Source organism: Poecilia reticulata, chromosome 10 (assembly GCF_904066995.2).
Source record: "Poecilia reticulata chromosome 10, P_reticulata-male-v2, whole genome shotgun sequence".
Classification (NCBI taxonomy): domain Eukaryota; kingdom Metazoa; phylum Chordata; class Actinopteri; order Cyprinodontiformes; family Poeciliidae; genus Poecilia; species Poecilia reticulata.
This window is the reverse complement of record NC_088839.1, coordinates 31,612,024-31,756,202: the sequence shown is the minus strand read 5'-3', so window position 1 is coordinate 31,756,202 and position 144,179 is coordinate 31,612,024. Positions and strand designations below refer to the sequence as shown.

General features: G+C 39.4%; 2 protein-coding genes and 1 long non-coding RNA gene across 6 annotated transcripts; all 3 read left to right on the top strand.

Moving 5' to 3' along the window:
- Window positions 1-44,183: 44,183 nt before the first annotated feature.
- On the top strand, window positions 44,184-100,558 carry pitx2 (paired-like homeodomain 2). Of its 4 annotated transcripts, none has more exons than XM_008421038.3 (4): window positions 44,184-44,432; window positions 93,337-93,405; window positions 97,931-98,130; window positions 99,016-100,558. In XM_008421038.3, exons 2-4 carry the CDS (start codon window positions 93,360-93,362, stop codon window positions 99,571-99,573), a joined length of 804 nt encoding a protein of 267 aa, XP_008419260.1. In that variant the 5' UTR covers window positions 44,184-44,432; window positions 93,337-93,359; the 3' UTR covers window positions 99,574-100,558. The 4 variants fall into 4 exon arrangements, with proteins under 4 accessions (XP_008419260.1, XP_008419259.1, XP_008419258.1 ...); XM_008421037.3 differs by lacking the exon at window positions 44,184-44,432 and adding an exon at window positions 89,191-89,520; XM_008421036.3 differs by lacking the exon at window positions 44,184-44,432 and adding an exon at window positions 89,924-91,193.
- Window positions 100,559-101,542: 984 nt separating this feature from the next.
- LOC145553183 (uncharacterized) lies at window positions 101,543-110,910 on the top strand. The gene is made up of 3 exons (XR_014089452.1): window positions 101,543-101,806; window positions 108,896-110,650; window positions 110,736-110,910. It is a non-coding gene; the product is annotated as an uncharacterized LOC145553183 (long non-coding RNA).
- An 11,158-nt stretch (window positions 110,911-122,068) lies between these two features.
- On the top strand, window positions 122,069-140,875 carry elovl6 (ELOVL fatty acid elongase 6). Its single transcript, XM_008421039.3, has 4 exons — window positions 122,069-122,678; window positions 137,331-137,462; window positions 137,885-138,036; window positions 139,311-140,875. Exons 1-4 carry the CDS (start codon window positions 122,596-122,598, stop codon window positions 139,751-139,753), a joined length of 810 nt encoding a protein of 269 aa, XP_008419261.1. The 5' UTR covers window positions 122,069-122,595; the 3' UTR covers window positions 139,754-140,875.
- Window positions 140,876-144,179: the final 3,304 nt, after the last annotated feature.

The window sequence follows — 144,179 nt, the reverse complement described above, 5'->3', positions numbered from 1 at the left end:
TCTCACTCTGACAAATTTATGTTAACAAGCAAATTAGCCACAGCGGGGCACCCAGCACCAATCAATAGGCACAATAAAAAAGTTGGTGCTGACCACGTAGTGTCTGCAATGTAAACTGCCTGGCCCTTGGTCCCCAAGGCCAGGCCAACAATAACCTACAACTGAGCGGGACACAAAAGGTATCGACACAGAGAGCGCTTCAATTTCCCCAGACGGTGGGGCCCTGTCACATCAAACTGGCTATTAGTCACAAATTCTGCCTGCCACCGATCCATCCCCCATTCTCCAGGGGGACCTTGTCAACTTGAAAGTTGTGCCGCTGGCAAAAGGACATCTGGTTCCACTGTAGTGTGTGTTGAATGCAAGAGGCCAGGAGCTGCCTGCCTGATAAAGGAGAACAAACAGGCCTCTTTAGACTTGTCAAGCTTTGTTAGGGGGGGCAAATGACGAAAACACATTAAAAGTGAGAGGCGTTTCCTTAACGCCCGACTTCCACTCATCTATATTAGTGTATAATTATAGCAAAACAAACAACCGTGCAAAATCATTTCTGAGGTTGTATTTTATGTTGGGTCGAACTGGGCTGTTGTTGTTCCTGTGGCTCCTTGCACCAACTGTGCTTTACACATCTGGACTTCCTCAAAGCATCTGACCCAACATGGCTGTCAGAGGCGTGCGTGTAGCTAGCCTTGTAAATTTCAATCAGCGTCTCACAGCGGGGTGCCAAGGTTTGACTTCATTTCCCCTCACAGAGAACAGGTGGTAACAGCCCAGCCAGCGCGCGTCTGACTGTCTGCGCTAACTGCTGCCCCCCTCCATCCTGCCACCACCATTACCGCTCTATTAATTGCCCCCACTGTTCGTGACAAGCTAAGGGTCCCGTGTTAATGTTTAATGTGGCGACTGCTCGAATCAATGTGTGTTTAAAAAGACACGCAGGCCCGGCTGGGACTGCAGCAGTGGACGGCGGTGGGCAGAAGAGCGTCGTCGCTCTTGGTGGGAGGGGGCAACTGGCGCTGCTGTAATTGACTCAGACAGATGAGTGCATCTGAAGTCTGAGCTGAGCTAATTAAACTATCGTTTATGGTAATTGTAAAAGTAGTAGTTATGTTTTGCACGACTCTTTAAATCTCTTGCTGTAAAGTTACAAACACCTGGTAATCTAGTAACTAATAACAAAGCTTCACATAAACTACAGCTGAGAGCTAGTAAATATGATGAAATCATGTTGGATGGTTCAATCTTTAAATATGTTTATATTACATTTGGCTCATATGGGATTGAGTCTAAAATGCCGGCATTAGTCTAAGAAGAGATCAGTGTTGTAGTTAAAGGTTTGGTATATTTAATGAATTCATGCCTCTTTATTTATCCATCACTCATCCAGCCTTTTCTCTGGAAGGGTGAAAAAGATGAAAAGTTAAAGCATCCCATAGAGACTGTTGCTACAGACGATCAATCACCAATAAGGCGTTGAGAGTGCTTGTCCTGGATGATGTCCTTTATTACTTACAGACGTTCAGCGTGGGGGTGAAGGTGTTTGTTGTTGCAGGAAACATATGCCTCGTAAAAGTATTCACACCCTGAATGGATTTCATTTTAGGTGATGGAACACAAAACCAATATCAGTATTTTTCAAAAACCTGAATGTAGAAACCCAGACATACATTAGTCTGCAGTTTTTCTTTTACTGATGAAATCAAGAACCATCAGCTGCTCTTAATTATATGAGTATATATATTTAACAAATAGTAAAAATTTGTAGAAAATGAAGGTATAAATTATTTTTGAACCCCAAAACAAAAAAAGATTTCTGCATATACACACTGGATGAAAAACATCCAGTGTGTAATTTCTTTTGAGCTTAATAGAAGAGATAGAAAAAGATTAAGTCTACTTAATAAAGACAGGATCTGGGTCAGTCTCTCTTTGAAAACGCTCGTAATATTTATCCAACTGTAACAAGTTAATTAAAAGCAAAGTCTGCTTTTGAGTAAAAGTCACAGTATAGATGTGATCCAGTTTAAAGAATGCAAAAAGCGTAACTACATTTTAATCTGTCTGTAATAATTTTGCTATAAAATAAAAATTCTCCATCAGCTTCCCAAATTTGCATCATTCTTGAGTTGAACAGTTAGTGGCCACACAAAATCATTCCAAGTGGCTGAAAATGGCTCCTGGGAAGCACTTTGGACAACCCTGTCCAGACATACCATTCCCACATGAAGCACGGTGGTGGTGGAATCATGCTGTGGGTATGTAACAGAGAAGCTTGTCATAATTTACATGAAGAGTGAAGGGGATAAATACAGACTGTAAGAGTCTGCTGAAGAGGGCAAAGATCCTCTAGTGCAGTTAGAGACATTTTAAAAAATAGTTCTATAAACCTGCGACTCACAGGCTGGAAACATTCAAGGGGTGGGAATAATTTTTCAAGGTGCAGTATTGTTGTCTGGAACATACTATAAGAAGCCAACACACATATCTGGAGTCCTCTGTGGACCCGGTGGGCTTTAGATGATCCCTGAGGTTGATATTAGCTCCCATGGCAGGAATGAGAGAGAAACCCAGTTTACATGAAGAGCACCGGCCTTATAGCATTTTATTATCCTTTTCTTCTATATTGGTTCTACGATTTATTTTAGAGACACAGAATACTTGAATCGAAATAAAGGACAATGTGCAAAGAACTGTACAAAAATTCTTAAAAATGTATGAAATTATGTTGCATATTGTCATGTAAAGTATCAGTTATGGGATGACAGCAGACGGAGAAAATAGATATTCAGCCCTTTCCTACAGCAGATATCCCACAACTTATTAGATGCGTTGTTGGAATACCCTATTAGGAATGAAGAAGGGAGGCGGAAGGGAAAAGGGGCTTTACTTTAAATTGAGGAAGTGCCAACGCACATTTATTGGCTCTAATGTGGTACAGGCGACCCTCGTCACAATATCGGAGCTCTGTGGGCCGGTGCTGCCACGGTGAGGGAACATAATAACCTTTTTAAGGGTTCAGCGTGCCGCCCGACTCACAGAATAAAGACTTCACAGTCAGCGCCTGGCGAGAAAACAGAGGGCCTAGCCCCAGATGAACATAATCTTTTGTTATTATGCTGTTAATACGTTTTTGTTGTACACACTGTTCTGAAGAAAAACACACTCTCTGTGGGCTGAAGCCATCTCCCGGAGAAAAAGGATTTATTTCTATGTTCGTCTAACCTTGTGATCAGAGGCAGAATCCTGGAGTAAAGAATGTTTTTTTAATGTAATTTTAAATGTACAAGCCAACAAAAATAAAAAAAAACTAAAATAAATTATTATTTCAGTCCACTTAATAAAACCTGTCCCCAAAAATCCCCTTCATCTCCCACAATCCCTTTCACCCCAGGTGCTGACACAAACTTGGTTTTAGGATTTTGTGGCCAATCGACCCGACCATTGATTAACAGATTGGAATTATTAACTGGGGGATCATCCATCCCACATCGTCCATGTCATTTCCATTACTGCATTTCCATTACGCCTCATTTCAAAGACAAGGCGTGGAGGCGGCAGGAGGACCATCCCCACATTAGCATTCTAATCAAGAGCCCATCAGATAATGATCAATCAGAGCAATCAGCCGTCCAACAAGCAGCAGCATACAGATGGAGGAAAGGGACATCACTGTGGGAATATTCAGCACAATATCTATGGTGGAATCTGCTTTAATAGATCGCTTCACCTGAAAAACATACAATATATAATACAAAAATATGAAAAAGTAAGAAATAAAAATAGTTACCAGCAGAATTTAGAAATATCTTTGCAGAATAAAACTCAGTGACATTATTAACTTATACTATGTAATTCATGACAAAATAAAATAGAAACTACATGAATTAGAGATATATTAGAGATAAATTGTGAGACCATAAATGACCTGAATTCTTGTATTTGAGGGAATTTTCAGTCTTTACTTTTTGATGTTAAAAACAAATATTTTTGCAGGGAATCGTCCCCGGGGGCCTCACCAGCACCCCGGCAGACCAGTGCAAGCAGCTGCCTTCATAAATAAACCTGCACCCTGTTTAGCAATATGTCAGCGCTGTAATGTTTTATGAAGCAGTGTTTTATACCGCCGCTCACATTAACTCCATAAAGCCTCACGGCCAGCGCTCCTGACCCCAAACATGGACGCTGCTGCTGTGCAATTATGCAGAATCCCATTGGCTTTGATTTAGGAAGTATCAGTGTGTCCCGACGCTGCCGGGCGGAGAGAAAAGAGGCGTCATTGATTGAATTTTATGTCGCTGTTGTCAAAGATCTTAACATGCCAGAATTTATAACCCGGAGAATAATAATGTCATATAAAAACTGACACAGAGCCAAGGAGGGACCCCCAATTCATCTCTGCTTTCCACTGAGACTGGAGGGGGCGACTCTCCATCTCAAATATATTCCATCTTTTTCCCAGAAAATGAAACATTTGTGTTTGACATTGGAGGAGAAAAATCAATATGAATTTATTAACCATACAGTACCTATTGTCTATTTCATTATTTTTGGACAAATTTATATCCCTGTTTCCTTCACATTCTGGCCTAAATATATATAAATGAAAATAAATATATATTTTTATAATTCGGAGTGAGGATTGAAAGCAGACCATAAAAACATGCCAAGAAATAAGTAATAACTAAAAAAAAGTAGCTTAGAAATTCATTTGTTCATAGAGTTTAAGTTGTGTTTTATTACATATGAAGTAAAATGCTAATATATTACAAATACAATAAAATCACATTAAGATTTTCTTGTATTTCAGTTTATTTTTAAAGTGGCGGTTCACATTAAATGTTGCCTCATAAGAAATGTAATATGATGATATTACATTTTTCTGTTTTTCACAAATAACGTTATAAGAAATACACGTCTTGTAAAGCTGCTAGTAATTGACTTCTTGGAGTGTTAATTAGTTACATAAATACTCTATTTTTTAAGTATTTTCAAAATTCATTAAATTAATAGCCAAAAAATAAATACAAAATAAAAACCAATAAATGTAGAACTTACTAAAGTTAAAACAGTGTTTCTCATGAAAGCTAAAAATCAGAAGTCTTTCGTGTTACGCTGCAGCTTCCAGGACCAGTTTTTTGTTTGTCAAGGTGAAAATAAGGTGACATTTTTATGCTGTTAGACTTTTATTTATTAGGATCAGCGCCGTGCCTCAGAACAGCTGGTGTCACATTAAAAGGTGACACTTCACCTTCCAAACTCCAGCGCTGTGGGTGTCCGTCAGACAACTTTCAGGGACACGGCCAACACGCCGCCCAGTTCAGACGTCATGTTCCAGCCACGCACTTACACTCCACGTCTCCACCAAAAACGACACGGTGCTGACCGAGACCATTTATTGAATTTTCACCGGCCGCCTCAGGACATGTCAGGACTGTTCAATTTTAGCCCGAGGAGGACACGCCATTAAAGGAGATGAGTCAAGAAAGTGTCTTCTCCTGATTGCCCCCAGAAACCATTACCGCTGAACAGCAGCAGCAGGACGACACCAGCAGAGACCGGACACATGCCCTAACTTACACACATACACACACACACATGCATAAACTGAAGCAGGATTGTATTCACAAATTCACACACAGCAGAGGAAAAAATGCACATACACCCACCCCCTCCAACAGAAAGCAGACACAATTTACATGAGTTGAAGCGCGGTGACAGGTAGCAATCAGCCTGGGGAATAGGGTTAGAGGCTGACGCCTGGCTGCGTATTACCGCCTGCCAACCAAAGCCTACAGATTGCTTATACCAGGCCACGACCTCCGACCCTGCCACATATCAACCAATTGCCCTTTAGTATAATTATGTGGAATAATCTTTTAGAGTTTGATTTGAGGGAGATGGGCAAAGAGCACCACCTCTAATTTATTTTTTTAGGAGTGGAGGGGAGGGGTTCTTAATAAACACTTTTTTGGTGCCGGGCCCGTCTGGCAGCAATAAGTGAAATACCCTTAGAACCGGAGGTCAGATTTATCTATTTTCCTGAGCGTCTGTCAGTCAGTGGAGTTAAACAGCGACGCAGGAATGGCCGTAGATGAACCTCATTGGGAATGTCATCATCCTGTGATCATGTTTTATTGATGGTATCATTTAAAGTCTGTAAAGATATCATTGTTTACACTCTGTGAAAATGTTATGATGTTGCCACGGTAACCCTAGTAACATATTTGTGTATGGGCTAAACTAAACAAAGTTTTTTTTTCTTATTTTCTGATTCTTTTCGCAAAAATACCAAACTCCTTGACTTAATCACGTTTTTACGATTGAATCCCTGTGAAGTAATTTATTTCGCTATTTAAATAATTCAACCATTTTTATTCTCTGTCTAACTAACATCTCTCTCTTCACGTCTTGCCCTTTTCTGATTGGTCAATCAGCCCTGTTGACGTCTCCCTCCCAGGAAACTCTGGTCCAACGTTAACGAGAATCAACTTCTCATGATTTTACACTTTTGCCAATGACGCCTAACTTTTAAGAAGTTTCTGCAATAATTTTTTTTTTCTTCCTGCCCCTCCATAGATGTGACTGAAACACAACTTCGTGCCCTTTTCAGATTGACCTGCAGAAAAGACAAAATTAAACTTAATTAAATAAAAAAGTAAAGAAATAAAAATAAGGAAAATGCACTTGGACAAAGATCTGTTTGAATTAGAACCAGTTCCTGATAATTGTGTCTTTTCTTAACAGAAGTATAATTATGTTTTGATGAATGATAAAAAGATCTTAGGATGAGAAACATACAGAATCTTCTGTAAATTTGAGATGTAAGTTAAAACAAATAGTAAAGTATAGATACTGGGCACAGATTTTAGATGAGATTGTAGGTATGAACTGATTTATTTACATCCTTATAGTAGTTATGTGGCGTATCAATACTACAAACCTTTAGAAAAGTGGAGAGACAAAAGTACACAATATTAATAAAAGTTAATACTAATTCAGATTTTTCTGAGCTGCTTTTTATATTGTCAAAAGTTTTACAATTCTTCAATAACATCAGGTTTTTAAATGATTTTGATTCTTTCAGTGACTACAGTTTTTCTGGCTGCTGTATTTATTAAAGATTATTTCACAAAAAACAGACATCCTGTGTAAACTCTAACAACGTCACCTTTTTACCCTCTTATGTTCCAAGCAGGTCACTTCTGGCAATTACAGTAACTTTGTTTTGGCGTCTTATCGTAACCTCCGTTGCTCAAAAGAAAAATCATGAACTCAACCTGTTACAGTAAGGCCCCCATCTTGACGCCACACACCTTTCCATCAGTGGTCAGGTCTGACCTTAATCATACGATCCCATCAGAAACCCACTGACCTTCACCTCCCTGGAGGACCCTCCTCATCCACACTCTCTCTGGGACCTCTGGCTGCCCATTTAGCGCTTTAATGGTGGGAGGGCCCGCTCAGCCACCCATTTCATTGTGTCCTCCTGTGAAAACACACACACACACACTCACACAGTGAACAAATGCATACAGGAGGTAGTGCAGGAAGACACAGGTGCATCTGTACACACACACACACACCCAACGTCAACATATGTCCCAGTCACACAGATTAGGGTAAAGGTTGCAGACGTCTAAATATGTGGAGGTTTGTAATCAAAGCTAACAGAATATTTGAGCTTTTGATAGTCGTTTTTAACTTTTTAGACTTTTTATTTTCTTCTGAGTTCTTCTGCGAGACTTTTGACAGACATTCTCTGCCTTCTCCAACACAGCCACACGGCTCACATCTACTCTGCAATTTGAGCAGTCTGTAAAGGGCAAAAAAGAAATCAATTCCACCCTGACAAATGTAAATAAGGTCTTATCGGGGCAGCAGCGACGCATCGACAGCATCAAGTGAGCAAATGTTCCACTCGCTTGCCTGTCATTTAACTACATCACTGCGGCGCGCTCCTATATTTTGCCCCCAGGACAACCAATCCACCACTGCATCTGCATACACATGAACTCCACATCACATGTGTGGGTATGTGCAAACACGGATGAAAACGGATGTGTGTGTTTCTTGCTTGTTTGCTTGTGAACAGCATCACTTTACATTTATTGAAATGAGCTGCTCTCCCTGGGGCTCTTGAGTGAAGCAGAGGCCTCCAGCCATGCTAGCATCTATCGACTCTCCAGGATTAGGGCATGGCAGCAGCAGCCGCTCCCCAGCGGCTCCGCGGAGGTGACCCACACCGAGGTAGAGTTCAGGAGGGGAGAGCAGGGTGAGCTCTCCCGGGCACAGATTAGGGGGGCTGGCGCTCCCTGTGGAGACATGAAAGCGCGTAATGACGGAGTTTGTCTTTGAACGAACGTCAACGCTCACAAACAGTCACATCAAACAAGCTCTGCTTTGGTCAGACAAAAACTCCAATTAAGGGAATATGGGAAATGTGTCACTTTCTGTTGTCAGAAATAAGAGAGCGCTGGAATTCAACTGAAGTGTTTTAACCAATAACTGAACACAAACACTGCGTGTGTGTGTGCGTGTGTGTGCGTGTGTGTGTGTGTGTGTGTGTGTGTGCGTGTGTGTATGTGTGTGTGTGTGTGCGTGTGTGTGCGTGTGTGTGTGTGTGTGTGTGTGTGCTAATTACTGTAATAGCATTAAAATTGCAACGTTTTAAAGGCTTCTTTGAATGCATCACCTTTGATTTTTTGAAATATAAACTCAAAATAAAGAAAAAAAAGCTCATCTTAATCATATCTTATAATTAAAACCATTATAAACATGGCTCATTTTTAAGGCTTTTTCAAACAGGCACTTTAACTATTTTACAAAAACTGGAACATTTTCTCACAGAACTAAAATGGCTGAGACAGCATTTATTCACCAACATTTTCCTACTATATTACGTCTTTATTCACATGTATTCATCATTTTGTTGCTTCATTCTGGTTTGTTTGTGCTGGCATGAAGTTACAGTTTACATTTTTTTCAGTGAACACTTTTGAATCATTCGTTAATTTAAATTTTTCTCTTAAAGGTAAAATGTATTATCTTTGTTGGGACAAGCCGATCCAGAACTTCCTGTTTGCGTAGACTCATGATGTCATTGATTGCATCACTGCGTACAACCAAACGGACAGTTTAGTTTTCCGTGTTTCCTCCACCATTAAAGTCTGTCATCAGGGCTCAAATCTGACTGTTTTACACCAAACACAAAATGCAACTATGCCAAAAACGTGTGTCTGTCTTGGTGAGTCTGCAGTTGGTCCTTCATCTATCGGTGTTCAGTAGACAGATTGAATCTAACCCCAAACTTCTCCACAACAGGAGGAAGTGAAAAACTGTCTGAGGCGAGACAGGGTGTTGCCAGATCTTTACGTAGTAATTAAGGTTTCAGAAATGTTTAATTGGTTCTTTTGTTTTAAGCCTCTTTGTCTTTGAAGATACAACCGGACTAGTTATCCTTTCTTTTTTTTTAAATTTCCATCTCTGCTTTTATTTGGATTCAGTAACAATCACTTTGCACAGCTAGAATAACTCCACATTTTCTCTCAGGGCTGACTCATTGGCGTTGGCTAATTTGGGGGAGGAAAGAGGGCAGGCAAGGTGCAAAGACTGAATTCTTAAGTCCTGAAGTGGCAATCTCGCCTCTGAGTGGTATCATCATCTTCATCATCAAACCCTTTTCTTCTTTGGGAGCAATGAGGAGAAAAAAAATAATTGGATTCTTTCCCACAAATAACGCCTTCACCCCTGAGCTTAATTAAGTAGACAGACTGCAGGACTGGGTCCATCCTCTCCACAGAGAGGAAGGAAATCAGGCTGTTATTGCCCATCGGCCTTTATTACCATGGCTGAGAGATAATATAGGTTATTAGGGCAAGTTGTTGAGAAGAATAAGCTTTTATCTATCTATCTATCTATCTATCTATCTATCTATCTATCTATCTATCTATCTATCTATCTATCTATCTATCTATCTATCTATCTATCTATCTATCTATCTATCTATCTATCTATCTATCTATCTATCTATCTATCTATCTATCTATCTATCTATCTATCTATCTATCTATCTATCTATCTATCTATCTATCTATCTATCTATCTATCTATCTATCTATCACAACAGTGGTCAATGCATTAAAAAACTCCAAGGAAGAGCAATTTAAGGGGATAGTGTGGCGTTGCTCCTGGATTTGCTTTATTGCTGTGGGTGTTGTTTTATGGCAGCCAGCGGTGTATACACCACACCACAAGGCCCTCCTAGATGCCACCGTTTGTATTATAACTCTTCCTGAGGTCCTTAGGGCCACTTTGGATGAGGCAGTTGCCATTTTGCTGTCACCGGTCCCTCCCTCGCTTTCCTTCGTCTCTAAACCTTCATGTTTGTTGTTCCATTCCCCTCTATATCTCCCAGAGGAGCTGGCTCATTTTAATATAAATAGAACGCTTCATCATGCAGTGGCACAAACTTCCCCATGTTGCATTGCTCCAGTGGCATTAGCAGCATCGGATGAGGGGAGGAGGACGACGCGGCGAATGGATGGAGCAGCAGATAGAAAGAAAAGCAGATTGTTACAGTTTTAAATAGTTGTTTTCTCCAGGAGGAGAGATACAAATAAAAAGGGTAACAACAATGGAAACAGCAAGTAGATGTCTTGTGGCCAAAGTTTGGCTTCACTTTTAACATAGAAGGAACAGAATTTGTCCCTTTCTTTGTCAGGATGAAGGTGAGCTTCCACAGACACGAGGGATTTATAACTTGATTGATGGGTAAACTGTTAGTCTATTGAGAATTTCTCCTTTTTTTAAATGTGTCAGATGAGAAAGCCACTGAGATCTAAGAGACAGCACTTCTTGGCCAGAGTGGACCGTGCCTGCCTCACACTAATCAGATGTGCACAGCTGTATCTGAAATGCCAGAGGGATCATTTCACCAGAGATATCAGCAAGCTGCTTTCAGCTGAGGATTTCTGTTCTCTCCTCTGTAGTGGTAAAGAGGCCCGAAAAGGCCAGCGGGGCGAGGACACAGCCTGGGGGCACTAGCTGCCAATGGCTCCCAACCAGAGGAGCTCTCACTTGCGCCTTGTGATCGGCGGACACCTAAAGCCGCCACCATTGACTAATTGTGCTTCATCTGGGTGCAGGATCCATCGCGGCTAACAAGAAAGCACTAGAGGTCTTCATTTAGCTATCAAGCCTGCTCTCCCCAGGGAGCGTCCCGAGTGCAGCTGCTGTCCTCGCTCCTCTCCCAATCAACACATCAAACGCCAGCCCCAATTCATTTTTCTCCCTCCCTCCTCTCTCTTGCCCCCCTCTCTTCTTTCCTCCGCTCGCGCCGTCTCCTGTGAGAGGCAGAAAGGAGGAAAGTTCCTGGTTTGTGGAACCAAAGAGCAAAGAGAGACACTGTGGTGAATACAGAGCAGCGGCTTTAGCCCGGCCCTGCGAGCTCTCTGGATTTACTGGGATATTTATTCTTTTCTACCCAGACAAAAGAGATTGCACATGCCCTCCTGTGCAACCCAGAGTCACTCCTGTAAATCAGAAAAAGCAGCTCCAGTATAATTAGTCTCCATCATGGTGATTCTTCTGAAGCTTTAGATTAATTTATATAAACAATGTGTGCAATGTAAGTCTCTTATTTGCACACTTTTAGTATCTGATAAGAACTACTACTTAAATACTTTGTTAAGAATAATGCTGCTTTAGGTTTCCTCCTCCTCCTCCTCCTCTTCTTCTTCTTGCCCTTTTTATTACGTGCAAGAATTTAATATCGTTCACGTAACCGAGCAGCTCCCTGTCCTCTGTCAGCAGCAGCTTGTGTGTTTATTAAAAGCCCATTTTAGCATATGCTTTGATTAGATTCTTAATTACAGAAAATTATCATAATGCCACAAAAATACATCTATGTCCTCCAGGAAATAAGATCATATTGAGGGACTTAATTCTACGAGCTATAGAAGGAGAAGCTGCTCACACAGAAGCAGCTTCCTCAACAGCTGGCCGCTAAAAAAACCACAAAAAGAGCTGCTATGAATCTGGTTCATCACCAGAAGAGCTGCCTTTAAAAAGGCCCTGGTCACAACCTATCAGCTTAAACAAATAGAAAAGGTCCAGGTCAAATGAAATGTTCATGACATAATTTTATTTAAACTTTCATGCATAAATTTAAAAAAAGCAAATTAGACAAACCCATGGCTGGTTTATGTAATTATTAATGTCTTCTTACTAGAAGTAATTTAAATGCTTTGAAGCATCAACCACAGTCCAGAGTTTAGTCTGATCAGTGGATGAAACAAAAGATTAGGGTGATGGCAAGGAGACCTTCCAATCTTTTACTTATTAAAATAAAAAAGATGAACAAGGAAAGAAATCATCAAGATATAATATATCATACAAAAATAAAGCATAGACAATAGGCTATTTGTCAGGTTCAACATATTACGACCTTATATTATAGCCAAGAAACCCATAAAACACATAATGGATCCAGATGGAGACTTTAGAATAAACCTTTTAGGAAACATTTTCACAAACAAATAAAACAATTTTAAAATAAGATATTAACTTATTTCTAACGTATTAAAGGGGTTTCTGCATTCATATAAATTTTGTGATAATCAGAACCTCAAACATTAAGCAATATTTTCAGAAAACCAGATCTGGTTTGGATTTTAAGTCCTTTAGAACAAAGAGTGATTTGTGCTGAGCTTTGACTGAAATTTCAGAAACGGTACGCTTGTGTTTGGATGTATGATCATTCACAGATGCATTTCCAACAAAAACATGGCTATTTTATGTATTTGAATATATTCTTGTAAGCTTATATTATTAAGCAAATGAAAAAAATATATATATTTCTTACAAAATTGATCTAATATTTTGATCTCTTTTTAAAAAAAACATCTTCCTGACAGTTTTAGCAGCGTTACTGAAGACATGATTTAAAAAGTCAAAGAACGGTTTAAATGCTAGACATTCAGTTTTTGTATTATTCTCTCTTTTGGACCACCTGTCTCATTTCCCACAGTGACTCTCTCTATGTGTTCACATCATTTACTGTGTTATTATGGAGGAAGACACCAGATCTCTTCTGTGTTTTTCTGTATTTCTGTGTGAAATGAAACGTCACACATTCAACCTGATGACATCAATAAAAAGATTAAACAGGTGATTTGAATAGGAAGTGACACCATGTCATATTAGTGAATATAAATTGGGTTATTAAAGCTTGAGTTAGATAATTCACCATCTTGTTTAACTTTGATCTGACTGACATCCTTTACAAATTCAAATGACCAATAATCAATGGATGCAAAGTCGTAGGTGACAACAAAATAAACAACATCTGCCACAGTTTCATTTCAGCTGAAACACAGAACGTGAGATAACGAGGCTCTTCAGACAACTGGCCGGTGAGAGTTATTTCTGCGCCAATCAATACAACTGTTAAAAAAATGTCAATAAACGTATGCGTAAATTGATTTCATCTGCCTATTATCATATAAAGCAGCCTGGTAAATATGCACCTAATTACTGGTTACGCTTCAGTATCCGATAAACTGCAGAAGTAATGTCTGTGATGCAGCTCTGGATGTGTTGTTACATTTGTAATCGATACAAAACACGAGAAATGTGACTTATGAAATACGTTTCAGCATGGTCTGTTCAAAAAAATCCCAAACTGTTTACATTTCTTTATAATAAGTCCTGTTAAGTTAAAAAGGGTTTTGTGTCACCCATCTCTGCCCTACTTGGCATGTGCCTCTGCAGGCATCATCTCTTTCAGAATCACAGAGATGCCAGCTGCACAACATGCCATGCTGCCATCCTTTCCAGCCCTAATTCACCAAGCTACGCAGATTTTCTCTCCTAATCCTCCCTTTGCTTGCACTCCTATCCCGCTGGAGTTTGATAATACAATCTGAAGAGCAGACTGAATTCCTCCTCCGTCCAATATCATCGGGTTGCTAGTCTCTTGCCTCCAGGGTTCTAACAAGATGAGCTGCTTTCCATTTGGGCCCTTAATGCCACTCTGGGCTTCATTTTGCAGATCTCTGATGTGCCACAGTGAAATCACTGCCCTGGTTTCAAACCTGCTTGTTGATCTTGAGATTACGGGCCAACAACAGGTTTCCCTCCTAAGCCCTGTCCGCCATCAGCAGGGAAACCCAGACATGGGATGATATGAAGATGTCTTCCTCTGTGTTGTGCCCTTTCTACCTTTCTCTCTCGCTCTCCAACCACGACTGTCGCCGATTGCTCACAGCTGTTGGCACCGCCGCGCCACTAAGCAGGTTTTAAGACGGGTCCCAGTCGGGCCTTCTCTCACCCAACCAGGAGGCAGAGCCCTGGATCCAGACCTTTTTAAGTGATCATCCTTGTATCATAACAGATTAAGGGCTGCTGCTGCTCTGGATTAAGCCTAATCTAACCTTTATCCGCTCCCATCTCCACCTGAAACTTACGGCGACCAGCAAGTCAATCGCCAGGCGCTCGCCATTTACAGTGACACTGATCTCTTTTTTGTGCTCTAATTATTAGGATTAAGAAAAACACTTTTGAGTAATTATTTTCGAATCGGATAAACATTAGGCTTGCACGGATTTAGCTGAGCTTTCGCCCAACAAGAAGCAGAGATCTAAAAGCACACTTACAAGCTCCAGTAAAGCAGATGGAGATCTTTTCTAATCACGAATAACCAACAAACAGGGAATAGAGGAAAAGGCATGAATGTCATTTTATGTAAGCGACTGGAGGATTTGTGCATTTCTCAGAGGAGACTATAAAAAGCACCTTGACAATAAGTGTGTTTACATGTCAGCTAACAGAAATGAAACGTACATTGTGTGCTTTGCTCTGGTGGATATCTCCTTCTGATGTCCTAAATCCTTGAAGTCACTCTGATTGCTGATGAATACGGCGAGCGTTTGTAGAAGAAGAAAAAAGTGGAACCATGGGAAAAATATGACCTTCAGAGCATGTTTGATGTTATATATTATTTCAATCATACACAATTACAAACTGAAATCACATCATAGCAGCAAACTGAGCCCCAGATAACCTTTTAAAGGGACTATTCCCTCAGAGGGGTGACCCCTGACCTCCGGCCTGCCGGCAATCTTCCACAGGATGACTTGACCGTGGTTGCAGAGGTTATATGCATCAGCACATACACAGAAACACACTTTTTCTCTTTTCTCCACAAGATTTGTCTGAATATTTCCTCAATGTCAAAGAACATTAAAGATCCAAATGCATGTTTTACCTGAGTAACGAGAATCAGATAGAAAAACCTCAACTTGGGTTTTTGTTTAATTTATTCTACATGCAGTTTACAGAAAGGAGGGAAGAACTTTGGTGCTTTTTTATCAAACATAAAATGAACAGAAACTGAAATGTGTAGGTGTGCTGAAAAAGTCTAGAAATAAAAATCCACCTAGAATTTTATTCTCAAAGTTAAAAGAATATTTATGCAGTTCACAGAAAATTAGATTTACACAACGACAAGATGGTGAGCAAAATGCAGTGAAAACAGGACAATAATTCTTAAAAATAACCTGAAATAATTCTAAAACTGGCTTTGATCTAAACCCAGAATGGTTTGTTTTTCAGTTGTTTGTACATTAAAGCAGAATGAAGAATGAGAACCGAAACTAAACTGTTTAAAAATCATAAACAAAAAACAAAGATTGTAAAAACAAACTGCGCTGCAAATCAATTTATATCCTCTGAGGAGGAAAGAAGATGAAAAACTAATATTTTACTATTAAAACTCTAAAATAAATAAAATGATATAAGCAGTTGCATCCATAAAAACCGTTGCTTACAGAGATAACAAGCATACTAAACATGTGTAAAACATATTTGATACATTTTCTTACGAAGTGAACACAGCTGTAATATTTACATTTTTACCTGTGGCAAACTGAGTGAACAATAGAGAAAAGTTCAATGGAAAGCTAGGGGGCGCTGCAGTGAGTAGGTACTCTTACATAGAGACTCGGTTCTCACACAGCCGTTTGGTTCCTGACCACGGCCGTTTGCTGCATCTTCCTCTCTCTCTCAGCTTCTTCCTGTTAAACTACTAATGAATAAAATCCACTAGTACCACAAAATATTAAGAAACTCTGAAGAAAGTTGCAGATCTTTCATTTTCCAGATGTCACTCAGGTGAAAGATTGATGGTTTTACTTTCAGTCAGGATATCTTAATCCTTGTCTTTTACGGTTTAGGCACCAAAAGTGGTTTTCTTTAGCCAAAAAAACTTGCAAGACTGAAAATCAATCAAGCTCACATAGCGAATGGCTTAGCCTCCAAAAAACAAAATGACACGGTTAGTTCTCAGGTTTCTTTGCTTTTCTTTGGAAATTATGACATAAGGGAATAAAATCCAACCAACTTCTGAATAGGTAGATATTGGTAAATACAGTTAATATAGTGATAGTACTATTTAGTAAATGATACAAACACATTGGTGTTCATTCATCTTTCGAGGACATTACATTGTGTACATCTGCAGAAAGATTCCTGAGCCATAGATTGAGATTAGATTACAGCATAGAGTCATCCTGATAATCAGAACATCCTTAAATCTGCATAAAAACCTTACAGCGCATTATATTTGTTTCTCTAAATATATGAGTGTGTGTTTTTGAATGGTGGTGTGTTCTGTGTGTCTCTGTGACACAAGACAAAGTCCTGATAAAACATTAAAATGGAAGAAACTTCAAACATCCAGCAGTGGATCTCCGTCTATCTGATGTGAAAACTGTTTTCCTGAAATCATAAAATCGAGCATGTTTACATTAAACTAACCATTTTGAAAACTGTTCATTTGTTAGATGGCAATATGACATAAACACATCGGTGGCAGTAATAAACTGCGTAGTTAAGTTCACTGGTAGGAAGCTTTTCCCTCAGCCAGGATCAGCTCGGTGAAAGTCAGGACCCAACTACTAGACCTGCTGAGATTTATGGTCGTGCTAATTTTCCAACACGCATTCAGGAAATGACAGTTGTGCTCTTGTAAACTCTGATTAATCTCCCTGGAGTGTGGTGAAGGTTTCTGTGTTGCCACTAACCCCTCACTACCCTCTGACATCCCCCTGCTGCTAAAATGAAGACCTCTTGCTTCCACCTGCCCTCTTCCCTCTACCCAGAACCAGATGTGTGGAGGCTTTGATGTGGACCAAACTCTTCAACTCAGAGTGGGACAAAAACTCACGGCTAGCTCACATAAAGCCGCAGCACACACTATCATTTTGGCTTTCAGCACAACCGTTGTATGGAGTTATGAAAAATGTGACTTATTTAACTTTTGAGCTACACTTTAATCATTCATGCTCTGCAGCAGGGTGAAAATGTCTGCTTTGATGTGGCTGGCTGTCTGCTCCTAGTTTCCCTGGAGAGCCGGAGCCCTTGGAGGCCCTCAACAGTGATGTATTAAAGTCACGAGCATTATTCCATAAATTAGATAACCATTCATTACGAGTTTGTTTTAGATGAGGTATTTATTTATCCCAGGTCAGAGAGTATTCAGAACATTAATCTACATGCATGTAAATACATTCCAAATGCAAATCAGAAAGGTTTCAGTTTAAGGATTGCTTTTCCGAAACGTTTTCTGCTTCAGCAACATGAGAAACACTAGAACCATGCATGACGAAGCTCCCGCCCATCAAAACGTCTATCAATTATAAGCTTCTTTATTTCCATATTTTAACTGATTCAGTTTTATAGATGAATTAAATATGATATTGCCATTACAGTTGCCCATGTACTTGTCTTGCAAGAGATTATTATCTTTTTGTCTTATCTTATTATAAATATGCCATTAAAACTCCCATAAGGACTGACATTAATATTTGTAAAATGTGTCACTTTAAGAACAAAGGGACACAAATTTCTATCTAATACCTGAAGAGAGTCCCTGCAAATATCTTTTCCTTCAAAAAGTCATTTGACAAAGAAGCACATTACCGCCCCCTGCTGGGCTGGAGTTTAAAACAAATTAAAATGTTTAGGTTCAGTTGATTCAGAGCTGCAGAGCAGAGCTGTGCATTGTTTTGTAGACACCTGGCGCTCTGCAGCCCTGCAAGGGGAAAACAGGAAGAGATAATAGATTGATGGATAATTCAGACAAAATATCAAAACAAACATTTGCAAAATGTCGGTGACTTTGTGTGTGCAGATGAGGAAACTCATTTTGATCAGACTTAAAGTAACACAGACCTCTGACTGCACAGTCACCTGTTGATAACCTTTGTCTGCAGCATTGCACCACATTCTCCTCTCTTAGATTGTGCAAATTTTTTTCTTCTGTTTTTAGACGGTAAAACAATAAAACCTGCCTAAACTGAGAAAACTCAATCAGTAGCTAACGGCTAGGGCAGCATGAGAAGGTGAGTTTCATGTTTTCCCAAAGCTCTGTTGGAGGTAAAAGAAATCACCGAGACGAGACATGCCACTGGGCAACGCAAAGAGGGAATGAGAAATTAATGGATTACTCAGTCAGGAAAGAGGAATCTCTTTTCTACTTTGTTGGGCTTAGGGGCTAAGTCGGTGAATATGAGGCATAAAAGAATTGCTCCAAACTAACTGCATATTTAGGCTCCCCTCCTATAATTAGCTGTTTCTATTGGAGGGTTGGGCAAGTTTGGTGCTGTTCAGGTATCCTGTGCAAACAGGAGGGACCGGAGTTTAGTCATGGGACACCTACGTACTGGAAAACCCAGCATCACAAAAACATTGTTAATTTATCTGAAACTTGAAGGAGCTGCAGCATCATCACTCAAGGCCCAGTCAACTTTTAATCCAGCTCACGATCAGGACATACGCATTGGGTTCAAATAAGAAATAATCCTGCTTTGTTGCTGTTGTGCTGCTGAACAAGTCTGAGTTCCTGACTGAGTTCACCGAGACAACAAATTGCAAACACACTGTCTGCTTTAGTAGCTGGTAGGTTTGCTGGAATGTGTCCTTTCTGGTGAACTACAGAGGTAACCTCTCACAAGTCACAAGTCATAAGCTGAAATTAAAGGCAGTTTGTTTTCTCTAGCTGGGCTTGATTAGCAAAGGCAACAGCCGCTGCACATGCAGCATTTATAAACTTTCTTAAGAGCATAAGTGCAGTTTACTTTGTCTCTTGTCACAAAGGCAAAAGGTCAGCTAGAGTTTGAAGTTTAGAGAAGCACATTAAATGTTTGTTTACCCCTCAGAGTTATTTTTGAGTCTTTATTGACCACAGCTGGCTTTTGAATGAATGATAGAAAATAATACACAGGGATTAGGCCAAGGCTGGAAAGCTATCACATCCAATAACTTGTTCTTCTTTAAAAAAATAAAACAACAACATCAGTATTTGCATGCAATCAAAGTGTAAAACAAAGTGAAAAGTATAAAAAAGGAATGTTGAATGTATTATCATTTTAAGTTAAAGGTGTTTTTAATTGAAAGTGACCAAACACAAGATGGCAGACTCTGTGTTGGTAGTGATGCAGTTTTTTATGTTTTCATATTTGTTGATTTTACCAAACATTTATTTTTATGTGGGTCCAAACATAAAGAGATTAAGTCCATTTGGTAAAACATTCAGTCCTTTGAGGTCTGTGTAATTTGTCTTCAGTTCCAGATCAGATGGGATGAAGGGTGGAAAATCTACAAACTCAGCAATGTAAGGATTAGTTAGATTACTGTTTAACAGCATCTTGTCTTTCTCCTTTCAGATATGGAAGAGCATCGAAACGAGGCACAGCGCTAAAGCATATCAATCCAGGAGCACCTTTCATTTTGCTTGGCACTGATTGGCCAAGCGAAATGGCCAATCATTTTGGCCATTTCGCTTGGCCATTATCTTCATCCTTATCAGGGAGGAGATAAGGAAGATTATGGATGTTAGCTTCTACAGTAGCGCCAACAAGGTTTCCAATGTGTGTTTTTACAGTTCTAAGTATTAGCTTGGATAGCTGTGATTCATAACATGCTTGAATTTCAGGGGTCCACTGTAAGTCCAAATGACACTCCAAGCATCTTCACTGTTCTATCTTGGATTTAAAACCAAAGTCTTTATTTCTAACTTCCTTATTCATAGTTCCCTGTCTTACTTTGGTTAGTCTGGCCCTTTCTGTCCTGTTCTAGCTGCTCATGTTTAAATTTAGTTGTATTTTTTTGTGCTTTGACATTAAATCTTATCTTGTGTTTTCTACTATGAACTCAGTAAAATACAGGATTTTGATTCATTATTCATTTCAAGCAATGCAAAGACAGCTGGAGAAGTAGCATGAATCTGCAGACCACACAGAGCAGAAGCAACTTATGATCTTCCAGTGTCCGCTTGATCAGAGAAAGTTTGTTCTGCAGAATCTAATGCAGATAATAACATTTAGAGGATTGTGTGCTTATGTTGGAAGCATTTAATGGATTTGCAAAGCCTACATTAGACCCTGTTGAGATTTTCTCTTGGAAAGTCCCCCACAGGTCTTGTGCAATGCTCAGGTACATGCTGTGAATTGTAAGTGTTTGGGTCCCCAGCCCTTACGGCACAACATGCCATGGTGTTGATGTGGAAGGCTGATGGAATCAGCAAAGGAGCCTTTTGATTTCCATGACTTTAGACTTAAAGTAAGTGGTCAGGGTACGGTGATCCTAAAACTTTCTGTAGGATTTTAGAAAGGAGGCTCTGACCAGTTGTATGAGAATGGCTCTTATCCAGGTAACGGAACCAAATGGATCACGTCTTTACACTCAGAGGATTCCTGAAGGGGTCCTTAGAGTTTTGTTTTCTGTTCCTCAAATTTATGTGGATCTGGAGAACAGCTACATACCTCAATAGACGGCATTTATGGGTTGTAAAGTTCATAATGCTAACAGATGCATAGAACAACCCAACATCCAGGACCAGAATGAAAATGTTTCACAAGTAAATGGTGATAAAATGATTTTACTACTAATGAATCTGTCAACAGTGTGTTTCCTTTAGTCCTGTCCTTCAGTTCGCCGGTTTAGTCTGAACCAAAAGTGGACTTTACTTTTTCCCGTTGGCACGGTTTGTGTTAATATTGTGCTTTTTTTGCAAACACGCTACAATTAGTAAACAAAGCAATGTTGGTGGCGATCACTGGGACAGAGCATGTAAAAAGTCTGCTTGCTGCATTCCTTTTGTACACATTTGTGCTGTTATTTATACTGCAACACCACTTTGAATGTCAAGATCAGCTCATACATCAACAACACTGGCGGACTGATTTTTACCAGTAATGGTTTCCTGTAAAGTCCAAAAAAATGTGTCATTTCTGTAGCTGGTTCGGATCGAAGTTGGTCTGTATTCACATCAGAACCAAATCACACCAGAGTTCATTTGGAAGCGGACCATGACCTTACGGACCATGACTATCTCAAAATGTGGTTGTTGGTCCAGGATTTGCTTTTACACCTGAACGAAGGTCCAGATCAGCAGGTAAAATGTGTCAGGAGCAAAAACACAGTTTTACACAGAAAATTGTAAATTAAGAACTAAAACATAACCTTATTTTCTTCAAGAAAGTAACGTGATCCTCACCTGCTCACATTCTATTTGTCTGTTGGGAGAATATACATTTTACAAAAAGCACAAAGAAATCTTTCTACCTTCAACAGGAAATCTGAAGGCAGAACAAAGAACAAACACTGAATCACCAAGTCAAAGATCTTAAAGCATTTCATTCCACATTTCTCCACATCCACATCCATCTGTCACACCTCCCACAGCATGATCCACTCATCATCACATGTAATTTGATTTTTCAATTGACAATGACAATGATGGAGATTGGGATAATCCCCACTATGCATTCCAAATGGAATATTTCCCAGTAGCCTGTATTGATCGGTACTGTTATTTGCCAAGAGGATCAGAGTGATAATTAAAATCTAAACACATTTAGCATCTGACTGTGAAGCTTTTATTACCTGGGATAGTTCAGTAGTGAAAAGAAAAGGTCATCTTGTGCAAGAGAGAAAAGGATGGCGACGGGTTTGACAGTTCGGTTTGTTTAGGATATTACAGATTTTGATTTATTGCATGAAGAAAGATTAGTTGCTGATGATGTCTTTACTCTGGACATCCTCCTAAATAAGCAAAGGTCATAAACTAGTGATTGGTGTTTGGAAACCAGAGATGAAGACTGATAATGCAGACACAGTGGGAGATTTTGGAAACAAGGAGTTTTTCAGCAAGTGAGTTTGCTTTGTTCAACCGTCCAACATAAAGACATCCTGATGTCTTCAATCCCAGTAGAGATCCCAAACATTTACTTTCCCTTTTCTGTTGCTTCACTATTTTTGGTTTCTGCAGTTTTGTGCATTTTTCCCAAAGTAATACATTTCCTCAAAAGACTTTAAGGGTTTCTAAATATTTTTAGAGGTTTGAAATCGAGATGATGGACGGTGGATTAGTGTTGAAGTAGCACGGACCCTGAACTGTCTAATGTGGCAAAATCTGCATGAATCCAAATAGATTATTAATTTTTGAACAAAGTCAAGGCATTTATTATGTCTATCAGATGACTATGTAGTTACAAACTGTTGTTTTCTCTCTTTTTTGAATCTCAGATACGGATATTTGTGTTTTTCTGTTCACTGATTTCCTCTTATACTCCAAAAGGTCGCCCTCAGGTTTAAGTATGAATAGACATTCATATGAATGTTGTTCATTGAGATTTGGACTGGTGACTAGTCCACAGTGTACTCCGCCTCCCATTCATTTTGTACTAGTGACCCCTGAGAGAACTGGCTGCAGAGGAGGAGTGTGTGAATTACCCAGACCTGGAGGGAGGGAGGGAGGGATCCGTCTATCAGAAGATCTGACTCCCATCCTATCTGCTTCGCGCACGGCTCACCAAAACGCCAAAAACTTGACTCATGGGGTTTGGCCAAGCACAACCCGAAAAGGCAACAGGAGGAAACCGCCCACTGAATGTGAAGAGGAGAATGAAGGCTGGGGGAAGTTTGAGCTAAGACAGGCAATGGCAGGGGCCTGGATGTGGCCCCTGAGACACAAAATATATGTCCTTTAGTGTGGATTACCAACAAAGTAAGTCCATATGTTTATGTAGAGTTGTTTTTGTGTGTTTCATTTCCCAAACTATGTACAAGTGCACATAAAATTTATTTTATTTCTTCTCTAGACATATTAAATAAATACATTTCAAAAACTCTCACAAATATTTTTCTTCTTCTTCCATAAAAAAACAAAAACAGGAGCCAGCTCATGTTTTCACTGTAGACCCCAACCTGACTGAATGGGCCGTTCAGGACAAATGATGTCGTTAGCCAGGGCCCTCAATGGGTCCCTGAAGACGCAACACTTGAGTGTAGAAAAAGGTGGCGGGGGCCTTGGCTTCAGCCTGATGTCAGAATGATAGATTCGCTCTGTAATTTCAAATAGCAGCTGTCAATGTTTCGTTACTGGAGACACAGTGAGGGTCCAACGGCTCCCAAAGGCCAAAGCAAGAAAGTAACTGATGCATCAGTTGCTTTAATGAGGGGACTTCATCATGTTTGTCCTGAAAGAGGGCAGTACCTTCTGCCCCATCAATACGACCCCAGCTTCTCGGTTATTAGCTGTTAAGAAAAACTGTTTATTTGATGTCTCTTAAAATGAAAGAGTGTGTGATGTAGTGTGTGGTGTGTTGGTGTTGGAAACTGCAGAGTCCTAAATAAACTAACAGACTTTAAAACTATTGGAACCTTTTATACATACGTTATATATGTACATATTGTATATAATAGTGGTCTGGACAAAGAATATTTTTGCCTATTTTGCAAACAGCATTTTATTGCTGCACATAGCGAAAAGGCCAGATCATCTGTGAGCAGCACAGAAGCAAACATTGTGCTTGAAAGTAGCACACTTCAGAAATTTTATCTGTCATATAAATTAACATCATGGCCACAGGCCCGCACCAGGAGCAAACACAAGCACTCCCCTGGGGGAGGCAATTTAAGCCAGGAGGGGAGGCGGACGGAGCGCCAGGCCACAGCCTGGGAGGATCCAATCGACCCTAAAGACCATCCGCTGTGAGATGAGGCAGAAATTGATGACCAAATGTCAATGAGATGGAGACAATGAGGACGAAAGGTAAATGTCCCAGTGTGGATGTTTATACATGTGCATGGCTGAAGTTTACATTGGACCTCTTACTGAGTGTGTAAATCACAAACCTCCTCACACTCAGACACTTTTTAAGGGCTCTTTGGAGTATTTCCCCCCGTTTTATTAAGCAGTAACATTTTATGAAATTCAGTGGAAGTGGATATATGGCCCACCTATGGAAGGGAACCTTTTATGTGTGATCGAGACAAATGATAGATGTGTCATTACTAATGAAATTCATTGTGTCAGCCACTGGGGAATCCGGCAAGAGAAAACTAGCCTTCCTTGTTTTTAAAGTATAATCCCTGTAACAATAATACTATTATTTAAATATAAGCCGTGTATGCTAAGTTTATTTATGATTTCCTGAATCGTAATCGTTTGTACAGTCTTGGTATGACCACAAACCGATTTATATTATTTGGATTTTAGGTGAAGTAGAAGGAAGATACCTGTGCTTCATCAGTGTGTACTTATATAGCCCCTTTCACTCTGATACCCCTAAGTAAAATCCAATACTGCTGTCTTCCTTCAAATGTCGTCTAATAAACGAATGAAGCTGTCTCATAGGCAGAACTTTGAATATTAAATATTCAATTTTGTCTCGTTAAGAAAAACTAATTTAACTAATTAACTGTAACTAGTCGCACCTGTACAGGAGTGAAACTTCAACCTGCTTCCTTGAGGTAAAACATTCTCCTGCTGGTTCCAGACCTCCTTCATTTCCCGGTTATTTCTGTAACTTCAGGGACTGTGAAGAAATGAAGAAGGATTAGTGGAAATCTGAATCAATGAAATGACTTCTTTGGATAGCCACGGGTCAGGCACGCAGCATGTTTTACTTGACATTTCAATTGTACAAGTAATTTGCATTGTGTTTGACTCTGAATGACACCCTCATATTGAGGCTTCCAGCTTCAGTGTTTTTTGATGAGCTGAGTTCAAAGAGGAGCCGGAAACACGACTTAATCACAGGCTGCAAGACTCTTGTCAATCTGAGGCAGAGAAAAAAGAAGCACCTCTGATATGGTCTGCTTTTTTCAAATTACCAATGTGTCCATTCTGACACAAAGCAAATCTTACTCACATCTTATTAAAACACAATCTGCCATTTGTGTGCTTATATTGTCACATGTAGTTTTAATGCATTTACTTTAATATATTGCATTTAGACAGCAGATAGCTTTGTGCATTTGAGAAAATCCTTTACTAGTTATATCCTCTTATTTGAATACTAATTCAGTCAAAAATGCATCCAAATCAATCCAATTATTTCTAAAATCAGCATGAAATCATATTCAGCTCAAGTTACATTCTGACAGAAGAGTCGTTACAGTTCTTGACACTCGATATGAATTTATGTTTCCAAGAAAGTGATTGCATTTTGCAGCCTTAGCAAACATCTGGTGACAGTGGAGAGGAACAACTATCTGTTAACAGGAAGAAACCTCCTCCTAGTGACGGAGGTTCAATTCTGGGGAATCCTTAACCTGCCTGCCTAAAATGTTCACTTGTTGGTTCCAAATGTGAGGTATTTGTGGGATAATTACATGATAAATATGGTCATGTGACTATCATAAAAAAGAAGTCAGTACTCGGGCCGGTTGCATCGTGTGCAGAGCTTTAATCACGATAAAAGGATGACATGCATGTAAAGTGTTTGATTCGTTGCTCAGTGACGGTGGTGAGGAGCGTTGCCATGGTTACCTCGGTAACGTTAAACTCCTCCAGGTCCGTGGTTATTGTATTAATATTAGAGTCATATTATGTAAATAATCTTCATCTTATATTAACCTTTACAGTCATATTCAATTAATAAGAGTCTGGGTTGTTATCAGGCTTGTTTGTCAGATTAAAAACACTTTCTGAAAATAACCATTAAGCAGATATCGAATATATTTTTCATTAGATCACATTTCTGCATTAAGAACATTTTTTTATCGGTCTGATACTAAATGTCATGTTTTCATTAGCTGTAAGCAAGAAATCGTCATCATTAACAAATAAAAGCTTTAAAGCAAGTGGGAAGTTAATCTATATAATGTGTTTAACTTATGAGATGACGCACTGAAATATTATTATTCTAATTTATTGAATATGATTGTAGTTGACGAGGACTGCCAGTGTGGCTCGCAGGTAACGTCTCACACATTTTATTGATTTCCTATCAGAATGTGAAAATGCATTCATTCATTCATCTTGCTTCTTATTTGTCCTCCTTGCGAATAAAAACAGTATATTCAATGCATTCATGTTTTATTTGTCTACCCTCTGACCATTGTGTTCTGTGGTAAATTTCCACCTGAAACACTGATAATCCGGTTAATGTCTTGTTATCTGGAATTACCCCACTGAGGGACAAACAGGAAGAGGAACAGTTGATCTTCTGTCAGATTTAATAGATATTTTTCTCTATACATTTCATTTTATGGTCATTCCAGATCACGTTTACCCTTTTCCTTACTTTACAGAGTCAGGTACTCAGTTGTCACCTTTCTATCTATTTTCCCAAGGTCAGAACATGATGGGCGGACGGCCAGACACGAGACAGAGGTAATGAGTTTGGAATGGCATTTAGAGAAGTGCGAGGCTGGAGAATCACACCTGACTCATCACAGTATGGATTCAGAAGGAATAGATAGTGTTAATGAAAGTGGATGGCTCAATCTTTGCAGCGGTCCTGAAAATCTCCCCCCTGTTAGCTGAGCGAATGAGAGCTGTAAAGAACAAACATGTTAGAAATTAAATATATACTCGAGTTGAGCATTTTTCCTCACAGAAAAAAAAAAAAAAAATCAGCATTAAATGTTTGCTGCTGCTGCAGTTAGAGATGTGATTCTAGAACAGCAATGTTCATTCATCAAACTCTTCTTGCTAACATGCTAAGTGGTTTGTTTGCGCAGCATTTCCAGATTTCCAGTTTAATTGTGAGTGTTAGTGCAGAGAGCCATGTTTTGCCTGAGTGTCCCGTTTGGGTCAGGGGAAACGTGGTCAGGTTTCAGAAATAAATCAGGAGTTTTTAAAAAAAAATGCAACCACTTTCATGCATTCTGCATCACTGTTTGTTCTTGTAAATGTCCCCTTGCACCCCAGGGCATACATCTGCCCTCATGGGCCTGTGCAACAAGAGAAACAATCATGTTTCCACCATTCATGAATGATAGTTTTCAATTGTACTGTCAGCAGCAGAGGAGAAAACTGATTTTTTTTTTCCCCGAGCCTCCTCCTGCTCTCAATCCACCGCTCTGCCATGAAAAGAGAAAATGCTTGTTTACCCAGAAACCAACTGGCCTCCCTGATTGCCATCCCAATGGTAATGGCCAAGGATGAGGGAGATCAATAGCTATCTGCACCCATTGCTGAAGCAATAACATTCAATAGGAAAACCCATTTACTTTTACTTAACTTTGCTTTATTTTGTTTTACCATAAGGAAAGCCAGTTGTGATGAAGATGGGATTTAAATGGACGGCAGGTTATGGATCTTTTACGACTATATTGCTTTTTTATTGGAAAGTGAGTAACAATGGGTATAATAACAGAGACAGGAGAGGTGAGTAAATCTGTCAGAAAATATTTTTAATCAAGAGAATAACGTCTCTACTTCTGAGTGATTGACACCCTTTATTGGCTTGTTTGACCTTGAAGAATGGACACTGATCTAGAACGGTAGCTTTGGCGTTATAGCCAAGCAGTGATCACTGCCATTTAAAGCTAGAACCAATTCATGAGCTCAAAAGACATAAAATAACACAACAAAAAAAGGAAATATTTTATTTCAGAAACAGAAGATTTTTTTTGTGACTGAAAATCCGAGGCTGTAAAAGTCATTAAAAGCCGGATTTGTGTGTTCACGTGTGTATGCCAGCGCAGGCATGTCCGTCTAACTTGGTGAAAACAGGAAGTTTAATAAGAGCGTGTGTGTTCTGCAGGACTCACCCTAGAGCCACGCTCGCAAATCCTCCTGCAGTCGGAGCGGGTGAACCAGTATGGAGTCAAGTTTTTCCCAGACACAGAAATGCATTTTAAAAAAAGAAGTAGCTGTATTGCAAAACACATTTAATCACAGAAGAATTTATTATTTTATAATAGTGCTTCACTTCTACCAGCATGTTGTATGATAAGTTTCCACCTCTGTTGGTATGTCTGTGTAGTTTTGATGCAAAGTGGATGAAGTTTCTGTATTTTCTGTATTCTGTCGCTGTTGTTTGACTCCATCATTCAAACCAAACATCCATCCTGGCTGCCCTCCACATAACCTTGCATCTAACTCCAAAGACTTCTCCGAATCCTTCGGAAAGCTTCTGGGAATGATATTTCTTTACTTTGGCGCAGCGCTGATCTGCTCTAGATATTTATTTTCTTTTTTATGGCATCATCACATCCACCAGTACTACTGTGGACACTTTGGTGGATTAGCTTTGTGTCCTGTGTGTTCCTATTAGAAGATGCTTTGTTTGTACTTTATAGAATTCCACATTTTCAACAATTTGAAAAGTAAATGAAATATAACTTGTGATATTCCAGCCTGGATATTTACTCAGAGCTTCCTTTGGGGTCTCTGGTGAAATATGTGTAAAAATACTTAAAACTTCACCTTATTTCAGGTTAAAATTGAATCTGTGGACAATTAGCAAAACAAAGCATCTGGGTGATAAATGTTTTTTTTTTTTTTTTTAAAGAATCACATTAATTTATGCCCCTAACAAGTCCTGTAAAATAAATACTTCTACTTGAGCTTTTAAAAAGTTTACATGATAATAAGGAGTCCTAGTGGTTTTTGAAAGGTTGTCCCTGATGTGATTAAAAATAAAACATTCAAATTGTATCGTCTATCTAGTCATATTAATTATTAAAAAGTTTAAAACAATATAACAAATGATGATCTAAATTCAACCGACTTGTTTTAATAATCTTCAAAGCAGTTTTGAAATATGGAGACTTTTAGCTGTACTGATCCATTAAAAAGAATAGTTACATTAAGACAATCCAAACATTACAGAACTAGCATCACACTGAGATTATTCAAGGTGTAAAATTAACCCACTCATCAAAGTGACCATTTTGATGAGACGGCCACAGCTGCAGCTGAGTTCAGCACCTCTCTGCTTCGCTGTAAACGGTGATCAATCATGCTGCATCTGCAGAGCAACAACTTTGTTTCCAAATTTATCACCATAGGAGGCTTCTGCAGGCATCCGGCTCTGACACCAAGCAATGCTTGTGCATCTAGGGAAGGAGACAGAGGATGTCAGCTGTGAATTAGGTGGCACCGATGGGCACCGCGGGGCCCCTCTCCGCTGCAGCTCTGGTTAATCCAAGCTGCTGCGCTCAGAGGACACCGCAGGACGTTTAGATGGGGCTTAACACCAAATCGGTTCAGACATACTGTGGATGTAAATGGGCCATAAACAAGGAATGTAAGCTCTTCAGTCTCTGAGAACTTATTAATGTTTGGGTTAAACCATGAATCATCTTAACACTTATTTTTTTTACCTCATTGACTCTTTAGTTGGCATCAGTGCTGGTAAATGTGTGGTTAGTTAGACAGGTCCACTAAAATACAGTAGTGATGAGAGTTTTACCCTCACCACTGGGCATGGGTTTCACATTCAGGTTGGGCTTTTTATGATTTATTGAAATCATTTTTTTTTTCAGAGTGGAATAATTATATGGAAAATGTTTAAAGGTTTTTTAAAGACAAGAATTAAATACACAATCGTCAATTTCTTGCAAATGAATGTTCAATTATACATATATACACCAGCCCATGTGTATTAAGTTAAATAAAACATAAAAACAGTAACCATTGTTGAATTCTGACTGTTCTCTTTTAATTAGAAATTATTTTGATTTTTTGAGAATTGTTCACAATTATTCCAGAAAATGGATTAAACTATTTATCATTTTCCAGATTAACAGCAGAAGTGGAAATCAAATGGATGGACATCCACCTGACCCTGAAATGGAAATTTGATGCAGACATTGAAGAACAGCTAAGAAGATGAGCTGGTGGTTCTGTTCACTACTGACTGTTCTCATGGGGAAACTCAACCTGCTGTGTTCATGTCTATTTTTAATTTATCAGTGAATGCAGGCGGCTCCTGAACAACCTTTCAGTTTCATCTTTTGACTCTTCTGTCAGGAATCATAAACCAGGACTTCCTGATGGGTCCAGTCCACGTCATTGCACATCATTTAATTATTAAATTAATAAATTAAAATTCTTTGTATTTATGGTTTACTTTGTTGAAAACCTTCTTATCCCTGCTGGGTTTTTTGGCCCTGCATGTTTAATTTTGAACCAGTTTGGTTTAGATTTATCCAATTGTTGATTTTATGAAATGTTCAGATTGTTTAAATTGGAAGTGATAACAATGCAAAGTGGATTTCTGGTTTGCAGACTTTCATCAATGATCTTTCATTTCTTAAAACATTTTAGTCCTAAGTCCTAAATGAAAGACTAAATAGGGATCTAAGCAACATGTGTCTCTCGCTGCATTCCATACCTTTAAATAAATAGTTTTCAATCTTTAATAGCAAACTGCTGCCTAAACAGCTGCAGTCCTCCGCCAAGAACCGTAGGACAGCTGGTTGTGCACACACACTCTCACACTGTGCCATTTCAACACATGCACACGCACATTTCCTCTCAGCCTCACTCAAATCCTCTTCTATCCATCCCAGGTGGAATTGGGTTGAACAATGGCATGATGGGAAGGGTGTTGTCTGCTGGGCTTGGTGGATAGTGGGATCCTCCCAAGGTGACCTTTGGAGAGTGCTGAGGGAAGAGTTGAAGGCTTTGGTGGCGTAATGGACTGCTGTCGCTCTGGACAGAGGTGCTTCAAATAGTAATAGTTTCACAGAAACTAAAAAAAAAAAATTCACTGCCACATTTTATTTTTGGTCTTTCTTTGAAGACTGACTTTTATTTCCCACTTATCCATATTTAACTCTGCTTAAAAATAAAGTTTCACATCTAATGAAACATTCATTGTTCTGTTTTAAACATGGAATAGAGAAGAGATTGATTGGATAAATCATGCATCTGAAAACAAACCTACATACAGAGACGGTGAATTTATGTTGAAGCAAAAGTCTTGAAATAAGGTTTTCTTATAATCTCACATTGGAAACCTTTGAAAAAATCCACGACTGAATACATTTATTCAGGAACAAAAGAACCGAATTGTCCATCTAAACTTATTAAATAAATGTAGGTGAAGCATTTTATGATTTATTCTTTAATCTCTTAGAATGAGCACACTTTTTTGGAACTTATTTTCAAGAAGAGTCCAAATTTGTCCAAATCACTAGGATGAACAGGCTCTCATATGCTGCTATATGATAATGTTTCGCCTAAAAAAAACCAAAACCAAACAAAAAAATGAGTGACCTCTGACAAAAACTGAAAAAGAGAAATGAAACATATGAGAACTGCTTCCCCAAACTCACAATCCCACCTTCTTCATGTCCGTCTCACTAACCAGAACCAAACCCAGGAGAAAATCGGCCTGGTGAGCTGAAGAAAACACCGGAGGCGACTCTGGACCGTCCAGAGAGATCAAGCAAACAGAAATGGTGAGTAATATTTCTCTCTGTCCGCTCCAACCTTACATAAATGTTGTTTGAAAGGTTTTGGCTCTGATCTTTCACTCCTATTTTGTGTATTTTATGGATTTTATGGAGTCTACTTCCTGCTTGATTTATGTGAAAAGATATGAATAAAACCGATCCGAACAAAAGCCCACCCTGCTCAAAAATCAGAGCAGCCAAATATCACTGTATGCCAGCACATCTCCACTGACTCCACAGCTAATTACCTTCAAATAACCAACTTTGGGCGGATCCTGAACTTTCATATATATTGATCTTAATTATTTCTGCCCCCAAAGGTCTAACAGACGCAAAGTAAAAACAGTTTCTGCATCCCCCTCCCCTCCTCCTTCCTCTGTAGGAGATTTTACTCTCCAGTGTGGAGGTGCTTAAATAAGAGGAGAGGCAGAGGAGGAGAGCGCGGAGGAAAAATAGCCCGGGGCACCTGGCAGAGGATTTGACCTGTTCCCTTGCAGCCAGAAGCAGGGAGGAAGAAAAACGCTCTTTTTCCCACACTAGCCATATTTAGGGCTTAGAGAGCAGAAGGTACAGAGGTGCCGCTATAGGTGGAAGCCTTCATCTCTGTCTCCCAGTATGAAGGTGCGTGCAGTGTGGAACAATCTGGACATTGTGCTGACCCGCCCCGTCTGCTCTCGGCTTACAGGCCCAAAATAAGATAAATAATAATAAAGAGTTTCCACGTTTATCAAGCGTCCCAGGGCCTGCTGCGCCACATTCATTTACTTTCAGCCTTACAGCATCACAGCCAGTCACGCAATGGTGTTTTAAGCCCCTTGATGATGTCTTAAGCTGGATATATAATACGCCGGAACAGATGAAAGCAACTTCATATGAAAACTTTTTCTCTGCCTCTGGGTCGAGTTTCTTCAACTCAGTATTATGAAAACTGTTCAGTTCACAGACACAAATATCTCCAGTGCAATTAAAACAACATTAATTTGACTACGTAGAAATTTTTCTGCTACCAATCTGGAGTCTTATATGTCTAGTTATGATTTTTTCTTCTCTCATTTTACAATATAAATGCAAAAATGTATTTTTTCTGCTGAGGCTAAATATGATTTCCCACAGAAACAAATGAATAAATAAAAATTTCCATGTCAATCACACAGCTATTTGACAATAAGTCACGTTTTCCACGATGGTTTTGGTTTCACAGCATAACGCTGTAATTCTGCTGCACAGCGCTGCACAATAACCATATTTCATATTTGTGAGAACGGCGCATACAGAATCGCTGACGGTGATTTTCCTGCTCTGTATTTTCACGGTGGAGTTGTGCCCGATGATGGTTATGATAATTTGATCTGAGAAGACACAGAGATTTGAACTAGCAGAAAGGAGGATGCAAATCCCTCAGTAAATCCCTACACTATATAGCCCCAGCCTGCTGGGAGAGTTTAATATCTACTGGAATGATTAAACTGAAAAGGTGAAACCAGTGCTGTAGTAATAAGAGGGAGGACTGTGCAACAGGGGTTGGACAGCAGGCTAATAGCTTGCACTGTAACTTTGACCTCCCGTCCACATCCACGATCCAGAATGCTAATTTGCTCGACATTCTTGCGTTTGTCAAATCATTTTTATTTTACTCTATGCCACATGAAAAGGTGCGTTGTGAAATGAAGGGAAGTCAGAGCTGGCAGTCAGTGTGATATCCAATCCAAATTCATTTAAAGAGTCTTAAAGAGCTCTTAGAAAAAACTCCCAGTTTACAATAAACTGACTTATTTCCCCATTTTAAAAAATAACCACCATAGAGGTAGGATACCACTGGTTTTATTCTGTTGTGCATTTTGACTTTATTTGCATTTAAATAATGCTGGTCACTGATAAAATAACCCCAATGCAATCAGGAAAGTCACAGAACATATTTCAACACATCATCAGTTTAATGAACATAAAGGTCAACGGATGTTAGAGATGATCTTTGCTGTTTCTTAAGTGTCACAAATACGATCCCTGCTGAAACATCTGACTTTATGTCAGACTTACAGCAGGAGTCAGGAAGGAGATCAGCTTTGTGTCTCACAGATCAGCAGGTTTAGGTGTGAAATGTGTGTAACAAGCCCACAAGCTAAAGACCTTATAAAGATACAGACAGAAGGTGAAACCTGCCTCATATCAACATGGGGTGAAAGGTCACTCCGCAAGGAAGAAGCCAAACTCCAAACAATGCACTGAATGACAAAACCTTCGTGTCCAGAGGTTAGATGAAACTGAAATCATCAGCATTGTTACATCTGAAGGAAAATGGTGAGTCTTGCCAACTATAGAATATCAACCTAACCAGGATGCATGGAGGTGGCAGCATCATGTTGAGGGGATGTTTTGGAGGAAGGGTTCATGCATTTTTCAGAAATACACATTATTTTTATCATTTTAATTGACCCAGAAGCATGATGTAAATAAGTTATATATATATTTTTTATATTATGTATTTAAATATCCATTCTAAAATAAAATGGATATTTATAGCAAGCCATATGTTAATAAATATATGAAAAAATACCATTTTAAAACTTTAACTTTTCATTTAGAAGCAATGAAAACAGGCTTTTTGTTGCAATACAATGATTGTCTTAACCTCTGTAACTCTGATATTACAATAAACTGATCAGGTCAGAAAAGTTTTGATGCACAATTATGTTAAACATCAAGTCATTCCTGATAGTTATTACAATTTTTCCTCATAATTATTAAAATTGTGCTAATTAATGCAGATGTAACACAAACCTTTAAACTGCCATTGTTGTTTTCATACTGATAAATAAAAAATAGAGAGTAAATTTACTTACAAAATAAAATGAATCTTACTGCTGGCAGGTTCTGTTATAAAGTAACTATGAAATTGTACTAAAGAGTTTAGAAAATAAAATCTGAAACAGAGATAAACATTAGGGTGATGGACAGGAGGTTTTCCTAAACCAGAGAGTCAGAGCTCATCAGCACAGATTAAAATAGTTAAAAAACCAGCAGAAACATGCAAAAAGTGTCAACAATTATAAGAAAGGTTTAGTCTACTGATATTTGGTAAAAGTATAAATTTGGATTCTATTCTGTTAATAAATTGTAAATGATCTATTTTATCATTTCTTGACAGATGCCTGTCTCATTGTTGTTAGAAACAAACTTCTTGATTGGGTGAAAATCTTTTGAAATCTAAATTTAATATCTCTCTTTATTTATTGGCTGTCTGTGACATTTATAAAGTTCCTGCTGGGAGATGAACTTTGTTTTTATTGGCGTCTGACTTGGTTGGTCAACAGAATTAAATACGCAGCTGACGGAGCTCTACCCAACACGGCCACAACGCTCATCTAAATGTCTATTTATAGCACTAATAAGTGTGGACCTTTATGAAGTTTTCATTACAAACAGATCCGATGGTTGGCGCTCCGTCATGAAGAGAACTGAGAAATATGAAGTACAGTGGGCCTTTATGCGCTCTCTCTCTCTCTCTCTATATATATATATATATATATATATATATATATGTATCTCTCTCTCATATGGTTCAGGTTCTGTGTTTACGTTTTCAAAGCTTCATACCCAATTTATTGCAGAATATATTCATATTTCAAATTTTAATTTATACGTCTACTCACTCCTTTTGATGTTAATTATTTATTGTGTTACTATCATATTATCTGTAACTTGTAATGCTCAGTAAACTGCAAAAATGCATAAGCTTTGTATTTTATTGGGGTTTTAAGTTGCAGTGACAGAGCAACATAAATTAGGTCCTAATTGTTATAAGTGGACATAATGGTTTCAAAATAGCTGTCAAATAAAAATCTAGAAAGTAGATCTAGATTAAATTCAACTCCTTTATTCAAAACCTTTTGCTTCATTTATATCTGCAAGTCTTTTTTGTCTCTACCAGCTTTTTTCAGTTAGAACCTGAAATTTTTGACCAAAATATGTCAAGATCATCAAGACATCAGGTCAGACGTCCAGCTGCTGTTGCTGTTCGCTCGTGATCTACGCAGCATTTTTAACTTTGGCCACAGGATTTTCTCACATGATCTCTAGCAAACCTCACAGAATAGCTGGATTTATACTTGGAACAAATTACAGAGGTGAATTTAGAGGACTTCTAAAGGCAGCTGACTGAACTATAACTTTTTTAGGGGTATCATAATAAAGGGGTCTTTATTACACTTTTTGGATTTATTTTTTTCAAATCAGGTAATGCTGGATCCCTTCGCTGTTTATGCTGGTTTGATCTTCCTTCTTTATCTCACACTTTCAGTGTTTCAGTAATAAATAGTGACCTCGTATCGGGGTCACTTCCAGGTCATCACCCTCACTTCCCACTGCAGACACTGTGATTTTTTTTTTTAAGTCTGCCGTTGTCACTTTCACACCTCCCCTCTAAGCAGACTTGCATGTTCACCTGTGACACCAGATAAAAAATAATCTGTAGTGCGATCCTGCTCACCACTGCCCAAGCACAAAAGGAGGCAACTTGCAGGGTAAATGCAACGACTCATTCATTCTCCATACACAGTAATTCTGCCCGAGCCCCTTTAGTCTCTGCCGGCTAAATCCTCTGTTAGAGATAGAGGCTGGGTTTGATCCCCAGCAGGATCTCAGTTTATCTCTCTTGCAAATCTGCTGCCAGATGACAGGGTTAGCATTTGTGGACTGCGGCTGCCCGTTTTCCCTTTTAGATCGACACATTGCTGGTGACACAGTCTACGCTGCTTTAATACAGAGCAGCAGCCGGTCTTTGTGCCAAACGTGCAGCTGACATTGTTCCCTTTCTGCTTTACGTTTCTCCAAGCCACATTTTTAAATTAATTAATTTTAATTAATGTTTTAGCTTCATCAGGATAATGCTAGCATTGTGTAGCTTTCCAAACTATGTTTTATTGAAAATATTTTAGTTATGATCTTTGACAAAAACACCAAGGCATATTTTCCATGAATAATTTGGAGACATGTTTCTCAGAGAAATCCAGAAATAGGTAAATCTGCTAATACTGAACTGTGATCAGCAACATAAAAACCAGATGACATTCTGAAAACTGTTAAAAACTAAACTGGGAAAGTTCGACCTGAATGGTTGTTGTTACATTCAGTTTCCACCCTGAGAGTTCAGTGAAGTAAGGAGGTGGCAGGATCATGCTGCGGGGTGTGCTGCTGCTGCAGCACGTCATAAACAATATGGCATCATAAGGGAAGAACATTATGTAAGGATTTGAGCCCGGGAGTGAAGCTCGGTTTCAAATGGGCCTACCAGGTGGACAGTAATCATAATCCAGCCAAAGTGGTTCTAAAGTGGCTTAATTACAACAAAGTTCATGTTTTGTGTTGACGTCACAAAGCCCTGAGCTCAGTCCTGCAGAGAATCTAAAAAGGTTATCTGACCAATAAACCTGACCCGGTTCCTCTGGTTCTGTCAGGGGGAACGGGCCAGAACTCCAGCTAACTATCGTGAAGATTTCTGACTCCAGGCGGTTTGAAAGCAATTCTGCCAAATACTGAAGGAGCGTATGTAAACTTTGGATTTTTAACACATTTATAAGTTTTAACTGACCAAAAACAAGAGCAGTTTGTTGTGATTTGACTTCAAACAGCAAGAAAATAAACTTGAATTTAACTTTGACTTCTCAATTTGAAGAAGCATAAAAACAAACATCTAAGTAATTCTGTTATTTTGTGATTAGAAACACATTTTGGTAAATTACATTTATAATTGTGCAGCATAATTTATCCTAACTCATAAACATCAGCGATAAATCAAATAGTAATGGCTAAATACACATTAAATGAAGCTGAATGAAGTTTGTTGTCCTGATTTGAAGCTCAACACTGATTTCTATGAACACAAAAGTAGAAGGAAAGAAGTTTTTTTTTTTTTTTTTGGAGCGTTCCCTGAATGTTCCCTGAGCTCAGGCTCAGTTGGGTTGTTTCCGTGTAGAGACTCACACGTGTCATGTCATCAGCACCGGGCGACCAGCTGCTGTTGCTGTTCGCTCGTTAAACATTTGGAGAGTCAATACGAATTCCATCAGGCTCCCTTCCTCAGGGTAAACACGGGGAAATACAGTGTGTAAACGTGCCACACTCGTCGTTCACCCCTGCAGAAAATAGAGCCATCCAACTGTATCAATAACTGGAGCGGCGGTGGAGGAGCTCCAGGAGCAAACCTCAGCAATTCATTAGAGTCTGTGGCGCCTCCGGCAGATGAGGAGGTTTGCAGCTGTTGACGGCTCGTCGTGCAGCGGAGAGTCACGGATCTTTGGTAAATGTCAATGTGGCATATAAAGTCTGCAGACGGGAGTCCTGTTCACATGTGAACTTTTTTATAACCTTTAATTACTGAAGGGAAACATTGATCGTTCCTGTTCAGATTCACATTTTTTCCCCAAGAAACTTTCATGGCAAGTTTAGTGAAGCAGACAATGAATGTGTTACAATTTAATACATCTACTGGTGACCTTCATCTTAATTTTCTTTTTAACTTTTAGTCATCCTTATTTTCTAAGATATTATTCAGAGAAACAAGTGAAAATACCTTCTACAATGACTCCCTACATATAAATTCACAGCAGTCTAATTATTTTCAGAATTAATAAGCACACTGCATATAATTTATTTTAAGTATAAACTCATAGCTGCGTCCTCCATACATGTGGTCTCATTGTGAGAAAGTCACTGGAGATAAAAAAAAACACATCACATTTGAATTATTTGGCCAGTATGCTAGTTTAATGTAGAAGAAAAATAACACTGCACATCAACCTGCATGGTGGAGCACGGTGGTGGCAGCGTCATGTTTGGGCTGAGAGTTGATGGGTTAAGGTTCATCTTCCAGAAGGGCAGCCGTCCGAAACAAAGAGCCAGAGAAACAATGATGAACAGCCTGATGGGAGGAGAAACACTCTGAGGTTTTCTCCCTCCTGTGAGTCTCACAGCTACTCCGTGACGCCTGCTCACCTTAAAAAATATTTAGAAAATACTAGAAATATGTGACTCTAGTTGTTCAAAAACATTAAGAAATATCTTAAAATTTGTCAAAAACAGTAATGTTTGTTTTTTTGTAAAGACTGGTCGTTGATTTTATGTCACATTTTCATGTTGTTGATGTTGTAGATCATGTATGTCACATATATAAAGTATTCAAAGTTCACTTTTCTGAGTTCTAATAATAATAATAAAAAAAACACTTCACTGGTTTATGGCAAATTCTGTAAATTTGAACCACAGGATATATAAACTTTGCACATGTTGGTCTGCTTTCTGATGTTTTATATTTATCGCTTCTGCTACAGAGTGTCTTTCTTAAAAAGCATCTCCTTTATTGTCTTGACCTTAACCCATCACATCGGTTCAAACAAGATTTTCAAGATAACTCAGAAATTTCAGCAGAACATGAACTTTCAATGAACATTTGACCTCGAAGGCTCTAATCTTTCTCCAGTGTAAGACTAAATAAGTCCTGTGTGAGCCAAATAATGGTCAGTAGAAACATTTAATAAACTTATCTGTGAAAAATCTGGGTTTTCTTTTGATCTTATCGCAAATTTCATTAGAAGAAACTTAAAGGGATTTGCAAGAGAGGAAACAGGCCGGCCTGCAGGTCTTAAACACCATAAATAGATCAATATAAATGACAACATGTTTGTTTAAACTGTCTGTTCAGGTGAGGTTTATGAGAAACTGTGCATGCAGAGCAAGGTGCCAGACATGCAGCACTTGACTCCTCTGAACAAAAGCAAACAAAGTCCAAAGATAGCTGATGGCTGTCAGTCAAAGCCATGGCAGGCAGCTGCCTCGGCCTGTCAGCCATCACTCTTTTCCCAGGGTTCCTCTGAGCTGCGGATCCCCCGCCCGTGTTTTTACACAAACAGATCAGATTCCTTCTCAAACAGGCTGCTGCCGTCCCTTTTGATAACAGTGTAATAATTCAAAACAAATGATTCAGCCCTTTGATGGGAGCACTTTTATAGGTCACAAGGACATCACCCTCAGTCTGACATCTGTTTGATTTTATCTTTGTGAACTTTATCCCCCTGCGAGAAAATTTACTGGCTCTGACCAGAGCCGTGTGCTGGAGCAGATCACTGGGCAACACAGAACATCCCCGGTTTTATAGACTGAAGTTAAAACGAGGATGGGAGCCCATCTTGATAAAGTTTTCCGCCTTGCAGAACTATTCCTACTCATGGAAGTTTTTCACATTTTGTCATCTTACAACCATAAGATTTACTGCGTTTTGATCTGTTTTTTATGTGATAGATGAGCGTCTGCAACCTGAGGATCAGGAGCTACAACTGGATCTTTGGACCTTTTACAATGATTCTTAATACCGCGGACTAAAAATGATAGGGAGCCAACTAATTAGTTATTAAATTATGGATATAATAACAAATTAAATCATGTTTTTTAATGGAAGAATTGCACTGAATTTCCACAACATAAGGTTATTATTAGATCAGTTTTTTGTATCTCTAAGTTGGAAACACTAAATGTATCCTATTTTTTTTTTTTTGACACATTTTCACCTTTTTCTTTATGTCCAAACCTAAAATCAGAAATAAAACAGTGATAACATTCTTGTAGTATTTATCTGTTGTTGCGTAACATTTGTGGTTAAATTAGTTTTATTTCACCTGAGGGTGAAAATGACTCTTTGTAAAAGTTGCAGAATCCTGTGATAGACAAGCACAATGTGGAGCATAATGGTGTAGTGGAAGGAAAACAGAATTTTCCTAGAATTTTATTTTAAATAAAATCTGACAAGTGTGGCATGCTTTTGTTTCCACCCTTGATGAGTCAATAATTGTTGAATCTTAATTTACTGCAGTTACAGCTGCTGGTCTTCTAAATCTAGATCCTGATATTTTTCTTTACAAAACAGTCCAAGTTCAGTCAAACTGAACAGAAAGTTTGTAAATATTCATTTCCACCTTTTCTGGTCTGAACTTGGACTAGACCATTCTAAACCGTCCATTTTGTCTCTGACTGGATGTTCTGCAGGTTTTCTTCCAAGATTATCCTGGATTTAGCTCCGTCCATTTTCCCATCAACTCTCTGTCCCTTCTGAAGAAAAGCATCCCCACAGCATGATACTGCCATTACCATGTTCCACATAGGTGATGTGCTGAGTTAGTCAGCATTTATGCTAAAAGTTATATTGTTGGTCTCATCTGAGCAAAGCCTCTTTATTGAAATGTTAGTGGTGACCTTATGTAACTTCTTATGACTTTATTTCAAATATGTCTTTTATTTATTTTCTTTTTACAAGTAGCTTTTGTTCACTAATTGTCCCGTAAACTGATCCTACCACCCGAATGAGCTCTTGGTTCATACTGATATTCCAGCAGGACAACTGATTGGTTATTGCACTAAATATCTTTGAGAGTTATTAGATGAACTTCAAATATTTCAAATAAATGTTATTTGTTATTAAATTATTAAATTTAATAACTATTATTATTAAATTATTCACTACTTTGTGTTTGTCTGTGTCATAATCCACCCCCCCCTTCAAAACATGTAGATTATTGGTATTAATTATAATCTTACAAAATACAAAAAGTTGACTTGGTATTTATATTTTTGTAAAGAACTGTATGCAAACAGGAACAAAAAAGTTCAATTATAATTTTGCAAAGTTACAGCAGAACAACTGAGAACAAAAACAAGAAGCATGAAACTAAAACCTGATCCGGCTTAATTCCAAATATCAGCGCTAACTTCTCATGCTTTTCTATGTTTCCAGTTTGAAGAAAGACCACTGGGGGTTGCTTTCCTCCAGACTCCGGCCATGGTTGGAGCTGTATGCTAAAGCCATGGTCAGGCCCCAGAGATTTCCAGCCTCTTAGATGCCTATAACTCATCCCTAGTCCTGCTTCTGAAGGGAGATTTTCCCCCCTCAATCCCAGGCCCCAAATATCCTTTCAAAGGCCGCAGACTGGAGACAGATATGTAGGTGTTTTAGATAACGCAGGAATTGCATTAAAGGATTTTTCTGTTTTAAAGCTGTTCCATCTTTTTTTGCCCTTTCCCATAGACCTAAAGAAGACTGGCTGAGAGCGAACGGGAAGAGGGGTAAGGGATGTGCTTTGGGACAGACTAGTTCGTACATTTGTGGTCAGTTCACAGCTCATAAAAGACTAGTGCTAACCTCAGAAGATATTGAATAATGTAGAGAGACTAGAGGCAGTGCAGAACCCCGCTAAAGAATACTAAAGTTATTGACCCGAGCTTGGAGAGAAAGCCTCATAGTTCATTGATCTCCTCACCAGCGTAATTACAGGGCAGCAAGATGAATCTTCATGTGGAGGAAAACAGAAAATTTACAGTGATGAATTTTCAGAGTGATGGGGATTCGTGCCAAATGCAACCGTTAAATTAAAAGCTCTGGCCCAAAACCTCAGCGTGGGATAATTTTGTTTTGCAGAGCAGCGTGTGGCCGAAAAGAGGCGCGGAAAAGTCAACAGAATCTCAGCTGGGAGGCGGAGCGTAGACAGGAAAAATCCGTTAAACAGGTCTGGTAAAGTCGTAGTTCCCTCTTAGCTACAGCACATGCGAAAGTATTCAGTCATTGTCTCAGATTCCAACCTTAAACTTTGATGAATTTTAAAAAGCTCAAGCTCAGTCAGATTGGACAAAAAGCATCTGTAAGCATCGACTGTCAAGTCCTGCCATAGATTCTCATTTGGATTTATGTCTGGACTTTGATTAGGACATTTTCGCATGAATATGCTTTGATCTAAATCTCTCCAGAGTATTTCTGGCTGTTCTTATCCTGGTGGAAGGTGAAACTCAGCCTTGGACTCAAGTCTTCTTCAGATTTTGAAAATATATTACAGGATTTTCTGTATTTAAAAAAAGGTTCCTGTGATTAGCCTCCTTGTCCCTGCAGCATGACGCTCACACCACCATGCTTCATGGTAGGAGTTGTGTCATGCATAGCATTTTACATGTAGACCAAAAATCTAATTTAATTCAATGTATTTATATTTTTGCCAACTCACAACAAATGTCATCTTGAGGCACTTTACAAAAAATGTTAAAAATGTAAAAAATCATTTCAGTTCAATCACACATACATTCAAATTAATCCTGGTCATCAAACACTGCATTAAGTAATTTAAAAAGTTTGTATTTATGAAACCCAGCAGATTGCCTCATCACTCCTGAACGTAGGAACAGTTGACAATTGCTTGCAACGAATCATTTACTTTACATCAATCTCTCAAACTGAGCATGCATGTAGCAACAGTGGAGAGGAAAAACTCCCCTGTAACAGGAAGAAACCTCCAGCAGAACCAGAACCAGGCTCAGTACAAACGTCCATCTGCCATGACCGACTGGAGGTTTGAGACAAATGGGACTCCTTGTTGTTTGTTTAGACAACGTTCTTCTTCTTAACGCTTTTCCAAAAAAAAAAAAAATCAGGTTTTGCAGATTGCACAACTAATAGTTGTCCTGTCCGTAGATCCTTCTACCTGAGCAGCAGGTCTCTGCTGCTCCTCTTGAGTAGCCATGGTCATCTCTGTTTATTGCTCTTCTCCTCTGATGAACTTTGAACATTATTTTTATTAAAGGAAATCAAAAGAATTGGGGACAAGTAGTCACGTTTTTCACTCTTTATTTAATTTTAATTGTAATTTTTTTTTCTTTCACTTTTCTAATTATCATCTGTTTTGTTTTGGTGTTTCACACAAACAACATGCACATAATATAAAGGAGTATAAATGCTTCTGCATGGCGGTGTAAATGTGTGTAACGACCAACATCTGCCTCCCATGCCTCTGTTTTATTAAAGCTTATGCTTCACTTTGGCATTTACTTTCTAACTTCCTGATCACTCGGCCTCCTATTTCCCAGCAGACTGTATTTACATTTGCCAGCTTAACATGAACAAGGTCAGGTCCGCGAACACACAACTCCTCCACAGTCCACATGTCGTTCTGCGGCGTCGGTTGGGCTGAGCGGCTCAGAGATTAGTCGACTTGTTCCTTCTGGTTTCTCGTTTTCTAAAGGATCAGCAGGCTAGAAAAAAACTCCAATATTTTAAAATAGGTTATATTTTGCTTTGCAAATTCACGACATTACACTCCGTTTTCTTTTTTTATTTCTGAAGCATAACATTTGATATGAAGCAAAAACAGACTTTGCTTATGGTTAGCGGATTGTGAAACCACAAAAAATGCTAAAATTCTGAGTTTGTTGTCCCTGATGTATTAAAAAGCAAAAGGAATAAAGAAAGAAAGGGAAAAATGTAAAGTGTTGCGCCACTAATCTGTGTATATAACGGAGGTTATGATACAAAAAAAAAAGATCCAGTCATAAATCCCAGATTTCAAAACGCGCCTGAACCAAGCCCAGATATTTGCTGAAATAATACATCACATATCTCACATTCAGAAAATTACAGACAAGCAGCCTCACTCTACAGACGGGCGCTCGACTAGACAGGGACTACCCGGACCCACATGGTCAGAACCCACACATCAGTGGATCCAAAACGGCACGAGAGACAAAAATACGAACGAGAGCGGGAGAGCAGGGAAACAAGCTTGTGGCTGAAATCGAGGAAGGATCAACTAAAAACTGCAGCAGCAGAGCTTGAAATTAAATTCTGAGAAAACATGAAGTAATCGAAGCTGTCTTCCTTTTTCTGCCATTAGAATCTGGAAAGCAGTTAATTAAACGTCGCTAAGGTAAGCTGGGCTTCTCTTTTCCTCCTTCCATGTGCTGCTTTGTGAATTCCAGCACAGTTCCTCGCCTCATTTGTTGTTTGGTGGTGTACATTTTACTTATTGAGCAGTGGAGTTTTGTACAGCCTAGGCAGAGATTAAGACAAATTCTGATAAGGACTGGAAGTTGACTCTCAGCATTAAGGAGGATTAATGTTTAGCTCTGTGTGGCAGGGGCCTTCTCAGTGGCTGTGTTTACGCAGTGTTGCAGACCCCGCATTAATCCGAAATTAGTATAAAAGATCAGCTGTGGCCACTGAGGCGAACCTTCGAAGGGCTTAGGCCTGTAATCAAGTCTCACTTTTGGACAATGAGCGCCTAGAAGGTCAATGAGAGACGAGGGGTGGGGTTTGGGGGGTGAGGGGGCTCTTTTGGTGACCACATGATTTAATTTAGGTGAGATCTACACACAGACAAAGTATGTGGCTTCTCCCCCTGAAAACAGCGGACCGGGATTTGTTTTGGTTGGAGCTGAAGGAAACATTCATGTTTATCATGTAACACTTGAAAGACATTTCTCTCTTTTTACTTGAAGCCGATCTGAAATCTTATCCATGTATTTGATGACACAAGTTTACATTTCAGAGCGGGACATATTAGCTCTGTCTCGTAATTATGATGTGTACCAAGGGATTAGAACAACAGTATGGAGCTACAGAGCTGCTTACTAGAACAACGTCTCTCCTGTTCAACACAAACCTGGACAGAGAGGAGATGCATGAGAGCTTAACCATAAAAAACTAAAACTGGACCAAATTTAAAACTACCAGAAAAAAATATGAGTGAGTTTAACACAAAATTATATTTAGTATTTCAAAAACACTTTCAATAAAGTAGTTTTGAACTGAATCTATCTATCTATCTATCTATCTATCTATCTATCTATCTATCTATCTATCTATCTATCTATCTATCTATCTATCTATCTATCTATCTATCTGGTATTAAGATTCTTAGGATCTACTTATTTTCCTCTTTTTAGTTTTTATTTTATCAATAAAAATATTATTTCTCAAAAACTTTTTTTCATTTCTTTTATATATCTATTTTATGGTAATTTTAAAATTTGTCTCCTTTTTTGTTTTTTCATTTTAAAATATTTGATTATTTTCCAAAAAGCTAAACCCAGCTAGCAAAAGAGACAAATAATGCTGCTAAAGTAAAACATAGAAAATTATTTATTTTGTCCACATTTCCTTTTGTTTAAATGTTTTATTCCAAACTTCCCCTTTTTCTCCATTATTTTCTTTTTTTTATCTTTGTTTCTGTCTTTATTTTTTTTAGCTGATATTATGAGAGATTACTGATTGGTGGAGGGCTGGTTGTTCGTTGTTAATGTAACAAGAGTGATGCCAAGCTTAATCACAACATGTTGATAATATTCTAATAACTACATAAAAAGGCAGTTAAAAATGATTATATTTCACCGTAACTTCAGTGTAACTTTGATAATTTTTTTGTTTTTATTTTGGAGTCGTTTGTCTGGGAACCAGAGGCCTCACGTACGACCGAGAGAAGACAGGAAATATAGCCGAGTGTGAACCACAAGCCTTGGTTGATGATTACTCATGAAACTGTTGATGTCTGCATTATTTTGTATTTTTAAACCGCTCTGGAGGAGCGATGCCACGCTCCGAAACGCTTCCAAAAGGAGACAATTTTATTGACATTTTTAAGAAGGCTTACCATACATGGAGTCTAATAATGTGGCCACGAGAGTTTCTCTGGCGCGGCGGATGAGTTCAGGGGAGCTTGCCCTTGTAAATACTTTCCAGGCTGCATCAGTGAAGTTCCTTGAATTATTTATTTACTGACATTTTTCAGCGCTTGGGTAAATTACAGCCGCCAAAATCATCTCCTCAATCAACTTCTTGGCACATGCCAGTCCTTAAGTTTTCCACAGGAATCCAAGCGTGCATCATGTGAACACACGTGTTATCAGCTTACACACACACACACACACACACACACACACACACACACACACACACACACACACACACACACACACAACATAAACCAGCAGCAGCAACAAAGCTGAATGATAATTTGGGGCATTTACACCCTGTTGTGGTGGAAGCAGATCTCTTCATGTGCCATAAGGGTACCAGGAACCCCTCAGCCCCTCGTGCCCCCCAACCTCAGCCACCCACGGCTCCTGCTAAGATTAGACAAATTAAACGCTATTATTCACGTCACTCCTGCAGCTGGCCTTTAAAGTGGTTCTGTGTTAACTATCAGAACGGTTTGCTTTAAAAGCCACAGTCTTCTCCTTCATTTACGATATAAAAAAGCGTTTTTGGCCGACTCGCGGTGGGATTTTTCCTCTCTTCGTGTTGCAGAGGAAAAGAGTTTTTATTATGTTGGAGTTTCTGCTGCTTGGCATGCATTTCCATAGCTCTAAATACTTCATCTACACAGTTTAGTCCAAAACCCGAAATGTTTTAATGACACAGTTCTAGTATTATTCATCTGGTTAAATCTTTAATCTGTGTTTTCGTACACAGTTTTTCCTCCACAAGAAGACACTCCAGTGTTTGCATTCTATTAAAAATATGATGTAGCTCAGTCAGCCTCTCACATTTGTCCTTATGATTTTAAGGCCGTCTCATGTGGACACTCCACGCCCCTCCCAAACCCACTACCACCCACCACCCCTTTATTTCCCCGGTTGTATTCCCTCAACCTGATAATGGATGTGGTATTGGCCGGGGGCCCTTGGACTGAGGAGGACCGGTGATGGATAACCTTGTTTCAAACCCATCATCACTGTACAGCATGTGCCTTGTATGTGTTGTAAAATCCCCCCCCACCACCCCATCCCACCCTCCCATCCTGACCAGGTTCCAGACACATATTGGACAAATGGACAGTTAGAGACGACGTGCAGACCACGTTTCATTTTTACCTCGTGCTACAAACTGGAGAGAAAAACCAAATCCTACATTTTTTTTCAATTCAAACCAGTTAATAAATCACCAGTTTAATTGGCAATAAGCAATCACATTAACTTACTGTAACAGGCATTCAAGACAAAAAGTGATTGGGACAAACTTAAATAAACACTGCAGAAAATGATAAACACCCCAAATTATTCATTTATGGTTTGCAATGCCTTGATACAGTGCCTTGTAAAAATATTAATACTTCTTTTTCACAAATGTAAATTATTGAGCCAACTTTAATCTAAATAGCATCCAGTGCAAACAGTTTCCTTTAGGCACTGATTTGTAGTCGGGGCCCGGCTGTGTGTAGCTCACTTAAGGTTCTGATTACACAGCAATGTTTTCAAAATGATTTCCATTGCATTCACAAAAAGTAGCATTTACACAGCAGTAGACTAAAAACGTTCTGCATGCAGATGAAAACACCAACAGTAGCGGAAACAATGTAGTGTGCATGCCAGGCCCATAGGGGGCAGTGTATCTTTCTTATATCCACAATTTGTTCTCCCTGGTCTGATCCAGAGGGTTGGTTTAATAAGAGATACACATATGATCATGTGATGCGTCATGAATGTTCAGGTTTTGCTTTAACACGTCGAATAATCTGAAGAGGTGCAGCAGGTTTTTTTGTTTGTTTGTTTTTCCGCTGTTGTTGTTGTGCTGTGAGCAGAAGGAAACATTTTTAAGGAAAGTTGTGACATCATTGTGTCCTGTTGTTTTTGTTTTACTTCAAACAAACATGATTTATATGGTAGGAAAGAAGGTGCCACTGATTGGAGACTGGGTGGAGGTTCACCATTCCACCTGTACATACCTAAATAAAATGGTTTAAGGTGCCAGAAAGGTCTAGTCAAAGTCCAGACTTAAATCTAATTACGAACCCTTAAAGTTATACCTTCAAAAGCTCCCCACTTAATGTGACAGAGCTTAGTTTCTTTTGCAGAGAAAAACAAAAACATAAATAAAAATGCAAGCCACACTGATCAGATTTGTTTTGTTTCAGGAAATAAAGAATTCAGACAAAATGAAGAAGCCAAAGAGCTACAGTTGTTCCTCCAGCTCCCGAGTTAAGCTGTAAATTACAGTTATATGTAAAATATTTTACAGAAAAATAGTAACAAATAAATAATCATATTTATACATATACATCTGCAAAGATTTTTAGATCATAAATGGTATTTTGATCTACAATAATGCAGATTTTTGTTACTTGATCCCTCTGTCATGCTTTGAGTCTGCAAGCTCTCAACAAAATGAACTTTTTGAAAGCTTGCCTTCTGCTCTGACCAGTCATCGAACCGACACCATCCCGTCAGGAGCCAGAGGCGCCGACTCCGTCCAACATTACTGCCTTCCGTGATTCTGGCATATCAACTTGAAATCCTGCTACGGGGAACTCCACCTTCTCGCGGAGGGTAAAACTGAGCAGCGGTTGAGATAGTGTGTCTATGAAAACAGTGACGGAGCAGTTTGCGCCTGATGTGAAACATGATAACACCGTCTACAAGCTGGGTGTCGAGAAAACACCACTTCGTTTGACTTTCAGATTTGATGCTTGATTATTATTTTAATCCGAGACGCTGTTGCATGGAAAAAATGATTGCCATACTTCCAGGTCATTTTATAGATTGGAAATTACAGCACTTTTCAGTGCAGTTTCAAGTTATATATCTGCACTGCACAGATTTCTCACATGCAGATTACGTGGCGGTAACTTAAACTCTAAGCAGATTTTTTAGAGTATTTTGTCATAAACTCAGAGGAATTGTGGTCAACATCATTAGTTGCTAGCTTATGACTAAATCTAGTACATTTTTTATGCGTTTTGTTGATGAAAGCAGCAGCAATGCAGGAGGTAATTAGTCCAACCAAATTAAAAGCTGACACACAGTTTAAGGACAGCTGTACGACTCACTCTACACCCAGAGGTTTTTTCTATCTGAAGGAGCTGCCGACGGCTGTTTCTCATCCTCACTCACATGAGTTATATGTCTGACACATCTTACAGTACACTAAAAAGACTCAGCATACATGAAGAGAAAGAAGAAGAAAAAATAATGTGCTTCACATTCACATGTTTTGCATTTCTTGCTGGGAGAGGGTGTCATCTCTAAAGATCTAATTCAATTTAACCTCCAAGCTGTTTCCAATCCTCCTTCCCTTCTCAATATTTCACTCCGTGGGTTCAAGGCTGGAACATTTGCCATTAAATTGCCTTTTAATGGCGAAATACGGAGCATTTTGTTGACAAAAAGTCTAAGGAAAATGGTCAAGTCCTTAGAGAATCTCTGGAACAGGCAAAAAGGAAAATCTTGCAATTAAATTGCTTTTCAAATGCTATTTAGAAAAAGAGTGTGCTATCCAAGATAGACAGCAACTTATTCCAGCAGAAACACCTCAATGCTAAAAGTTCAGTATAAATCACACTCATGTATTTTTATTTAAAACTTCAAAACACAAACCCAAAGAATGCACAATTTTCACATCTCTAATAAATGCTCTATAAAATAAAATGATTTGTTATTACTGGGCTCACAGCTCACACATTAACTTGTTTTATTCATTTCTCACATTTTATCTGAAATAGAGACACATTCAATAAAGTTGAACATTATTAAAAAGCCAATTTATTTCAGAAGCATTATTACTAAGAAACAAAACATAAAGTTACATAAAGATACAGTAATTTAAAACTAAAATATAACAACAGACCAATAAAATGTATATATTTATATATATATATATACATAAAATACAGAAATGTGGATTTGCTTGTTTTGATAAAACAAACAAAAACACTGCAACCAGTTATCAACGGGTTCCAAGCCCAGCAAGCAAAACACAGTAACAATATAAATAATAGTTACAAAAGTCATCAGCCATTGTAGTTAGTAATGGCTCATCGTAATCTGTGCATGTGGTTGCTTCATAATAATGATCATCTGGACGTCTCAATCTGAGCCCTGCATTAAATGACTTTGGGTTGTTTAAAATCAAAATAAATGTAGCTTACCTTGAGGTCGTGATCTTCATCTGGCTTTACTACAAAGACAAGAGCTTCAAATCAAAACACTCCTTGTGGTGGTTCTGCAGAAGACCATTATTCCCGTTCATTCACCAGAGCCTGTGTTATAACAGTAACAGCAAAACCTTCAAATTATGATTTATCATAAGTTAGCTGTCTTGCACTGAATGGTAAACAAATGGAAAGTTAGAGCACACATGTTGAACAATAATTATATTCAATTTTCCCCCCACCCAAAAACATAAATGCACATTTGTATCTGATATGATAAATTATTTTTCAATTTCCAAACATTTTTACTGAACATTAAAATCTATTGTTATTTGAAAAAGCACAAATCTTATTCCATAACCTACAGTAATGCAGAGTTACATACCATGCATCCTCAGGAGACTGATCATTTCATGAATTGAAAACTTGAGATCTGTGAGCATCTCTAGTAGCAGTAAAACTTTGTGGCCTGTAATTTTATATCAGGGACACACTAACAAGGACAGGACAAATTTCTAAATTTAATACCTACATCGTTACTGATGAGGGGCTTCAGTCTCTCCAGCAAATTATATTTCTCCATATGTTCAAAACATTGAGGCTAATAGAATCTTATTCTTTCATGCATGATAGATTTATGCATTAAACTGATTGCATTGTGATTTTATTTGTACTCATCTTTGTTTAGGCCCAATCTGTAGAGTACAGCTAATTGATGGGTATCAGATGACGTAGCATCCAATGCATCCTTTCCATCTGGTCCAAACGTTCAAATAGAGAGAAAGATAAATGTTATTTTTCTGTTTCGAAGGTAGTTGGTCACAAGGGAGTTAATTTTACAAAACTTACTGAAAAAAAGAGGAGAAAGGTGGATCAATGATTTCCTCTAAAAGCAGGATGAGCGGAAACTAACAATGCCAGGAAACAATCACATCGTTTAAATTGTATTTTCAGATATTTTATTGGACAGTTACTAAGAAAGACAAGCATTCATATGTAAGGTAAGATATATTAGTTGTCCTCAGAGTGCTAATGTTGTTAGCAGCTAGCTCAGTGCCGAGTCACGAACAGAAAATATAATGTTTGTTCAGTGGGACTTTAATGCTAAAAAATAAAAAAGCTAAATAAATTAAATATAACCCAGACATACAGTGACAGTGAGCTGTTACTGGGCCACGACCAGAAACGACCAGGGGGAACATTAGACCTGAATCCAGCCTACAGCGACTCAACATTAAAACTCCAGCATGAATTTGGGTTTACAGAAGCTAAATAAATTATTTACCAGGAGATTCAAGCTCATAAAATAACATAGGTTAGTTCATTGTTAGCTATAGCATCGTTATCATAAAATTACTTAAAATAGCACAGTTCACTTCTCACCTGGCAGAAACAAGCCGACAGCCATATAATGCTTCTTTTGGTCCTAAATGTTGGACCCAGCTTGAAGCTAAATGATTCTCCAGGCTTTTGAAAGGTTTTTTCTGGCTCATCGCTATCAGGTCTGCCACTCCAGGTAGTTATAGTTATGGGATCACCTTGACACCGGGTAAATCCTCAGGATTACAAGACAAGTCTGTTTTTACTGAGATAATACGGATCATATCCTAAATATATTTTTTCTAGATACCTGGGCTGTACCAGCCTACTTAGGGCATTAGCATACTCATAATCAACGTTGCCTTGTTTTGAACCGGAGAAATCCCCTTCTGGCACTCCATCTGAATTTCGCACGTCATCCGGGTCACGTGACTTCTCCCACCTGAGTTGTGGATCTCTGCAGCCTCTCCAGAGTTAACATGGTCCTCTTGGCTGCTTCTCTGATAAATGTGGGCCATGATGTCTCTTGGTAGGTCTGTTGGTGAGCCAGCCTCTCTTCATGTCCAGATGATGGATTGACCAGATTGATCTTTGGGAAAAGCTCGAAAGTTCAGATATTGTTTTACAACCTAACTGTACTTTAAATTTAAATTTCTGATGTTTCAGCTGTGGTTCATCTTTTTATTGATTATGGTGATTTCTGAATGCATTTGGTTGCAATGGACTGTATTTACTAAAAGGGAAAGGATAGCGCTTTTTAGAATTTTTTTAGATGTAAAAAATAAAAATACTGTATCAATTTCCTTCCATTTCACAAAATTATGCCAAATTTGTGCCACTTCAGCATTCTGCTAAATTAGAGGGAGAACATAGAGTCTGAATGTTTACATAAAAACTCTTAAAAAATCCATTTGTGTGCATCCAAATCTGCTACAAGACAGCTTCTCCTAGAATAGCAGGAGTTTTGCTGTCTACACTTCTATATTTAAGTGTTGTGGTCATGCATGATTCATTATGGGCTCAGCGAGGCACCCGTCATGCCAAAGCATATGCCAAGCTGAAATATCAAACAACTGGCACTGACTGTTGCCATGAGAGGTTCTCCACTCTTGCCACAATTCGCTTGCACTCCGTTCACCACTAACTGCCTCTGCAGGGTGATCCTCACCCACTTATGAGCAGCGTGTGAGAGTATCAAAATAACTTGTGAACATCAACGTTTAAGGCGAGGTTTCTGTCGATCATGAAACAAGGTTTAAATTGTAAAAGTCTAGTAAAACAAAATGCATCAGATCACATTTCTGGCTGAAAGTGTTACTTCCAAATGCACTTTCCTGAATGTTGGCCTTTGAACAAAGGTCTGTTTTGAAGGCTGCAGGAGTTTTTGCCACAACAGCTGTGCAGTGACTTTGGTATTTACAGAAGTCAACATTGTATTGCCATGTGGTTCTAGGTTATATCAGCGAGCCACAGAAGCAAAACTAAAAACGTATATTGCACATTTACGAAGTTCTGAAGTCATCTGTAAGGAAAATACCCACAAGTGCCTCGTATAAATAAACACCACAGAAATATCTGAGTTTCCCTCCTCTGCCAAGCAACATTACCCAAGGCATATTAGGAGAGATAAACTGAGCGTTCTGGTTCCCCTCACAGTGCAACGAGCCATGAAAGAAGTTTCCTTTTTATCACCAGCGATGCACGGCATGTTTCTGCAGCAGATTCTGTCCATTAACACATCAGCTGTGTGCACTCACTTTGTGAGAGAAACAAGAGGCAGATGGATCCTGTAGTCGCGTCGTTCACAGCCAGCACAGACACAGTAGAAGGGGAAATTTGTTTCACAGAAGTCACCCCAGCGGGAGGCGTGGAGAACTCTCAGGTCAGAAGACTTCAAGATGAGGAGAGCAGACACTCCTCACTGCAAACCGTGTGATCCATCATCACCGGCACGTTCTTCTGTTGGAAGATCGCGAGCATGCTGGGAGCTCCCACAGACCTCCACTTGAGCACAGTTCAGCTCAAATACATGAAACACCGGAGATAACCTGAGGTAGCAGTCACATCACACAGGGGCTTGCAAAAGTAGCCACAGCCTTCAGACCTTTTTACATTTTGTAGTGTTGCAACTGCAAAAAATTTTGATTAATTAACCACATAAATTTTAATGCATTACAATTTTTCTTTTTTTTTTTTTTTTTACGTGGAAATGTTTTGGCCAGAACCTTTGTGTTCTCGTGTTTCTGGTTCGCCTGTAAGTCAAACACACAACATCTGCCAACAGCAGCAATGTTTGCAGATGGAAGACAAAGCTGCTTCTCTCGGCAAACTGGGGGTTAATTTCTGCTTCAACACACAATCCGATTGAAAGCTGGAAAAAACTATTGTGTTTAAGTTGCTCCTAAAGTAGTTTGTCCGTCAGTAAACCTACTCAATATTCTTTACTCTGACACCTCAGAAGTCACTTAATCAGTGCAAGGAAGAGTATATCACCTCTACAGACGATCAGGAAGTTGGAAAAAGGTGCTCTTGTGAAAAACGTGGCAGCATCATGCAGTGGGAAAATTGTGTTTTCAGCAGGGAAGCTGTTGATGGGAAGATGGATGGTTGGGGTGGAGGTTCATCTCGCAACAGGACAGCCACCCGAAACATGCAGCCAGATAAATAACGAGATAGTTCACGTATATTCATGTTTTAGGATGGCCCAGTCAAAGTTCAGGTCTAAACCTAATTAAGCATGTGTGGCACGACTGAAACTGTTTTGTTCTCTGATGGTTCCCATCAAAATCATACAGAGACTTAACTCCTGTGGTTGTATTGAAAGGTGTTTCTACAAAATGCTGACTCTTGACTCCTGAGTACACTTACATGCCACACCTTTCAGATTTCTATTTGCAAAAAATGAAATCATGTATCACTTTCTTTCCACTTCATCTGATCCAATCTAACCTGACACCCTCATTAAATGCTCCCAGATTACTGCTTAGAAACTTTCAGAAGGAATTTTGTAACCTGGTTTGAAGAAATGCCTCCAGTCAGTGTTTGTGGGTTTTATGAGATTTAGTGCCTGAAAGGGAGTTTTCTCCCTTTCATACATACATACATTCATACATTTCATACATACCTGTGAAAATCTAGCTAATACAATAACTGGGTGCTGCATTTAAAGATCACCGCTGGTGAATCCCATTCCAAACAAAAGCTGTTCTTTAACAGAAGTATCCCTGGGTTTTACAGCAGTGCTAATTTCACCTCCAACTTGCCAAGATCAGCTAGGTAGCAACATCCGTCTGTTCTGGAGTCAAGTCTGGCTCTGATTATCACCAGAGCTACTGCCTCTGCCTGAGAAAAATGCTGCCGCTTTAAAATAAATGTTATTGTTTGTCACAGGAAACCAATCTGATTACTGTTTCTTCTCTCATGTGCGCACTTAACGCCGCACACCGGGCTGTATTTACGCATGTGGTTTTCATTCCACGGCCCCAGCCAGAGGGGAAATGGACACCTCGCATTTTCATCTTTATTAAGTCACAGATTTTAGAAGGGTAAAACGGGGGTTGTTTGCACAAAGTATTTGGCGATCTGGAAGACAATCTGTCTGCGCACATCAAACAATAGATTGGGTTTCCCAGCGGCGGCAGAAGCAACAGAAAGTCAGAAGTGGCCAGGGGAGAAGGAGCAGGATGACTCGTCTGATAGCTGTGACGTCTGTGTTTGCTCAACTTGACAGCGAAAGTGAGGAGCTGTTAAAGTGTGGTGCGAAGCTATTTTGGGTTCAACAGGAATTGGCCATTTTGATGGTATCGTTTCACGTCGGCTGTGTGTACAGTTACAGCAACAGTGTCGACGTTAATGTCCATCTTATCAAATGTCTCTGAGTGAAAACAGCATCTGCAGGGTTCTCTAATTTACTCGACTCTTCATCTGTTTTGCTTTTTTCCCATTCCTCTGGAAAAGACAAAGAGTCCTGAATACTGAAACATGCACACAAAAAACGACAAGAGTGCAGAAAGAAATAATGCATGTAAAAAAACAGAATTAAAGACTTGAAAGACATCTGAGTGGAAAGCTGAGAAACCGAGAGAGCCGTCAGCGGGGCCTGCCAAGGCTTAGAAGTCAGACTGTTTGTTTTGCTTCGTATGTCGGCGAGCCACTCTGCTGCTCCCAGTGTGGTTCTGTCCTGCCGTCATTCTCCATTAGCTTCCTCCAAATAAACTTTACCTCTTCTTCTTTACTTCACACCCAGCAAACCAGTACCACACACCTCCTAGGGAAAAAAAAACACACACACAATATCTAAATGTTGTGAAAGGAGCCAATTAGAAAATTTATCTTGTTTGGAGGGCTCGTAATAGTTTAATTCCAAAAACATGTCTTCTGCCTCTCTGGTAATGTGTCACATGTGCGGCTGTGGCTTTCTGCGGAGCTGGGGTGGGCGAGCAGCAACGGGGGGGGGAAGGGGGAGTTTGAACGTGCTTGGTGGCAAACATTTGTTTATGTTTTCCTCCTAGTGCATCATTTCAAAGGGCGGCATCACGGGCTTCACATCTCCTGTCGATTAGAAACACATTGCGATGTGCTCGGTATGAAAAACTGTCAAACCAACAGTCATGTCATGTATGAGAAACGGGGGGAAGAGTTGTGTGATGCAATGTGTTTTTAAAGATAGAATAACTTCGGCATTTAATCAGGGAGACATCGGCTCATTTGGTTTCACTTAAATCCACAAACCAGCCCAAACCTCCCCCCTGAAGTGCAGAGATAGCTTGTGTTGCAGGACCCACCACTCCCAACTGCTGTGTGTGGCTTTCTGTGTGTTTGAACAGTGTTATTTTAAAGGAATCTGGTATCAGAAGATTTCTGTCACATCTACATCTCATATCGATGTAAATAAATAAATACATAAAAAATACAGCAGACGTCTCCACCAGCTGATGAAAGAGGGAATACAACATGTGTGTTTTTACTACCTATTTATTTTCTACTTCCTGTGTTTGAGCCTGAGCACGTGGCTAAAAAGGCTTTTAATTGTTCCCATTACACACAGCTGAGGCATGCTACCAAAGCAATGGCAGGAACGGTCCTTGAATAGACATCCAACTGTAAAACCTGAAGAAGAGGCTCTCGTATTTCGTTTTAATTTCCTCCTCGGTTTGCCCCTCCCATGCTCGCTGTATTCCTAGCAGGAAAGAAACATCTACCAGCTTGATGAAACTGAAACTCTGACTCAGGCTTTTGATATTTCATTTGTGAATGTTTCCATTTCTCTGAATGGAATAATGTCAGTTTCAACAACTTCAAAATTTAATTTAGATCCGGTGCTTACAGAGAGTGACATTTTGTGACATTTAGCAAATTTCCATGAAAGTTGACTGAATCATAAACAAAACCGACTGTGTTTCCTCTACAAAACTGATATTTACGTCTTTTAATGAAGAAAAAAACTAGTGATTTAAAGCCATTGATTGAAAACCAAATTATTTTGATTTGCATGAAGGAAATCAGGACAAATGTAAAAAAGCATAAAAGAAAAAACACAAGACTCCAGTCAAATTCTGAAATCAATACCCAACATAATGCTGACCCAAAGCTAAAGAGCGATGAAAAGTGTGGCTATTCTGTCTGGAGAAAAGGAGGAACTCAAAGGAACTGTTATCCGATAGCTGCAGCTTGAAGAGCTAACAAACCGGCACCCTAAGGAGAACTTTATGAGCTCATCAGCTTAGCTGGGCTGACTGTGGCCCAGATGTGTAGTTGACTTAGAACTGGAAGGTTGTAGGTTTGATTCCAGCTTCCTCTTGTCACGTGGCGATGTGTCTCAGCACGAGGCACTACGTAGAAGTAAGCCATGTAGAAGTAAGCCATAGTCATGCTACTCTTGATTTTCCCACAGACTCAGCATGTCATTCTTCAGGACTTCTTCTGCCCAGCTGAAGTTAACTTTCCCACAGCAACACCATGTTTAGGATTAACAAGTCACACAAGCTAATGCTAAACATGGTGGAGACAAGAGAAGTTGGACTATTGCTATGCAATCATCCAGCAGCAGGAGTTTTTTGTTATTTTTGTTATTTTTATTTACAGAGAACACACTAAATGTAAAGAAAGCAGTAATTTTGCTAACACACAACATGTGCAACCACTTTGCTAGTTTAGTTGTTGACTCCCTGCATAATTTTATTTTTTAATTCCTGAAAACCAAGAGTTTACATCCCTACTCTTGGTGGAAATTATATTTCTAATAGAGAAACTTTTTTAGTGATCAATGAAAAATCTGTCTTCTTCTTGTGTTCACATCTTCACCCACATTTCAATCACACATCTGTATCTAAAATGCTCCTAACTTCCTTATTTGGTCACCAAGACGTTTGACAAATTCCAACTAAAACTGTTTTTTAAGACGAAGACTCAGTGTAATCAGATTATGGCATCAAAATATGTTAATTCTTTCCTGTATTTGAAATAGGTCTGGCTCTAATGACATTTTTATCACCAAAAGTTGCCTTTAAATGAAAAAAAAAAAGTCAATTATGCTTTATTTATGCTTCAAACTTTCAGTGTTTGTTGCTTTTATGGCTCTTTCTTTATTTCATTGTTCATTTTCATTTCTGTCTCACAGAAATGAAAATATAACATTTATATGGATGAAACAAAAGGTTATGTCTAATTTCTAACTACTTTTCATAAGCAATTATGCATTTACACTCACAATTAACAATTATTTTACACTTTTTCAAGTCATTATTACATTGTAATAGAAAATGTGGTGAATCTAGGCTGTGTTAAAGAGAAATCACAGGTGTAGAAAGCATATATAAGTATATGGTATATTACCTTTAGTTTTATCCATAAATGATTTGTGCAAACAGAGAATATATGTGATCAGGTGTTGTATGTGTGAACCATCATTAGTGAGGCAGTGGGCAGCACAGGGTGAACACGGTGCTGGGCAGGGTAAGGCCTTATCGCTGCTTTAATTTTTCTCCCCAAGGTGAGCTGGGAAGAGATCAGTGGCACTAAACCCTGGGAATTACCCTAGATATTGGCCCCCTGTGGTCTGCAAATGAAATCCTGCTGTCGGCAGGAAGAACATGGTGGTTAACACTCTGAAAATCAGTTTTTGTGCAGACCACAGCTGGCGTGAAGGGACAACGAAGAGCAGCAGAGAAAGCTGAAGTAAGGAGCAAGAAAATGAGAGGGGGAAGGGGCAGTTTGAAGGGAAAAAGAGGAGAACTCATATGAGAGAAAAATATGAGGAAATTGCCTTGCTTTTGGCCTTTATTTTAGAATACCTGCTTAAAACGTACATACTTTTCAGCACCAAGTGTCTTCAAAGGTAGTCTGTGTAATATGTGAGTCTGTATGAAAGCTGAGCCCTTATATTCCATGTGGAGGACAACCTCAAAAAATAATACGTAAGACTGGTAGCAGACAAATGCAGACTTTAGATAGATGCATGAACCAAACTGGGGTTGAAACCAAAACCAGTGTCCAGCTGTTTGTGGGCCGGAGCCGGGTTCTGGGGGCCAAACCGACTCGCCTGTGAGATAAAAATCAGTGCATGTAATCATAACCTACACACACTGGCTGAGCAGCTGTCAGGCCGATGATGGTTATCACCGTTTTCTTTTTTAGCCGACTGAAAGTAGGCACTTTAACACAATATTTCAACTGAAACAGTCAAATGACATTTGGATATTTTGATTCTATTGCAGCAAGAAAATTGTTGTGTGTGTGTTTGTTTAAGGGAATAAAAAACCCATAAATGGTCTTGTGGCGTGAAGGACTCGTTGAGAACAGACCTTCCCTGAGGGACTCAAGGTTTGCATTTGCTCAAAAATACAAATAGCATCGTAAAGATTTCCATACACCAACTTCCTCTGATTAACGTTCCTTCATTTACATACTTTATGTGAGGAAGTCCTCAAAAGTAAAAGATGCATCTCACTGTAAAAGGAAAGAATCTGCAATCTAATCCGTGATTCTCGGTGTAATTAACCAAGAACTGGAGTTAATGACATGGAAAATTATACATCAGCTCGTTGAACACCAAACTGACACGACGCAGGCAGAAACTATATATGCTGTTACATTTCAACACTCACTTGAGTCAGTCTTAGCTTCGCTGCCTCACAGATATACACAAACATCCACACACACACACAGCCACATACACACACATCTTCACCTATGTATTTAGCACAGACTCCCCTGCTGCCCTGTGACACAGAGATATTATTTATAGGCTCTTATAAGGGTGTAAAACAAGCCCTCCTCTCTTTAGAAAAACTCTCCCCGAATCAGACAGAAATAGCAGGTGCCCCGATCACTTAACTAGGCTGGGGGGGATTCAGGGCTTGGAAATAAAGAGAAGGATGTTTACTCATTGCCAGAATGAAACCAGTGCTAATCTCCAATCAAGTCCAAAAGGCAGATAGTTAGCAAGGAGAACCTAAAAATATCCCAGAGGGTAACACATTCCAGATATGGTCGAGCTTAACTTTGATCATACTATACGCTGGACCGTGTGTGCTGAAAATGATTAGCACTTCTGCACAGCGCTTCGGGAGATTCCCTATATAGATCCATTTAAAGGGCATAGCACAGAGTATTGAGGCATTTTGCACCTTTCAGAGGGAAAACCAGGGAGTAGCTCAGAGTGTCTGAAAAGTTTAGCTTAACGCTCCTGTCAGCTCAAACACGCGGCCCTGGTAGGGTCAGGTGTAACATTATGTCTCATCCATTGGTCAAATACTGATGACAATCATCTAAATGGGAAAAAGTGAATAGACTAGGAACTACAGAGCATTTCATAGTTCCTCTTCGTCTGTAGGACGTGTTTGGTGAATGTTGATGTAGTAAAAGTACCTGGTACTTTCCCATACAGTTTCAGTATCATCCCCACATATTCATGGCTCAGAATTTGTAAATTGTTCTGTAACAAAGTTAAATGCGGAAAATTAATTTCCAGAAAGCACATATTCAAAAGACAACGCAACTTAGGGAGCTGAAACACCAAGAAGCAATGCTACTCGACACAAAGCAGCCAATCCAGGAGCACCTTTCATTTTCCTTGGTGCTGATTGGCTGAATCCCCAATAGTGGAGATAAGTCTACAAATGCTAGTTTATGTGGTAGTGCTAAGATGGTTTACAAATTGTATATTAATGAAAAATAGGGTATGTCTGAATTATTAAAATAGTAATTTATAGGCCTTTTTAGATGGAATCTCAAGTTTTCGTTGATTTCTACTTGTGAGCAGTTGTGTAAGTTGTTACTCCATATTTATCATATTTAGCTGCATGTACATGAGCATGATTAAAAGCGCTAATAGCCTCCCCCTGGCTCTGATTGGTTGTTTCTGATCGAGTGTTGCATTTCTGCAGAGGACAGTAGGATCACAGAGAGAGAGAGGAGAGAGAACAGTATACTGTCACAACATGGTGACAGTTAAACAAATATGTATAAAAAAATGTATATACATATAAAAGTTACATATTGCTTTGATATATTGTCTGGGGATGTCCTGCGACACATAAACAAGAAGTCCTGTGGAAAGGCGAAATGGCACAGTGATTATACATATTTTCATTAGTTTTGATTAAAAATTGAAAGGTTTGCAGTGTATTTTTCAATACTATTCAGTATTCTTACTGTTTTAGTTCATTAAAAAAGACTGCTTTCTTCAGAAAAACCTGTAAGATTGGACACAAAAGTTGTGATGAGTTAATAAAGGTCCACTTTAATATCACATCATTCTTTCTCCAACATAATTAGATGTTTTCAATGTCTCTGTTTTGGTGATGCTAACATGTTTCTTGTTAGTTTTATGTGTGTGTTTGTCCTCTGGAGGTCCATCAGGTTTCCGTGGCGACTTCCTTCATTTTATGAAGTGATTTTTGTTAACTTAACTCCCTGTGAATCTCCAATCAAATCCATTATTAAACTCACTCATAATCCATACACTAAGATTGTTAGGATTTTATAGTATGAACAACTCCAAACCTGCTCTGTTGGTAATAAGAGCTAAACATACTGAATGCAATATCAGGTAATTTTTCCCAAAAAAGCTGTTGTCAGAAAGTTATATTAATATTTTGTACTACCTCTTTTTCCTACATTACAGCTGTGTTTTAACAAAGCCACTGAGGTTTTTAAAAGACAGAAACCTCTAAGTCACCTAATTTATTGCACCTCCAGATCCTCACACCTCTCTTCTTACACCCCACCTCATCTGCAGCCGTCTTCTGGCAGCTCATCCTGCCTGTGCAACGTTTCAGGTCACCTTGCATCCTTTTAACATCGCGTGAAGATAATAATAACTTCATTTATTAGCTACCAGACTCCCTCTACATCCCACAACCCCCAGTAAGTCATGAATTAACTGTCTAATTTTGGGACTAGACCTGTGGAATCAGACAAAAAGTCTTGAAAAGCAACAGATCAAGCCGAGATCTAAATCAGGAAAGAGGGAGAAACAATGAGATCTGTCAGACTGCAAAGGGCCCCAACACATTTGGTAAGGCTTCCAGAAAACCACACAGAGAGATATTATCCCTATCCCTATCCATAGAACAGTGGTTAGCCAACCAAAAATTCTTAAGATCACAAAAAACAAGAACATCATCTCAATATTGACACAAACCCAAGACCAACATCACTGGTGATCGGAAAGAATTCAAATTAGCCAAAACATGTAAAAATCATTGGAAAATAGTTCCACATCCAAACTAAAACTACAACAGGGTTATGAAACAAGGCAGCGATGAAGTGGCCAAGTCAAAGTCTGGACTTAAATTTGACTGAGAAGCAGCAGCGTGACCTTGAACCTATTGTTCTCTTGTATTTACTTGTTATCTTTGTCCATCCATCCATTTTCTTACACCCTTGTCCCTCAGTGGGGTCGGGAGGGTTGCTGGTGCCTCTCCAGCTAACGTTCTGGGCGAGAGGCGGGGTCACCTGGACAGGTTGCCAGTCTGTCGCAGGGCAACACAGAGACACACAGGACACACAACCATGCACACACACACTCACACCTAGGGACAATTTAGAGAGACCAATTAACCTGACAGTCATGTTTTTGGACTGTGGGAGGAAACCAGAGTACCCGGAGAAAATCCACGCACGCACAGGGAGAACATGCAAACTCCATGCAGAAAGACCAGGGCTGGAAATCGAACCCAGAACCTTCTTGCTGCAAGGCAACAGCTCTACCAACTGCACCACTGTGCAGCCCCGTTATCTTTGTCTGATATTTAAACATATTTGATTATCTGAACACTTTAAATGTGATTAAAAAATTGCAAACCTGAATAACTATGTAGGGGTGCAAATACTTTTCTCCAGCACTGAATTCAAAAACTTCCAGTGAAGCAGCAGCAGCAGCATATCTGATCACTTATGAAGGATGAATCACTTCATTCTCACTGAGCTCCACTGATTACTGATTCGAAAAATAAGCAGAGTTACAAATCCGTTGAACTGTTGGGTCTGAACCAAACTATGACACAGGCTTATGTTCCTTCTTAACTATTTAGTAAGTTTCCTTCAACAGTTAAGATTTTCTTATCTGATTACAATGTTACCAAATCAGTTATTTGAACGTTTCCTTGTGTTTCAGTGAACAAGCAAGAACAAAAATCCATGTTGTTGGAAAATAAAGCAATATTCCCCCTTACAGCTTTATTTTATGAGGTTTTTCTCGACTCAACTATTATCATAAAAATGTTTTACTTATTGTTCAGTGTGGATGCCATTTGCCTAATCCTCCCTACTGAAATTTTCCATGCGTAAAATCTTCAGATTCTTAGTTCAACAAACTTTATTTACCCGCATGTCATAGAGAGACGGAGAAAACAGCAACTAGCAACAGCTCATAAAATTACAAGGACACAAGGAAGACTGTGTTCTTGTCACCTCACACTAGTTTTAGCTCTACTATGCTGCAGATATTCACACTTAATTTATATCTCAGTAAACCCAGCGTAAGCAGATTGCTTCATATCTTCAGTAGCTTTGCAATTTCTTGCAATGAAATGAAGTGGGATTAAAAAACTGAAACAGTTTCCCAAAGTTTTTTGTGTTTCAGAAACATGACAAGTAGCTGAAAGCATAATTTGTTGCATTTGCAGTTAGATTAAGCAGTTTTACCATGAGACCTGCTACATATTAAAATAGAATAAAATTTCCTTCATGTTAGAAGAACGTGAGCTTCAGAAGGTTCCTGGTTTGTCCTTGTGGACTGCTGTAAATCTCAGTCATGATTTTTGAGCAGTGCCTCTTACCCTCGCTGTCCATGCTGAGGTAAAATGGCTTCAGTGGACATTGATGCCGGCGTTCCAGTATCAGCCATTTTAAGATCCGCTTGAAACCTTTTTGGTTCCTGAACATCACAACTGAGGGCGATAGTTTAGGTCAGAGGATTGAAACGTACACAGCTGCTTTAAACAGAGCAATCATCCAAAGCACAAGTCTTCCCAAATCCCTCACATCAGTCATATTGGAAAATGTGGATTATGATATAAAAAAGAGAAAAATAAATGACAGAAGCTTGTTGGTTGTAACAGAAAACTTGTGGATTCTTTGCAATTTGCATTTAACCAGGAGTATCAAAATAATGGCATTTGTGGTAAATGGATGTAATCTTCTTTCTTCTGCTGTAAAAGTGCACCGAGTTAACAGAAGAACTTGTTAAGGGAATTAAAAATTAGTTTAGAATCCCTTTTATTTCATGGGTAAAAAAACAAAGTAAATATACTGTAGGTTGTTTAGCTTTTATAAATTTAAATAAAATGACTACCCAAGATGCACTGCATTGCATCCTGGGTAGGTGTCACCTGCTAGGTGTCCAACCAGAAGGGTATTTTTTGTGAAATAAGTAAAGTTCAGCCCTTTCAGTTTGGACCAGAGCATGTTGAAATAAAGGGCAATGGAGAAATGATGAGGGGAAATGAAGATGAGGACCAAACTGATGAAGAAGGGCGAGTTTGTGTGGCTGCTGCTCGGAAAAGCTAACAACCCAGAGGAGAGCGTACGCTGTAAAAGATATTCAGCTTCCAACTCTGTCAAAACTTGTTCTCAAATAGATTAGAATAGTTTGTTACAAAGTCTTAAATATCACTTTAAACATCCGTTTATTTTTGAGTTTGTGTGTGCTGCCCTCATCAGTCCTGGACTTTTTGTGTTTTGTTTACAGAGTCGACCTTTTCCAACCATCACCGTCGACCTCTGTAGGTCAAAATATAACAAAGATACACAATTTTTGAAGTCATAAGGTTTTACGTATCACAAACAACAACTTTTAGGTTAATAGAAAAAATATTAGATATTTAGGCCAACATGTCGATCCTTCAAAGAAAACATATTTCCCAAACTGTCAGTTCTTTCTTGCTGGAAGTTCTTACATCTCAAGTTGCTCACCATGAAAAGTGCAGAGGCGAGACGTCGTAAAAAAAAATGCCTATCCACCTGTTGTTCTGGCACAGAGGAGGCATTTTGATCCCCACCTGCAATTCTTTTTGTTGGGCAGACTGTGACGTGTGTGCGTGTAAATGTCCGCCAAGAGCGTCTCCCCATAAACAGGTGGGGTTCTCCTCCACAGATATCGAGTTCCCCTCTTTGATAACCCATTACAGACTTCATTAATTTCACTCACTCTGGCCACGCACTCGCCGCCTGACAAACTCACAGAGGAATTTCTTTGTGAGTACACCTCTTTGGGCTTGTGTAAGTTTTACAAGCAGAGATTAACATGTGTGAAAACAAATGTAATTTAATCCTTTATTGTTTTAGGAAGGTGAAGCAGACATGGAGAGCTTAAAGAGAGGTTTTTGTACACAAGTCTGCAGTCGTGTCCTTAGTGACTTTATGACCAGGCTGTTTCCATTGTTTGGGGGAAAAGAGAAAATCTAAAAAAGCGTTTAATTAGATTAGGAACAAAAACATTAATCAAGAGTTTCTATGTTTTACAATAAACACAATTAAATAAGATGAAGCAAAAGATAGAACAAGAAAATTTCGCGGGGCATGTTCATCCTTTAAACTCATGCTAATAGGTCTCATGAGAGCTTTTTATTCAGGGAATGGAGCTACAGTGATCTCCCAAGTCCAGTTGTTCTGGACAAATTTCTGCTTTTCTTTGTTTCCTGACATTGATTGGTTATTCTCAAGCCCACAGGACACCCGATACCGCAGCCTGCCTGATTCCAGTTGTGCAGTGAGTCACCTCCATGTCTGGCAGATGACAGAGTATTACAGGGTGAACTTGGACTCGTCCTCACTCTGTCCACACCGAAACGCTGAGATGAGCGCCCCTGTCCAAAAGCATATCTAGAATTGCTCCAAACTTTCAGAACAATGCAGGGGATTATGACGCTATGCTAAATTTAACCTCACAAAGGAATTTACACAAAAGCACACAGGCAAGTCATTTGTCTTCCTGAATGGCAGATGCAATTTGCACAATGCCACAAGCGATGCCACAAACAACTGATCTCTGCTTTGCAACCAAGCAGTTCTATGTACCTGCTCAGTGTTGTCCAGCTCCTCCCTTTGTCTGAACGAGACAGAAGAGGCAGGGTACACATGGGAAAGGTCACTAGTCCATCACAAGTAACCACAGAGACACACAAGACAAACGGCCATGTGCAAACCTCAGGGCAAATTAGACCAATTAACAAAACAGTTGTGTTTCTAGACTGTGGGTTTAAGCTGCAAGTTCAGGATATTTTTAATGTATTAGCCAACAGTTACTGAACTCTGAGTGACTATTGCACTCACCAATGTTGATGATATATTTTACAGCCCTGGACATGGCTCAGTGCAGCCTTTTATAAGTACCTTTTTCCAAAAAAGTTACTCAAGTGAATGTAACAAGTACTAACCACTTTTGAACATAGACAACAACAGTAGAAGTGCGGAAGCCCCTACTGTATCAAATTGATATAGGAATAAAAGAGAGTTGGCCATTAAGGTAAAAAGAACAAACAGCTTCCAGGCTAGGTGGGCATGGCTGACTCTGTGGGCGGGCAGTGCCCCCCAATGCCCCCCAGTGCCCCCCAATGCCCACCAATGCCCCCCAGTGCCCCCCAAAACCCCCCAATGCCCACCCATGCCGCCGGGCCTGGCTCAGTGTGTTGAAAACTGGCCAGAAATGACTACTGAAGACAAAAAAACCTCATCAGGTTTGGAGACGTGAGTTTCAACACAAAAATTTGTCTCCAAACTCATAAAAAAGAAAAGAAGATCGAGAGGAGGACGTCGAAACACAGACAATGAGACAAAACAAGGAGCAACCTGTTACAGGAATTTATATTACCAGAATATAAATTCCTATTAAGGTTCTAAAGTCATAAATTGTACATTACAAACGGTAATCAGTTCTTACTGTTCATTGTTCTCAACTCAGTCGCTTTCCGTCTCGTCTTGCCAGCCATGATGGTCCTGATCATCAGGACCATCATGGCTCCATTCTGAGACATCCAGCAGTCGGTTCAAGTTCACTCTGGTATGGTCGTTTATTATTTATTCCCGTAACGTCTTCTGGCATTTCTACATATACAAAAATAATTATTCTTCCATTTTCACTGATAAGCAATCAGGCAGTAACATCGCTTCAGTAGCCGGCTGAGGCTCAGTGCATGTTCTGAACTGAGGATAGCAAACTGTAGCTCCGCCCCCAAACCTGAGGCATTACTGACAAAACACTAAAAACTATTTAAGTTGTAGGTCAGAGAGATTGATCTCTGGAAAGTTTTATGAACGTGTTTCGCTAAATGATATTATGCCATATAAAACATTCTGGTTTCATTTCTCCTATAATCTCTTGGTCTTTCGTCTGTGGGAGGAAGTCGGAGTAACCAGAGAAAACTCACACATTCACAGGGAGAACGTGAAAACCTCAGGCTGAGATTCAAACCCAGGACCTTCTTGCAAGTCAATAGTGCTACCAACTCTACATAGCAGATCATATTAAGCTACAACACAGTTTAAACTTATTTTGATATTAGATTTTAGTTTTTAATCTGCTCAGTAAACCAGCTGCATTTTGTCCTTCTGATCTTGAAAAGTGTTAATGGGAAAAACAACACCTTCTCTATAACTAAGCAAATAGGTGCCATCTGTGCAACATTGTTTAAAAGGAGACTAGTGTCATTTATTTTTAGTAACCTGTACCAACTATTTAAAAATGTCCTCGTAATGTTCATACTCAGGCCACTGGGGTCATTTCTTTCTTGTTGCATAGAACAGCCTCTGTTGTTAACTGTGCGCTGTTGAGGTGAAGTTAATTAATTCTGATCGGATACGCTTATTGATTTAACACAAGACAACAAAAAAGGTTTTCCAGAATAAAAGTTGGAGGTTTTTCTGGGCGCACTGAGAAAACGGGTGTTTGAATTGCAGATGGTTCACAACATTGAGGCATCTATAAATCCATAATGAAGAAAAAACACAAACATCGCGCTGGAGGAACTACTGAACAGTGGGAGTGGGAAGTTGTGGACAGAAAACCAAACAAAACCATTTCATCAAGCAATATCTGATCCTTCTCTCGGCTGAGCATTGATTTTTCTGGTTTGCTGTGTAAGTTTGTGTGCGATCTTCAACAGTTCAATGCTGTGAGTGGTATCTGTTCTCATTTAATTAACAAGGTCAATCATTACCTCAAACGAGTTGAACTGCATCTTTGTAGGCATGATATTTTTTCCAGTTGGTTTGATGGGAATATTATTGGAGACGGAGGAAATGTGAGAAAAGACGTCTCCACAGCAATCATTCAGTTTTGAGTTTAGAGCAAAAAACACCGGGAATTAGTTTTATGCTGTTTGAGTCAAAATCATAATGATCTTTGATTTTTTTGATCCAAACAGCTGAATAATCCCACAACAACTCTTAAAAAATATTGCTTTCTAGGAGAATGTGGAGCAAAAATAATTCCTGGAACACCTTATTTCTAAATAGACAGTCTGAAATGATGCATTGAGTTTGTGCTGACCGAGGTCAGGGCAGTGAAAAATAGTACAGCATCCTGAACTCCATCAGTTTCAGCAACTCAAAGAGAAACATCTGGTTGGACTCAGCTCCAGTGAGCACAAACCCTGCCAAGGAGGCTGCACATGTAGAGAGCAGACAGCCTTCAAAACAAGCACCACCAGCTTCGTTGGCTACTGTCATCATTTCCTTCAGGTCTCGTTCAGTTTAATAGCCCTCCATGATCACCATGTGCAGAAGAAACCTGTTCCTTTAACGGCTCCAAATAAAAGAGAAGGTGGAGAAAAAAAGGTTCTGTAACTGTGTGAGATAACAGATATGAATATGTTACATTGTTACCTCTTTGAGCACTGTACATAGTTTGGCTTTAGTGTAATCCATCAACCCTGGGTGAGAAATAGCCTTCTATATTTGTCCCCTACATCTTTAGCTTGTGCTCTCAGTTGGTACAGAGGCAGCTGAGAAGACAACCATCTCCATCAGTCATAACTGCTGGCTCAGAGCCTGGGGTTCCTGTCACTAAGAGGCTTAAAGTGAAGACTCTTCCCCCTCATTCGAATAAAAGCCAAGCAGGTCAAAAGGTTCCGAAATGATTTGCATGACCAGGGAGGTTCTGACTTTATGACTGCGGCGCAAAATTTACACTAAGTTGTGGTTCTCTCTGATGGACAGCTGGCAACTTCCTCCTATTTCTACAGTCTCTGCAGTGATCACTCTTAAAATTTAAAATTGCTTAAAGCTGCTAGATTCTTTAAAAAAACCTAACATGTAGCCCCCTGAACTCCAGACAAGCTGTGCAGTAATTTCAGTAATTCCTCCATATGCCGTCAAATTTCGGGTCTCTAAACGCTGTTTTAAGTCTGAGAATACGAGACCTATAAAACACAAGTGGAAGAGCAGCAAAAGGAAAACATTTGGGGAAAGCAGTTCGAAGCTGGGAATTGCTCCTGTAACACACAGCCGTGTGGCCACAAGAATCCGTCTGAAACCACGTCAAGACTGCGATGATTATTTCACTCTTTTCTGCAGCTTTTCGTCTGCATCCGCTTACCACCACATCAGCACTTTTGCTCCAAATGAAATCTGAAGGCATTCCTCTCCCTCTCCGCACCCTTTTGAAGCTCTAATCAAACCCGATGGAGCTTTCTGAACCTCTGCGCCTGATGTTGCACAATTGCTGTCTTCTAATTTTAATGCAATCAAGGTTATCAACAACAAAACTAGCCTGGGAGACATCTTAATATCATTTTAAAGTCTTTATCATTTACACTGACAGAAAAATTGCTTGTAAGTTACAGCAGTTTTCACTTGTTTGCATAGAGTCTAAGTAGTAATGTCCCTTAATGGCTCAGATGCTGAACATGCTGAAAGAAATGTTCTTATCTGGAGAATACAGTAAACCTAGAATGGGAAAGGCTCTAATTTTGTGGTTGCTCAACTTCTCCCACAGAAGTCCTCACGGCTAAAGTGACCAACCTGTTAGCTTTAAATGTGGTGTCGTCCTGTCAAAGTGTCTTAAGTCTTTGCAACTTGTTCACTTTCTGAAATGCTCAGAGGTCTTTGCAGTCCGAGGGTCAGGGTGGCGCTCTGTAAGCAGGCACTGAGAGATGCCTTAAAATACTTAGGAAGTTCAAATCTCCTTGACCTGACAAGTTTTCCTCACAGTTATCATGTAAGAATCAACATATGGGCTTAAAATGACAATATTTTATAGGGTTTTTCACTTTTCAACATCCTGATATTTCAAACTTTCACTGGGTGAACCATTTGGATCATCTTCTAAACGCTGTGTTTGGATTTTATGACTGATCAGTAGAAAGTAATACAAAGTTGTGAAAAGAAAGGAAAATTAGACGTGGTTTTCAAAGCAGCCTGCAGTTGGCAGCACTGTTGCCTTGCAACATGAAGATCCTGAGTTTGAATCCAAATGGATTTTGCATGTTTTCCCTGTCCGTGTTGGGCTCTCTCCTGGTACTCTGACTTCCTCCTACAGTCCAATTATGACTAACAGGTTAACTGAACTTCTAAGACTATGTTTACATGAGACCGCTGTCTGAAAACTTACGCTCTATCGGATGTTGACGGTGGAAAAGATCCACGTTTAGTCGAGATCGTGAAGACATCTTGAAGCTGCTTTAGTTGTCATGCCAGGCCACTATGTGGCGCTGTGATTTCAGCAGCTCATTGAAACACCACTTCTGACCCTCAACATTAAAACCAAATGCCAATGCAAAACATATATATTCCATATTAGAAATTGTGTTAAACTGAACAGGTTAAGTGGCACACACAGCACAATGCCGCTGGAGACCATTCCCTACTGTGAAATATAGAGGAGGCTGCGTTATGTTCTGGGCTGTTTGGTTGCATCAGACTCAGGGTGTCTGGAATCTGTGCAGGTTATGGCAGGACAATGACCCAAAACAGCTAAAAACACCTAAAACGCTTCTATGAGCTCTGAAATAAATCCTACTGAACATGTGGAAGGAGTTGAAACAACCTTCAAACCTGACACAAGTGGAGCAGTTTTCCCATAAGGAGGTGGACAAAACACCTGTGGACAGGTGAAGAAGTCTCATTGGCAGTTCTATTCATTTCATGCTTATTTGTGCAGCACATTTCAGTAAAAAGGCAGTTTGAAGAGCTTTACATCATAAAAACATCATACAGTCACCAACTGTGAAACAAACGATAAACATTTCGTCAAACGCCATCATTAAAACCTTTGAGACGCATCAACATGTCGATGTTTCATGTCAGTTAGTGAAATGTGACGTAACAGGACCACCATCTCTGTCATGGCCTGTTTCGGTAGTTTTTGGGGGGGTTTTTTGTAAGGTTTTGTTGAACCAAAATTCAAAAGCAATGTCTGGTATTCTTCAGTTCATTTTCAGTTCATTTTAAAGAATTCTTACTTTTGTCCATTTCATTGGCCATTGTTGGCATTGCATTCATTAACAGAGGGGCGCCAACAATCAATTTTGTCCTTGTATATATATGTATGTATATGTAGTAGCAATGGTATTTTCCTATTGTTGCATCTTTTGCATTACTTGCGCCACCCAGCACTTATGAGTCATTCATTCTCTGCTTGTGTTAAATGCCACCCGTGCTAAGAGAGGCTGTATGAAGTCATCAGCAGACTGAAGAGCTACTGTACCACAGAGATGTTGTTCAAGGAGGGAAGAAAAGTTGGCAGAATCTTAGCGTTGTGTCACTGGAAAGGTTTTGCAAGTGGGAGAAGGACGAATGAGGGATGGTAGGGAGGGAGGGATTAGGAGGTGGATGCCTTGGAGAGACTCACAAAGAGAGCGGAGCAATGAATAAAGAGGAAGACAGAGATAAAAAGAAAGGTTAAAGGGAGTGGAGGAAGGTAAAATAGACTTGTGAGTGTGCAGGAGAGAGAACGCTGGCGTTGATAGAGGAGGTGAAAGACATTTTCTCTGGCTCCAGGCCCAGCTGGTGTCTACAGCGGACCGCTGCGGGTGTCAGATCTTTATTCCAACCCTGGAGACAGCTGGAGGTGTCAACACTGTTCTGGCCACAGTTATACTCTTGAACTGAGCCGTGTGTTTGTGCACGCAGAAGCCCCACTGTCACAACAAGCTGATATCATGTTGACACAGGGTCTCCCTCATCTTGTGACTCATAGAAGAATATTCCCAAATCTGTGGTTTGATTTGTTACTTTGCTACCTCATGACTTCAGAATAAAACATGTTTTTAACTTCAATATGAACACTTGAAAACCAAGAGTTGATTTTTGGAGTGTGTAATAAAGCATGACAGGACCCTCAAGAAAAGTTATGGAGGGACTTTCATGGCCCATTTACATTGAAACAATCACTCAGTACCGGGGTTTCAAATTCTCAAGAGCCACAGAAAGACATTCAAGGGGTTAACCCTTAACTACAAATCAAACTGGTAGGAAGGCATTTTATTCTTCTATTAATATGTTCCAGAAAAGATGGAGCTCTGACTGTCTCTGTGTCTGTCTCTGAAAGTTGCTCTTGAATAATTCTGCCAAAAGGTCAAAGTTTGGAAATATAAAGGGATCCATCTTCTAGATTCACTTTTTTTTTTAGTTTTTTCCACAAAGGCTGAACATCAGTGAGATCCACAGCAGAGACCTGGAGGCTGTGGTGTGTATGGGAAACACACATTCCTGAGTAATAAGGTTAGTTCTGGTCCGATAGGTGAGTGAGAATGAAATGAGGGTCTCTACAGAAATCCAGTGACATAAAATGCAACACCAGACTGAAATGATTTAAAATTGAAATTGAAATTGTTGAATGGTTGAATTTTAACAGATAAGACACTGATTTATTTTAGGTGAGCACCAGGCAGGTGAAAACAGGCAAATGTTGCTGAACTTGAAGTTCATCACACACTCAGGAGGAAAGTAATGATGCAGCTCAAATTTAAGTTAGTCAGATTCATCTGATTATTTATAAATGATGACTTTGCATATATAGTGGTTTCAAAAAGCTGTGGTGACATAAACTATTTATTTATCTTTATCTTGTAAGTTAGTACTGTCCTGTTTAGGAAGGTGTGACCAAAAGGATTTTAGTATCAGAAACGTGAGCTGCTATGAAAAACAATGTAAAGGGCTTGAAGTGATTGAGCTGTTTCATATTCTTAAGGTTTGTATGCTTGTTTTTTTACATGATTTTTTAAGGAAATAGCTGTGGAATGTTTTCAGTATTGTTGAATAAAATCCAAGCTAGCAGATGTGTTTATGGGAAATGGGATTCCTAATAAATATGTGGCATAATGTTATTGAATTAGTAAGGACTTAGGACCTGATACCATATTAAGCCTTGTCTTTTCCAGTTCACTGCTTTTGATTGCAACATATTAAAGTCCCACATGATATACTTGCGTACCTGCCTTCACTTTTCATCACCTCCACTGCGGCAGTGGCGAGGGGTTGACAATGAATAATAAATGAGTCTGAATTTTCTGATGGAATTTCCATTTGCTCTGTGAACAATTTTCAGGAATAGGATTTAGACTTAATCTCACACGGTGGCCCCTCCAACAGTTGCTGTTTGTAGCACAGATTAATGGCGAGATCTCCATCTCTTCCGTGGCATGATGTGATATTTGCTGCCATTTAAAGACACTTATTAGTCTGCGGACTCAAATCTCAAATCTTCACGGTGAATTAAAGCAGCTACGCCTGGAATAAGGAAAAGCAAAGCAGCAAATCTGCAAATGCACATCTTTAATGCACTGCAAATAAACCCAAACAATATTTCTTTATAAGTATAAATCATAAGATGATTGTGGATCCAGTTGAAGGATACGTAGCTTTAACTTTACTCCTGGCAGTGAAAGGCGTCGTAATGAAACAATCAGTGGAATTCAGAGGCCATTTTGTTAACTAATCCAACTGTAAGGAATGAATAGATGAACCAGTTAACAGTTAATATACTGGCCTCATCGTCTGGCCTACAGATCCCCTGACCTGTGGAGTAGAAATCCAACAACTACAAAAAAACTGACTCTTCCAACTGAGTCTGCAGGGATGAATTAGTACCTTTATGTACCAGCTTGCAGAGATGAAAATTGCTGAACTCGTATCTATTTTGGAGAAGAAAAAAAAAGTACATTTAAAGGATTTGTTTCAACTGAGATATTGTTTATTTAACAGCTATAATAGTGTGGCATCATTTTATATAGACACAACAACAAATCAATGTTGACAGAATGACAGCACTGATGGAAAACTGCAACAATGCTGTTATTAATTTAATCCATAAAAGTAGATCAACTGTAGTTGATCAGATTTCTGCATCTGATCAACTGTAGTTCAAAATCTGAATGAGTTAGACTGGGAAACACAAACTGATCATTTTAAAAACTGTTTGTGATTAACAAAAAAATATTCTGTTTTTTAAATAAAAGCATCAACAACAAATGTTTATAATGCAGCGATTTTTGGCATTACACAAACATCAAAATTACAGTTTATGAACTGATCAAACCTGACTTGATTATTTTATACTAATTACAGATTTGTTAAAAGTTTGTTAACTTTTTTACATGTTTATGTGTAAAAAGAAAAAAGTGCATTCCTTCTTCCCCCGAAATGCAGATAAAATCATTTCTGATCCAGTCTTGTGTATCTTCTCCTCTCACACACTGGATGCATCATTACACACCTGATATGTAACCCAAGCAAAAAAAGATAATTCATTTTTTATCTTTGGATTTTTGTAAATAATCATGAACGATTGTTAAAGCTCATCAAGAGGTCTTTAAGTCTTGTGCAAGCGTGTGTTGTGTTTGTCTGATATTTTAAAATGCTAAAGATCCTCAAAACTTTAATCGTCCCTAGTAATTAAACCCACTGATGAAGAAACTTATTTTTCTATGTTTTTGTCACAATGGTCTTAAAAAGGCCTTTAAGAGCCTTAAATTTGAGTGAAACTTGCAGAAACCTTGATGTGGAGCCTTAGTGGCCACCATCAACAGGAAACAGAAACAATAATACAGATTTTATTTTCTACTTTCTTTTCCTCTTCCTACAGCGTTGCGTCTGATTGTAACTGCTCCTTTAGATGAAAGCAGAGGTTAAATGTAAAGTCACTCACATGGCACATCGCTCCTTTCTCCCCAACATAGCTCGTAATCCGACGCCTGGATGCCCCCTCTCCATCGCTCATTACCCAGCATTCCTCAGGGCTGCATGCTGAGGGTGTGGCAGAGCGACTGGAGTGAGGTTGGCGCAAGGCCAGGTGACAGCGATTGATCAAAGTATGACTGATGGCTACAGCTGATGCATCAGATCTGCTTCACTTCCCACCTTGTAAAAGAGCTTTGTGTTGCCTGAGGGTGTAGATGAGGAGGAAGAGGATATTGGTGAAGAGGTCAAGTGAAACTCCATTGAAGACTTTTGCTCCCTTGTGTTTTAAGATGTTTTTATATGTACAGTGTTGGCGTGTTTATACCCACTGCTGCTGAAATGCTAAACCAAAGCATATATGTTGTCTCCATGGCAACGTCTCATCATGTTTTATTGCCGCAGAACTATTAACTATTTAAGAAATGTAAAGTAATTCTAACCTTTACACACCTATAGTACGGCAGTCGTCTCTCTCTTTTTGACATTTATCTTCATCGTGACCTTTATGGGTTAAGACAAAAAGTAATCAACCAGACGTGGATGCATTTACAGATTTATTTGTTTTAATAAGAATCATCAACAGGTCAAAATTTAAATTTGTGTTTCATTTCCAGACCTAAAAGATATCAGTTAACAAGTAGTAGCAAAAAACCAAACCCTGTAGCTCACTGTAGCAGTAGGATGGCGTGTGAAAGTATTCACACAAATCAAGTATTGTTTTCATTATTACTTAAAATTTAATATTTAAAATGGGTGCATATATATATATATAATGTGAATAAAAGTTTTAAAGCAATATCCCAAGCAACAAGGTTTTTAGCATTGTACTCCACATATCTACATTTTCATGGAAGAGCAGTGAAAAGAAAGACGCCAAAACGTCCAGTTTGTAGTTTCCTTCAAGTTCATGGAATAAGATCCTTAGATCAGGTGAAGCAAAAGTTGAACTTTTTGGTCAGAAGACATTTCTTTAAAAAGTTAACAGAAAATTGGACTTTGCTAAAAAAAAAAAAAAAAAAGTAAAAAAGCAGTCAGTTTTACTTTTGTAAGATATCAACATATGATGTTTTTGTGCAGCCTTTAGACATTTTACCAATGGTATTAAATATGTATTAAATAAAAAATATACTTTTATGCATTGCATTCACTTAAAATATTTGTTTTATTTAATTCAAACACACATTTGGTTGCTTCGCTCTAAAAGCGTCTGAGTTTAGGATGCAGAAATAACTGGACGGATACATAATTGGGTGTGAGGAGAGAAATCAGCAGGTGTTCATTAAGTGAAGCTAAAAGGAAATAGGAAAAGCTTCTTTTTTATTGTTTAATATTATTTGTGGTTTTTTTACACAGGGAAAAGCATTTCTGAGTTGTTGCGAAGTTTGATCATATAGATTATATATCTGATTATAAAAATGTTAACCAGTAATGTTTTTGGCGTAATTAGCCGCATGTCTTCTGTGTGTTGCTGGTTTAATAGGGATCAGTCCACAGAAATGCTCTCTTGGTGTGTTTTCCTCTACATGGCCATGGAGCAGTTATGGAGCAGGAACTGATCGATTTGTTTCCCACTAAAGATCCTTGAATTTGAGTGGGTTTTGGTGACAAAGCCTTGGTTCTGTTAATATTGCCCCCCAATGACCTGGTGGTATTCGAACTGCCCCCTGAGGTCCACTGATCAGAATGCTCTGTGTTATCAGAACGAGCGCCGTGGAAGGGGTTAAGACTTGGTTGGTCTTCAAGGGCCAAGCCTCTACATCCTACCGGATCAGTACAGTTCTCTTTGCAAGGATCATCGACACGCAACCTGGCAACCTCTGCTGGTCTCAAACCAGTGGGAAATATCTATCAGTCATTATTTGAAGTCCGCCTCCCAAGGGCAGCAGATCCTCTAAACATTTCATCTTCTTGGTAAACGTGACAATCCTTTAAAACGTCCGTTTTCAGCCGTTCTCTGGAGTTTTTTCTCAGTTGTTTGGAAATGGCTCCAACTTCGATTTAAAAGTTACTCTCAATTTTATGTAGTTTTACCCAAAATTTAGTTTTACATAAAAACATTAAAGGTTTAGCAGAGACATTATGCGCTGATGGCTGTGTGCAAGAAGGGTCTCCTGTAGAGGTCTGTATTACAGCAGTTCTGAAGAAGCCTCTGACTGAAGCGATCTGTTGTTTTAAAGTTGTCTCAAGAAGAGAATGATCAGGATTGTACATAATTTCTAATTTTTATGAAGAATCCATCTTTGCGTCGTTGTCTCCAGAGGTTCAACAGCCAGAACCAGAACAGAACCAGAACAGAACCAGGCTTCTTTGGTCCCTGGCTCCACCTGAGTCTTCTGGAGTTTCTGACAATCACACAACATGAACCTCACAGTGCTGCATGCTTTGTCCAGGTGACGGAGGATTTGTTGAAGCAGCTGTGTGATGGCGTCTCCACAGTGATGATCAAACTGTAGGGCATCCTGAAATGTGAATAACAAATCCTTCACTACATTACATGCATAATGTTTTAGATACTTTAACTCTGTCAAAGTTGCACATTTAACAGTCTGGAAGCTGCAGAGTCTCACAGAAATGCAATGTGAGCAAGTCACTCTGATTAGGTTTTGTAATTACATCCTGCTTGCACTATATTTGTAAAAATGGAATTTGAAAAATATGAAACAAAAGTAAAAAAGAAACTCGGCATGCAAAATGAAGTCATGTTTTACACCAGAGGAGCTTCAACACGATCCATCAAATCAGCCGTTATCTGTCATATAAGAAATTCTTTGGTTCGATTCCCATAATTCTCTTTTTTCTCTCTCTCCATGAACTTTTCCCCCCAATTAATACCTCATGCATTTTGATTGCAAAAGTATTCCAGCTCCAGGAAGCCTGAGGATCAGGAACATTTCTCATGTCCAAAGTTTAAAATTGAAGAATCTCATTAATTGAACACAAGCATGTTTCTATTGTATCATCCTTGGCAATGAATTCCCTGTAAAAGTTTAACAAGGGGATCATTCATCCATACTTTAGAAACTAAATCACAGCACAACTCTTTGTGATACTTAAAACGTGTTAATCTCCCACTTCAGGGCGAAGGCATGTGTAGCTGAGGGTGGTGGGAGAAAAATCGTTTGAAAAGATATGGAGCAAGATTTAAACTCTTCTGATCACATCTATCAACACGGGTGGCTTGCAAGTCGGTGCAAATGTGTTTCATGTTAACTAAACACAGTTCGTGACAGCCCAGCAATTAATGAAAACATTTGAAAGAGCGGGGAAATGCTCCTGGGTTGGTGTGGCCTTGGCTGACGCGCCACATGCGCTGCAGTCCAGCGGCCGCTTGTCGCAGCCTCGGTGTCAGCATGCAGGCTGGCCTTCCTCCCAGGCAGCGGGACCAGATGCAACGCTGAACTCATCATTAACACATGCATCACATAGAAGCAGCCGCCACACAAACGGCCCTTTCATGATCAGGTTATTGCGCTGTCTCATTCTGGAGGGTGGCAAGAATTTCAGTTCAAAGGGCTGAAAGTGAAGGTGTCTGATTTCTGGTCCAGTTCGAGGTTTGGCAGAATCAGACTCTCTGTTGCAGCCATGTGTCATAAAAAGATAATTAACCAATACACAGATGTTAAAGATGTTAGTTCAGCATTAGTTGTTTTATTAATGTATTTTAATCTCTTTATTTTTTATTTGGGTGGACTAATAAAATGAAAAACAATCAGTCAGTTTTTAAAGCAACAAATGGCTTCTCAAGTTTATCTATCTATCTATCTATCTATCTATCTATCTATCTATCTATCTATCTATCTATCTATCTATCTATCTATCTATCTATCTATCTATCTATCTATCTATCTATCTATCTATCTATCTATCTATCTATCTATGTGTGCTTTAATTGTATTAAAACGTGGTGGAATCATCTCTTGAAGTGTGTTTCTTTTCCATTGGTTCATCACAGTGGAAACTCTTGTGTGACATTCGCAGCATGCCAGAGGTCAGCAGCGTCACACCAGAACAAGCTGGCATGTCCGTCAAAGGACGTACTTGGAAACAATCTTAAGTATTATTTACGAGTCTGGCAACTGTCTTTTCAATGAACAATGACATCACCTAAGCTTAGCCCATTAAGCATTTATTTGCAGCAATGTGGCACCTCACACATCAAGCTGTCCGCCTTATATTCCCTGTGCCACAAGCAGCCCGCAGTTAATTACATGATCTGACGGTCACCGAAGAAGGGCCGGCCTGGCTGCTCACTGCAGGATGAACCATTTTGTTGAGATAGCTCATCCCTACCGCCACCGAAAGCAACAGCTGCTGTGCCCTTGAGCAAAGAGTTAACTAACATCAACTAAAACGTGGCTGCTATGTAGAAATGCACATTTTTATACTAAAGTACTAAAGACGCTCCAAAGAACTTTTTCAAAAGCAAATGTTTTACTTACCTTTTTTATATGAAGTTAAACGCCGGAGACAGAAGACTTCAGAAAACTTACTAAATTACTACACACATCAGAGTGGAATTAGTTTTATGTTTAAGGTTGTTAAACTGCAGCACATCAGATTCATGTGGAGTCATGTAAAATACTGCTCATGTAAACCCCACCAGGAGGAACAACAGATTTGGTATTTAGGTGTAAATTTTGATAAATTAATCACATCTTAACTGTACCACAATTAATCACATTTTATTTCTGACGGGAACCTTTGTATTCATTCGTTTCTGGTACGGCCATAAATCTGAAGGATGAGCAACTTCTGCAAACAACAGCGATGGAACAGCGAGGAAATCGCTTCTCTCGTGCCACTGGGGGTTAATTTCTGCTTCAAAAACCGATCTGATGCCACGCTGGAAAAAACTCTCGCTGTGTTTAAGTTGTGCTAACATGAATTAGCCCATCAGTGAAGTTATACAAGCCTAGAATAGCATCTCAGTGCTGAACATGTAGCAGCTAACGCTAATGTCAGCGTCCACAGTTCACTTTTCTAAAGAAGCTGCATGAATGATCAGCGTTTCTGAAACCTTTGAAGCTGAATGGCTATAAAAGCATTTTGTAACAATCTAATGTTTAAAGAACTTGAATAAGAGACTAGAAACAATAAATACCTTTATTGCTGAGCTCATACGTCTAGTTATTCAATACATTTTGAATTGAAAATGTTGATGTTGTTGCACATCCACTCCTGCACATTTCAAACGGTACCATGAATTTAATAATGCACATTCCTGAGGGATTACTAACTAAAACTAAGTATTTAACAGAGCATGTGGGCGTGGCTCGGCCTCAACTTCTGATTTAAACAGGAACTACTTAAGGAAACAGGATATGATGTGTTTTACTTGTGTTACACTTTTTTAATCCTATCGATTTGAATCCGTCTCAAATAACAGAAGTCACTGTTTAATTTACAGCTTTAATTTTGAATTGCATTTTTAGCCAATCCTTCACTACCAAACAGCCAGTTTGTGTGATTCTGAGACAGAGGCTTGGGTTTCCTACACCTTTTTGGTTCCCTGAATGCAGCAAAATGTGATTTTAAAGCTCTGTAGGGATCATATATGAGGGAAGGATCTTAAAACCTGCAGTCACAGCCTGAAGAACCTCAGAGGTGTCACGGCTGCTCATGTCTGCTGCAGTTTTGATTGTTTTCAGTATTTTTCTTTGAGGCCATTGAAAAGTGATGCAATCAACCTCCTTTAATCTTTTTAATTAATCCTTTCTAATTAAATCAAGTGTTTCTTTGATCTTTGAATATGAGCAGGCATACGCTTTGATTAATTGTTACCCAACAGGGTAATGCCACTCTCCGTTATGAAAAGAAGTAACCCTGGAGCTCTTTCTGTTAGACAGACAAGAACAAACATGATTTCTGTTCAACTGAACCTGGAAGTTCACGGACAGGTGCTTTTCAGGAGCACTGTGGGCTATTATTACCGTTACTGTGCCAAATTACAGAACATCTGCTTCTATTGAGGAGTTGGTGCTGTTGTCTTTTCAGCCATTTAGTGAATAAAACCTTATTATTTTCTTTCTTGTAAAAAAAAACATCTGCTGAAATGATGACAGCCCTGAAGCTACAGGGTTTTGTTGATGTGGGGTCTGAAGTCTGAAAGCCTTTTTCTGCACAGTAAAACTTCTCCTACCAGTCATTGAAACACTAAAGAGTTCAGTCACCCTGCTCTGCCTGACTGTTTATCCACGTTTTCTTTTGTAGTGATTCATTTTAGATATTGTTTAAATGAATATTTCTGTCAATATGTAAACTTGTGTGATAGTAGTCACAACTAAACACCTGCAAAATGTTTGCCTTAATTTCTTCACGTCTTCATAAAGCTCCTCCGGTTCTGTAATCCAGCGTCAGTTGTTCCTTAAAGGCAGCACACAGTCGTTTGCCATTCAAACACATGACTGAACAGTTACTACTCACTGGTGTCTTCCCACATGCCTACAGTATCAAACCTAAATCCCAGTTAACAACCTGCCATGTTTATTTGTGCATGTGCAAGAGACTTCACTGAATATAATAAAATGTCTCTGGCTGCCTGAGAGGAACAACATGGCAAGTTATTGTCAGTGTTCACTGCCAGCGGTTTGCATGTTTGCTATATAAACTGCACTGTGGGTTTTTATAAAAGCTGAAAAAAAAGGTGAGAACAAGGAAAGAAAATCACTTTCAGGATGTTAGACTTTAAATTGTCTGGCTCCGTGTCACAACTTAAAACGGTAACCTATTTTATTGGGGTATTTTGTCATAGATCAGCATAAAGTAGTGCATAATTGTGAAGTAGGAAGCTAAACATTTGCCTTTTCTTTACTGAAAATAATCTGAAAAAAGTGTGGCATGCTTTGATCAGAAATATAGACATACACTGTAAAAAGAAAAGTCACAAAAATACATCAAAATACGGTCAGATACCAACAATGAAATAACATAAAACCAAAATGTAATTTTATGTAATTATTAAAACATCAAATAATACTTATTTGAGAGATTGAAGTAAACTTTGAATTTTTATTTTTTTTTAATCTGTGATTTACAATAAAAATATGCATATTTTAAAAAAGCAACTAATGTACTAGTAGAAATATCTGGAGACCTTGAATTTTATAGGAGTATTTTGGAAAAACGCAGCTTATTATACAAAGACTGACAGAACTAACAGGGAGTCAGAGCAAAAGTCAACAGAGAACCATCAGAAAGGCTCATGGGAACTCTGGAGAAATCCACAGAGATGTTTGTCTGTGGATAATGAAATTATTTTCTTAATAAGAAATTAATGTTCTCCATACAGTTTGATTACTCTTGAGCTTTTTCATAAAGAATACCCAAGAAGTCCTCCTTTAGATGTCCAGAGCAGGTAGAGAGATATTCCAACAGATTTGCCGCTGCGATTGCAGCAAAGGGCGGTTCTAGAAAATGTAAAAATGTCTTTACACAGATTCCTGTCTACCTATGCTGCTCTCATCATTAGTTCTATTTGGTTCTCCAAACTTTTGATATTAACGTCCAAAAAATATTATTTAAATTGATTGGGGAATGTCCCTACCACAGCAACTTACAACATTACAACACATTTATGCAGACATAAACATATAATTCTTTAAAGATCTGATGAGAATATTTCCTTGTTTTTCTGTAGAATTATTGCATAATTTCCAAAATTTTAAAAATCCAAGTGTTGGACCACAGGTCAAAGGTCAAATGATTTCTGATCCACCATGAGCCAAAATGCATTATTTGCTGTAGCCCATTTGTTTTTTATTGCAAAGCAGCCAAAGCTGCAGCAGATATTCTTGACTTATTTCTATACATTCAGCATTTTGACTGTTTAGTTTTTTCTTCAGTTTCTGAGTTAAAACATGCAGGACCCAAAACCTTCAGGCTCTGTACCGTTTAGAGGCCGCTGGCCCTCACTGTGCTCAGTCCAGAAACTCATTGTGTTTGGGGAAATCAAAGCTGGCAGCAGAGACAAAAATTGTGAATATGTATTCCTTTAATCCCTCTTATCCTGATGTTAGGTCAGGGTGTGTCCCCCGGACTTCCATAGTAGTCTGCAATAAGAAGCTTGAGTAAACACAATCAATGAAAGATACTAGCATATGCACCACAGAGACTTCTGGAGTCCTGGTCCCCTCTCCCTTTTATTGGATGGCTCAACAACATTTCACATTTTTAGGATCACTAAGGTAAAATTCTACCTCAGCAGCCATCATCAGTGATCTGTTTTGGGGAAAAAGCCTGACTTCATGACGGGGTTGCCCTCCCTGTCCCCGTCTGCCTCTCTCCCTCTGTACGGTTTCCTGCATGCTCTCTTACTCCTGGATTACAATCTCTTCATCCATTATTAATGAAGTTAAACTACTAGTGGCATGCTGAATGTGCTGCATGGGAGATTTGTAGCTAATCCAGCGCAAAACAGCCCCAGTCACATAATGAAGGGAAAAAAAGAACAAATGTCAACAGTTTCACACTGGGACTGGATTAGACACCCCCACCCTCCTCATTCACGCACAGCCTCGCTCCCCCTCCCTCCTGCTCCTCCACGCTCACACAGGAAACCCTGCACACACACACACACACACTCAGACACATCCACCATGAAGAAACCTGAGCATCCACACACACCTCCCTCTCTCTTTGGATTAAACCTGAAGCACAGATTTGAGGGAAGAGGCCAAAGAGCTGCAGAGGTCTGCATGAAACCTCCTCCACATGGCCACCAGGATTAACAGCTACACCGTTGTTTCTTGAAATCTGTCACACTTACAGTCTATGAAGTTTGGAAAGTGACACTGAGATGTGCAGCATGGATGGATGTTGACCCAGGCCCGTCTCTGGGGTCACTGCTAGTGTAGCTGTTGCACCGGCTGCGGTGGAAAACTGCATGCAGTGCAGCCAAGCGGTGTGGCTCCGTGAAACGGACAGACGAGCATGAAAGACTGGAACTAATGGCGACACGTGACATGGGACCAGCATCCTGATTACAGATTAGCCACGTCGTACCCACCCTCCCTCCTGCTCGCTTCTGTTGCTTCTTCCATCTTCTTTTAATCCTTGTCGCATCCGCATCAGATTTATCTAATTTCTTGTGCGAGTTTCTAACATCTGTCTCATATTTTTTGTTCAGTCCAACCTTTTTAATCTATTAGCTTTTTTGTAGTTGTCGATTATAAACAGGTAGATCCTCCAAAGATTTGCAAGACTAAGTGCATGGCTATCATCTATGAACAAGACAATTTGACCGGTCAAGGTCATGTTTGCTGATTTGTAGATGATTTTTTATTCAGAAAACCACAAAAAATTTCAAAGAAGTTGGTGCTTATTGATTTTATTATGACAGTACTAAAGGGAAAAAATGTGCATTCAATAATACAGTCGGAGCAAAACATTTTATCACTTTCTGGGTCTGTTTAGTAATTAATGTGTCTGACTGGAGATCCAAAATTACTGCCCTTGTTATGTCTCACATTCATTTTACAATACAAAACAAATTAAGTGTAATCAGTTGATCAATTAAACTTTATAAAGCACATTTCTTACAGTCAGGTGAAACAAAATGTTTTACAGGTAAAAAAACAAAGACATTTAATGACTAGAGATCCACAATATAAAGATCAAAATGATGAAAAAGTCATGTGATCAGATAGAGCAATATTTATGGATGGTTAAAAGAATAAAGAATAAAAGAGAGAGAAATCAATTAACATTATAGAGTAGAAACTGTGGGAATGCAAGAAATATGAAAAATAAGGTTCAGGAGATAAGATAAATAAAATGTTTACAAACAGCAAAGTTAAGACTTTACATAGTAAACATAAGTACAGTAAAAACAGCAATGTCACAATAAAAAACCAATAAAGAATCCAGGTGTAGCTAAAACAAGAATGAAATAATAAACTATAAGTGCTAATAACTCGAAGTGAAAGCCAGACTGAATGGATCTGTCTTCATTTGGCTGTTGAACATCTAAACGTCATGAAGCCTCAACGCGTGTCTCACTTCTCCCTGCAGGCAGAAGAACCTGAGAAGCCTGGAAGCTCTGGGGACAGACGCAGATTTATAGTTTATTATGTTTTCATAATAGCACTCTCAAAGAAATAGCACCCAAACGCATCTTATAAATCTAAAACATAACTGTGGATTTAAATTTTTTGTTAGACATGATATTTTTTGGATAGTCTGGCAGTTAAGCTACAATGACTTCAGGTCAAACATACGACCTGAATTCTGTTGAACTGGATGCAAACAGAGTTTTAAACCACTGAATCTAACAGTCCCTACAGGTTTAAATGGAAAAAACAGATGTTTTTGTTTCACACGTCCTGTTATGTTTCTATCTGCTATTGGGATTATATGTAGAAAACCAAAACAAGGTGAAAGTGATGTGTGGTTCAAACTCTTTTACCGACAATAATCTGGACAGTCGGTGTGTAGTTGTTTCCATTTCCTTTTATTCTGATACACCTAAATAAACTCCAACAGAATCAAATGTCTGCATCAGAATTTGATCTGATCTTCCTATTATCTGACTGAGAATAGGAAGTGACCTGACCTTAGTGTGCTTTCAAAATAAAAGTATTGAAAGGAAACAGACTTTCATGACAGTTAATGTAAAAACAAGTTTTCTGCATGGAAAAACAGCAGTGATGATGTCTTTTCATGCAAACCGACAATCAGAGAAGCAGCAAAGAGGCCGAAGGTAGCTCAGGAGGAGCTGCAGAGATCCTCCACTCAGGTGGAAGTATTTGTTGCCAGGAGAACCTCTGGTCGAAACAACGGCTCAGTTAAAGTTCAGCTGTGGTAGAACTGACACTCTCCGTCCAATCCGACTGAGCTTTAGTTCTGTTGTAAAGAGGAATGGGTCAAATGTTCGGTCTATTGATGCTCACAGCTGGTAGAGGTCTGACTCCAGCAGATTGACCACAGTGTTGGATCAGAGAGCAGTGAAAACAAATACATCCCAGACTTTTCATATTTTCATTTATACAGAACATTGAAAATCACACGTCCTTTTCCTTCTACTGTAGTAGCCAGACAATAACACTTTGTGATGGTCTGCTGCATAAAATCCCAAAGTTTGTCATTTCAAAGTGACAAAATGTGAAAAGATTTAATGGGTGTGAATATTTTTTATGAGGGATTATAGACGGAGGATGAATGTGCAGGAAATCAGAGGCAAATTTTTGGGAAAAATGTATTTCCAGAAACATTCCATATGGTTTCTTTTTTCCTCAAAGCAACATTTCCTAAACTCCTGCATGTATTGATGAAACCAGCTGGATGTGAGGATGTGTGAGAGGAGTTGCTCTGTCTTTTTCTATTAAATATGACCTAAAAGCATTTAACTTTCTCCTACTACCATTACATGACACATACATTTTTTGTTTTAAGATCTCCATTAAGTTTTTGTCTCCTCCTGCGGTGTGAAATCAGTCCTCTGTGTGTCTCTGTGGGTCGTTTCATTCCTCTCCTCATCCTGCTGCTCTGCAGAAGAAGACCAATTAGAAAGGAGCTGATTGTGACCTCTGCGTCCCCCTCAGCTCTGCCGACGGGAGAGTTAGCATGTAGCCGAACTGTTTTACATGTTATCGACGGGCTGAGAGGCATCATAGTCATTTTATCACACCAATTTCATTCTTGGCCGATTTCCCCTTAGGCAGGTTAGTGGCAGCTTCCCATTGATTTTTCATGTAATTGATCAGAGACCTGCTGGAGCAATTTATTGGCCCACTCGCACCTGTGATTAAGGCTGAGGTCGCATGTGTTTATGCATGCACCAGCAGCTGCTTTCCCTGGGAGCGACCTCTGCGCCGTAAAACGCCGCGGTCCTCTGTGTGGAAACGGTCAGCCTAATGGAAGTCGTCCTGGTCTCCGGGACGTTTCCCATCATGTCTGACCAAAGCCATGTCATGTCCAAAGTCAAGAGCAGCGGAGACGGCTGACATAGACCCATCAGGGCTGACAGGCCTCACACAAAAACAGAGCAGAGTTTAAATCAGAGTAATCTGTATTCATCTGAAGCTGCTTCATTCATGGAAGTAAATATGAGAGCGCCCGGGGGGCCTGAGACCACAATGACATCAGCTTTGCATTTCTTTTGGTAGCCATCGATGCGATAATTACAGAAGAAGACAAAGACGAAGAGCTGAGTACTTTTTAAATATACGCCATGTTAGCCGGGCATGTCAGGAGGAGCGAGGCGAGCAAAGGAAGCCGTTTACAGGCCTTACTTACTGCGCTCTAAACCACAAGCTGAGTTGGAGTGCTTAGCGTTGCTGCAGCTCATCTCCCTTTGGTACTGTGACAGAGCTGGAATAGCAAGGATCAGGCATAAAGCCGCTCAACAAGCTCAAGAGCTATCAAAGATCCACCCTTTTAATTTGGTTAATTTACAGGCAGCTTTTTCACTAATAACGTTCTTGGAGTGCTACTTGACAAATGGAAATACACACAGGATGTTTCTGACTTGGAGGAGAAAGTCTCAGCGAATGTTTTGTGTTTTTTTTTAGACATCTGTCTCTTTTTCTAACTCCCTTCCTTCTCCTTGTCATCCTTCACTTCCTTCCTTCTTCCCAACAAGCCGCCCTTTCAGTTAGACTCAACCATAAATGAAACAAAATTTCAGCTCATTATTAGACTTCTACCATATTAGTGGATCTGTTCAAAGCCTTGTGGCTTTGGAAACAACACTTACAACTTTAAGTTTTACGACGTGACCCGCAGAATTTTGGTCAGACTGAACATCGTGAAAATTACATGTGGTTTTAGGCCAAATCTGTGAAAAAAGAGAAAGAGAAAGGAAGAAGCTGTTTTCAGACGCAAAGGCAAACACGGAATAATGAAACCACTTCATGTCTACTAAAGCTTCCTGATGCAATACAATACATGGGATAATGCCATGGGAATATGTGAATTTATTCAAAAATAACTGCTGAAGGAAGAAATTACAGAGGCGTTCCTTTGTGATTTGACTGTAATATGAGTTATCCATGAAGACACGTTCAGGATGCAACGATGGGAGAGGGATACGAGGAGAAACAAACTACCCTGTGAGGAAATTAAATGAGACAAATTCACTCCTGTGTCAGAGTTTATTACTCAAAGCAGCTGCACATTATGGTGATTCAACAAAGAAGAAATGAGACTAAAGTCTGCAATAATTACAGCGATGCATGGGAGTGATTTCAGGCCTTCTGGTTAGAAATCTGCACACATACAGGAGCATCTCAATAAATTACAACTTTACTGTAAAGGTCAAAATGAAATAATAACTACAACAAAATGATTTTAATACAGAATATTATGGCTATGTTAAGGCCTTTGCAATCCTTTACATCCAATTTAAGAGATGTTCAGCAACCACTGAGGGTCATTACAAGCATTCCAGTTGAAAGTTGTGTGGAAGGAAAAAGTCTGGTAGAAAAAGATGAGCAGAGGTTAGTTGCACCGAAACCCGAACCACAGAGAATCTATGGGTTGAAACACCAGAGCCAACAATGCAGGCAAGCTTTTACATTTTTAAATTGTGACTCTAATAAATAAAATATTTTACATTGAGGTGCATTTACAACATCTAAACAGCATAAATGTAATAACAATTTGAACTTTTTGCATGTAAGAAATGGAACCAACTGCTGAGTTTTGTGAATTCAAAGAGAGAAGTTCCTGTTTTTAAAGGAGCCCAGATGAAGCTCGGTTAACGGCTGACTGCCTGGGTAGTCTATCATCTCTCCTCCCTGAAGTGCAGGCTCGCATGCCGTGCTGATATACATAAAAAGCTGCAGAGAGTGTTTTGAAATCCTCTCCAGCGTGTGCAGGAGGAGGGAAAAGTTGAAGTGTCCAAACTGCGCTGACACAGACGGGCTGATGTGCTCGTTAAGAATCAGGAGAGAGCACCAGCGGAGCAGGTCACCCTGCTTCTCACATCACAGCCCCATCAGAAATTCTTTCAAGTGTCCTTCTGCGTCGCCAAAGATGACAACGGCAAATCGATAAGCGCTTGAAATGAAAAGAAGCCGCCGGTTTGCCCCCGAGGCGAAAGATTTCATACCCGCCAGCCTTGTCTGAACTTCAGGCATTCCTCTGCATCTTTCTGCGTGAGAAAGAGGAGGCTGTTCACTCACTTTTTTTCTTCCTCTCTTTGTGTAAGAAGGTAAGAGAAGCACATGCGGCCGAAGCATCAAGCCTCTCCAGACGCTGCGCTCCCCCTTTCTTCTGTACTTGCAGGCGGGGCGTGATGTGGAGAAATCTCTGTGATGCAGGGCTGATGCTTTCTTCTTTTATTTGCATTTTTTCTCATTTGAGCGTGTTTGGTAGGCTTTCCTTGAGAAATTGGTGAAATCCTGACAAACCGGGATGTTTGACATAAAGTGTTTGACATGAATTTGTCCTTATTTCACACTGCAGGTCAGGCTCAGATGACTAGAAAATATTTAAAACAATCCCGACTGGATCTTTTAGTAGTGCAAATACGTTCATTTGACGCAAAATGTTTTTATTCTGTATTTATTCCTACAATTTGTTATTATTATTTAAAAAAAATGTAGTTTATTAAATGTATTTCCAATTACTTGATTTTAATTATAGATTTTTTTATCTTTCTTTTTCCTTTTTGTTCTTTTTTTTGTAGAGGAGGAAGAAACGGCGCGTACGTTTTGCTTCAGTGTCCCCCTTTTGCGTGGAAATTCCCGTGTGGATGAGCGCATTAATTACCGGCTTAATGGGAGTATGACTAAAAATGTAAAAGACGGATTATGTGCCGGGATGGCGGGCTGGTGAGGGGGCGGTGCGGTGCGGTGCGGTGCGGGGGGACTAACGCAGGCCTGCGTCCGGTCTGTTCGCCTCGCTTGAGATGCGGGTGGAACACGCATGCAGTCTGCATCAAACGAAACGGATCCATAAAGAACATTTGCATCCGAGCCAGCTGTTCACTCCGTCCGCACATAAATCCGCAACACGATAGCGCTCTGTCTGGCGCAGAAGGAGGCCACTGCATCTCTATAAAAGCGACGCTCTCAGCTTTTATTTGAAATATTATGTTTTGTGGGTGTATTAAATTAGCTATAAAGGATTTTTTGTGTCTTATCAAATAGTCTTTAATTGAATGGTTGCAGAAATGAGAAAATATCTGAACTGTTTGCGGACAGCTGTGGTTGCGTCTTGTTTATTCTGCGCACAATTTACCAAAGTTACAAATAGTTTGGCCTTTTATTAATAAGAAAACGAGTTATAAAAAGTTCTACACGTCCGTAATGTTTAGATAAAAAGTCGCTTTCATCGCCGCTTCCTTCTTGAAAAGACGCATCAGGATTGCTGGTGAAAGTTGAGAGTTGCCCTCTGCTCTGCGCAAACATACACACCCCTTTGTGAGCGCGCGCACACCCATGCACACAAACACACGAGTTCCCCTCTGAGCTCAAAAGCTGGAAAAATTGCGCCACTCTTGGAGCGTCTTTCAAGGGAGGAAAAAAAAAGTTGAGGAAGACAGAAGAGGACGAGCCAAGGGGAGACTCGGATGAAAGCGCCTCCTTCGCACTTTCTCCGCGCGCTGTAAACAGACACTTATTTATGCGCATAAATGAAACAAACCTAAAGGCAGCGCCGCGTCTCTTTTTTTGGATACGCGCGGCGTGTGGGAGCTCCTCCATGCGACGCTCACGATTACGGACAGAAAGTTCACCGCCGCTGGAGCTCGAGGTTGTCCGAGTTTGAGCCGTGAGCGCGGCTTCTGAGGACGGTGGGATTTATTTCCTCACTTTACAAGAAAACGCCGACGGTTTGGAGACAGAAAAAAAAAATCCCTGTCCCGTCCGGTGACCGCAGCTGGTGAGTACAGGAGGAGCTGGAGCGCTTTGAGTAAAAAAAGAAAAAAAAAAACAGGAGAACCGAAATGTGAGCTAATGCGAGTGAGCGAATTTGTTCCACTTTGTGCGTTTTCTGATGTTTATTTCAAAGCCGTGACTGGAGGAACAGAACTGGGGGATGTGAGGGCACGGTTTGGCGCACAGGTCGGCGGATGATCATGAGGTGTTATTATAGCGGTGATGGAGCTGGAACACGAGAGAGCGCAGAGTGAAACATGCAGAGCGATCTTATTTTATTTATACGCAAAAACTACCAAAACAAGGCAAACAGCGGACATTTAGAATAATTAAATCTTCTATCTCGAGTCTAAAAACATCGACAGGTAAAATTCCGCTTGTTGTGATTTACTAATAAATATTCAGGTGATGTAGGTGGAAATTCATCACTTTTGTTCCTTAAGAGAATAAAATAATAGAAAAATCGAGATGACGCTGATAGTCCCGTGTCTGGACCATATGATGGAGGTTAGTGGGCTCATCCTGCCGGTGATGGCTGCAGCCTCGTGCTCACGCTGTGTTAATTTCACGAGTAAAGCCTGCGTGGGGCGATGCCAGCTTTCTGTCTGCACTGGGCCCGATGCCATGAGACTCACTGATTCACATCAACTGCTGGTGCTGAGAGCAAACGGGCTCCACGGAGTGAGAATGAATGGATGAACGGGATGAAAATAAGTAAAGTGGTGATGGCGATGCTGATGCAGCTATCTTTAAACTGCTCCCACAGGGCAATTTATCCCAAAGAGATATTAAAAAGAAGGGCCTGTGGCGGTTAGGGCATTATTACCCTTTAAATTACTCTAAATTGTATTATTATTATTATTATTATTATTATTATTATTATTATTATTATTATTATTATTATTATTATTTAGTGCATTTGTATTAATTTTTTTCAAGATTAAATTATTTTTCTCACTTTTCTTTCCACTTTACTTCGTATTTAAAATGTATTTACAATTAATTTAATTTGGATTTTCTTTCTTTTGCGTAGTGTTGTTTCTTTCTGGAAAAAGGAAATGCTAATTTGTGGAATAATATTTTAAAAAGCAGATCATTTGTGGGAGCATTTATGTGATTTTTGCTGTATTAAAATCTCAGTTTTCTAAATAAAATGAAACCAGGTTTGCCTTCAGAGGCCGCAGAAAAGCCCAGGCTGCTGCGTGTGTAAAATACTGGAGTGATCTCTCATTAAACCTCTGTGATTAGACAGCGCGGAGCAGCGAGCAGTAACCTTCCACCTTCCAGCCTGGCCTCCCATTCTTTCATTTTGCTGCTGAAAACTAGCGAAGGGCTTCTGGAGAACTATGGCGCAGCTACACACCGTGTAAAACTTAACCTCCAATATCTGCATCCTCTGAATGAAAAACAGGGAATATAAAAAAAAACGCAGCGAAGATGTAGAGCAGGTGAGGAGGAGAAGTGAGGAAAATGGTTAACAGCATGACTGCATGCAAATTTCCTCCCGCCTCGAATTATCATAAGCAAACAGTGTGAGCCTGGACTAATAAAAACCCATCTGTGTAACTTCATATCGAGGTAGTATGAGGGTTGCGATAATGAATTTTGTAATATCCCACCGACAGACATCTCAATCAGACTCTAATCCCGTGATTTTACCACGGAATCACTCCACTTCCAACTGCAGCAGACAGCAGCAAAACACGCGTGGAGGCTCAAGCAAAACACGACGCGTTTTACCCGCCACAGAAATCAGACAATGCAGTAAAACAATCGGAAATCTGTCGACAGCAAGTGAGGAAGGAGGGCGTCACAATTATTGTCTTAATGCAGCTGTAATTTCTGACACGCTTCAAAAAAAGTTCTATAACAAAATTTTACCAGAAAAACTCATTAGAAGTATTTCACTGACAGACACCACTGATTTTTACCCTCTTAAATTAAATAGCACCATGTCTTTATTTCCTGATTTTTCAAGCTTGATTTTTTTTTATGTAAATTATTTCTCTATTATTTTTTTGGTAAAATTTTAAAGTGTTTCAGAGAATTATCTGAAGACATCACTGTTTTTATGGGAAACTAAAACATTAAACGTTTTTAGCTTGTAGTCAAACTAACTGAATATTTTGTGTGTATCTAAATTGCAGAACAGTGACCTCACAGCGCCACAATGGAGTCCCACTGCCGCAAACTGGCCACCACCTGCGCACAAATAGGTGAGTCTCCTCAAGTTTATTCATTTAAAAACAGCGAAGAAAAGAGAAAAGTAATCCATTCAGACATTTAATATTACCATCCTCAATTAATTAAACTTCTTAAAAATCACACCGGTTATAATAATAATAATAATAATAATAATAATAATAATAATAATAATAATAATAATAATTATTATTATTATTATTATTATAATTAATTATTATTATTATTATTATTATTATTATTATTATTATTATTAAAAAGGACATTTAGTCATTATCTCAATTCATTCTTATGATCGAGAAACAAACTCCTTCTCTAATTACGTCAACGTGACGTCGATCAAATATTATCTTTTTTTCTGATAAAATGAAAAATAGTGCAGGTAAATATTTTTTTCTGTCCATTTTATCAGTCTGATAAAAAAATGTGAAGACATATTGGCCTCTCTGTGGGTCATTGTTCTTTGTCTTAGTGCGCCACCTGCTGGTCAGATGCATTCTCCAATTTTACAGCTGGCTGAGTTGATAACGACGTTTGGTTTGAGCGGATAAATAATGTTTAACCGAATTCATTCTCAACCCTTTGTTTATTTCATTCAATTTTTAATTTTTACAGTTTTGAACGTAAGTAAAACAAATTTTATCCCGTCAACTTTTCAATGTATTCAGTGAATATAGAAACGATTTTCCAAAGAGAAAAATATATATATATTTCAGTAAAATTGAATTATTTCATTGCTCTCTAATTCGACTCGAAACTCACATTCAGCTGTAAAAGAACAAACTATAACTTTGATTGTGCAACTCGGTAAACATCGACGTGGCTGCTGGATTCATCCCTTCATCCAAACCACCGCATATTAGGAATAATATGATTAATAGACGCAGAAACTGGCGAGCAGGAGCTGCAGATCACAGGGAGACGGGCGTCATCTGTGCCGCCCTGTAATATATGCAGCGCTCGGTGGATTGGCTCCTGGGAAAACTAAATGTATAATGAAAGCCTATTCGTGAGCAGGAATACGCTAATGGTGGAATCTGATGTCTTCTTAATCCTATGTAAAAAGCCTTGTCGTCTCCCGCTATATTGACTGAATTGCTAATTAATGGCCCTCTATGGCGGAGGCCTATTGCACGCAGTAATCCGCAGAAGAGAGATAAAGCATTCAGATTGTAGAAATGAAGAGGAAACCGATAATCCACTTCAAGTTTAGTATTACAATATGGCTGGAAGAGGAAAAAATGGCCTCACACTGTTAGCTGTATTATTATTATTATTATTATTATTATTATTATTATTATTATTATTATTATTATTATTATTATTATTTCTGTGAAAATCTTCGTAATTTCTTGTTTTTCACAGAACAATCGCATCTAAATGGTTCCGCTCCAGTTGATTTGTCATGTAATCGGCCTGCAGTGGTGACTGATGTGTGTTTCTGTGCGTGTCGGTGGTCTGATGGTATTTATATATATATATATATATATATATATATATATATATATATATATATATATATATATGGGGAGGCTTTCATAGGATCACTGCGCCAAGTCCAAATGTGCTGCATGAAAGCGCGTCCGCTTGGCCAAGTGGGAGATGAAGGGCTCCTTATTTAGTTTTTCTCGTTTTTTCTTAAGATGATGATGATGACTGTGATTATCATGATGATGATGATGGTTATGCATGTGAAGGTGCATTTTAACCCCAGTGATGACCTGCTTCATCACATCTCTGTCACTGGTTTTCTCACACACATTTGTTCCTTTTTCTTTAATGCGTCACGTTCATTAAATTAATGAGATGAAAATTAGATGAGAAGGAATAAAAAGTCCCAGACGGAACAGACTGCAGCACCCAGCAGCAAAGTGAGGACAGATCCGGTTTAAGCGCTGATGATGGAGTAATCCGTCCTCACCAAACTAGGGCTGCGGCGGCTGGAGGCCCGCGCGCCTCTGCCGAGCTTCATTTAATGAATCTGAGAAGCCAAACACCGAGGGGTCAAGAGGATCACTCCATTTGACAGCTAGTGTGTGGCTCTTTTGCATGTCGTGAATCAGAAAGTCTGTGAGGTCAGGCGTTTTGTGTCTTGGACTCGATTTGTTGATGACTGTTTTGCTTTTATTGCCTTTGACCGAAAATCCACCCTGGAAGAATTCAACAAATTAAATTGGTTTCTTTGGCTAGATTTTTGTCGACGTTTTTGGACAGAAATATTTTTTGTTTTAACTGCTGATGCCACTCAGATAAATCATTCTATTGTAATTATTGCTCATCTAGTTTGTCCTTTAAAAGTTGGTCTGTGATTAATGCATAAAAATAAGTTTTAGATTTATTCTGTAAAGGTTTTCTCTGACAGCCTCAGTTAAAATGTCTCATGTTTTTGCTCAGCTTGTGAACCAGTTTAACTTGACCGTTAACTCTGTCACTACTTTAGTTCTAGACGGACACAAGCTAACCTCCAAACCAACCTGTTCCAGATTGGTTCAGCTGGGACACGGCACGTCTTCTGCGTCCCAATCAAATGTCAGCAAAACGCTGTGACTTTACCTAAAAATGCTTTAAAATAATTGATGAGAGTCAGACTGCTTAAGGAAAACACAGCAAAAGGATAAATAAATGATTCTGCAGCCTGAAGTCATTTTGAACTCAAAATCTTTAAAAGTTCAGAAGATTTCAGAAGTTTTGTTCACACTTGTCCAATGGAAGTCAAATTAGGTCAAATCTCTATTTCAACTAAGTGGGAATTAGATTGTGATAGATGATCGTGTTGTACTGAGGAAGACTTGAAGTCAAAAACTCATTAGAAAAAGAAGTTCTCTTTTTCACAAAGGTTGTTCCCTGGTGTGTCTGTTCACCTGATTCTGACTGCGGAGCAGCAGGGGCAGGCTGTTACATGGTGGTGGGAGCATTATGCTGTGGGGATGCTTTACTTCAACACATCACAATTATGATCTGAATGTTCACAAACTGAAGTGCTTGGTGTAAATTAGCCTTTGGATGGAGTCGTTTGACTCTTTTCCTTCAGCGCCTCCATTCTGCGCTCCTGTGCGAACACACATGCGGCACGTGTGCGCTTTTTTCACATAGCATGCGTGTCTGGCAGTTAGCGTCAGTTGACAAGTGCGCGCAGATAGTTTTGGAGCGCTGGCGCCACCACAGCCCTTCTTTTGAAGTTAACATTTGTTTGTCCTTTCACGGGACCTCTGCGGTGCAGAAGGTGTTTGTCTTTGATATTCAGTGCGCATCTATTTTCTTTGCGCCTTTCAATAAAAGTCGCTTTATCCACTGAGCAAACTGCAGCGACAGAGCCGGAGAGAGCGCGGCTCAGCCTGGGTATCAGCGGCTCTCCATCTCTTTACCGGGCCACTGGACCCGTCTCATAAAATGAGGCCAAACTGTGTTATTTTCATTTTTATTTGGTCTTGGGCTGCTGCGCAGCGGCGGCTCGGGGCGCAGCTCGGTACACCGTGCGTCTCATCTGACTTTACATGCTTTTATTTGGAAGAGGAAAAATAAGCGCCAGCCCCGGCATAAATACACTGGCAGACATATCTCGTTTCTGCGAGCTCCGGTTGGTTGGGCACATCCACATGGACGCGCCTGTCAGAGAGAATCGGGGCGGGGGCAAAGCGGTGACGTGGAGGTGTGGAGAGAGGCGCAGTTGGATGGGCAGAGCACAGGCAACAGCTGAAATGAGCAGAGAGCGCTGGAGTGTGTGTAAGCCTCTGGATCTAATATCTCCTACCTGTCCTTGTCACTCTGATAGTCAGCCAAGGTAGCCGCAGTTTTCCACCGATGCTGTGATAAAACTCAATGGCCTGTTTTAAAGCGTTCTCCAGTTTAAACAGAACGAGGGCTTCATCTCAGCAAGAGGAACTGTGCTGCTGTGCGCTTTTTGGACAGCTGAACACATTCCGGAGTCGGACTTTCCGCTCAGCCTTCCTGTGCTAGAAGCTCGTGAGATCTTTCACCGATGAGCTCTATGAGGGATCCATTAAATATAGACCACCACCTCACAGGGAATAAACTCGCCTCCACGCACCACACGGCTCTGGCGATGGCTTCCAGCCTGCAGCCGCTGCAGCGCTCCGTGGACTCTAAGCACCGGTTAGAGGTGCACACTGTGTCGGACACATCGAGCCCGGAGTCTGTGGGTAAGAACCGGCCGGGGTTTCACCCGGAGTCCCAGAGATCATCTGGTTATGAGACAATAGATGGCTGCTATCAGTCACCATGACGGGAGATTTATACGCATAAAAACCGGAGCTGTCATTTTAATAGCAGCTCATTTGTCTCTGGTTTGACGGTGAATTATTGTTTTTTCTATTGTTTGTTTTTAAACAGTTTAAATAGTTTCTTGTATTTTTAGCATAATTATAAAAAGTAGAGTGCAATTTAAAAGGAAAAAGTAGACATTTTTAAATCAATTAAACATTAAAAAGTTATTTAAAAGGATAAAAAGATCTGGGTTTTATTCTTTTTTAAATTCAAAGAGCCAAATATCAATCTAAAAACCCGGTTTTCTTTTTATAGAAAAAGAAAAAATACAAAATAAAAACGACGATTCCTCGGACGACCCGTCCAAGAAGAAGAGGCAGCGGCGGCAGAGGACTCACTTCACCAGCCAGCAGCTGCAGGAGCTGGAGGCCACCTTCCAGAGGAACCGCTACCCGGACATGAGCACCAGGGAGGAGATAGCCGTGTGGACCAACCTCACAGAGGCCAGAGTCAGGGTGCGTAAACACACAAAACACACACACACACACACGCACCCCCCCACCCCCACCCTCACATACACACACACACACACACACACACACACACACACACACACACACACACACACACGCACGCACACACATACCAAGCGTAGCACTTCTGATTCTCTCTGCACATGAACACAATTTATAGTTTTTTAATTATGCGGCTTTTTTGGCACAATTACGCGGGTAAACAAAACTTTATGAATTGCTGAAATGTAGTACAATATGATAAATAAAAATTAGAAAAATTATACTCATAAAATAATTAAAGGGAAATTATTTTTTAAATACTGCAGGATAAAACCACATTTAATTTGACCTCATTCCAATAAACTTGATCAATTATGACACAACGCGCAAACATTTACCTCAGTACAAAAAATCTGGAAATTATTTTTATCGTTTAATTATTTTAAATATAATTACAAATTACTCAATGTATTATTTACCTATTAGGTGTAATTAGGCAATGATGACACTGTTAACAGTTGAGGCTATTGACATGCCACTTGTGTTCTTCTCTCCGTGTAAAAGAGGTGCAAAACTCGTATTTTGCGATTGTCGCCCTGACGTTGTGTGATTAAAGTCAGAGTGTTTGTGGAAGCATGCGGGGGAATACACATCCACTCCACGCTAAGATGCTCCACTGAGACTGCAGTGTGTATTCCGCGCAGATAGAGGCGGCTGTAAAACTGGAGTTCTCTGCGCAAATGGGAATAAAAGGGATTTAATTTTAATTATGTACTGTTAGAGAAAAAATAGAACCCAATATAAAAAAATGCACAAATAACAAAAATAAAAATAAGGATGAAAAAGTGTATTTTATCTCTTATATTTGTTATTTTTGTGCTCTAGGTTTGGTTCAAGAACAGACGAGCCAAGTGGAGGAAACGGGAGAGAAACCAGCAAGCCGAGCTGTGTAAGAACGGCTTCGGCCCGCAGTTCAATGGACTCATGCAGCCGTACGACGACATGTATCCCAGCTACACGTACAACAACTGGGCCGCCAAGGGCCTCACGTCCGCCTCCTTATCCACCAAAAGCTTCCCCTTCTTCAACTCCATGAACGTCAACCCTTTATCCTCTCAGACCATGTTCTCGCCGCCCAACTCCATCTCCTCCATGACCTCCAGCATGGTGCCATCCGCGGTGACCGGCGTGCCGGGATCCAGCCTGAACAGCCTCAATAACTTGAACAACCTCAGTAACCCTTCCCTCAACTCTGGGGTGCCCACGCCGGCGTGCCCCTACGCGCCGCCGACCCCTCCCTACGTGTACAGAGACACTTGTAACTCCAGCCTGGCCAGCCTGAGACTGAAAGCCAAGCAGCACTCGAGTTTTGGATACGCCGGGGTTCAGAATCCAGCCACCAATCTGAGCGCTTGCCAGTACGCGGTGGACAGGCCGGTCTAATTGCTACCTGCACTGCAAAAAATCGCCACCGAGCTGACATGTTAGAGGACAAAGCATTTTTAACCCCACAAAAGATCATTTTGAACTGTTTGAAGTGTTAAAGGGAATTTACTGCTCGCCTGGTCACCATCTCCCCCAAGACTCAACTTTTCCATCAAATTATGAGAAAAAATATAAATTAATTCGCTCTTATTGACTTTCATTCATTTTCACGCAGGGAATCTGATTTAGAGGGTTATGTTTGTGACGGTGGTTATTTTTTGCAGTGTGTGGATAATTAATAGCAGCCGTCCACAGAAACAAGAGACTACTACAGCTACTTTTCTCTCTCTTTTTTTTTTTTTTCCTCGAAACAAGGGCACTAGAAGACTGAACCACTGAAACACTCAGCTCCTCCTCGGAGTCAAACTGAACCGGGAGTTTTTTAAGTTTCTTCCTCTCCGATGAGCGATGGCCTCATTCACTGAGTTAAAAAAAAAAATCAAAATAAAGGCCTGTTTCACTTTTCACAGCTCGTCATGAGGGCTTTTTCCCTGATGGATTCTGGACGTTAACTGTTGACAGAAATGTTCGTGTAAATATATTTGAATGATCATCTCCTGTTTGTTGAAGCGGCTGCGCTCCAACTCTTCTCCAGGTTCCAACTTATCGACGCATGTGGATAAAAAAAAATGCAAATCCTAAAAAAAGGAATCATGTTTTGCTTGCAAACAAAAAGGGAATGTACATACTAAAAACGCACCAGTTGTGTGTTTCGAACATATTATAAATTTATTATTAATGTCTGTGTGAATATCGATTTAGAATAGCAATTCTGGATTTAAAAAAATAATAATAAGCATCCAAAAATGTTCCTGCGACAAATGATTTGGTTTTTTGCTCTGTGTATACTATTTGGTACGGAATTATGTTGTTTTTTTTCCCCCATCAATCCCCGAAATATTGTGTTTTATTTAATGGAAGTAAATATATTGTTCCAAAAACATTCTGCTGGGAGACTTTTATTGAATCTTTGTGCAAGAAGTCCGTTAGCGGAGTGCAAAGCAGTGACAGTCTGTCTGCAGCCTTTGGATTGTCTGAGGCGCTTGTGCAGCTAATCTATAGAGGAAAACAATGGGCCGCTCCAATACACATGGCACCGGGATGCTCCGGCAGATTAGCCCCTGAATGCGTGTCTGTCTGCCTGTCTGCTCCAGCCAAGAGCCGCGGCTGCTCGTTGGGGCTTGAAATAACACGGGAATCAACAAAAAGCTGCACTGCGGCGCACACAACAAAGACAGCAATCCATTAAGTTCCGTTCTCTGAAGTGGATTTTTAGAGTCAATGAAACCTTAGAATAAAGTTTAAAAAGAAATAAGGCGATTCAAACGCAGCCATGCATCAAATCAACCCTGCTTTGTTGGACTCTTATGTACACACCTTAAAACTTGCTTTGTTTTGTTTCCAACCAGTTCTTCTTTGTAGACACGCAACCAACCTTACTCATCTGTTTGCCCTTTTATTGTTTTCATTGGCGCTGCTGATTTTTTTATGCTTTAAATGTGCACAAACGTGACAAAGCCAAACAAACTATGAGTATGAAGCTTGAGCAAACATGCAGAGCTGCAGAGGTATGAAGGCCGGGGATGCATGCAGGAGGAAGCGGGGGATGAGTGGAAGAAATCACGGAGGAAACACGGCCCACTTCCAGCAGAACGAAAGAAAATATGTGCAATATGCATGCATCAAAAGGCTATATTTATATTTTATTTCTTTTATATTCCCCCATAATGCAGACATGGGATGTAAAAGTGCAGTTTTTAGCACAAAGGTGGTCTATTGGCCCGATCCGAAGATCCACTGTGAGATTCGCCTGAGGTCGCCTCTCATGGGGCTTTATTATGAGCAGAAATAAATCTCTGTAAGTCCCGAGTGTTGTTTTTACAAAAGTGCCAAATAACAAACACCAGCGAAGCGTTCATCCGTTTCCATATATGCCGGAGCCGTGCGCAGCTGCAAACCCGTTAAGATTTTCCACAAGTGTCACCTTTGGATGGAGTTGGTAAGGCGCGGAAATAATCATCCTGTAATGGTGGGGTGGAGGGGATAAACCCGGGCCAATACACAAGTCTGCAGTCTGAATACACATCGACACAATCAACATGAGACCTGAAGAGGAATCAGCGGGAAATTGTTCATTTGGCTGAGACGCTGATCAGGACTGCACACTGTGGATCCCCACTTCTGCTCAAAGGTAAGCGTCTTCTTACATTTAATAAAATAAAAAAATAATAATAATAATAATAGGTATGTCTTTAAAATGTAATTATTGCATGGACGTTAGGTCTGCACTTTTGAAAATACATTTAATAATTTTTATTCAGGAAATGTAAGCATCTTTTTCAACACGCAAATATTTTTGCACATTTTGATGCTTAAGCAAGAGTTGAAAATACATTAAATTCACGGATATATTATTTGGGTATATTTTATTTGAAATATTTATCCTAACTTATGCGCCAAAGAAAACACCTTTCTAAGGGATTCATAACATTGTTTTCAAATTATTGCATCATGTGTAAAATTTGTAATAATAAAATGCGCGAATAAAGATGGTATTTTCAGTCTCATCCACACATCCCCTGCATCCCCTGCGTCATTTTTACCTACAACGCCGCAGTAAATCCAGAGGGGAAATTTGTTCCACTTGCTGATTTTAGAAGAAAAACTCGCTGCTCTCAGCAGAATTTAAATTAAAAAGACAACAAATGCAAAAATCCAGCAAAATAATCACAGCCTCTAAAGATTCATGCAGATTAAATATGATGCTGTTTGGTGATGACGGCAACTCTTCACAGAAGATTTGCGGCTTTTATGAATATTTTGATTATATTTAATGCTAGGAAACTATTTTGGGTGAATAATGGATGTAGAAAATTTGACTCAGCATTGTTTTTACAAATTAATATGAACTTTTATTCCTCCTTTCTGCATGTCATTTGTTCTTTTGCTGTTTAGTAACTCTGTGTTGCTGTAGCAAGCAGGAAATGTGGGAGTTGGAGGGATATGGGTTAAGATAATGAACACAGATTCCGGATGTTTCAGAGCAGGCAGGGTGGCTCGGATCAATAGTTTATTATTTGAAGGAGGCAGTGAAGCAATAGAGCCAAATTAAATCACAGCAGGACTCCGAAGGGACAGAAACACTCAGCTGGGTGAGGGCAGTGCTGTCTGTCTGTAGGTGAGAGAAGATGGGAGACACACCAGCCTGGTCCATATATGTTTGCACACATGTTGGTATGCAGGTGTAGTTTGCAGTGAGACACTTTGGCAAGAGTTGGGCCAGCAAGCATGAGCTCTGCAGCAGAGAGGACTCCTGTGTCTGGGGGAGGTGGAGTGTTTGGCTCTTAACCAATGGTGGCCCAGCAGCTTCAGCTAAAGGTCACATGGTGTGACCTCACACATTCTCACCCTCACCTAAGGCCTGAACAGAGGTTTTCCACAAGATTCATTACAACCCATCTATACGAACAGGAAAAAAGCTTCTCTGGCAAACTTTCAAAATAAATCAGAAGATGCCTCGATTTATTGCAACACTTGTGTCTGTTTACTTAGCTCAAAATGAAAAACGAGAAATTCTTTTTTTCATAAAAGCGTCGATCTAAAACCGGGTGAAAGTGTTTTATTTTAGTGAGTTTGGCTGGGAGTAGGTGTGCTGTGGGGAGTTCAGGCCCTGCTCAGCGCCGGTGTCTGCTGCGTGTTTGCTCAGTATACATGTGCCATTCGTGCAGCCGTGTAGGAGCTCCTCTGGCTGTGGAAGCTGGGAGCAGTTGGAGGGCAGGCGGCAGGCTAGAGCGTGTGAAAGCAGATAACCAGGACGGATTTCATGACGCACACACTTCCTGCTCTCTGAAGTTCTATTAAAGAGGGATGAAAACAAAACACACACACACAGATCTGAGTTGTTTTCTCTCCAAATCAATTTCTGCACATTGAGAGCATGCTGAAAAGATCAGCGGAGCAGCTCTCATGGAGCTCGAAGGGAGAAAAAAAACGGCTCCATCATGAGGGACTTGAGAATTTAGATGATACGGTTGATGTTTGAGGGTGAATATCACCTGCTATTTTTTACAACTAAATCAAAAATCAGAAGCTCTGCTGCCATCTGGTCAAAAGAAAATATTCAAGTTCCAATAAAGAGGACTCTGAATTAAAGGGATAGTTTGGAAAATTTCAGCTGAGAAATCATCAGTAAAATTCCCCTCAGCTGTTGTAGTCAAATCAGCACGCGTCTGTAGAAAAGTAAAGAAATCCTGAGTGCAGTTAGACTAACAAGCTAATCAGAAAGACATTGATGTCCTGACTCAGTAGACTCAACTCAAAATGTCCATCAGGCCCGCTTATCATTTGGAGAAGATCCAGGGAAGCTTTTATGTCCACAGTGTCACTTTTCAGGAATTGCATGTTGCAACCTGAAAACAGCTGCAGAGTTTAACTTTCATACGTTAAAACTGTCAGCATGTCGATGCAGTTTAACAAGAGACATAATCTGTGAAAACATCCAGCTGCCCTGCCTCCTCCCAGTGGTCCTTCTGCCATCTGCAGAAATACATCTCTCTAGATCAGAAGCAAGCAACCAGATCCAGGCGGAGGGTGTTAGGGCTGTCAGTCGCCCTCATGTGTTCACTGCTTAATGAACGAATGGCAGAGAAAAAACTTGCCATTACGGGAAAAGTTGTTAATCCGCCGTCATCGGTGGCTATACTAATTAACCTGCATATTCATGGAAGGGGTGGGAAACGAGCTGTAGGCTAGCAGAGAGCAAGGCGCATGGCCTGAGGGGGCGTACACAAGCTTGATTGACAGCAGTAACACTGTTCTCTTGTTCTGATTGGTTGTTTCTGATAGAGCAAAGTATTTCTTCAGATGGCAGTATAACCGCTGGCAGGAGGCAGAGGAACTTGATTTTTTTTATGATTATCTGACTCATAATATAATATGAAGACGCTTTAAGCAAATAAATAAAAATCATATTATTTAAAAAAGTTACATACTGCAGCTTTAATGCATACAAATGTCTTCCAGCTCAGACAAGCAGCAGAAAAGACTTAGCTTTTAGCTTTGGACTTTTTAAACATAACAGTGAAGTTTACCACAGAGTGTGGCCCGGTTCTGATGGAGGCCAGTGCTGCTGGGCTCTGATTTGCTTAAGGGCTAAATTTAATCATAATATGAAGATCATCCTTTAGCTTTTTCTCTTGATGAATGTTTGAATGTGTTTTATTTTGTGGTGGGAGACAGAAAGAACATTCCTATCTAGACAATGAAGGTTTTCATCTTGTCCAAAAACAAAGACAACGTCATGATTGGTGCTTTTTCTGGAACTAGAACCGCTTTAGATTGAGACAAGCATGAAAACCACAACACAGAAACAAGCCAAACATGGTTTGAGTATTTCTGCATCTTATTAAGATATGTTTTGTGATTTATAAAAACAAAACGGTGGAGCTGGTAACATGAGCCCCCACAGGTTGGTCCATTTGTCAACATGTATTTTAGGAATTTAAAGAGAGTGTCTATCTATGCCTGTGTGATGTTCCAAACTGTATGCAACTCATCCCAGACATGCATCAGATCATTTCTGCTTTTACTGGATGGAAATGAAAACAACTGGAAGATCTACAGGATTTCTATGGGAATAATCAGTTTCTGAAGTCTTCCTCAAGCTTCGTCACGTTAACCCGACAAGTCCAAAGCTGCTAACATTTTAGCCTTATCTACAGAATCGTGTTCAGACACCTGCAGTTTACACAGGCTGCCCCCCTCCTGCACTGTTTTCTGTTTTCTTTGGGCCTGTCATCTACTGTAACAGCTTAATTGACGTTTACCTCAGTTTTGCGGCTGTCAGCCACCCAGAGTCTGAGTTTGAAGAGCAGCTCGGCACGACCGCTTCCCAGGCTCCAGCTTTAGCTAGAAAATTACACCTGAGCACTTGTGTTTGCTTTAGTGCTTCTTTCATTTCATGTCCCACAATCTTCACAACCCAAGGTGAGTCAGAAAAGGCAGAGGGAAATTGTGGAAAACAGAATCTGAGTCTTTTTTTTTTCTTCTTAGCTGCAAAGAAAAAGAACGAACAAAGAAAGTCAGAATGACAGAATCAAAGTACAAGAAGTTCTTCAACTTCTCTTTTGGATTTAGCCTTAAACATCCAACCTAACACTGAACATTTGCGCTCTTGCATTTCTTCAGTCTCTCTGTAAAGATCATGTTCAGTCATGCAAAATATACAAACCTGCCATATTTCTGCGCCGTAGTTTGAAATGATGGCAGGAACAAAGGCAGGAACGCCTGCAGAGTTAATGTCACACTTTACAGACCGAGTCAACGTTCCAGCTGTACAAACACCACATCTCTGAGCATAAAATGAGCAATATTACCGGGAAGCCAAGTAAAGAAAAAACACAATATCACAATTTATTCACCTAATTCCAACTTCAGTTCAGTTCCTGAGTCCAAACAGAAATGTTTTCCAAGAGAAATCTCTGTGCTTTCATGTTGTGTGGTTATGGGACAGATTCTGCAGAAATATGGACACACACATGATTTTAGTTCTGCTGAGTAAATTCTTGCCTCTTTATTCTCTCGTCCTTGTTTGGTTACTGGCCTTTCTGTGCTTATACCACACAGGTGGGCACACACACAAATCTGTGTGGAATGTTGAAAATTTTACTTAAATGTATTTGGGTGTGATCCTTTGTGGTATTTCAGGTCACTGTGTTACAATCGGAAAGTTTCAGGTTTGATTCCAGCTTCCTCTTGTCTCTGAGCCCCTGGGCAAGGCACTTAGCCTCACGTTGCCTGCTGCTGCATGTGAGGCAGAACTTCATCCAGTCTGTTTGCCATCACAACGTGACTTTATCTACTCGTCAGCAGCGTTCCAGCAGGGCTTGACAAACTTTGCAACTGTGTTAAAACTCTGGAATGTGAAGACAGAACGTGAGCGGCTATTTAACGAAGCCGAATGTCAATTAGCTGAGTTTTACATTTAATTGTCTAATAAACATAATTCAGGAGAACACAGCTTTCTGAAAATGTGCTTGGCTGTGATTTACAGTCTTGGGAAAGTATTCACACCTTCTGAATTTTCTACATTATGAAGCTTTACAATCACCAAAGATCTTCAGTATTTAATCAATAGAACCCAAATTAGTGCATAACTGGGAATTGAAAATAAAATATGGTTCAAATCTTTTTAGAAATAAAAGTGTGCCATGCATTTGAACTCAGCCCCTTTTACTCTGTTACCTCTAAGTAAAACTCAGTGCAATTAATGGCTGGGCTCTTAAGTTATCTGATTATAAATTGAGTCCACTTGTGTGTTTCTGAACTTAGAGATTCTTTGGAGAACAAAAGAATCATGAAGACCCAGGAAGCCCGAAGCAGATCAGGGAAAAGTTCTGGAAGAAACTCTGTTAAAACTGGAGGAGACTAATTTATATTTATAACAAAATGTTAGAAACTGTTTATCCTCTTTTTTCCCCTTAACAGTTATTTGTTACTTCATGTTTTACTCTCACATAAAACATAAATCAAAAAATTGAAGTTTGTTGTTGCAATGCGATGGAAAAGAGAAAAACATTGAGGGTATGAATACTTTTGCACTGTACATTACTCAGTGTGTAATTATTTTCATAGTTGCACAAGGCACCAATGTAATAATTACACTGGCAGTTTTCAAACTCTGTAACTAAACCCACTTTTGGCAGAGTCAGCACCAGTAATTGCTGCCACATTTTTCATAACTTCAAGGAAATAACTTGGACGTAAGCAGCATTTCTGAGAGCATTTTATAACTAGTTGATGTTTTTAAGTTATTTTATTTTGAAGCAGCAGCAGGAGACCCTGAACATCAGCAGTTTGCATCCATGGTTCTCAGATGAAATGTCATCTGCTCTGATCAGATGACACAAAACTACAGAAATTAATTAAAAAAATGAAGAATAAATATATTTAGAAGGTTTACAGCAGAAAACACTTTAACACATTTCTAATAATTTTGTATAGAAATTTCTAATGTTTTATATTTTTACATTAAAACATCGAATAACCCAATTATTGTAAACTATTTGAGAAATATCAGAAATCTTTGGTTTTAAATGTATATCTTAGTATTCACACATTCTTTAATGAATGTAATCTCTAGATGAAGTGACCCCAGGGGTCAACATTTAAATCTAAAGATTCATTTAGACTTTTGTCTATAGTGTCTAAAATATGTTTAAAGCTCCAAAACTCCCTTTGAAAAATAGGATATTTTTTAACAGAGTGCATAAATCCCTGCATGCTGTTGAAATGCCATGAAATAAAATAATAAGAAGCAAAAATCAGTTACTCTTTTATGTCTACAAAGAAGGACATTTTTTCCTTGAGTGCACTATTCTATACTTGTGGAAATTTAAAATAAAAAATATGCACCTCAGCTGCAACAAAGCAAATACTTCCTGTATCATTAATGTCTTTAGATTGAAAAATCTGCTCAAACTGCATGCAGACAAATAAGTACTTTTTATTGGCTTTATTTTTAGAGAAACAGATCAGTTTGTATTATTAAAAGCAACTGAGACGAGGCGTGCTGTGCTGGCGCCGAGGTTAAGCACAACCCACATAAGGAGGCCTTAGACCTCGACGCAGCTGTCGCAGGTTTGATTCCCGGCCTTGGCGACTTTTGCTGCAAGTCTTCCCCCTTCTCTCATTACCCACTTTCCTGTCAATTAGCTATCAAATAAAGGACACTAGAGCCAAAAAAGATTTAAAAAAAGCAACTGAGATGAACTTTAAGAACCAGATTTAGTTCTAGAGCCACATATTCTGTTAGAACCAGCAGCTCAGATGATTTCAGTTCAATCTCCCATCACATTCGTTTCATTTGAGACATTTTCTAAACTGATGAAGCCTTGTTGGAGCATAAAATTTAAAATAAAGTGAAATTAAAAAGTAAAACTTCCTCTAAACTCAATATCTGTAGTGGTTGAGTGAAACAGAAAATATTCTAAATAATATTGAGAAATGTTATTAATTTTCTGAAATATCCAGATATGGGAATGGAAGCCAGCTGGAAGAATGCATAACAGAACACCTCTGAGTTTTTAAATATTAAATTATGCCACTGCAATAAAGTATTTGACAATCTATAATAAATGTTGTGCCTGATGTATCTCCTCAGTGTCTATGTGGTCAAACATTTGCTCAGCGCTGCACTCAGTCATTCCTACAATCATCTCAGAGTTTATCGCTTCATATTTCAAATCCATCTCTGACTCCACACACACTCTGCTTCTTACAGGAGAGAAATCGTCGCCGTCTCTCTGTCCTGATCTGCTGTGTGAGTTCTGTTGGAGATGAACATGCCAGCAGCGCTCAGGAAAACACCACAGCCAGTTCATCAGCTGCCGGAGGGAATCACTGTAATGTCACTGCTTACACCTCATAAAAATATTTGTTGGCTTCCACAATTATGGAATCCAGATGTTGTCAGTCCCGGTTTTCCCAAAATAACCTTTTTTTTTTTTCTTTTCTACTTTTATCGTTTAGGACATCTTTTCTCTGTCTCTGGCAGAAAGTTTTTTTCCCCCAATGAGCTTTTATTTGTTTGCAGAAATCTGAGAAACACAAACAATGCAGTGTTTTTTGTGTTATTTTTACTTGTACTTTCATATTTTATGATATGACCAGTGTGTATTGTAATATTCCATTAATTTATTTATATAGTTGGTAAAAACATTTAACATGCTCTGTTGTTCTTTTTTCAGGAAAAAATGACGAGGAACAGCTACTTAAAAAAGTTTTTGCCAGTTATTGGACCTCAGTACTTCCTGGTTCTGGTTGCCTGTATTTGTGTGAAGTTAATAAGATTTGAAATTAAACAGAGCTTAAAACGAATTAGTAATTTATTTGGAACAGAGTGAAAAATCCAAAACTACAGCCAGTATTTGTGAAGTGGAAGGAAACTGATCTGTGGATCTGAAAATGTTTTACAAAGAAAAATCTGAAAAGTGTGGCATGTATCTATATTTCGGTCAGGGAGAGCGTTGTGGAGAAGTTTAAAGGTTATAGTCTGGAACCACCTAGGCAAGCTTTGAGCATTTCCTGGAGCTCTGATCATTTCATCACCTGAACCTGGACAGAGGATGGGCCACCTGGACAGGTGAGCTGGTCAAAGCTGAAGGTGGATGGAGCGAAATCAAACCTTAAAGAAAACCTGTGACAGGATGGAGGAAACTTGAGACTGTGTTGGAGGTTCACTTTCCTTAACATAAACATCCAGCCAGAGCTGACATGAAAATGAATGTTCAGATCTGAACATTAATTCAGATCTTCTGACTGACTGATCTTCTGCAACTTTACACTAAAGACATTGAGACATTTTCAGTCTATAGTTCTGTAAAGTTGGTGGAGTCATTCCCACAGTTACATGCAACTTCACTTGTATTTACAATGAGTTGACTCAAGAAGGCTGAATACAAAAGCTTGAAAATCCTTATTGAAATCCCTTAAAATTTGTGGTTGTAATGTGACAAACTGTGTAAAAGTATGTAAAAATACTTTGTAATGTTATTTTGTCTAATTCCCTGTTAAATATTGTCTTCTCTATACTTATTCAAAGCAGGAAAATAACTATCAAATCATGTTTTGATGAAATCAGCAGCTGCTGTGTCTGGATGCCTGTTGGCGTCATGAAGATAAGAAAACCTGAAACCAAACGATGCTGGATCTTCTTGATTTAAAGGCCAGGTAGACAGATCTACTCCGACTTCCTGATTATTCATTCCTGTATTTTTGTTGTTGCACATTTCAGAGCACAAATGATTAATATAGGTAAGAAGAGCTTAAAAGCTAAAAAAAAATCAGAACTGCTGTGAAAAAGGGGAAAAAAAGTGAACACTCCACCTGGTGCCGCTACCTGCTGTCTCTGCTCATGCACCTCTTTGAGCCCATCCAGCATTTCCAACCCAACAAGAACAGACGGTGTGGAGAGCGACTTATTGGATTGGATCCCATCCAGCAGTGCCTTATATGCTCAACCTATATGTCACAGATGGTAGGATTTCTGCGTGGTTGATATAGGAAATCCACTAAGGAGTATTGATCTCTCTAAGATCTGCTCTCTCTGCCTGATCTTGCAGGATCTGAACATCCACACAGACCTGGAGGGGAGAGGAGCCACTGGATTCTCGTTCTGGCCTTAAAAGCTAAAATAGAGATGATTCTGTTCAAATATTCAGGTAAAAAATAAATAATTTCACACCCACAAAAGCTGTTTTATTTTGTTGTAGCTCCATTAAGCTTATAAGAAGCTGTAAAACTGTTGCATACAGATGGGAACGGTCTGTTTTTTACAACTGTAATAAAAGGAAGGATAAAAATAGTTTATGCACCTAAAGTACCACAAACTGTGTCAACAGAAAACTCATTGTTGACTCACTGTTTGCCTGCAAAATCCTCTTCAGGTAGATTAGGTTCAAACCACAGCAAGAGTGATCAGTTTACCTCAAAGACTTCTGCAACACAAAGTGCAATAATCCTCTGAATTATTGCTTGAGGATGAACTGAACTGCATGACCCAGCAGAACTATCTTTGTGAAGTTTGTCTCAGGAGATTTCCAACCACCAATCGTCACCCGGGAGGGATTCAAACACAAACAAGAGCTTTCATTTAATGGGCGGATATGACAGCATTAAAGAAACGTAACATGTCTACAATGTAAAACAACATCAGCACGTTTCAGACGTGTCTGAATGCTGGAAATGTTCTTCAGGTCATAGGTCAATTTTGTAATTGTCTTTTTGTGACTGAAGGTTCAGGTTTGATTTTGGGATGGATTACTAGCTTCTAGCTGTAATAACTTTAATTTTATGCTGAACTCCTGATCATTCATCCATGTCAAAAAATTTTAAACTTCAGTGTTGTTGTTATTCATCTGTAGAATGTGATGGCACATCTGTGCACTGATCTGCTAAACTTTAATGAGTTTATAGCCACTTAGTGACATTCTACTGTAGAGTTGTGTATCATCTGATATCATGTTATGATGGTCTGGCTCTGGAATCATAACAAATTAAAGGGAAGCAACGCATAGGATAACTTAAAATTGGGTTCATGTAACAAAAATCATAACTGGCTGGAGAGTTATGATTGTGGAAAGGAGACAGAAAGAATGGACGGGTTAGTGAGACAGAGTGGTGCGTCTTAAGTTGGATCTGATGTAATTCTGGAGACACTGGTCAGCTGCTTCCATTTCCAATCGGCACCAATTAGGAGCTCTGAAACACGGAGACCCACAGGAAAGGCCTTGTGCCGTAACAATGTAGATATTCAATATTAAGGGCTCCAAGATGGAACCCTGAGGTTCTCCAGTGATGATGCTTGTTTAAAGGAGGATCCAAGTGCAGAAAGCTGGAGGATTTACTCTCTTTAATGAACAAAATGAGCTTATAAAACTGAAATGAGGACCAAAAGGCAGCCAGAGACATGGAAAGCAGCAGGGCATGATGAAGAGAAGCAGAGTAATGGATGGAACCGTGGAGCGTAGAGTCTGGGAGGTAGATGTGCAGAGTGGGGAGTGGAGATGACGAAGGAGCTAATTAGAGAAACTGAGTGCAGCTGGGAAGGGAAGTGAGTGGCAGACTGAGTGAAACAAGATTGAACCTACTGGGAAAACTAACCAGAAAGTTTAACAAAAATAAAACTAACACCTAAGAATCTAAGATAACAGAATAAACTAGAGCAACATCTTAAAAAGAAAGCAAGTTCAAAACCCAAATGCTGGAACTAGCTGAGGGAATAAACAGGAATGAGGAGAAATAAATCAAAAAAGCTAAGAGCCCAAATGACCATGACTATGACAACCCGAATGTGATTTTTGACCATTTCAATGAAAAGTTAGCTATCGACACAAATGAATCTTAATCCTTTTAGGTGAGAGTTAACCAGTCAAGTTCTGCATCAGAGAATCCAACCCAGTTTTCCTGTGGCCTCAATAATTTACCATTGTCAACTGTGGTTCTTCTACAGCTCGGCTGTCAGTGAAACTCAAACATGTTCTCTCTTTCATTATTCTGGCATTTAACAAATAGAAATTATTTTGTCAATCTGACCAAAGTCTGCTTCTTTTTAACTGCATGGAAGTGCAGCCTTTATGGACGTCATCTCCTGAGCTCTGCCTCAGGATGGAGTCATAATCCACCTTTCAGGAGTCACTGTATGGTCCTCAGGCTGGAGTACAACCAGTTAAGCAGCCATCTTTCACACAGCACATTCACTTTCTGATGTTTTGATGTTTTGTGACTTGCTCTTTAATTGGACGGCCAAGTCAACAGAACAAGCAGAAAAGTCTGCCTTCCTTCTTTGTGCCAGACAGCTCTAATCTCCAGTGATGCAGTCACGTTCAGAGCCGTGAAACTCTGGTGAAGGAAGAACAACCTGCAGCCTGGGCCTCCAGTCTGCACAGCCCTGCTTCATTATGGAGCACGGTGGGGAGCCCGAGCACACGGCGCGGTAATCCCTGCTGGAGCAGCCGCCATGCTGTCATTACTGAAACGGATGCCACTCCTAACACCAACATGCACACAGATGAAGGGCTGTAGTCACTGCATATAGACTATATCAAGAATTATATTCTCCACAGGACCTGTTATGCTGGTGCAGATTTATCCTCTGTTGTGAATCAGAGGCATGATTTGTCCTGCTTGTTGTTGTTGATGTCATATGCTTGTAGATATGAAATGTGAGCCACTGTGAGGTTTAACGCTGTTTGCAGAGTCGGCATTTAAATACAATTCCGATTAGAAGCTTTTATGTACACATTTCAGCATGAATGCTGTGTGCAAATTGATCAGTTTGAGGCTTTTAATTAGATATTTAAGTCATTATTTTCTGGCAAGCTTGATGGGTGATGCAGCGTATAACATCGGTGGTTTTATTTGGATAAATCTCCTTCAACAAGCTGCAGAGAAATGACCCATCAACAGGGTTCTGGTGTAATTCTGTCTGGAGATTTAATCTCTCACCTCATCTGAAAATGATCTTTTAGACTGGGCCCTGCTTTTAAACATCATCCATAAAACTTTATTATATGATTGACATCATGGCTGTTCAGATGCTTCATGGAAGCTCGGATGTTTCATCCATCTAGCTGCTGAGAGTGAAGATGAAGTATTTGAAGGTACAGAGAACCCCGGCATATTAGTTACTCAGTATTCCAGATTCACAAGCTTGCAGACTTTTTTGCAAATAAAATTATTTTCTGCAAATAATTTTATTTGCAGAAAATTTGCCAACTTGGGGATTGTGCTGTAGAGTGTATCTAGAATATTTAAAAGAAATTACAACTTGGGCAGATGAAATACTTTAGAGCAAGACACATGGACATGCAGAGGCCCACAAAAAATAAGTAAATAAAAAGGAAAACATGTATTCAGTTTTTTTTTCCCCTTCTGACTGATATTCCCAATCGAGCAGACAATCATGGCTGCCTGAAGACTAATTCAATCTTGCATAAACATTGCTATGTTTTGTTTTATTTTATAATATCAAACTGATTGTTGTTTAAAATAAAAAACATCTCCTTTTAAAAGTGTACATTTTTGAAAATCTGATTTCTAAAGCTGTTTGTTTATAAGTTAAAGCATTATTCATAGATTTTATTTGTGTTTAGTCTGAAACAACCACTAGATGTCAGTAAAGAAAATTAGCAGATCTTTCAAATTAAGACATTTTTTTTACAGTGATGCAGAAATTGGTTATTTATCTTTACTAACTACACACTAAACAATAAATCAACAAAACATTTTAATATATTTTTTAGTAATTAAAAATGTACACTCAGTATTGGCTCACGTTAAGTTGAAGTTTAACACATATAATCAACACTTCAGTACATGAATCTCATTCTGCAAAAATTGGAGGAAATCCGACTGAATTTCACAAAGGAAAGAAAATGTAGGATTCTTCTGGACGAATGTTGCAGCCTGGTATTTTCCTGACTTTATGAGGCATCATGGCAGGTAATGAAGCGGAAAGGTCAGAGGGAATGTGTTTTTATCCTCTGTAAACCAATGGGTCGGATTCCCACTTTTCACGCCCCAGCTCTGTGACTGCACCTGCTGCCCTTTTGGTTAAAACAATACATAAACCACACTCACTCATACATCATATCACCAATTTTCCATCTTATTGGCAATGTCACTCAGAGGGCTGGGATATACTGCAGAATAGATTTACTGCCAAGGCTTTCTGTCAGACTCAGACATGATACAAACAGGTTGTAATGTAAGCCATACATTATGAATCCAATTTGTTTGGTGAAATCAAGTATTTGAGGTGAAAAGTAAAATCTACACTCTACCACTAGATGGCAGTATGCTTGTGAATACGGAGCCAAACATCCGCTTTGGATAATTCAGCAATTTTGTTGACCAACAATCAACAAAATAGATTTTGTTGATAATGAAAGATCAATTATTAATAATAATAATAATAATAATAATAATAATAATAATAATAATAATAATAATAATAATAATAATAATAATGTGATTTGCTTTGCGTTTTTAAGTTAACTGCATTTTTTTTCATAATATTTGACAGTTTACACAGAAATGTGTCAACTTTGTTTTGTTTTTTCCAACATAAAAAGATCTATGGTTTCATAACACAAACTATTTTAGAATCTACACATCACACACAAAAGAACAAAAAGATTTCAGACTTTCAGAAAGCACAAAAAATATAGATCAACAACACTTTGAAAGAATGTCTCTTGGGGGAAAAAAATCTTTAAAACATTGACAAACTTTTGCAGTCTAGTGTTTGCATAGTGAAAACAAAGCATGAGGAAATGCAGCGAGTCACCACCCACCTCTGTTCCTAGTATGAGCTCATCTGATAAAAGTCGATTTTGAAACAGCTTGATTTTCTAACATATTAGAATAAGTGGATAGTTAGCCAAAAGTGGAATAAAAGACTTTTAAAATGTTCTGCAAAATCCAATTAAAAGCAGTATTCCTCATCTCTCATCCAACATGCATCTCCAGACCTGAGCAGAGGTTGGAAGCATCACTTTAATGTAGTCAGACGTTCACACTGACAGGGCTGTTAAGGTCACTAAGGAGCCCTTTAGGGTCACATGAGCAGCAGGCCACACCATCTGGTTTAATTTTAGGGTTGTCGTCAGGTCACTGAATGATCCAAGCACGTCATCTAATGACGTTATGTGAGTTAATTTCGTACTGCCTCAGTGTCAGGAACAAATAATATTTTCATGTTCCTGAGTTAAAGAAATGCTATGAAGAAATCATTGATGTTTTTATAACTACTGTATGTATTTTTACCACAAACTGGGTCTCCTTAAGTTGTTAAAATCAAATATCAGCCAAGTTTAAGTCCAACTTGTGTTCCCAGGCAGCCTTGGACAGGCTGAGGGTGATGTGATGACTTTGTTCTCTGTGATATAGAAAAGGTGAGACACACACATTGAGTTTCCTTTAGCATCAAACAGGAAGGTTTATTCTCCGTCTGTGAAATGATAGATCTCAGATTCAATACATCACAAATGGTCTGAACGATAATTCCTTTAACATGCTTCATTTAACATTATGAATTTTACCAAAGGACAAAATCTATTCACTGATGGCTTTTAATTCTCTAAAAACCATATTAGTTTTTTTTAGTTATATACATATATTTCAAAATATATGTATTTGTTTTAAGCAACTTTAGCTTTTACAATTTTATTCTGCACAAATAAAATGTACTTTAATATTTAAGTATTTTAGCTTTTAAATGTGTCAATTGTATTCTCTCTTTTTGGACAAAAAATTATTTTTTGGCTTTAACAACAACAAATACCAAGTCAAAGCCTAATAAGTTCTATATATATATATATATATATATATATATATATATATATATATATATATATATATATATATATATATATATATATAAAATATTATAATAATATGTATTTGTTATATTATTAGCAAATACATTTTTAAAAAACACTTTGAAAAAGCTATTAATCAGCTGAAGAGATTTATTGCAATACAGGGATTATGAAAGTCTGCATGTTATGTGTTGCACAACTGAAGCTGTTATATCATTGTTTTAGTGCTGCAGAGTGTCCGAGTGGCCTCTGAAGGTAGTAAATAACTCAGGTCTTTCAAGGACGGTCTATTTAAAGTATGCCAAGGAGAGCTGCAGGGCAAGTTGAGAAGATGCTGAATGTACAAAGCCAGAGCTCGGTGAAACAGGGAAGAAGATCAGGTCATCTTGATGCCACAACACGTTAGGAGTCATGGGCAGACTGGGTCTGTCCTCACATGGACTGTTTCACACGTAAGACTAGACTAGGAAACTCAAGGCCTTCTCTGGAGATAGACATCAGCAATTTAGCTGGCGTTGAGTCAAGAGGACATTACATCTCCTCATATAATCCTGACAGATTACCGACACTGATAATGCTGCCTGTCTGGAATGTAGACTGGCCACTAATGTTTCAACTTCCTTTTGAAATACTTTGCTACCAAAACCAAATCATTGTTTAAAGTCCACTTTACTGGGTGAAAGTTCAAGCTTTCATGATGCTTTGAATAAGCATTGAAAATCTGAAAGCATTTTGGATAATCAGTGCTGAACAACTGTCCATGAAGGGCAAAGTATTTCTGCGCTTATTCTCTAACAACTGATGATCTTCTGCCGGAGGAAGCAGGTCCACAAGAGAAAACCCCCGAAACCATCTCAGTTATAACCAGAACGATTTGATCAAGTGAAAATCTTAGTGGGAATCTCTTTGGAACTTCTGCTTCCCAGTCTTTGCAACATGAACATGGATAGTGGACACGGTCTAGAATCTACATGACCAGAGCAAGAAGACTTCCAGTTTGAGTCCCAGAGTTTGCATGCTGACTCTGCCTCATGTTTCTTCCTGCATTTAGAAAACATTCCTTTGTGACTACCTGGCTGTAGGATTGGTTGTTTTTCCTCATCTGTCTCAGTACTGGCCCAACTGGAAATAAATAAATCAATTAAAGATCTATATTTTTCAAGCACTTCACAGTTTAATGTTGAAAAAGCCTAAATGTGTTACAGAAGGCCAATTTCTCCTGCTGTCAATCACAAAATCAAAACGATGTCCAAGAAAATATTGTGTTGATGTCTGAGATTGAAATAAGTAATTTAAATATCTAAATAATAGTTTTTAAAGTGTGATTTGTTTGATCCAGAAACAGGGATTTTCTCCCAGCGTTCGCCGACAGCAGCAGATGTCCTGCAGGGTGAAGACTCTCATCTTCCTCTTCTGCCGCACTTACACAACCAAGACTGATGATGAAATTCAAATGGACAGTATGTTTTTGGAGCATACTGATGTGATGAGGCAAAGATTAAAAAGGTGGAAGAAGATAGGTTTAGTCAGCTGGCTCAGAGAAGAGATTTATTTATATGAAAACAGAGATTTCTGGCAGCTTGCCCCGTCACTCCCAGAAAGCGTAGTGTGGAGCCAGAACATAATTTATTAGCTGATGTTATTCATTGTATCATCTGCCCCCGGCAAGGTATTATAAGATTAATACATGTGACATGACAAAAGATAGAGGCCAAAAATGTAGCACATAATACGTGTAATACATGATATAGTAATTAGATACGATGCCATCAGACAGTCAGCAAAATGTTACTCTATTAAATAACGTGAATGTTTAAAAGACAGAACATGTGGATTGCACAGTGGTGCAGTTGGTAGCACTGTAATCTTGCTCTGGAGTCTGTCTGTCTGTTTATCTCCATTGTCTATGTTATTACTGAGTTATTACTCTTTTTTTCCTGTTGTAATGCAAGATTTTAAACTCAGATGATGTTGTCCTCTGAGAATCTTGGAAGAGAATCTGGTAGCGGTGACTAACTGGTCTTTTATGGGTAGATCGAGTTGGGTGGGTCTCTCAAGCTGAGCCCATTTCAGCTGTGCTAAAACTGAAGCACTAGTGTGAAAGAAACCCCACCAGCTGAAAATGTAACAAATATTGCAGTTTTGGTCCTCAGTCAAACCGAGTCTACTGAACTGTCGGGTGAGAAAACATCCATAGGTGATCAAATACTTATTTCATGCTGCAATTGCAAATTAATTATTAAAAAATCCTGCAGTGTGATGTTTTCTGGAGCTGTGCCTACAATAAAAATGACAGATCTTTCCATTCTTTGTGTTTTGTAAGAGGACAAACTTGAAAAATTGGCGGCGTGTCCAATATTTATTTCCACCACCATATATCCAGATGGTTTTTTCGGTGGCGTATTGGTGATGATTAGGACTTTACTGTGTCACACATGAAAGGAGAAAGTGCACATGTGCCAATTCTGTTTAAAGCAATGATCAAATCTAAAACAGTTTGTAGTGAGCTTGTTGTACGTAGCCCTAGTATCTGGGTGAAAGGTTGATTGGGTGGTGCCAATGTGGCTCACACCACCTATTATCTGTTTGTCAGATCGAGAAAGGCCTTTTACCTTGCCAAGCTGATATAATCGGCACATATTCAAAGTATTGGATCAGAGCAAAGTCCTTACTTACTAGTAGGAAGTCCTTCACCAAAAACAGAATACATGAAACCTCATGAAGTATATCTCTTCATTTAATTTGCTGTTAGATAATTTTCCTACTAAGATAAGACGAGATAATGAAGCATTCCAGTAGTAAGGCAGTGAGATAAGTCAACTATCTGAGTCACGTATGACTGCGTACTATGAAAGCTGATACTTATATGTAATGTCACATAATTTAGCTTTGTAAATGCTTTGTGGAAAAGCTACTTTATGAATGAACTTTACTTTCTTACTGAGTTTGCTCAGTTATAAAAACAGAATCAAAACCAAATTTATGCAAATCAAGAGAACATCAACTACCTGGGCTTCTTTGATTGGTTTTGAACATGACAACTGTGGACTTTCTTGTGAAGATTAAAGGATCCACAACAAAAAAATACAAACATATCACGGAGACAGGCTCGTTTTAATGACAATTTCTTTTTTCTTTTTACTTTGAATGCCTGAAACTTAACTGTAATTCTATGTATTTTTAAAGATCAGTTGTGTGCGATCAAAAATATATACATTTTTTAGAGTTTGGACATTTACCAACACTAACTCCTTTATCCAGGTCCCTCTACATTCCAAGAAGGTGACACCTGTGGTATGAACACATCAGACACATTGAAGTTGCCAAGTCATTTAGTCCAGCAGGTTTTCCTGCCAGTAAAAATGTCTTCTTAGGTGATTAATCTTATTTCGGTCATTTGTTCTCAGGCTGCCTGGTGACAAACTGTTTGCTGTTGATTGGTTGACTAATCCTGGAAGCACACATACTGAATCTTAGAATCATTCAAACTTTTGTTTTACCAGGTAATACAGTGAACACACCTATTAGTATTCGCCTAGTATTTCACCTACTTGCAATTTTTTTGTAGAGCTTACTTAAAGTATTTTTAAAAAATTAAACTTTTGAAGTTGAAATAGACACAGTGCTACATATTGCCACTTTTTCTTGGCTCTGATTGGCTGTGCTCCCAGAATCAAAGATAAGAAAGTCTTTGGATGTTAGCTTCTATCATAGAGTGCCAAGATGGTTTCTGCTGTGAATGGATAATAAGATATTTAATGTTTGTACTTTTAACATAGGCAGTTTTAGGGGTTTGACTATTTTTGGATTTAAGTTATTCAAGGTTGGTTGTTGTGCCAAACTGCCATGAAACCACTGTCCACTGGATGTTTGAGAACACATTTTCATTTACAAGCATGGGCTGGATGAGGGGCCCTTAATAAAAAGTTGTATACGTAAAGTAACGTGTTAAATTTTATCTATTGTGGTGGTTATAGTGACAAAAAATGTTCTGAATCTTTTTTATGTCTCCTCTCCCTTCCCTCTTACTGATATTTTTATGTGCGTATAATAAATGCAACTGTTTATTACATTACTGCGTAGCTCTAGTAGAATCTTTTCATCATCAGGTTTCAATCATAGTGCTCATTCTCAATCAATCTAATTTCCTGAGAACTACATAGACAGCTGCTGATTCTTCTTTCATGCAATAGAAATTCACCTCACAGTGTGTGATTGTGAAATATATCCAGAGTAACTGATTTATGATAAATATTATACACAGAAATAGATCAGTTCAAACACTTCTGTCTCAGAACATAGAACTTGGAGTCCAGAATGTTTGTGAAAACTGCAGATTGAGAATAAGGTTTCTGCTCAACAATTTCTGATGGCTCAGTCAAGTTAGTCTTGCAACTTTTCTGCACATGTTGAGACTCACGTCTGAGCATTTTGGTCATTTTGTCCATTTCTTTATATGGTAATTTTTTTGGTTTATATGTTTCTGAGATAGGTTTCCTGGTTACCCCTTACTTCCCTAAACTGATATAATCACATTTCACTGTAGCTGTGATTATAAATTACATTATTTCAAAGACTTATCAGATCCTGTTGAGTTATGAACAGACACGATAAGTAAACATGAACCAATCCCTCTGTACCCCAGAGCAGTAAAACGTTGTAGTTTCCCATCAGTGTGTGAATGGGTGAATGGCTGGGTGTGAGTTTTTATTGGCTAGGTACACACATGACGCCACCACCATTTTATCTCAGGACCAAAAGAAAGGGACCAATCAAAGTCACCTATAAACTAACTCTAAAATGTTTAAAATCAGCAGTTAACATGTAGTTTGTACTCTGGGAGGAATACAAGGTTCCTGCAGAACACATGCAAATAGCAACATGCAAATTCAGACAGGGAGGATTCAAATCAGCAACTTTCTTGCTGTGTAATTAATTATGATAGAGAATAACTCTGTCTAATGAAATAAAATTGACTTTTAACTCATAAGTTAATAGCTACAAGTTGAACCTGAGGGAAGATCAGGGCTTGGTTAAACTGCAGCACTTTTAGTTTAGCTTGACTTTTTCTTATCTGGTCAACCCTTTTAACATTGAACTGAGCAAATAAAGTTAAAAGAAGAGAAGTGAGATGTCTTTAATAATTTATAACTTACTAAACTGAACACATTTTAATATCCGATAAAGATAAGCATAGGAAATACAAATTAATCTTCCCAGGATGATTTAATTCACTGAGGGGAAATAAGAAGCTGTGCAAACTAACCGCGACCAATGAGAATTAAATAATTGTAGAGTAAACATGATGCAACAGTTTTTTGTGTTTACTTTAGAAAGTGTATTAAATCTAGTATTTACCACCGCGCCTCCCAACTCAACTTTTTCACTTGAGCGTGAAATGGCTCCAAACAGAAGCTCAGCTTTTCAACTGTCTTTGAACATTTTACAAGCATCTTTTCTGGATGGCAGGTCATCAACAAAACACTTTTCCAACAGTAGTTGTACAGCGCATACATAAAAACCACCTGACCAAAGGTGCTGGAACTCCGCTTGGGTTGCTAGGTAACGGCTCAGTGCCCGTTGACTGTGTCTTAACAGTAATGGTGCGTCTAGCATTTCAGCTTCCCAAGCTGCTTTTTGTTTGAAAATTTTGGATATGCTGTTAGGAAAAATCAGAGAAAACTGAACCGTCTGTAGCCTGTTTTCTGACTACTACGAAGCTGAACTTGTTAGATTGATATCCTACGTGAGGAGTTGAGTTATTTTAGGGTTTGCTGATGCCTCCGGCCTGGGACGACCGATACAACACCGTTGAAAAGTTTGATTGTACCGATAGCAGCATGTGAAACGACGGCGCTAGGACCCGTAGTCCCCATTCCTTCAGGAAGAGGGTGTTGGCTCCGTCAGCCGGTGGCGGAGGAGGAGGAGGAGGAGGAGGAGAGAGCGGGGAGGGACTGCCGAGGTGCTGCTGCTGAAAGCGGCGTGAGCGATGCGAGTCCGGGGCTGAGGAGGACAGAGAACAGGAGCAGACCCAGCAGAGAGCATCCAGTCCGAGTGTCGCTTTGTTCCGCTGCCTGACAGAAGCCGAACACGGAGAGCCATGTCGGTTTTAGCTCTACAAGAATATGAATTTGAGAGGCAGTTCAACGAGGAGGAAGCCATCCGATGGATGCAGGAGAACTGGTAAGGCTAGCTCCCTCCCTAACGTTAGCGCCTCGTTTTTAATCCCGCCTAACAGTTACTGTCACCGGCGTTGGATCGGGGATTCAGCTCGGTGACCTGCTGCTAAATTTGAACCGTGTAACAGCATCAGCTTTGCTCACTGGGATTAAAGCGGTTATATCATTCATGCTCCCTTGTCAGTGTATAAACGGAAAAGGAAGCAAATAATTACACAGGCCTTCAGAGAATGAGACTAAAAACGGCTGAAAACCGGCTGCTGCTGTCTGGGCATCCTTTTCAGTTGCGATTTGTCCTTGACGTCCTGCCATTTATTCTCCATCATCATCATCATCATCATGGTTTCGTAAAGGTCATCCATCCTCCAGCTGCCTCATCCATTCAGTCACTGGGCCAGGAGTTTATTAAGCCAAGCTTGGCCATATGCTGACACACTCCCCAGTCTGCCTCAGGGCGTCCCGATTCTTACCAAACATCACATTTATAGGCTTTTACTGCGCAGCATCAAAGCAAAAACGATTGTTTACATCGATGTTATTGCAAACCTCATCCCTTTTTGGTCATGTAAATGTTTGTTTAAGAAGGGATGGTTTGTGGGCCACAACCGAGAAAAAGCAAATATAACGGAAGAAAAATAATCTCAAAGCTTTAGGTTCTCAAACTGAGGTGCGTGTACCACCAGTAGTACATGGACTGCCTTTTAGAGGCACTCAGATGAAATGTGGGTGTTATATTATTACTCATATGGTATTGTTAGTTAAAGGTGACCTACAATGCTTAGAGTAGGTCAATAAACATGTTCATTACATTTTTGCACAAAATTATTATTAGATAATGAGATTTCAGTCTGATCAGACATTATGAACTCCTTTCAGAATTAGCAGCTTTATATTCAATAATCTGCTGCTGATCATGGCCCCCCATCACAATGTTTACACGCACAAGAAAATAGCTGCAAACAGATGTGCAATTATACAACCTCTGACCTTCAAACAGACCCAAAAGCAGACGTAGAGCCTCCTGCACAACCAACAAGAATGTAGCAACTTCTGAATGGTAAGTCAACTACAAAACTTTTCATTTCCAGCAGCCATTGTACAACTCATACAGCAGTAAAACCAACTGACCAAATTGTGCTGGAGCTTCTTGGGTTCCTAGGAGAGGGGCTGGCTCGTTGAGGTTGCCAGGTAACGGCGCAGTGCTGCCCAATTGTGACTTAACAATTAGGAGATTTTTAAACGTCTCACTTTCCAGAAACAAAAAAACATTTACCTATTGCAAATGATCGGCTGGGTGTTTGTTTAACCCTTGTGCATGCGAGGACTGAGGCAAACGTACGAGGACTGAGGCAAACGTACGGGGACTGAGGCAAACGTACGAGGACTGAGGCAAACGTACGAGGACTGAGGCAAACGTACGGGGACTGAGGCAAACGTATGAGGACTGAGGCAAACGTACGAGGACTGAGGCAAACGTACAAGAACTGAGGCAAACGTACGAGGACTGAGGCAAACGTACGGGGACTGAGGCAAACGTACGGGGACTGAGGCAAGACTGAGGCAAGACTGAGGCAAGACTGAGGCAAGACTGAGGCAAACGTACGAGGACTGAGGCAAACGTACGAGGACTGAGGCAAACGCACAAGAACTGAGGCAAACGTATGAGGACTGAGGCAAACGTACAAGAACTGAGGCAAACGTACGAGGACTGAGGCAAACGTACGGGGACTGAGGCAAACGTACGAGGACTGAGGCAAACGTACGAGGACTGAAGCAAACGTACGAGGACTGAGGCAAACGTACGGGGACTGAGGCAAACGTACGAGGACTGAGGCAAATGTATGAGGACTGAGGCAAACGTACGACGACTGAAGCAAACGTACGAGGACTGAGGCAAATGTATGAGGACTGAGGCAAATGTACGAGGACTGAGGCAAACGTACGACGACTGAAGCAAACGTACGAGGACTGAGGCAAATGTATGAGGACTGAGGCAAACGTACGAGGACTGAGGCAAACGTACAACGACTGAAGCAAACGTACGAGGACTGAGGCAAACGTACGAGGACTGAGGCAAACGTACGAAGACTGAGGCAAACGTACGAGGACTGAGGCAAACGTACGAGGACTGAGGCAAACGTACGGGGACTGAGGCAAACGTACGGGGACTGAGGCAAACGTACGAGGACTGAGGCAAACGTACGAGGACTGAGGCAAACGTACGAGGACTGAGGCAAACGTACGAGGACTGAGGCAAACGTACGAGGACTGAGGCAAACGTACGAGGACTGAGGCAAACGTACGAGGACTGAGGCAAACGTACGAGGACTGAAGCAAACGTACGAGGACTGAGGCAAACGTACGAGGACTGAGGCAAACGTACGAGGACTGAGGCAAACGTACGAGGACTGAAGCAAACGTACGAGGACTGAGGCAAACGTACGAGGACTGAGGCAAACGTACGAGGACTGAAGCAAACGTACGAGGACTGAGGCAAAGTCCATCGGTGGAGAATTTGTTGTGCATCAGCAGCAAATTGACAGGAAGAATGCAGATACATATTTAGTAAAGGTAACAGAAAATGGAAAATAAGAGACTTTACCGTAAGAAAAAAACAGTTCAATTCTTAAGAATAGTATAGTTCAAGTACTAAGAAATGTTAGAACATTTTCTTTTCCCACATGGGTAAAGGAACTTTCTGTTAATTCTTCCAACTTCAAACTTTTACATTTCAACATTTCAGAATTAAAATATATATTTTGCAATTAAAAGGTTTGTATTGTTGATGTTAAAACGCAACATACTAAAAAAGTCCAACTGCTGTTGCAGAGCTGCTTCAGAATGGCAGTTATTATGGTGGAACTGGGAAAATCGTAACTGCCATGTCAAAGTCTTCAGCTTCTGCTAATGAGTTATTATTATTAATGATTAATAATTAGTTAATATTAATGCAATTTTTATGTGACAAAAATAAATAATGGCATATTTCTACAAAATACACATTGTTATTAACATATAGAAGATAATCTATCGTGCTTCTCATTTCCCTGATGGTGTTTGCCCAGGGCGACGTCTGTCAGGCTTTTGCACAACGTACAACATTAATAAGCCCCAATGTTCAACTGTCACTTTTGCTTTTAAGCAAATATTGCTGAGCAGCTGTGTGCGTTTCTTATGTAGGTCATGTGCAGGTCCATCCAAGCGTCCTCTGCTTTGACTCACTGGAGTCAAAACTGGCTAGTTTGGTCAGTTTTGTCCAAACCAGGATGACCTAAGAAATGACTTTGAGCAAAACTAAGCAAGCTGTGTGTAAAGTTGGAGTGTAAACTTCATTAGAGATGCAGCAGGGCTTCTGGGAAGGCAGGATGTGTGAGGAGAAATTGTTCATTTAGACTCCGTCTGGTCTTACTCAGAGGTGACTGCAGAAAACAGCCACATTTCAAACAAATTCAACCTAACCAGACCTCCTGAAGCCCTGGTTTGGACAGTTCTGTCCTTATTCATTTAGACATGTGCATGTGTGTGTGTGTGTGTGTGAAATAGAGAGCCAGGCAGGCAGCGTGCTAGCACTGTGTTGGAGCTGTCCATACCCTGGTACTGACAGCTGACCAATCACAGTCATCTTCTGATGTCTGCTGACAGAGCATTAGCCAATCGCGTTGCGGCTGATCTGTGCTGACGCCTTGTGTCGTTTGTGTAGTAGGATGGAGACGGGAGCGAGTAGGAGCACATGGCCTGGAGGCAGCAAGGGCAGAAAAATGAGATGAGATGGCTTATTAGCTACATTCAGAATGTCAACTGGAACTGATTGTGACATATTTTATATCACTGAGGGGATGAGGCTCATGAAGAGAAATGTAAGGGTGTGTATTGTTGAAGAATAAGTCAGCAAAGCAGCTGATTGTGGTTTCATTTAACACAATAGCTCCTAATTTTGCTCTCTGAGAACTTGAAGTCACCGTTGTTGTTGTTTTATTTACTTCGATATGGATTAAGCACACTAACCCAACCCTCAAATGAATTCTGACTTATATCCAGAACCAGTTTAGGTGTGATCTAGATATGTAAATACAAACATGGTCATATTTCCCTGTTTAGCTGTTCAACCTTGTGGATTTGATTGTTCATATAGTTGGACTGAAGATCCTGTTTCTGCTTCTGGTCTCATTCTGGAAATTCTGCATTTCTTCTTGTTTTGAGATTTCAAAGAACACACAGTATCTACTTTTTTACTTTTAATCCACACAGACTTTTATTAAACATGAAAATGTTATTGAAATCAGCATGTCAGACTTTTTTGAACATCTGTGATCGACACAATTGTGAATAAGAGCAATGTGATAATTTTTAATATGTCATGTTGTAAATGATTGTTTCATAAAGAGCAATTAACTTTTAATCATAAATTTAAAAAAATGAAAGAAAATACATCAAAAATACAAGTTGAGAGATGTAACATTTGACTTATTTATACTATTAAAACTTTACTATAGTGTTTTATATTGTAACAGAAAAGCCAAAGTAGTTATTTTAGTTATAGCTCAAAACTCTAAAACGTGTTACAAAACCAATCAATAAGTGAAATATAATATCCTGTAGAAAACTCATCACCCCAAATAGTTGATGGATGCATGAACTAGTTCCTCTGTCAAGTAAATACGTTTATTAAAAGAAAATTAAAGCTACTCGACCCTAAATTTTCTTAAATATTTTGGTATTTTGCATGTTTTTTTTTATGCTTCAGATAAAGCCATCAAACTCATAGACATCTATAGACGTTTCTCAGGCAGGGCTGAGTGGAGACTGACAGCTCAGCGGTGTAAAGCAGGCTGCTGGAAGGAGTAAATACGGGTCGCCCCGCTGCGCCACGGTAACATTACTCCCCTCCCTGCTGCAGCCGCTCTGCAGGTCTGTTCCAACCTGATGCTGCTAATGAACTCCAGGTCATTAGATCGAAACTAATCAATAAGTGCAGTGACTGAATAAACTGATAAGATGTTACATATATGTATAAAAAAACCTTAGTAAATATTTGCATTTCTTTGTACTCGCTGTTATCGCTGTTTACCTGCTATTTTAGGAGCTCCAGCATCACATCGTACCTTGGTCATCAGAGTCATTGCATAACCAGAACTTGTTACGCATCAGTTAGGACAGCACACAACTAAACCTTATTCAGTCTGGAGGACGGCTTCATCACTGTTTAAATTAGAACCTGGTTCCAATTTAAAGGTATTTTTTGCATCAGTGGTAAAAGACTAAAAGTAGTCTTCTATTCTTCAGTTTTTAATCATATAAAATGTGTTTTAAATCCCAGCAGTGTTTATGAAAGTGAGAAAAGATCAAACATATCATAATAGCTTTTATTTACATGTATGCAAATGCATTGAGAGCACTGCCAGAGTTATTCCAAACCAAAACACCAAAAGAAATTCATTTTCTGACTCCACAGAAAGGGGAAAAATTAATATCAGGCTCTTCATAAATATGTGTTTTACAAACTGAAACATTTACTCTATAAACATAAAAGTGCTTGAAGACTGCTGTACGTCTTCCTGTGAATTCCTGAAGTGTCTGAGTTGCTTCCAGCACCTGAGCAGGTGAGCAGCCCATGACGATTGGACTACATCCCACAGTTTCTCTGGATTGCTTGGGTTTTGCAGCATGTTTGAAGTCATCCCACAAACTTCTCTTGCTTAGAATGAAAAGAGAATAATTTTGGAAAAAATCTAATATATTTTGTATGATCCTATATACGTAGTGTAGGAAACATCTTCATACCATACACCAATGGGCTTGAGGGTGATTTTCGCTTTAATCCGACTCCAGTCCATTTGTTTAGAAAGTCCAGTTCATTTGGAGATGTGTGAATGTGTAATTGAACTCTGATCCAGACCAAAAGAGCAAACTCTCCTTCTGTGGTTCTTGGTGCAGGCAAGTTGCTAAAGAGCTTCTGGATCGTTTGGCAGTGGAGTGTAAAGAACTGCAGCAGAACCTGATGTGTGTGAAGAACCTTTAAAGGGTTCTGTGGGCTGGTTTCAGTGTTTGGGGTCGTCTGAGAAACTTTAGACCATCGTAGAATAATCTCTCTTTCATCAGTTCACCAAATGTTGCTCTTGTCTCTTTACTCAGGGTTCTTTTTACGTCTGGTTCACGTGTCATTTTTTTTTATAGGACTCTGTAGGCGCTTCATGTCAGCTGCTCAGGTGTTTTTTAACTGTTACAGTACTCACTGGTGTTTCCCTTTAAAATACATAGAAAGATGTGTTGCTACTCTTTATGAGAACATGCTGAATTTGGGACGGAAATCTTTACTTTCTGCATATGGCTTAATGGAACGCAGTGATGTTAGATTGCTTTACTTTGCAGCACACAGCAGCTTTAGCATTCATGTTACAGTAATGATAAGCAGAAAAATAACAGCATGTTTTTGATGTCAGAAATAAAACTGGCATGATAATAACGCACCAGAGGGAGCAGAAATTCTTCACATTTACAGTTCTCCAGTGAAACAGGCTGGTTTTCCAGCTGTGTATCAAACATCTGCATCCTGCTGACTCACTCCTCCAGCCTGCAGACGTCACCATCCCTCGTTAAGATGCAGGTTGTTTCAAATCGGGTTCAGAAAGCCTCTCATGGTGCTGACTGCTTCTCTCAGGTCTTTGAACTTCAGATGGATCCCTGGTGGCTGCATCGCTGCTTTCTGCTAACGTAAGAGTCCCAAAAAAACATCAGAGGATGAGGAACGAGCTTTGTTTTGATGTGCATTTGTATTTCCACATTTCCTGCTGGAAGAACAGAACAACATTTACATGGCAGAATCAGGACAGGTTCAGCACTGCTTGAACACTATCCTTCAGATTGATTCACTTTGGGGGTGTGTGTTCTTCGTGGGGGTTAGGTTTCTGGGACTAGATGGTTCAGGAGATAGCTGTCTTTCCTCTGAGTTTCACATTACTCTTTCATGAAGAAGAGTCGAGCCGTGTGAGTTTCCCAGACTGGCCTTGACCTCTCAAGTGTTTTGCAGGAAATATTCATTCATGTTTTCATGAAATTAGCACTTCTCATCTTATATGTTTCAATATTTTTGGACTGATTTTTTTGTTTCCACCAAGTCGCATATCTTACAAATGAAGCATAGTGCAAGTTAAATATATTCACACCTCTTTACCAAGAACACATTTAGACATTTTAGCTTATTTATTGAGATGTGTGTGATAAACATACATAATGCACTGCATTTTTTTTGGATCAGGAAGTAAAATGATACCTGGTCTTCAGTCCTTTTCTTTTGTTTGTTAAAATCTGAAAAGTGTGGCATGCTTTTCTATCCTGCTTGCGTCAGTGCTATATAGAACCACTTTTTGTTGAGTTACAGTGTTTGTCTCCACCAGCTGTAAACATCTACAAGGTTAATCTTTGCTCAGGTTCTGCCAGCTTAGATCAAAAACGTCTGTAAACATCAGTTTCAAGTGTTACTAAACATGTGATGTCGAGACTTTGACTAGGCCATTTGAAAACATGAATCTCTGGCTGTTCCACCTGAGGTTTAGATGTTTGTTCTGGTGTTAGACTTGCAGGTCAGCGCTGTTGTTTCTACGGTTTTGTGTTACTGGTGATGCTGATGAGTGTCGACCAAGCTTACCCAGAATCCACTGCAGGCTCGGCTTCAGCTCTGCTACTCTCTTCATCATCATCATCATCATTACCGTCACTGTCGTCAGAAATAGAGAAGTGTCTCAGGAATGTAGGTCTGCCTGAAGTATCGCTGAACTCTGCTGTCACTTTTTATTAGGCTGCAGAAGAAATGCTTTGATTTAAGTAGAGAGCAAGAGAGTGGTGAAGTTTGTGTGTATTTATTCAGGAAGCACGGCAGTGACAAGATTAGAGGGGGCAGCTGTGTTGTGGCAGGATGCACACATGGTAACTTAAAGATCCATTATGAAGTGGCCAACGTTTGTGGACATAACTGTCAATGAATGCAGGATAACAGGTTTTTCTGAGCTGCCTCTGTGTTTTCTGTTCAGTGACTGACTTTAAAACCAGGTTTCGGTTCCGTGGATCTGTGAAGGGGGCTGAACTGAATTCAGATACTTTTTACACGCCGTGGCACATAAATAAGCGACGCTGTGTTGAGTCTGCTCACCATGACGGCCATGCAGCCTCATCCTCAGGCTGAAAACAGAATTACATCATAACTCCAGCTAATGCACATCAAAGTTACCCAGCAGGTTTGCCAGCAGCTTTAAACAACGCTGTCAGTGGGGGAGGGGAAGCATCGACTTTCTTATGTTTCTCATCATAAACTGCAATAGTTGCCGCATATGTAATGTTTAGATTTGTCAATACTGTAATAACTATGCAAAATCCCTGATGACAATCCTAGTTATGCATTGTCCTGCATGCCAGTTATTTCTGCTGTGATTTATGACCTCTGAAGTGCAGATTACATGATTTGTGCTTGAAAAGTGCAGTTTTAGTTTCTTCTAATAATTTATCCTCTGCTGATTCTGTTAGTCCTCCATGCTGATCCGTCCCAAAGAGCTCTGACTGCGTCGTTTTTCACTTATGCTGCCCCCAGCTACTTTGAAGAACCGCCGATTTAAGCTTATTCCCACAACCCTCCAATGCACATATTTACCCAGGTAGTCAGCATTTAAACAGAAGTCCTGCATGCAATGCTTGTTTTTGATATTATTTGTGTTAAAATTAGTCTTTTTGTATGTTGAAGCTGAGCTAACAGATGTGACAAAAGTCGGAGAATAATGAAACACTAACTATAAAACATTTCTTTATATAAACATTGAGATTTTTCTTCTTTTTCATAATATTAATAGTAAATTTTCTTGTGTAAAAAGGGCATGTAGCCAAATATATATATGTAGAAAAGTGAGGAAAGGCAGTCTAGATCACACCTGAAAGCTGTCAGAGCAATGATTTTAGTTTCAAACACCGAGCTCTGAAAGAGACTTTGAATCAAAGTCACTGAACACGGTTATACTTCAGACTTCAAACTATGCTCTGATTGTGCAAGTTTTACTTCTTCCCCTAAAATCAGTCATAAAACTCTAAACCTCCATCCACAGTTATTTCTCCCACAACAAGTTGATTAGATGTAAAGAGTTGAAATCACACTGCAGTCACACGCTGTCCTTCATTTGGCTCAGATACGAATGAAAAAAATGTGTTGTAGCTGAAGGTCTGCAGGCACTTTGTACTGATAGAAGACACAAAAGTAAAACCCTTTGTTCAAGAAAGTGTTTTCTTACCAGATTAACTTTATGCTCACAAACAACAGCAATGGTAGCCTGGGTAGTCTGGTTCCAGTTATTTCCAGGCAAAAAATATTTGTCAACAAGAAGACATCAGGAAATTATTTCAACCTTCTGAGTCTAGGGAATAAGCGACATGTCTGCGTTACCTTCGGTATCTGCTGATGTCAGTTGGTTTTTACATGTCAATTCAATAAGTAAAACTTAGTGGATGTTAAAAGCTGAGGTTTACTTCCATCTTGGTTCTGGTTGTATTTCTAGAGAGGGGGTTGGTCACGTGACTGTGATGATGATGCAGTGCGAGATTGTGAGAAGTAATGTGAGTGATGTGATCCTTAGAGTTGTTAGGCTATAAAAATATACATAATAGCGATAAATATAGGTTTGTATGGCTCTAAAATAAAAATCTAATATTGAAAAATATCCTGGATGTTTGAAGGCCCAGAGTGAAACATAAAATCCACGCCTGTTTTTGATTAGTTTTTTTTCAGACGCTGCGTTCGCATCGTGACCGGCTGTGTTAGACGCTCGTCTTAGTTTACTGAGACGTGACAGAGCGTTTACAGGAAAAGCTGCGTACTGGTGCGATATTTGTCACCTTCTGCACAGCTGGGACCTGAGAGCAGGAGGAAAAAGCTTCTCACTGCCAGCTGATCGATGTTCAAACTTATTTTGGGACACTAAACATCTTTGGTGAAGAGGTTTTTTTTCCAGCGTTAGAGCATTCATATAAAGACGTGACATCATCCGAAAAAAAAGGAATGAACTTCATAAAACAGGAAGACTAGATCTACAGATAAGTGATGAAGGTGGTTACTCAGGTGATGCTTGTAAATAAAAAAGGCTGTGGATTCCTGTGAGCTGCTGTTGCTTCAGGGCTCTAACTAGAAACAGCAGCAGCTCCTTCTCCTGCCCCGCCGTCTCTGCCAGCTTGTCAGCTTTGACTTTGCCTTTAGGTTGATTTTTGCAGCAAAAAAATGTGTCTTCTACATAAACCTCAGTAGAGCTTGAATATCAAATACTCTGGCTTGTATTAACATTGGAAAACAAGACAGGAAAATCTAATAAGTATTTTAGATTTAAAGTTATTGAAACTAAAATATTCTCCTCAGCTCAGTCAAGACAGAACTGAAGGTAAACCTACAATAAAGTCCAAACCGTGGGAATGAACTCTTTAGGTCAGGGGCGTCCAAACTTTTTGTCGTTTGGGCCAAAATTCTCAAGTGAATTTTATACCTGCTCAGCAATAAATTATGCTTGCAGTGTTTTAATAAAACAAAGTAGTTGGAGGTTTTATAGAAAATGGATCCATTTGTTATGGGTTTTTGTTTTATTAAAGAAACGTTTCCAGTTTGTAAATTATTTTGGGCTCAACTGGAACAAAATGCAGATAAATGTTTTCAGCACTGAGAACATGATCTGGGTCAGTGTTTCACCAAGACGTTTTCTGTATTTATCCAAGTTTAACAATTAATTAAAAGCAGATGTGAGTTCACCAAAGTCTGTTTTTGAGTAGAACTGTGGATAGACGTGGTCCTGTTTATTGTGCAGTTATTGCTTTTATTTGTCTGTAATAATTTTAAGAAGTCTTGATCTGGATCAGCCGCTTCTGCTGGCGGTCCAGATTTGTATCATTCTTAATCTGAAGTTGGGGGGCCGCACAGCATCCGCTCCTAGGCCACAGTTTGAACAACCCTGTGTTAGATCAAGTTAAAAGTCTTTACATTATATTTGGTTTTATGACCCGAGGAACGTCAGCGGAGTTTAGCCGTTCCTGTCTCGATGCTAAATGCTAAATGGGCTTTATCAAGTCAGTCATTCACCCATTCACACTCACACCTTCACACACTATCACCTGCAGATCAAATTTCTGCAATGCTTCACTATAGGCTTCCTCCAAAGGATTTCTGTTGTTACTCTAACATTCAGCTGCACTATAAAGGTTAGAGCTCACATCAATACAAGATGTCTGTCTCTGCATGTGACCTGCTTTCTGCAGCTCCATAGAGTCCAGGAAGGACTTGTGATAAATCCAGAGAAAGAAACTGTCCACTATGAGGCATTAATGTCCTACAGCCCCTGGAACCGCCTTGCTCAGAGCGCCACGCTCTTTATTAGCTATTAGCATCTTTTGGAAATAAGATATAAAATTCTCAATATTATTATTTGCTTTGCTTAGTATTTATATTGTGTTTATTCATTTGTGGAATTAGAATTTCAAAATCAATGCTTCTTGAATTTTATCATCTCCCTCTTCTATTATGTCATCATTTTAATCATTAAATAAAATGTCCTCAGTGCTTCTAACCAACATTTTCTCTGTTTCTGCTCTTTGTTTTTGGACTTTTCATCACTCTGAATGTGGATGAGAAGGGCTTCAGAAAAAAGATTGATGACATTTTCATTTGAATCCAGATTTCCTTTAAATTTCAGTTTTGCTACACTGTTGGCCTGTGCTCATACTAGTTAATAAATATATATTTATGTGCCATTTGCTGATTTTATTATAATAACCTGAAGGAGACATTTTTCTGTTCCAGGATTTTTCTACCTTTGAGTCAGAAACGAAAGCTCCATCTCTCATGCTAAACGGGATCTGTCACACACACATTCAAACTATGTGTGTGCGTGCTCAGGATCTGACTAGAAGGAACTCAGTGTACTGAAGACTTAAAGCTGAGGCTACATAACCACTGTTACCTTTGACCTTTGGCCTCGGATGGCATTTCCCTGCAGGAGAATACAGAGCTTGTTCCTCCTCTGCTGTATCGGCAGCCTCAGACAGTATGTAGGCCACTGTCTTGTGTGCTGATCTGTTCTGCCCCCTCCCTGTGTGGTTGGTTGAGGAACAGTGATGTCATTCTGCAGTCCTGTTGTCATTCTGTGAAAGCAGCTTCTTTTGACTTTGACCGTGTTGCTCTGTCCTCTGTTCTGCAGAAGCAGCTCATGAGTTTATGGCTTTCCAGCAGAAATGCTCCTGGAATCATCCTAGTTGTTAAACTAACAGCGACGTCTTACTGGCTTCATAAGACCTTCGGATCTGACAAAACCTGGTGCTGTTGGTTGATCTGCAAGACAGAATCAGTTTTACAGGTTAAATGTGTCCCATGCTGCAGATCTGTAGGTTGCTTTGAAGGATGGTTACATAAAATTGTTCTCTCTGGTTTATTGGTTTATACATTTCTTAAATAGTTTGATCAGTTGATTATTTTTGTGCAAACCGTTTTCTTCTGCTCAACCTTCCTGTTATCTGCTGAAGTCTTGCTCTTTCTCACAGCCTGAGTTAACCGTAGACATGGCAACAACATCCACACTAAAGAGTGGTGAATGGTGTGTTCACTGACCAAAGAATGATTGGATTTTTGCAATGCGAGCTGGCTGGTCACCAGCCAGAGACACTTGAGCTGAAAATGGGTTGAGTCTGGTCTGTAGTCGATTTCACAGGGCATTTTGAGTACAAATGCCTTAAAATAAGTTGTTGCTATGGAAACCTGGTGACCAAGATGTGACTCCTTCCTGTAGTTCTCAAACACTGAGATTTTTTCTACCTCCCTCCTGTAAACCTGATTCCTCCAGACTTGTTTGTCCCACTTCTAGTTGATTATTTTTAAAATTATTCCTCTGACTGAGGTTGGATTTAAGTCAATAGAAATAATCTAATGTTTTGTTTTTTTTACTGAGGAAGATGATTGTTCTCATTTGGCTTCCGTATGTAGAGACATGATCCTTCGTGTCACGTCATATTCATACTTCAGGGGAAACAGGAAGTCATGGATTATTAAGTAAGACATTTTTTGCAGTGCCAGAATGTGATTTTGTAAATTATTTCTTAAAAAAGGGATTTTATTGTCACTTAATAAATAAAGTTAAATTATTCACATTCACATTTTTCAGAGTGGGATCATGTGGAAGCCATAACTGCAATATCCTTTATGCATCCAATACACTCTAGAAATCAAGTAATATTTGTCATATTAAAAAGCACATTAAAAATAACTTTTCCGTATTTTTTTTTACTTTGTTTTTCTTCTCTATTATGCAGTTTAGTTGAAATAAAAATGTGAACCATCTCAAAAATTTTATTGAGATTTACTTTTAGAGGTACTTACATTATTTTTATTTTAAAATGTTTTTTTTTTTAAGCATAATTCCTCAGTATCGCAATAAAGAAAACATTTCCACTATATTCTGAAGGATTAAGGAAAATGATCCAAAATGGTCAACGGCAGCATCAGAGTTACAAAACCAGTTCAGATCCAACGTTTTCAGCTCCCCTGCTTTGAGTTAATGTTATTTTAGGACAGGCCTGATCTGGTTGGGTTTTTTTCTTCGCTCCTCTCAGGATCCAGTCTGTCCACTCAGCCCACCTGTGCCGTGGGATTTGCTGTGTGCTGGAGAACGCTCCGTTTTTCCTGTATCCAGATGGTGTTTCAGCAGAAGACTTTCCACTTCATGTGGAGCAGATCTGATCTGTTGCAGACGGACAGCATTCAGTTACACCGACAGCTGGACTCAGACTGTAATAACAGTAGGCAGGTGTGGGAGTGTCAGACGTCAGACGACGATGTTCTCACGTGCCATAAACCTATTTAATATTTTAATATTGGGATAGTAGTGACCTCTGATATTTGCTCATTTTTATACTGCACTTTAAACACAGTTGATAAGAATTTTATAGACACAATAAAGGCACAATTGTGACGTCACACCGCTTTTATTACCAATATGTTGTATTACACCACAGTTGAAAGTGTAGGAGCTTACAGTAAAGCTATAATCATGAAAGACGCAGAAGCCACTGTTGGTCTCAAAGTCCATCAGATCTTTCAGTTTAAATCATAATCAGATTCATAACTGAAGCTGGAACCAGAACAGCAGCATCTTAAACATCTACAGCTCCAGTTCTCCTCTCACTTCTACTCGTCTTTCTGTGTAATTTGATTTTCTACGTCTTCCAACCTGAAGTTAACAGGAGCGTAGTTTCTTGCTCTTCAGCAGTGTTATGGGTCAACTGTATTTTGTTCCCTTTGTCAGGGAATTGTCATCATTTTTTTAGCTTTGCATCATGTTATAATGATTTAAAACACCCCGAGTATTGCTTTGATTCTCTTATGCATGTTTGAAGAATCCTTGAATTTCTCATACAACCATTCAAAGGTGTCTTAACATTCCCACAATGAATAAACTATGAAAACTATGAAATGCATTATAGTCAGCATCGAAGATGAATAGCTACTCTTCATTTTGGCTCTATATTTCTATCATCTTTACCTCCTTTACTTTTCCTTTAGTTTCAGGGAACATTAAGTCCAAACAGCCTCTGGTTAACTTGCTTTGGGACAATCAGAGCTTTCTTCAGCGATGTCTGTTGTTTATGCTGACAGGAAGAAGTCGTTCCTGTTCTCTGCGCTCTACGCTGCCTGCATCCTGGGTGGGCGTCATGTCATGAAGCAAAGGGAAAAGTTTGAGCTGCGGAAACCTCTGGTGCTGTGGTCGCTCACGCTCGCTGTGTTCAGGTGAGAGGTAGAAGCGCAGACGATGGCCGGCTAAAGTGTTTGGTCACATCACATCCCAGCTGATTTTAAGCAACAGATCAACACCATGTAATAGTAAGGACACAAGGCACCCATTCACTTTACAAATTTGGTCCTTTTAAAAGTAACAAGAACTTAGGACACTTCATAATTTTATTCTCAGCTTTGTGTTTTTAAAATTCTAATAATCATAGTTTGTTTTTCTGATGTGACAAAATGTGACTCGGTGCAGGCGGTGACAGCACTAGATGTGTAAAGTAGAAACGGTGAACAGCTACTTCTATCGACTTCACAGTAACAAGAACTATTAGAACCAATTATTATGCTTATTTATAAACCCTTGTAAAGGAGGCAGGGATTCATTTACCTGATTTGTTCACTCTTCATCGTTTCTGTCGTCTCAGTATCTTTGGTGCCGTCCGCACTGGGAGCTACATGATGTTCATCCTGATGAGCAAAGGGCTGAAACAATCAGTTTGTGACCAGAGTTTCTACAACGGGCCAGTCAGCAAATTCTGGGCTTACGCCTTCGTCCTCAGCAAGGCTCCTGAACTGGGTGAGTGGAGACATGTCTGATGTTGTCTGACTGATGGGAGGCATGCAGCGGTTAAGGTTGCAGTAGTCAAGTATTCTGCGGTTCTGAATAGCAAACTGAATTATAATGTAATTTTACATTAATGTTAAAGATGACAGGATTCATCTGAGACTGGATGAGAGGTTTTTTGATCCAGAGCTGAACCAGCTACAGTAGCTAATCTCTTCTGTTTTTGGTTGTGGTCCACCTGAGATTAATCTGCCAACATAACTTCACTTGGCGAACATAAAGATTAAGGACTTCTTCATTTCTGTTATTGAAGTTATAAATCATATTATGACAAAAATCAAAGTTAATCACAGATATTAAACTTTTTGAGCATTAAACTGTGTTCAGTTTTTACCTGGAAAGCAGGAGCGTTCATATGTACCTACCAAGCTCTGCATAGTTTTAGTCTCAGATTCTTCAATCAATTATTGGTTGGAGACAACAAAACCCAAATTATGGGAAATGTCTAGTCTGGTAAAACCATGTTGATAAAACTTGTTCATCTCTTGCAGACGCTGCAAGGCCAAGGTTCTTCAATATATTTAATTTGGTATTCCAAATGTCTTGTCAGAAATGTTTTGCTTGCAATTTTTACATTTTTGCTGAACAAGCCAATATTTTTCCCAGGTGAAAATTAAAATGAAGCTCATAACCCAAACCGTTCCTCCTGTCTGAAATAATGAACAAATGGCTCATTAAAAGAAAAATATTTTGTGTCCTATTGTTCTATTTTAACAGTATTTAAATGAATTTGCCAATGTGTATTATAACAATTTATTAAAAACAACGCTAGTGAGCAAACAGTGGCGGATTCTTGGGTTGGAGGTTCGATACCACTTAGGAAAACTGCTTTGAGTCAAGCTACTTTTTCATGTTGTTCTTCTTGCATTTGGAATACAATTCGGAGTCATTTAATAGACTTTTCAGTTCTCGTTTCATTTAAAAACATTTAAAAACCTTGGAAAGCCAAAACTCCTGTGATGGACTGGCGGCCTGCCCAGGGCGTCCCCCACCTCTCGCCCTTTGAGCACGTTGCATCTCATCCCGAATGTTCTGAATTTCTGAAAATGATTGATAGTCTCCTGTTTCCCTGCAGGTGACACTCGCCAGTCCAGTTTTCGAAAGCCAAAACTGGACTGGCGACCTGCCCAGGGCGTCCCCCACCTCTCGCCCTTTGAGCACGTTGCATCTCATCCCGAATGTTCTGAATTTCTGAAAATGATTGATAATCCCCTGTGTCCCTGCAGGTGACACTCTCTTCATCGTCCTGAGGAAGCAGAAGCTCATTTTTCTCCATTGGTACCACCACATCACCGTGCTGCTCTACTCCTGGTACTCCTACAAGGACATGGTGGCGGGCGGCGGTTGGTTCATGACCATGAACTACTTGGTCCACGCCGTCATGTATTCCTACTACGCGCTGCGGGCAGCTGGCTTCAAGGTTTCGCGCAAGTTCGCCATGTTCATCACGCTGACCCAGATCACCCAGATGCTGATGGGATGCGTGGTCAACTACCTGGTGTACTCCTGGATGCAGCAGGGCCAGGAGTGTCCATCCCACATGCAGAACATTGTGTGGTCCTCTCTGATGTACCTCAGCTACTTTGTGCTCTTTGTCCAGTTCTTTTATGAAGCCTACGTCGGCAAGTCCAACTCATCGGCCAAGACTGATGTCAAGAAGAGCAAGTAGAGAGGAATGCCAAAAGCTTGGGATGCAGGGAGATCATTTAATAAAAGAATAAAAGGGAAGCGCAGGGACCAGTGGCGTGAGAGAGGATTGGATTGGGATGAGAGAAATGTGTCATGGAGTCTGGGGATGCTGGGATTATTGATGGGTTGGGTGGGAGGCTGGGGGGAGGGAGGGGGTCATGAAATGATTGGTGTTTGTGCTTCAGGGTTACGACTTATTGAAGACCTAAAAATGAGGTGATGTCTCCTTTGAGGGATACGGATGAAGTAGCACCACCATGATCAGAAGCCATCATGAGTTATTCACCTGAACTCTAAAATTTGCCCCTATGAATTCACTTTTAAAATCCTTAAATCTAAAAAAAAAAAACAAGCTCATTCTAAACTTTTACAATAGTAAAACCATCAAATCTGTTAGAATTTGTTTTATTTATTACCGACTACAAAAAATGGCGCTCGTAAAGATCGATGGCCTCATCATTAATGTGAGCCATCAGGGTTTTTGTCCGTTTCTTGTCTGTGTTTGTTGTTTCGCTTTAATCTGAGGAGGAAAAGGTTCGAGACGCCGGTGAGCAAATGAAGCTGAAGTTTTAGCAGTTGATGTGAAGCGATGTGGTGAGGGACGAACCCGTTGTTAATATAATGTGCATATCAAGATACAGTAGACATGTTTAACATCTGCTCCAGTTTACAGTGTGGCTGATTTGCTTCCACAACAGTTGCCAATGAATACAAACCAGTAGGAAAGACAGATTGAAGCTGGCCTCGCGGACTGAAGCCAGGCTGGGTGTGGATGAGATGCTGACCGTGTCCTGCTTCACCTCTGGTCTCAACTTTGCAGATGCACTGATTTCTGAACCCTTGTCTGTATTACAGGGTTCCTACCAGTGAGGAATACTGATCTGTTGGACACTGATACCTTAGATGGAGTACAAACATATTTATGTTTAGCAAGAAAACAAAAAAAAAATCATGCAAATTGTCCAAAATCTGCTGTATTGAAAAAAAAGGTATGTATCCTTAATGGTGTCTGTTGTGCTATTGTGCATTTGCACTATATCATTGTCAGAAAACAATTGTTGCTGAAAAACCCAATGTATGAACAAAGTGTGCAAAAATGTGACATGCTTGTGGTGTTTTCTTTTGTCTGTGCCATCATGGCGTCACGCGTACATAACCCGTTCGTTGGTGCTGAAAGTAAAACAAATGAGCTTAAATGCAGTCTGTCCAGTTTCTCTTGTTAAGACATAAACAGACAGAGGCGAATTTCCTGTTTTGATTTAGACCTTCACACGTAGAAGGCCTACCTGCCTGATAAACCAAATAGATTTCTATGTGATTTGGCCTTTCATCCACATGTAAGCTCACTAACAATGGTTGATCATAAAACATCCAGCCAAATTGAAGATGGGCAATTTCATGGATATTAGAAACCGGAGATTTAAAGGCAAACGCATGACAATCTACACAAATAATGAGGCGCTGACATCACATGTGACCATTGCCATAGTTTGACCATGCAGTGAAGGAAAGATGGCTGCTGTCAGAGAGGGGCTGATTTTTACATTTGTTCATACAGTTTTTACTTGTTATTTTATAAACCCAGATGTTGAGTTGCAAAGGGAAACGTGCGCTTTGAGGGCAGCTGTTTCACACCAGCCTCCACATGCATCCGCGTACTTGCTTTGACAACAACGTCTTGTTTTATGTTAACTATATTCTAGCATTGTATTCAAAAGTAGTTCAACCTCTCTGTTTTGTCCACACAAACGGTGTCATGTTTAATTCTTAACAGGAAGTTGGAGTTGTTTTGAAGGACTGTGATTGGCTGACATATGTTTTACCTTGTTCCTATGGGTTTAGCATGTTTAATATAATACTGAGTGGAATAATTCAGCGGGTTTGTGTGGATGAACACTTTTCTTAAACCGCTCAGGTGTGGATAAGATTATTTTATAGGAACGGTTATCTCAGCTATGTAGCTTTAAAAAGGCCTGGCCATGTTTGAACTAGGCCATAGAAACAAATTTCAGCTAAAACCAAAAACATCAACATCAAACATCAACAGAACATAGTTGTGTTCAGAGGGGAGTGGCTTTCCCAATTAATTACATTAATTGATGAGTTACCATTTCTGCTAAAATTGAGGATATGAATTGTATTCACTGAGCCGATTACAGTATTAACTTCTGGTCTAATCCAGAAAAAAAAAAAAAAACATTAACTGAATAAATGCATTTTCTATTTAGTCTACTGAAGGGTATATGTTCCAATCCTGGACGAGCCCCCACATGCTGAAACCAGAAGGACACCATAACAGGGAAATGAATGGAAGAATGGCTTCAGCAACTGTTTTAGGCAGGCTTGAGAAAACAGTGGTAAGGTTAGCCCTCCACTATGTTAGCTCTTAGATCGCCTGTGTTAGGACGCTTTCATCTGATTGCCCCAATAACTCAACACAGTTTCCTCAGGGTGAAAGCCTTTGGTTTTGCTGCAACCAAATGCTAGTCAATAGCATTGCACCTGGGTATTTCAGCCTCAAACCGTATCTTCTTTCAAGGATTGTATGAAAACTGGATATGCAGGGATCCACTGTAACTTTATATGTCCACTACCCATTCCACTATATCTCCGAGATAGAAGAAATAATTTAGCCTGTTGAGCTAAAAACGGTTGTTGGTTTTGACTGACCTCTGTTTTTGTGAGGAATCTTTTTTTCTCATAATTATGTGACACAATCTGGCATACTATCCTGTCTGCATTTCTGGAGAATCTCACCAGTACTGTAAAGTATCATGAGTCATGACAAATGGCAGGTTTCTTACAAATTGAGTTTCTGGCAGTGACAGAACTGACGACTGGCTAATGGTATGTCCACTCATTATCTCCTTGGACTGTTTGTCTCTGCATTATAATCTTATAGATAATTTTTTAAGAAACAGAAATCTGAAAAATAACAAATCTTTAATAACTTTTTAGAAATATAACCATAATTTTGTAAAGTGTGTCACAAAGCTGAAACTGGAGCTGGACAAAACAAACCAAGGGCAGACAAGTTCACAGAACACAGGACACTTCAAAGTGCATCTCAGGTTTTCAGTGTGTTGTTTCCAGAGGTCAAGAACAGAAACAAAATGCTGCCTCCTCATGTTCTCACTTTCTGCAAACACTAAGTAGGCAGGTCTGTCGTGACCTGCGGGGTCTGCATGGTCCATATCTGTCAAGCAGCTCAGAGATGCCATGCCGCCATAAACCTTTTCAGGACAGAGAGCATTCAATGCTTTACTGGCCAATAACATTCTAAAATTCATCCTTTTTCAAACAGAAAGTAAGCAGAGGAATATGAAGACTTTTCTTATATGATTCACTTTCCAGGTGTTTCTGGCAGTGGTATTTTGGATGAGCTTCACACACCTGATTGATTCAGGTGAGTCTTAGACGAGTGCAGCAGAGAACATAATGTTTTCGAGGAATTTTTCTGGTACAAGCAACTAATGTGGCACTTGGATAATTCTTAAATATGACAATTTTGAAACGGCAAACTATTTTTAAGAAGTCTGCCATATTTGATGCAAAAAAAATATGATAATATGCTCAGACTTGCTTGATATGAATAATTCTGGATAACACCTCTGCCAAGGAATTCCCATCAGCTGAAGACGTGTGGCTGTAAATCTGAAATAAATTTAAATTAAAATTTAATCCAGTAGAAGGTGAATGATTGAGTCCTACCTGGATTGGACAACACATCTGTAAATGTGACAGTTAGGCCAAGTCCAAATGAATCTGGAGGGGAAGTTGAACAACCCTGGTATGGAGGGATTGGTGGAGCAGGCTTTTAGAAATATTTGCACGATTAGACTTTCACATTCAAAGAGCACATTTAAATTTTGCAGCTTTGGCATTTGTCTCCTATTTTCAGCAAATATTTCTCAGTAGCTGCACTACCATTATTAATGCATTGTGTTTGACTAAGAAGTAACAATGAGGGAGGCAAGTTGGTATACATCTGCATCTCACTCAGTCATTTCTGCACAACGGATTATCACCAGATACAGGATTATCACCGATAAACAATGGATTTGAATTACATGGACAGCCTAGATTTAGTCCGTCAGTCTGACTGATAATAGTGATTACTGACATGGATTTAGTTTGTATCTACTTCATATTTTACTGTTTTATTATTATAAAAGGTTTAAATAGGTTGGTGAATCATACAAGCAGCCCTGCTCTGATGCATGATGCGGAGAAACTGCATGTGATGCTGCCAAAAGGTCGATTACTATCTACTGGATAGAGCTAAGAAAATCTAAATGTGGACAAACTGAACTGATATATTACAGTAGTAAACATTGTTTAAATGTAAAGTATTTGTCCTACAATACTGCTGTATATTTAATTAAAACTTAGAAGAAATGTTTATT

Coding starts and splice junctions, on each gene's coding strand:
- elovl6 (XM_008421039.3), top strand. CDS start 122,596: ATGTCGGTTTTAGCTCTACAAGAATATGAATTTGAGAGGCAGTTCAAC. Junction 122,679..137,330: donor CGATGGATGCAGGAGAACTG/GTAAGGCTAGCT, acceptor TTATGCTGACAG/GAAGAAGTCGTTCCTGTTCT. Junction 137,463..137,884: donor CTCACGCTCGCTGTGTTCAG/GTGAGAGGTAGA, acceptor CTGTCGTCTCAG/TATCTTTGGTGCCGTCCGCA.
- pitx2 (XM_008421035.3), top strand. CDS start 97,371: ATGAGCTCTATGAGGGATCCATTAAATATAGACCACCACCTCACAGGG. Junction 97,552..97,930: donor ATCGAGCCCGGAGTCTGTGG/GTAAGAACCGGC, acceptor TTCTTTTTATAG/AAAAAGAAAAAATACAAAAT. Junction 98,131..99,015: donor TCACAGAGGCCAGAGTCAGG/GTGCGTAAACAC, acceptor TTTGTGCTCTAG/GTTTGGTTCAAGAACAGACG.